Below are 141,104 nucleotides of genomic sequence, written 5' to 3'. Positions count from 1 at the left end.
GCGAGTTGTTTCGCTTCCTACAACCAATGGGCGACAAGAAGCGAAACGTCTCGCATCCACACTCACAATAAATAAACAGTTTTGCCAGGTGAAAGAAGCGAGTTGTTTCGCTTCCTACAACCAATGGGCGACAAGAAGCGAAACGTCTCGCATCCACACTCGCAATAAATAAACAGTTTTGTCAGGTGAAAGAAGCGAGTTGTTTCGCTTCCAACAACCAATGGGCGACAAGATAAATAAACTCGCAATAAATAAACAGTTTTGTCAGGTGATAAAAATTCGCGCATTAGTTTTGCAGTGGTTGGGTGAAGCCTGGGCACTAGATGCTAAGGTACTCTTCCAGTCGAGATTGCACGTGGTTTCATCCTGTTCCGTTCGTGGAGATATATGCCGACTTAATGCGCCCTATTTGTACCACGACTGTAATGAGCAAAGCCTTTCTTATATATTCAGGTAAGGTAGCTTATTTTGTCCCTCTTTAATATCTTCAAGCCGGACAAGATAGACTTGAAAAAGCCCCTTTGAATCGTAAAGTTGATGGGGGCATATGCTGTCTACTTTGTCGATTTGGATACCGAAATTGTTAAACAAGCTATATCTTCAAACGACGATCGGCAGACCACATACAACTAAATGCTTGTAAAGTCAGAGGACTCAGAGGCATACTGAATTCTACGAACATAACCGTAGCTTTGCACCGGGGGGTTGTGTCTCTGTGTAGAAGTGTGTGTGTGTGTGGGAGGGTACTCTTCGGAATTCTTGATTGGGGTTTGCTGCTCTGTTCTCCAAATCCTGATCCTATTTCAGATCAAAACAGGTCATTTTCCACACCCGTTTTCAGACCTGAGTGCAAAGCTTGGCATCGAAATCAACGGAGGTGAACACCACGCAACCAAAGAATGGGCAAAATTCAGCCCGAATGATATACTTTCAGTTACTTTGCCTTCTCCCTTATTCACTTTGACTTGAGAATACGCTCTCGTAGTTCCCTTGAAAACCATACACGATTTCAGACCATAATGGTAAAAGTCTATACCCGTTTTCAGACCTAAACGGCTCAAAAACCATACACTTTGGGGCGGCACATACCTTTATGGCTTCTGATAGTAGTGTCTCCCCCCCTCCTTGAAGCTTTGCAATGCGGATAAATATCCAGTAACATCAACTCAAAATGATCTACGTTTGGAGTCTTTGAATATGATACCAGATTTTTTGATAATACAAGATTACTTCTAATCGTATGCATTTGTACTGTTTCGTGGAAAACAATATCGCTGCGAGTATTTTAAATGTACTGTATTATCTATAGTACTTTACACTTGAAAAGTAAAACCTTTTGTAGAAACCAAATTCATCTGCATGTTTGTTTGTTTTTTTGCTTTGCAGTAGACTTCGTGGCGCCACTGATTCATTAGCAAGGTTAGTGTTTCTCAGTTATCCCTGTTAATTTTAGCAACAATGTTGTTCGACAATTTATCGAATTGTTACGAAGTACCCACTACAAGTGTTCCAAATAAAACAAACAGAATAGCATAAAATAACAAACGAACGCATTCCAAAACCAATTATTTAGTACACCGAAAAGCACGACGCAGTTCAAATGGATTTGTATGATGACACCTTTCGGTTATCTTCCCATTTAGGGATGCAATTTGTGCTTTTAACAAGAAGGAAGTATTTGTATTTAAATGTATATTTTGGAAACTCAGGGATGGAGATTCAAACTTTGATCAGATAAAGAAAAGACGTTCAAATTTAAAGACAGTCCTGGCTGTAAATAATGTAAAAAAAATGTTTGAACATACCAGTTGAAATTCTCGTGAATGCATTTTGGAAACCGCTGAATAGCAATAAATGAGGGACGGTGTAGATTATAAATGAAGAATGCAATCAAGTACAAAACAACTTTATCAAAGACGAATCAGTGAATTCATACAGCCAAAGGAGATATCGGTTGTGTCGTAATCTTATGTCAGAGAGGTCGAAAGGTGCAAGTATGTCTACTAAAACTAATTAGACATTGGTTTTAAATGGCATTTGACAAGATATATATCTAACAAAACATTTGTTCTCGCTGTGTTTGTAAAATCGAGATTGGCTTAATTATCTGGGTGGGTTTAGGGCCGGTCGCACTAAGAAGATTTTTCAGTTACTTTGCAAACATTTTTGTCTTCGCTGATGTTTGACGATTGCGACCGGAGTGTTTTACTTTGACAAATTTTTGGCAAAATGTACCAAACTACAAAGACGCCGCAATAAAAATTCGAGCTCAATAAGATATTTCAGTACGCGAGCTAGCTCAGAGACGCTCATCATTGAAATTAATACAGTATCAATGAGCAATTTGATTGGCGTTTCCTGTTAATAAAAGATATTCTTTCATGTTGATCCGCAAACGAAAACTGAATGTTGTAAAGAAAAATGTTGTGTTAACTTTGGTTGAGTTTACAAAATTTTCGCTGCCTAGTGCGACAGGGCCCTTTATTTTTTGTTTACATGTGGATGGGCCTTGCCTCGTTCCTGTCAATCGGTTTCGGATCGATCGCGGGGAAAAGAGGAGGCCTAAAATAGGCAAGATGGGCCAAAAACTGGGTGGACTTATATTCGGGTGGCCGTATAACCAGCTCAGTTATTTTAGTTATTTATTGTTTGCTTGTGGATGGGCCTATAACTGGGATTTTACGGTATGTGCATTGCTGTGAATGTCATGAAAAAAAATACCCTAACTGATGTATTTTTGTTTATTTTGGTCATCTTTTATGGCAGTTTATTAGTGCTATTTCATTTCTTCAATTCACACCTTAACCATGGTTCCCACAACTACCTTTCCAAGCCTCCGTCCCTCCATCCCTACCCTTCCCACCTATGTTCCTGGATGCTGTAGCAAGTATAATCTCCATTTCTATTCTTGGGAAACGCCCTGCAGTGATAAAGGTGTATTCTTTGCAAAACCCCCTTAGTTAGCCCTGACAGTCCCCCTATACCTATACACTGCATTTCCCCACAAAGAATTCAGTGAAACACGGCCGAAATAGGCGAATGAACACACTTGTTAAATTAATGGTCGTTTCATCCTATTTCCACCCATTTTTTTCCCACAGGGTATGCTGTTCTTGAAATTACTACTGTTATCTATCAGTATACTGTTAGCGTTCTACCAGGAGATAATGGAGGCCCCGAAGGAAACGAATAGACGGCGTTCTATCACATTCTCTAGAGCTAAATGTTCGAAAACACCTGTCATCGAGGATCACTACAACATAAAATGGTCGGAGATCATGCTGAAAGGTGTAATTGGCGAGGGAAGTTACGCCCGAGTGCACAGTGGTAAATGGAAAAATACAAGTGTGGCTGTGAAACAGTACAAAATCAGCAAAGGTGTAGCAGCTTACAGAAATATGGTTGCTGAAGAGGCGAACGTTCTCCTTCGTCTTTCGCACCCTAACATTGTAAAATGTCTCGGCTTATGTCATGAAGAAGTATCTTTGGTGCTGGAGCTGATGAGCAAAGAAGTTCAAGTTGACGAAGATACGGCTTCTTATCATAATTTGCGAGAAATGGTAGATGATTTACAAGAGTCAATACCCATGGATCTTAAGGTGGACGCCTTACAACAAATGTCGCAGGGGCTTCAGTACTTGCACAGCAATGGTATAATTCACTGCGATATTAAGAGTGCAAACGTTCTTGTATGGGGCAAAGATGACGACTGGCAATTCAAGCTCACAGACTTTGGTGAGGCACACAGATCCATTACAACTACCGCAAGCACGGTGATGCAGACAAAATCCTTAACTGTAGTGGGAACAGCTGCATTCATTCCACCTGAGTATTTAGTCGGTGATGTGGTGCCAATGAAGACATCCAGAGATGTATACTCTTTCGGGATGGTGATGCACGAGCTCCTGTACCCAAACATGAAACACCCTTGGCAGCACCAAGTGCCACATGGAGAACTTTCAGTGGTAGCTAAACTCGCACTCGAAGGAAAGCGACCTCACATCGAACATGCCCTTCCTTTGAAGCCATACACAAGCCTCATGCAGGAATGTTGGAAGCAAAACCCTCTTGATCGGCCAACCATAAGTGAAGTTAGTGTGAGGCTACAAGAAATGTGGACTTTCCTATTGGATGGTTACACTGATGAGGATGAAAACAGCACACAAAGCTCTGTTCTGCTAACAAGTACCACCCTCTCACCTGCGTCGTCGCCTTTAAAGAAACGCCCTGATAGAGAGAGTTGCAGAAGCCATTTGAAACCGTCCGCAGAAATAGTGTGGGAAACACAAGAGTTGAAAATGGAACCAGGACAGAACGCAAGCCACTGTCATCAGCATCCAAGTAGTGGGCAGTACGTCCCCTTGACGATAGAAGAAGGCCTGCCTAGCTACTCTATTGTCAATCAGAAGGTTTATTCAGAATATTTGTCAAGATCTCCCTGTGAAACAGCTGGTGCAACCCAAGGGACTAGAAAACAGATAGCCAGGGACAAATACTCAGTGACGCAAGAGAGGATACCTCCGGAAGTTTACTAGACAGCGGGGTGGAAGAAATCGAGGTCTGTAATGATAGCCAAGGTCACCACTCGAGTATTAACCAAGAAGAGAATTCAGAAGTAACAATCGAGGGAAACTCTGCCTATGAGGGACTTGAGCATTTGCCTCGTATTACGCATGATACCAAGATAAGGTGGAGCGGCCATTTAAACACTTACTTTTCCATTTCAAGTCTCCGCACATTCCAGGAGCATGCCATAAATGCGCTTACAAGTGGGAAGGATGTGGTAGTTATTCAGTCGACTTCAAGCGGGAAGAGCTTGGTGTACCAGCTTCCTGCTGTCATGGCTACTAATCAAATATCCCTGTGCTTGTGTCCCACCATCTCCCTTATGCAGGATCAAGTTTCCAATTTAGTTAGCAAAGGCGTTAACGTTGTACGGCTGGGATCGGAGCATACGTTGGCCGATTATAATGCTGTCTTCAATAGCGCACCTGAAGACCTGGCTAAGATCGTGTACATGACACCAGAATATTTGTTTGGTGGAACCGAAAGTAGTGGTTGTTTAGAAAAGGTGAAGACGATGGAAGAGGAAGGAAAGTTGGCGTATGTAGCGATAGATGAAGCCCACTACATATGGCAATGGGGTGGTTCGTTTCGAAAGAACTACTCACAGTTAAAAACACTAAAAGATTTGTTCCCCAGGACCCCCATTGCCGCCCTAACAGCCACGGCAACGCCCGAGATGCTAGCAGAAATGAAGAAGGACTTGCTGAGATCTCCTTTTGTGGTTAGAGGAAGTGTGAACAGGCCCAACGTTTATGTTGATATCGAACGAGGACAGGGTTTCGGAGAAACCCTAAACAAAGGGAGAAAGAAAGATAAAAACATTGTAACGGAAAGGGATCGCTTCGGTCCAACCGCAACACGAATAAAGGAGAAGATAAGAACTGATTGCGCGATTGTTTATTGTTCATTTGCTGAAGATTGCAGGAAGTTGAGCAACATTTTGAAAGAAATGGGTGTGAAAGCGGAATATTACGTCGGGAGCAGTGGTTCTATGACCCCTACAGAGAAGGGCGCAGTTCACAGAGCGTTTAAAGAAAAGGCTCTCCAAGTTATTTGTGCAACTGAGGCATTTGGTGTAGGAGTAGATATACCGCACGTGAGGTACGTCATCCGAGTGGGTTGTCCGCCGAGTTTGGAGCTTTGGGTTCAGGAGCTAGGTCGTGCTGGCAGAGATGGCAAACCCGCAGAAGCACTCTTATTATTCAATGAGTATCCCGACTGGCAGAGGTTGCCTTTCTGGACAAGGAATAACCCTCCTGAGGAGAAAAAGAAGAAGGGAGACCAATTCAAGCAGTGTTGGCGTTACATCTATTGCCCATTTGTCCGCAGGTGTTTGCGAAGAGCAATAGGAGAGCATTTTGGAGATGTTACCCAAAACGTGGAAGTAGAAGAGAGATGCTGCCTCTCCTGTGAGAAGGATAGTGCTCCTGCTGTTGATATTTCAAAGTATTTGCTGATGCTGTTAACTGCCATCCGTGAGTTGCAATCTCAAAATGGTGTTGGTGAAAGAAAAGTTATCGAGTGGCTTCGGGGTAACGACGTGAAGTGGAAAAAAACCCCGGAGATGAAGAAAAGAGTAGAGTCATCAAAAGTGGAAGGAAAGGGAAAGGAAGACGTTGAACAAGGTCGGGGGACATTGACTCCTGAGTGGTGGAAAGTCGTTCTTCGTCAGTCAATTGCCTTGGGGTACGTGGAAATGCATTTCTTTACCCACCGATTTCAGAGATATGAGCAGACGAGTCGTACCGTGACAGTTAGTACGAAAGGAATGGAATTCGTGAACGAAGCCCGACCTGTTAAGGTTCCAGAACCATGTTCACTAGAGAGTCTTCTAAAGCCACACAAAGAAAGAATGGAAGAGAAAGAGCGAGCCCCGAAAACCTACCGATCATCTAAGCATTTCCTACCTGGTCTCAAAGAAATGATTGAAGATACATCTTCATGGGTGAAATGCGTCGCTAAAGAGTATCAGTACCCTGGTTTTGACACCGAGCCGGGTAAATTGTTGTATGTGGAGAACGTGAACCAGTTAGCTCAGTCGGCAAAATCTGATCCACATTTCATCTACAATGACATGCAGTTGTCCAGAGGACCGGCCAACAAGCCTGCTACAAAAGTGTGGAACATCGATGGTGCGCCCACAAAAGTGGTAATTAACAAGAGTCGTTGTGAAGGGGTTAAGAGATGTAGTGCGCCCACCTGCTCCTACGTGGTGTCTCGTCGGCAGCAGCTAAACCGTTGTAGAGCCCATCCAAAAGCACCTCTGGAGAAATCTAAAACCTGCAACGTCATGTTTGTCTATATTCATCCTGAGGAATGCGAAAGGGATGTAAGACGTTGGATTGGGGTCGTCAGCTCTTCCCCTGGTGAAGTGACTCACTCCCATGGAAAACCAGCCCCATGCAAGATACCAACGATGTTGCACGAACAAATTGTGGAATGCGTGCAAAGCGACTTCACAGAGACCGCCAAGGACGTGCAATTGGGTTATGGAATGTCACGTATGCCTGCAGATGAATCTCCTGTTGCAGCAAATATCGACGTTATAAATCGTGTAGTGAAGAAGGCAAGAGTAGATCCCAACTTGGTCAAAGCGTACAGCATCATTCAGAACTACGAAGCGCTAGTTCAATGCCGTGTCAATAAAGATGCTAACAAGAACCTCACTACTACTGACAACGAGAAGCAAGACCAACCCAACTTTACCGACGAAGTAGATGCCTATCTATGTCCTTACAAAGTGGATCACTACTTGACAGACAATCTGAATGCAGTTTTCTTCTTAAGTAGATTAATGGCGAAGATTCTTTCAAGTGCTGATTTCATTGTTGTCGATGTCACGTTCCCACCCCTTGCTGATTTCCCATACCTGCTCAATATTGTCGCCTTCAATCACCTCACGATGGAATACATGATCTGTGGCAGAGCGAACTTGGACCGAGTAACAGCAGAGGCATATCAAGTGGCTTTCAGTGGCATAGTCAATTGTGTCAAGAACTACTACCCAGAATTTGACCCAAAAGACTCCCTACAGGCAGTCATTGTGGACTACTCAGATGCGCAAATACAAGGTACGTTCTACATTTGCCCCCCAAAAATATATAAGCGGTAAGTGATCATAGAGCGGAGCAAATATTTGTTATTTTTGTGTATCTTCAGGTTTAGTCCAAACTGTTAGAAAGGCCAAAGCATTCAGTGTGCTGAAAGGTTGCCAGGTGCATTGGATGCGTTCAGTGCTTCGTGTGGCAAGTCGAGTGTGCCAGACAGACGAAGAGCAGATTGCTTACAAAGTCATCGGCAGAGCTATTCCTTTTGAAGAAAGCGAAGATGATGTACTTAAAATGTTTGACGTACTATGTGGAAGGGTCACAGTGTCCGCACTGGATGGAATTGTACAGTTTGAAGATATATCAACTACCTCCATCATGAACACTCACTGGAGTAAAGCAGAAACCTAGTGTCAGTGGTGGACACAAGAGAGGCACTTGAAGCTGTTATGTGAGGCCACCGCCGACATGAGTGCAACTGTATGGGAGACGACTCCATTTACAACGAACGCCGTCGAGTCTAAAAACAGGTTGAGTGTTCCGTCTTCAAAAGGGCCGGGTACCCTGATCACGCAGTTAGAGCATCAATATCAAATGGACAGGCTGGCTACGCAAAAGCATGTAGCGGCCGAAAACGATGTCACAATCCATCATCGATCGGATACTCAAGAGGCCATGGCGCGACGAGCAATGGCAAAAGCAACCTGGAGAAGGAAAAAATCATCCTCCAAGACAGCTGACAGAAGTGGCCCTCCCGATACTAATATGCACGAACCCACTACAAGTAGGCAGGGCAAACGACCACTACCAAACCAGCAGGAAAACCCTCGCAAGAGGAACAAGAGCGAGCTACTCGGGCGACTAGTATCAGTGGAATGTATGGGAGAAGACAGGGTCACGCTGGGATGGTTTGATGCACGCGTGGAGTCGTATGACAAAGAAGCAGGATATCTTTTGCGGTTTTTAGTCAACGAAGACGAATTTATATACGCAAAGAAAATACCAGCTAATTACATTACGCTTTTGTGATGTGCATAACGGTATAGTCATTAGCTGGTATTTTCTTTCATTGAAATGTAGTCGTCCTCTCTATGATATCGGTAAACTCGCGCATTGACGAGGTAGCCCTGGAACTAACAGTAATTTTTAAACAACTTCAGTGTAAACCTACAACCTAAATAGGAATGGTTTAAGAATCGTACATGTCTGCTAAACTTTAAACTATGTTGAAAATTCGATAGGCTATATATATGAACTGAAACAGTTCAGTTTTTAATTTGCTTTGCACAATCGTGAAATGAAGTGCTCCAGTTAACTCGAGTTAATAGCCTATATCGACTGGTTCAAGCGGATGTTCGCTTAGTATATCATTCCGATTTAGATTACAATTGCATTGAAGTCGTTAGGTCACCGTTGTTCAGATTGGACCGTTCAGGGCATGTTTACAAGGTGGTTGGGCGACCCATCGGCAACTCTATTTCGCGGGATAATTTGTTTCTAGGTCACAACGTCAAAGTGTAAGCGGCCGTTCAAATTGGGAAGGCTCTAGTTAGGCGAAATACTAGTTGCGGAACCGTGAAGTATAAGCCTTCCTTATATGACTTTGCAAACACAGTTTTAGTGGACAAGCATTAGCCTTTTCTTGTTATGATTGCTATCTAATTACATAGATATGTTTAAAGTTAGATGATTTTTTTGTAAATTGGGAACTATTTAGGTTAACAGACATATTTACCATGCTTAATTGAGTTAATGGCATGTTTGGTGTTATATTCGAAATACATTTGAGTAGCAATACACTGAGGTTAACTCAAGAGAACACAAAATTTAGAGAGATTATCTCCTCACTCGCACGTCTCTTTTTACCTTTTGGTTGAGACACATTTAGTATATTGATTTATATTTACGAGTTTTATAATAACATCCTTATATTTTGCATGCTTTAGAGTACTTTAACATTTTACATTCAGTGATTATGAGTCATTAAGAGTGATTACGTTTTAAAAAAAGAAAACATTTTATGGAGTTTAATAACGCAACGTGATATGTACCACACGTGAAAGAACTATCAGCCTGATTCACGTAATCAAATATTTAGAACTTAAGTCTGTCTAACTTTCATCTGTTCCTATTTTGATCGGACAGCCAGCAAGAACTTTGGATCCCTTGGGTTCCAACAAGAACACTAAGCTGTTTACGAGTATTCAGTAAGTTAATATCTTTCTTTATGTCAGCTCCCACAAAAGCTCTGTCAATACAGATCACGTTCCATGAAGGACATGAACGTACAACAAGCGCGGTGATTGGTATTCAAATGATTTATACGCATTTCTCCGTGAAGTTTTAACATGATTTAATTTTGGGTAACCGCCATCGCTATGTACTTGAAGATGACGCGCATTATGAACCAATCACAGCGCTCTGTGTGGATGTGCGCGCCGCGTTGTTAAACAAGCAAAGCGTTTGAGAGTTCAGTTGTCAACATCCATTAAAGCTCCTAAAGACGAAAACGAGTTCCTGTCTTTCACGAAACAAAGCCGAAAACTATTCCTCGTCTTGTTTTACCTTGGAAAAATATTGCTCTTGCCCCTAAGAGTCATTGAATGCGGGACGTTTCGCTTCTTGTCGCCCATTGGTTGTAGGAAGCGAAACAACTCGCTTCTTTCACCTGGCAAAACTGTTTATTTATTCCGAGTGTGGATGCGAGACGTTTCGCTTCTTGTCGCCCATTGGTTGTAGGAAGCGAAACAACTCGCTTCTTTCACCTGACAAAACTGTTTATTTATTGCGAGTGTGGATGCGAGACGTTTCGCTTCTTGTCGCACATTGGTTGTAGGAAGCGAAACAACTCGCTTCTTTCACCTGGCAAAAATGTTTATTTATTGCGAGTGTGGATGCGAGACGTTTCGCTTTTTGTCGCCTATTGGTTGTTGGAAGCGAAACAACTCGCTTCTTTCACCCGACAAAACTGTTTATTTATTGTGAGTGTGGATGCGAGACGTTTCGCTTCTATCGCCATAAGCAGTGGAAGCGGGACATTTCGCTTCCACGACCACAATAATGGAACGCACGAGTAGCTTCAAAAATTACATTATGTTAGAAGGAATTTTTTCGCATATTATGCCAACCGTTAATTGCCCAATATTCACAAGCAAATGAAGACATCTAGCAAATAAAAATATTTAGAAATACTTAACTATTTGTTTTATGGCAAAGTCAACTGCGCCTCGAAACCGTCTGTGCGTAAGATCGTGGTAAAATTTTCCCGTGGAAAGTGATCTCAATTCTCAAGCGGTGGATCTATAAAAGCAGTCAAACACAAATTGATCTCTTCCCGTTCGTGACCTTGATGAATGATTACAGAAGCAAATAAAGACAGCAAATAGAAAAAATACCGTGGAGGCTAATAATTCAAAATCTGCGAACCACTCAACTGTGAAATCAAAGGACTCTTTGTACTTTCACACGAGTTCTTCGCCCGTGGAGCCCAATCATTCAAAGTTTGTGGAGTTTGTGCAGGATAATTCGGCCGTTGAGTCATGCTCTTTCGGTCCGTAAGTGTGTCCGTTGAGGTAAAAGAATTGAAAACATGTCGATCGCTCGTCGAAGCGAACTGTGCAACTGTGAAATCAGATGATTGCTTCACTCTGAAATCAAACGACTCGCTGCACTTTCACTCGAGTTCTTTGCTCGTGGAGGCAAATAATTCAAAATCTGTGCCCTTTGAGGCGGCTGATCCGTCCACTTCACCAACACCCCCATCCCACAAAAAAGAAGCGTTTTCAACATTTCTTCCCCAGTGTGGGTTATACAAATCACTAAACCTGCCATGACCCATTTTCAAAACCAATGCTTGCTGTAGTCATGATTTTTAAAACTCATCCAACTGAAACCTACTCTCCCTAACCTTAAAGTCGACCCCCTTTTCCAAACCCATTTACTGTTTAATTAAATCCCCACAACTTTATCCCCCTTCGCCAGCACCCACTTTCATATTGAAATCACTAGTATAAAATTATAGCACGGCTAAACAAATTGTGAATGACATTGAAACAGCGGGACTGTTGTTGTTGAATAAATAAATTCTTCTTTACTTACTGACCTGTATATTCCTGCAGTATTAGATACCTTCTGTGGAAGAGAATGAGAGGGCAGATATACTCTCTTTTGTCATACAAAATTGCAAAGATTCGAAATGAGCTTGTCGAGAAATTTGCTGGGTGAATTTCACACTTGAATGAGTTTACAGCTGTCACAACAGTGCTCCAGAAAAGAAGCGATACCGCCTTGCAACAATGTTTCACGTGCTGAAATCTAGAAACTCAAGCTTCGAACACAGTGGTTTTGTCCCAAAATTTTTCAGAAAAAATTCTATCACTCGTGACTGATAATAAATTTACGTGTGAAATCAGGTGTGAAATGTGACAAAAAACGGGGAAGGAGAACTGATTTGTCAATCAAACGTCACAAACAGTTCGTATTCGACTCGATTCACACGTGAGAAAACTGGAAAAATGGCGGGTCAAAACTGCTTTGGTGTTTCGGAGGTCTATACGTGGCGTCGTCAATCTCGCATGGATTTTGAAAACCACGAAAGGCTAGCCCCATAGTTCAGTTGAGAGGAGAGGCTTTCAGAGTATGCATTCGCTAAAATATATCGGGCAGAATAATCTGGAAGTCATAACAAATTCCCCAGACAAGTTGTTACAGGCAGAGAGAAAAATTCTCGAGAAGGAGCTAGAGGAGATAAAGAAGCCGTCTCTACAGCCCAAGGAACTTTTTTCATCTCAATACACTGGGTCTCTGCATGTCGTTAGCCCCATTAACTCTCCTGTGCTCGTCAGCACGACCAGGTCAGGTCCAGGTTCGAGCTCATCCAACGTGCCTGTAAGTGAAACCATGCATCAACAAAGCACGGTTAACGAAAGCAACGAGCAGTCAACAACCTATCTTGAGAAGAAAAGCGGCGAACTAACGGCAAATCTCTCCATAATACAAACACAGATCAAGAGTGCTACTGACCAGCTTGAAATTGTTCGTAATCAGTATGAACAAGCATCGAGCCAAGCTAACAGACGGAGAGGAAAACTTTGTACCCGATGTCATCAGCCGCGCCACTACAGAGCTCGCAGTTCAAACCCGACTTGTATGGACATGAAAAATTGTGGCACGAGCAAGAAACACCCAGAAAGCAAAAATGAGGTCACGGAACTACAAAAGCTTATAAAGGATTTGCAGTAGAAAGAAGCTAAAGCATCAGAAGAGCTTCAGTCTTTCAATCTTCCCAAGGAACGCTCAGCCAATAGCTTTTTTGCTGTTATGCGTCCCCGACTGAGGGCCTCTTCATATGAGCCCGGTAACCGGGACGAATTTTGTCATCTGTTCATATGCGAAATTTAATCCCGGTTACCGAGATGAAAAATGTCCTAAACGCCCCCAAAATACCCGCGGAACTGCGTTCCGACTTGTCAGCGACCTTATAAGCCATGCACAGTTGAAATGTTTATTTATTTATTTATTTATTTATTTATTTATTTATTTATTTATTTATTTATTTATTTATTTATTTATTTATTTATTTATTTATTCACCACGACATACAAACATAGAAAGTTACAATGAATAATAGACTAGGATTACAAGTACATAAGTTTAGAGTAAATAATAATAGTAAAAGAAGTAAGAAGTGGCGAGGAGACCTCAAGAAACCCCCGGGCTTATACTGAGAGGTCTCCTCGTAGATATGTTGGGACTTTAAGACCAGTAAAGACATTGTATTGAGATTTTTTAACATACGGTGGTGGTAAGACTATAAAGACATAACAGAGTCGGACGTTTCATGCAATTAACTGAGGAAATCAAGAAGCTTTCTTTTGAGGGTGGATAGACTAGGGGAAGACGTAATTGATAATGGCAAAGCATTCCCGGACAGTCCCGGTATCCGGGCTGGAATGTTCATATGGGAAAAATTTCCAGCTCGGTTACCAAGATCTCGGTCGCAAAAACCGAGATCTCGGTTACCGGGCCAGCCCGCTTTCTCATATGAACGCATCGAGATTTTTGTAAAGAAAAGATTGGCGAGGCGAGATCTCGAAAACCGAGCCAGCCCGGTCGACTGGGCTCACATGAAATGGCCGAAGGCCGTTATGTCGACAGGTTTTCTTCAGATAAGGACTTGATACTCTTGAAAAAAATTTTCAACAATAAAATTCCAGTTGATACCTCGCGAGATTGGGAAATGCCGTTCCTTATTGAGCGTAACAGGAGAGGTCTTCCGAGCGCAAAAAGCACGTGAATCGTTACGCATAACTGTTTACCGTTACATGTAACTAACTGGCGAATTCATATTGATTTGATCGAAGTTCTTGGAAAAATGTACTGTCGCGTTTTACGACATGAAAGGAATAAATGTTCTTGTTTTGAATTTTCTTATGCTGCTTACCCGTACTTTGTGAGAAATCTATTGTTTCATCCGGCACTCGAACGCTATTGGTCAATTTGCGAAAAATTTTCCGGGGTGGCCTTGGTTGGAGTAGTCGCACTGTAATGTATCTGTGTAAAGCTTGAAATACAAAGAATAAGGAAAAATTGTTGCCCGAAACAAAGCGTTTAATTTAATTTAATTTAATTTATAAACGGCTTGTGAGTTGGCTACCGCGTGATAATGTTCCTCATGCTTGCAATAAGCCACATTGGAGTTTGGGATAAATCTCACACTTGCAGAGTTATCGGACATGGCGCAAGACGCTTTGGACAATATTCAAACTTTCATCGAATGATTATCTTTTGCCTACCTGCACTCCGCTTAAAGAATATGTCCAACCCTGCTACAGAGAAGAAGTCACTTGATGAGTTTAAAATGTGGAAAGTCCCACAGCTGAGGGAATATTTGCGAAATCGTAGGCTAAAAACAACTGGGACCAAAGCCAAAGAAGAACTAACCGCTTTGGCTTTCGGTGCCAAGCAGTTATCAGTACCTCTTAAACTAACATATAAAGTGGAAATTAAACAGAAAAAGGAACAGTACAGAAGTCTTCTTATCGTAAACGGAAAGCAGTTACCCGATCAATTCACAGATCTTGAGGATGTTAGATCAGTGAAGAGAAGGGAATAGAGAAATGGCCACCTAAGTTACAGCTACAAATAGCTGAATCCATACTCACAGCCGAAAAAGGGAGTGATCTCGGCAAACACCTTCTCAGTGATTATAAAGAGGGAAAAGCGTTTAGCTACTCAGTCGATTCACAGTGGCTGAAGGAAAGTTATTATTATCCCCTTTCCGACACTCATGAACTGTGCTTCTTGAAGTCCCAGTCAACACCTTCACAGAGAATAAGCAATGTACCGCATAAGATGCGGGTTTGTGTCAACAAGACGAATGGCACATTGGAGAGCGCCTATTGCAAGATTGAACTCCTTGAATAGTTTCGTATTTTTTAAGAAAGTCTTAATTTTAAAACTTGTCTGGAGCCTTTGAATTGGTTGGCTTTTAAATGCGAAAAAGGAAAAAAATTCCCCGTTATCTCGAGAATCGAACCCGGGACCCTTTGCTTCTAAGTCAGTTCACCACGCCACCACACAACAAGTCCACGACTCCTAAAGGGGAGATTAATATTTGTATTTGTAAGTTGTTGAGGGTTTCGAACTATCTGGCACCCGTGGCGCTACGATTTCAACGGTCAAATTACTTCGGACCGCCAAAAAAGAATACGCGAATGAGTAGGAAACACTGTCAGACGTTTCTCCATCGTATTTTCTCCTTCCATTTTGGGCGAAATCCCTGTTGACTTGGACGACAATCTCGGCCTTGAGCGACTTTCAACGCGGCGTTTAGAGTGTACTATGTTTCGGCTGGCCAAACCAGCCTTCTTCAGGTACAATGAGAATTTGCATTCTACCTGAAGAGGGCTAGTTTGGCCAGCCAAAATATAGTACACTCTATAACGTAATTCTACGTTGTATCGGTCTCTGCTTCTCTTATCAATGAAGTAGCGTTTCAGTAAAAAATTGGAAATCATACCTGTAAATTTTTGTGGTGAGGTGGATTCCCAAAAGAGCTCAAACATTTTCCACAAAGTCGGGCGCCAGTTAAGATTTGCGATCGATTTACAATGGCAGATTCTCTTCCCTTTGGAAATACCAATCTGTCCTCGAAGCGTAATTTCTTTGCCGTGAACTCTCGAATGTCCACTGTTTAAATTGCCGAGTACTCCTTGGAAATTAGATCCATCGAAATGTAATTCATTTGATCACTATGGTAAACCGACTGTGACTGCATTGGGTCCCGTAGTTTATTTTGTTACGTTACAGGGGCGATGGCATTGTGGACGCCGGCATCCTTTGCCAGCATCCACAGAAAGGCCGAGAAAAGAAACCTTGACAACAAATGAATTAATTAATAAAGTGAGTCTTAATTATCTCCTCCCCATGACTGAAGACGTAGGTATAAGAAAGAAAAAGCATATTAAACTGGGAGGCAGGCAATAAATGGAAAAAGACAATTAAATTAAAATTACTTAACGTTTTTACGTTTGAAAAAATTGGGTCAGTCGGGCGATGAAAAATTTTAAGGGACGGTCATATTTAACATCCCATTCAGTAATTTGAGGGCGGAGATTTTTCAGAGTGCTTAAGTTTTCACTCGTATGCTGGAGATTTTGAGCCTGCAACACACTGGTGGGAGTCAGCAGCAACGAAGGGAAGTCTTGACTCCACGTGACGTTCGATTTCTGTTACAATAGGCCATTTCCGAGTTGCTTTGAACCTCATTATGAAAGCGAGGCTATGTGCAAAGTTTTTTATTGTGAAAATTAGTTTTCATTCATATGAACACAAAACTTATTTTCATATGAAAATCTTTGCACTTAGCCTCACTTTCATAATTAAGTTTTTTTTGTCACTCTTTTTTACAATTACAAACACTACAGTTACAAACACTACAAATACTACAGATACTCTGCCTACACAACTGAAAGTACAAATCTCACGCTACATTGTACTGTAATTACACAATTACTTTCTGTATTTACAAGATACTTTATATAAAGTTACAATATAGGGATTTAAATTTTCAAAAATATATAAATAAATTTACATAATTTACATAATTCTGTTTAATAGAAAAAAAAAAAAAGAACAAAAGAACAGGCGGCACATACTCTTTTACAAAATAATTAGGATTGATATTTAAAACAGGGTTCCATTTTGCCTGGAAATGTTTTAAACTTAAATTGCTTTGCGAGGCTATAAGCTTTTCAATTTCATACTTTCTCTTGACTACATGTTCGAAAGGCAAAAAGAGAGGGATTTGGTTATTTTTGCGGCAATTCCACAAATACATTTTACCTAAAATTATAAGGTAGTTGAGCAGGTCAGATCTCTGATCTAATACTCCTAAAATAATATTAATATATTCCAGTTTTATCTGCTCCTCGGTTACTGTTAACCAAAAGTTTTCAAATTTAGTCCAAAAATCTGTTGAGAAAGAGCATAGGTAAAAAAATTGTTCTAGCGTCTCTCGAGAGGTTTGACAGATCACTTTGAATCCTTCCAATTTTTACTAACCGGGTATTCAAAAACAAAATGTCATAATTAAGTTAGCAAGAACTCGGAAATGGCCTAATGAAAACAATGACAATTTAAATAGCGCTAAAATCGAAAAGTTCTAAGGCGGTAAGGGCTTTACAAAAGTAAAAAGAAATTCATTATAAAAACAACGGTGTTAAAAATATGTACAAAAATTGTTCAAACGTGAAAATTAACTAGATATTAACCAAATGTTAGTAACAGCGTTCATCATTCCATCTTCCCCTGCCGTAGGAGGTTATATAGCACATAGAGAATGAAAACAAATGGCAGAAACTAAGTTGTAAATAAGTTATATTTCGGTACCCACTATATCATCATCAGACTTAAAAATATGCGTACAACAAGGTAGGTCTTAAATGGTGTGTTAACAACAACAAGAAAGCGAAACAAAAAGTATACTCACGAGAAAAGGCAAAGTTCTCTGCTGGATTTTAATCCATTGTTGAGAGAAAGTGTTTTTAGGCGTTTGATACGATACGTCTCGTTATATAAAGGAGAAGATTCCAGTTGTGGTTGCAGTCTAAAACTGTGGTGTTGTTGCAGACTAGTTGTGTGAAATGTTCCTTGTTACAAGAAAGATCAGATTGTCAGCTTTTAAAGTATGCGGTAAATTACACAAATTATAAATGAAAATTAAATCTTCACAGCTGCGTAAATGTTGGAATCTTCTCAACAGACATCTTCTCCTATACAAAGGGGCGTACTATATCAAACGCCTATCACCTTCTCTCAACAATGGTTTGAAATCCATTTCACATCCCAATCAGAGCAAACAGCACATCAAGATGAGGTTGTAGTAGTATCGGTCGCAATACAACAGGTGAATTTGCTTCAGATATTCGTTTGTATCAGCTGTCAGGAATTTAACACTATATTCAATGGATTTTAGTGCAGTATGACAAATGTTCACTCAGGCGACTGTGACTAATAAACGCCCCATAGGTTTTTTCTCTTTCTACTTAAAGGGACAGTACCACGCTGTTTTTAGTAACACATTGAAAATCAAAAAGACGCTATTTGGTTGATAGCAGCCAAGATACAATGACAAAATTCCATTAAAAGTCTATCAGAATGGAAAGAAACTATCCACGGATATTTTCGCCGGCAGTTGGCCAAGATAAATAGTGGTTCAAATTTGAAAACTTCTGCCAGACGCACTAAAAATTGCTGGTTGTACTATATTTTTGTTCCACCTTTCGTCTCAGAACCACTATTAATATTTCTTTAAATTATTGATTTAGAAATTAATTTACACAGTGTTCAAAGTTTAAATTTTGTGAATTTTGGCCAAAAATCATGATATCTCCCATGATACTGCCCCTTTAAGGACGGTGGCACGGTACCTCCCTGAATACAGAGGTATTTTTGCGCGGTTTATGGATATGCGGGAAGAGCAGTTCTGAGCAAGGGCTATTGAAATCCAGAAAGAAAATTATGGGTAACCGCGCATTTTTCAGATGTAACCAAGCACCAACAATTCTAGAATGCTTTAAAATACTTACATATCTAAAAAACGAGAGGTTGCCTCCAATATTCTTTCTAGATTTCAACAGTCTTTGGTAGGATCTAAGTTCCCTGCATACCCAAAAAATGCGCAAAATTACCTTTGATTAACAGGCACCGTCTTTTAAAAAATCGGAGTTCCTCTACGAAGTGGAGAATTTTGTCAAGTGACATACCCTTGAGTTTCATTTTCGCTGACGTTTTCACCTGACAAAATACTCAACAATTCGAGGAGTATCAGGGTCTTCGCCGTCGTCCGCCATTTTGAATATCGCGAAGAACCTGGGGACGAGGTTGCAACTGTATTGAATCAGCCATTTCCAGCAGAACTCATCCCAATCTCGTACCCAGAGTCCTCAGGCTCTTTGGCAAGCGGTTGGTCGCAAGGAGAGACTCTGTGGAACTTGAATATTATTAAAATTTTTTGGTTTTCAGCCTCGTAACGGCTTGCGTTGTTTACCACAGAAATACTGCGGTAATAAAATTCCAGTTCCCCAGAGCGTTCCTCGCGACCAACCGCCAACCAAAGAGCCTAAGGATTCTGTGTACGAGATTGTACCCATCCCTGCAACGCTTTTGGAAAAACAAACTGGCAAATGCCCCGTTGTGGAAACGCACCGTTCAAATACACCGCGGACCGGTGTAGAAAAAAGTTTATTTCTTCGTTTCTGGGTTTACCTTCATTGCCATAATATTTATTCAGGCCATGCCAAAGCTAAAAACACCGGGGTAGGGACGAACACTGTCGGAATTGACTGATGTATAAACTGGACTATTCTCACTGCTAAAATACTCACGAAATCAGCCGTGCGGATTTTCATTACCGTACGGCCCTCTATGGGTCCCTGGTGCCTATTTTTAAATAAAATTATTAAAATACATTCTTGAATTATCAATGTGTTCATAATAAATTCACAAACGAATGAGTGCATGCAGAGTCGCTGTTGATAATTGAAATGCAGCGATGTACTTTAAGTGGAAATCCTTGAGAAACTTTCTTGAATCCAGTTAGCAATGCATTCATAATACATTCATGAGCGAATTAGTCCATTCATACAGAGTTGCTATTGATAATTGTAATGTGCGTGTGCTTTCTTTTACTATGATGAAAATAAAAACATCTGTCGTCTGGATCTTACAATAAATGATCGCAGGATAGTGTGCCTGCTTTAAACAATCTTTGGGCAGATCATGAGGAAGGAATGCATTGAAACTGAAGATCGAGAGATCACCCATTGGCGGCTCTCTTGCAAAGCGGCAGTCTATCCTCCGTTGAATGAATTATTAAGTTCATCACGTATGCTGACATGTTTGCTTGTGTTGATCAAAATGTGTTGGCGGTTTTTTGAGGAGAACTTTCAATAATTTGCTCTTGTGAGAATTAGAACTGCAAAGGACTGCCTTCTAACAAGCCGAATTCGGCGTGTCAAGTGTGCCGCATGAATGTGCCCTTAAATTTGCTTCTTATTTAAGGGAAGTAGGGAAACGCAGTGATAAAAGAAACTCCTGAGTTAAGAGAACTGCAGAAAGTGATCCGAATTATTTTGATAACGTTGATAACAAAATACCGTTCGTAATATTACTGTAACAAAAGTATACGACAAATTTTAACACAATTTCTGACATTTTTGCAACTCATGACAACTCTTTTAGGGTGCGTTTCTTTGGGAAAATCCGAATCCGGATTTTTGATCCAAGATCACTCGGATCAAGGTGCATCAAAGGAACCGACGAATCTTTATCCAGAGTGGATTTGTCGGTTCCTTCGATATACCATGATCCGAGTGATCTTGGATCAAAAATCCGGATTCGGATTTTCCCAAAGAAACGCACCCTAGTGTCTCTTGCGAAGTTGGTGGTGTTTAGTTGGATGGTGACAAAGTTATGAGACCTTAAACATGTCTCATTTGCAAACAGTCATCCCTTATCCACCATACCCGGCGAACAAGATCGCGATTGGTACATTTACTCATAATTCTTACGCACAAAATCTCTAAAACCGCTCAAAAAACTTCAAACCTAGCATGCACAATGTTGTTAGTACAGCGACGAATTTCGTAAAAAAAAAAACCAAACAAACAAATATGGCTTTCTATGTGCCTTTTGGCTTGTTAGTTTATTGTGGTAAAATGTACAGCCGCCATCTTTTTTCCGTAAGGTGAATTTCAGGGAGTTTTCCCGACATAGTCGTACACGCACTGTTAAAATGTTTTGCTTTGTTTTTTGGTACAGTCATTGTTTTTTGTCCTTTAGCTTGAAATGATTAACCGAGGACAAGACTAAAACCAAGCCCGTAACGGCCACTGTAGCCGCAACCGAGGCAAATTTATAAGTTCAACATATTAGCTAAAACCAAAAAAAATTCCCAAGAAATAGTTTGGGACCTGCGATTTTAAACACGTTAAAAAAAGGATTTCGTGATCGTCAGCTCTGGTGGTTTTACCGGAGTCAGATCCAGTGGAAGAAACGCGAAAAGCAGGGACAAAAATCAATTCGCTCAAGGAAGGGTGCATTATTTTGTTTTTTACTTTTAATTGTTATTGTTCAGATAAAAGTTCATTTTGTCTTAGGGCCTGAAAATACATTAAAAACGACAAAAACTGCAAAAGTAAGAACAATTATTGATTCCTCACACCCCTAGGCTGTTCCCGATTGGTGGCCTCCGTGGAACATAGATTAACTGTGTTAAAAACATATCAGACCAACACTACTGATACCTTTGACTTTCATGAAAAAGCCTACCCATTAACAATTTTAAAAATATAGTTTGAATAAAAAGTTTATAAATATAAAATTAAATTATTGGCTAAACAAAAGCATGATATAGAAATCAATATAATGTGTGTTTTTATTTTTCATTTATTTTTTGTTTAATTTCTCTTAATCTGATAAATGTTAATTGGTTGTTTTAAATTTTTATATTTTTCTTTGTTTGGTATTCTTGTATTCCAGCTAAAAGTGTGGGGATTTATTAGAGGAAAAGCGACGCCTTCTAATCGGTGTAAAACGCGCGTGTTCATCTTCAAATGCCATTTCAAATCTGGAACAAAAGCTAACTAGGAGGCCCAGTTACAGCTAGGACAAAGCGAAAGACAATATCTTTTCCATTGTACTGTCAGCTTGCATTTACTGAATTTTCCCACATAAAATTGTCTCATGTCTCATGTTGAGAAATATATCAGACAATTGACTGCTATTTTATGGCAACTTTCGTGTCCGCCATTTTCCATGCCGTATCATGTCATTTTGGCTTTTGTGTTGTCTTTTTTGTGACAACATTGGGTAATTGAAAAGTCTAGGACAGAAACAATATTTTTGACAGCACAGAAGCTGTAGCAAGGTTTTTCAAATCGCCCATATTGTTAATCGAGAGGTTTTAAAAATACTGTCCTTCCGTCTTAAAAGTGTATGCACCTTTCTTCGCCATAGAGGCTAATGAAACGTTAATAGTTTACGCAAATTTAAGTCCATTTAAAAAGATATTCGCAACAATATATTAAAAATTGATGGCCTCAGGGTACGAATTTAAGGCTAAAAATAGTAGAAAAGGCCACAGATTTTTCTCATTAATATTTAATCACTTCTTGTTGTGATAATACTGATTTCAGTAGAACACTAAGACCAGGGATTTACGTTGTCAAGCTATTATTACATTGAAACTCCTTATAATTTAGTCAGTGGAATTAAGCACGGAAAGACCCGAAGACTTCCAATATTACAATCGCTCTTTCCTATCTCTATATCTGTGGACCACGCTTTATTTAAGAAATTAAAATTTCTGAAGGCTATGATATAAGTTGCTCTATACAGAACTTGCTTCAAACAGGTGCAAGTATAAATAAGAATGACAAACTTCTCAGCGAATCGACGGTAATTACTCTGCAAATGTCCCTGAGGTTTCGCGTAATTATACCAAGAATTCGACCAGATTGTGATTACAATTCATAACCCTTTCAACGCCGAAGAACAAAAATGGCTGGCGGTTTATACGCAGAAACTGGGTCGACTTTATTTGCGATTTGAGCCGAAAAAATATGGAAAACCTCGATGCTTTGATGGTTGTTGCTCTGTACATTTTCTTGCTTTACGAGATTTTCCTATGCCTAAGGCAGAAGGTAGCCAAAGATGACAGCAAGAAGCTCCGTATCAGAACTACAATGAGCCCACGACTTCGAAAAGGCAAGGTTCAGGAGTTTAGCGCCAAAAGAACTGGTAACCAACTGACTTCTGCATGCGACTTAGGACGACCAACCAGGACGAGTAGCTCGCGGCATTTTATACAAATGCGGATTCTGGGAAGACGTTAACCCAGAATTACTTAGCATACTAGGAATTTATTCATACTATATTTCCGGCTCCGTCTGAACTGGATCAAAAGTATTCCTTCTTTTACTCGATTTATGCCATCAGCAGTCGGAACAGCTCGCATGGAGTGATTACGTCTGTCTTCAATCGATCGACGCAAACCTTACGCCGATCAAGCGACATTTGACACGCAAAAATCACTGGAAAACTGACTCGAGATCGCTGTATTCGTCGAAAATAATCACCAACATTATATATGAAGTGCACATGCCCGAGCCTTGTGCCACATTGGTCGTGCAGTGGGTGATATCATCATTTATCAAGTACGCCGCTTCTTTTTCTATTAAAAAAAAATTAAAATAGCGGATTCCAGTCAAGGCCCATCACGATAAAAAACAGTGAGATTAAACTTATCCGAAATAGTGACACAAACTAAAGATGACTGAGAAGATTACTACATTAAACGGGCCCTTATCAAGTAGATAAACTGGCTTAAAGTTGCAAAGTGTTTCTTGGAAATGTGCTTCTGACAGGTAACTAATTAATGAGTTTGATTATCCTTCCTGAGTTTTGTTTTCATCAGATGACGATTTGTTTCTTTTCAGAGCTAACTTTAACCTTTGGGGAAGTAGTCGCATATTTTCGAATTTAATTTTGACCTCATCAATTTTTTTCTTTTGCATGGTTTAATCTATCCTTTATAGCTTTCAGAACCTTCTTTGTCTGATTTTAATGGCAAGTACAAAGTAAAATACATTTTTTTACTGACTTACTGGGCTATTTGTTGCAAGCGAATCAATATAGATAATTACTGAAGGATTCTATGGCAGGCTCTTTCGCATAGAAATGTCAAATATGATGTTTTAACGAGGATAACTTTGCCCTTCCTAGCTTGGTAAGGCATTGCTCGGCAGTCGCCCTTGTTTCATATCAGGGAGTCAGTTTAAGAAGCTACTACAGCGACGGCAACGAGAACGTCACAAAACAATATGATTTAAATGATGAAAACAAATGCCCTGCACGTGTCCTATAAATTTTGGTATTTCTTTGCTGTACGGACTCGGCCAAACAAGAACGTGAGCACTCGACGGTGAATTTTTCATTGTCTGTCTCAACGTGAACGCCGTTGCCACCTATTCTGTTACAGGATAGTTCGGCTACATTGTACAAGTTGAACGAATTGGAATAATCTCTTAGTAGTACAAGTAACGAGAACTTATATTTTTTCAAGCGAAGTTTTCGTCGGTGTTGCTGTCGTGATTTCTTAGATTTCCTTATTGTGTGAAAACAGAACATCGAGTCCAGCTCGAGGCCTGTATTTCCTCCTGGGCTGCATCATTTTTAAAGAACTGGCCTTGGCTTTCAAGGCGCCGTCATGGACACTTTTGTGATCACAGGTTTTTTTTATTTTCTGTGGATGTTTTTTTCAAGAAGATTTAGCGTTATTGGGGACCACAATACTCATCTTTGTCTATATAAATTTGTGAAATCCTACATTATGATAAAAGGTGAGTAAGCGAATTACTCATCCATAGCTAATGTACATGTAGCCTATAATCTGTGTGACTTGGTCACAAATCTCCCTCAGCAAAATGCTGTGCGACAGGCGACTTCAGGTACTTAAGGCAGGCCTTGCTATCAACCCTTTTAAAGGCTTAAAAGCCCCAACATTGATCAACAACTAACCTCTCTTAACAGTGTCACCGTTTGATCAACCATTCAGTTTATGAGAATAAAGAAATGATCAGCAAAATTTTAATGTAATTTTTAAACTTACTCTCCCTACTAGTAGTATGAGAAATACATGAATGACTGTGAGGAGAACATGATTGTTGATACTGGGGTCTAACGGATTAAAATTTTGGGGAACGTTCAACGGGATTTCTTGGAAGAAAATCATATGGCTAGTAAAACGGTTTTCTTTTTTTTTTTTTTTTTACAATTGTGAAGGATACTTTTAATACAATGTGAGCCACATCGAAACATTTATTGTATCAGAAAGTGTCGTTTTATTCAATATAATTTTTTTGAGGAATAGAAATAAATGTTATAGAATGACGCAGATACTGATACAAGAATCAGTAGGCCAAGTAGAAGACACGCTTCACGATTCCAGCCGCCACGGGCGACATGCTTGTCCAAAATGGCCAAAGTACGCGGGTTATCCTTCTCTGACTAATATAATTTTGGTATCAAAATAATTGCTAGACCCTAGGCTTTCGAAATCCGCGCGTACTTTTGGCCAATACGCGTATGCGTTGACTTGCAACCGCTTTTAAGACTGTCGCGTGCGTGGCAGGCATACAATTCCCTTAGAGAATTTAGCTGGAGTCTAACTACTTCATAAACAAAAGTACGCTGCTTGCTTTTCGCAAATTTGAAACATTTTAACATTTCTGCATAGAATAATAACCAAACAATCGAAATCCGAGCTTCATTTTTAGAAAGGTAACCTACAACGACGCGAAAAGTAACATTTAGCTGAACATTTTACTGTTTTGGGCCTAAGGTCAAGCAGTGGGCGCGTGGCCAAAAAATATTATAAGGCAGATGTCACCAAATAGTTTGACACGGTAAAAAAGCTGCCAATAAAATGATTCTAAAACTCGTTAACATTTTCTATCAACCTTAATAAAAGTTGTTATTGACCGGGATCCCGTTCAAATCTGAATCTTTTCCAGGCTTTCTTTTCGCAACTGCTTAAATAAGTTGCGTACTAACTGCGAGGATCTTTCTGTCTATTTAATCTGTCACCCGAAGTTCAAATAATATTTTTCATATATTCATATTCATTTATTCATTTTTCACGGGTATATTCTGAACTCACAATATGACCAGCTCTTAGTTGATAGAGCCTGTCGAAGCCTGAATTTTTTTCAGGCTTTCTTTGATTTCGCAACTGCTAAAGTTTCGTAAATTACTAAAAGGGCCTTTCTTCTATTTAATCTGTCAACCACAGTTCAAATATATGTTTCATATATTCATATCCATGTGTAACACGTGTGACGATAAATACCGCTTGTCAGTTTCGGCCCTAACGGGCTCAACTTAGGCTACCAACAGTCTTCTCTGGTTGTAGGAACGCCAGGCAAATAATAAGTATTTATTTATTTATTTATTTATTTATTTTAATGTTCATTACGTCACCTAAGATGATTCCCAAGGACTTAGAGGCAATTGTCTTTTCCCTTAAGCCAAAAAGTGAAATGAAAATATAGAAAGGAAGTCCATGCAGCCGGCTAAGGACGCAGAGAAAAATCGAACAATAGCTTTCTTTTTCCAATGCGGTGTGTCAGCGGTATCTAACGCATAGAGCTTACCTTGACGAGGACGATCTAATTGGAATTTGGAAATGATAGGTTTGTTCGACATGGATAAACTGGAGTACCCGGCCGGAGAAACATAACCGGTACAGTGCTCTACTAATTATAAACTGAACTATCGCGCCCATTGGGAGTTTTGTTAGAGCTCAGTGATATATACTTCAGTTATGCAGGTTTGGAGTTTTTGAAGGCAACAGTGGAACCTCTCCTAACGGTCACCTTCCTACCACAGATTGAACAGTTCATTTGGTTCAAAGAGAGAGCAAAATTCAGACATGAATTGCACATCTGCATTACGTTTAACAGTTACTATATAGTTAATTTTAATTTAAATCTGAGTCTTTGGAGACTAAAGTGGAACCTCTCCTAACGGCTACATTCCTATCACGGATTGGACTGTTCATTTGGTCCAAAGATGGAAGAAAAAATTCATAAATAAACTCTGCATCTATATTACGTCAACCAGTTACTAGTTAATTTTAATTTAAAGACTGTATTTAACTTCATTTGAAGTCTGGTACCACAACGTACTCATTCTTCACTTCGTATCTCGGAAGAATGGAATCGATATCAGGGCGGCGACTCCTCGCAGAAGCTCGGCGTTTCTTCATTCGCCAGCAAAACCATGTGGGGACGAAAACTAGGGCAATGATTGCGGCCACCGACACTCCAATCGTGGCTCCAAGGTACTTGAACCTTCTGATCAATCTTCTCTCGTTTTCATGCTCCTCACTTCTTCGACCACTCACTTCCGGTCTTAGCGTAGCTATTCGAGGAAATAAGAAAGGTTAAGGCTTGGACGGAAACTGGCCCACTGAAATAAGGTTTGGTTTATGCTTACTGTACTTGGGGGCTCACCACATCACACCAATTGAGGAAGCATAAACACTATTTATTGTTTGTATATCCAATCCAACGCTTGAGAATAAAGGCTCGGTACAACATCGCACGCAACCGGCAAATTAGCACCTTGCGCGAAAGCCAACGTGCAACATTACATGCAAAATCATTTGAAGTCAATGGCCTTTTTGACATACGCCTGCGACAGTGAGTGCACAATCGCATCGCGTGTCCACTATCTACATCGTGTGCAAGAGTGTGACGCAATTTTCAGCCTTCATCCAATCAATATTTATTTGCATGTTTCCAAACTGCTGACCAAATGCACCGTTCTTCTGGTACGAAGAGACAGAACTGAATAGCGTCTAGGTCTCGCGCTTGAATTTTGTAAACATCGTTTCCGGAAAATCTTACTTCCCCTACTAGATCTTTGGAAACTAGATTTTGTTTTCGAAAACGCAAAAACCAGGCTTGCGTTTTCAATTAACGCCGTTAGTTTTTTTTTTTTTTTTTTTAATTAAACTCCTAACTTTTTTAGTCAAGTCATTTTTGGGATTCGTGCGCTTCAGTGCATTTACAAAGGACTTGGAAATTTTTTTCGACGACAACGATTTAGCTCCGCTGAAAACAACGCATGGCTTGCAGCTAGTCCGAAGAGGAAGAGAGGACTAAATCTTACAAAGTAGGGAAGCTCTGTCAAATAAGCACATATCACAAGCACGTTTTCATGAAACGTGAATTTTACGCTCCAGTTTTACGCTTTAGTTTGATATTTTCTCATATTTATAAACTTTTCCTTTTTTTCTCCTTAATGTAATAGTTTACTAGTGTGATATTGCTTCCTTTTTCTTTTTTTTTCTTTATAATATATTATATTACTTAAGTGTATGTGCGTTCGACCACAACCATAAATACATTTGCATAAATCATTTGTTTATTGGCAACCTGGCATTTTTAACCCAATAGTAATTTCAGGTTGGCAGTACCATTCCTTTTTTTTTCTAAGCTGCTTTTGTTTTAATGTAAATACTTGTTTAAAAAAAGGTAAATAAAGTGTTGTTGTTGCTTCAGCTTGAAATTGCAATGAAAGAGATTAATGGCAAGGTTCCTCAAAAGTGCTTGAATACTTCATCCTGGTGTCCTCTTGTTAGAAACCTTGAATGACAAAAAATATCCTGACTAAACTCACGAAACCCTCCTTAGTTAAAATGTATGCTAAGTATCATTTCTTGAGAATGATGTATTATTCAGTGAGTGACACAGGCAAACTAGGAAAAAGGAAATCCGAGTGCTCCTATCATGAGTCGAACCTAAGACCTTCAGATTACTAGTTCGGATGGAGACTCGTGGGAGCTAAGGCCATTGAACTGTTAAGAAACAAAGATATATCTTAGCAGTAGGTGGCCTTCATGAATCTGTCCTAGTTCAGTAGTTTTTCTTTTGTCAGTAGATACAGTCTCTAATAATATGTTCCAATTTGAAGGTTTTTGAATGGTTGTCTCAGAATTCGCTTCTAGCTCTCAGCTCTATTCTGTTCAAATTTTGTTCTAGTTTAAGTAAATTTAAAAATGCAATTTAACTGTCGGAATACTATAGCTGATTTGCTGAGCGCATTTCAAATGGTGAGGATACTATAGAAGACTTAGCCCGATGAAATAATACACGCGAGCTTGGTTAAATTATCTTTCATCTGGTCATTTCTTTAAAGCAGTCGTTTTTAAAAGGCTTTGCTTATATTTGAGAAGTAAATTTCTTTTTGCTATTTATTTACTCACTCACCTACTGGCGCTACTGATGTAGCGAAGGTATTTTTGTCGTTTTGCGACACATTTCTGTCTTGTGCATGTCGGTCTGTTTGACATAAAATATGAGCATTAATTTAAATATGGTTTTATTAATTTACAAACAGTGCCTTCTTTTGCTACTGCGCACAAGTTCTGCGCATCTAGGGATGGTCCGAGAAACTAAGTTCTTGGGAGATTGTAAAGTTTCAATTTGTTAATAATAATAATAATAATAATAATAATAATAATAGTAAAAATGATCTTTATTAACATATTCCAAGCTATTTACAAGTTAAAAGTTCTAATTCACATTAACATATTCCAAGCTATTTACAAGTAAAGGAAAAAACAAAAGTCATAAACTTACAAAAAGCTATTCTCATTTGTAATAAAAACTCATGCGATCACATTCTGAATAATAATAATAATAATAATAATAATCATTACATTCAATCATTTAAATTTAAAAAGTATTCGATAAACTATCAAACTATATTATATAAAAAACAAAATAAAAAGATAATAATAATAATAATAATAATAACCGTTTATTCACAAATTCATAGTTAAAAAATAAATGCCATTCATTGCTATACATTTTAAAGCTGTTCAGAATTATTGTTACTTAAGGACGGTGCCTACTAATACAGAAGTATTTTTGCGCAGTTTATTACTATGCCGACAAAGCAGATCTTAGCAAGGACTATTGAAATCGAAAAAGAAACCTGGGGGTAACCATGCATTCTTTTTAGACATAATTAAGAAACAATAATTCTACAAAGTGCTAAAATACAAAGCAATGTATGGCCTTTTTTATCAAATTGAAGCTTTATTATCTTCGAAAAATACAAGGTTACCCCTCAATTTTTTTTGGATACCAAGAGCACTAGCTAAGTTCTACTTTCTCCGCATAGTTTTAAGCCACCCAAAAATATTCCTGTATTAGTAGACACCACCCATGGAAGACCCAAGTATCTCGAGATGCGCAGAACGTATGCGCAGCAACAAAAGTAGGCAACGTCCTAAGTTAACACTGAAAAAGCGTCAGTGACCAACCATTTTCTTTTTGGATTTCAATAGCCTTTGGTAAGATCTGCTTTCCTTGCATAGTCAGAAACAATCTCGTGCCCAGAGTCCTCAAGTCTACAAGTGATCCGGCAACACTCTCCAAAGTCCTCAGGCTCTTTGGTCAGCAGTTGGTTACCAGGACAGACTCTGGGGAACTGGAATCTGGGTACCAGATTGAGTCGTAAACCGTGGAAAATTTCCTTTCTGTAAGGGACAATGACAGTAGAGGACAGCGGACGGACACTATAGCCCATAATAGACTTGAAAAACCGAAAACTTCCTATGACAGAAAACCTCGCACGTCGGGTGAAAGTAAATGAGAAATATTTGAAACATTATGTTTGGAGCTGAGAATATAGAATCAGCTGTGATGACCAAAGGTTTAAAAGATTAAGACTATTTCAGAGGGGAGTTCTATATATACACAACTGAGTTAAGGTTACCGTATACCTTTAGAGGTGTCTCGCGTCCAAGCGATGTACAGCGTCCGGTTTAAAGTATAGATACCTGAACCCCTATATCAAATTAAAGCTTATAGAGCTAGCTATCACACTATACCAAGAATTTTGAAATAAAATGAGTTGTCGAATTTTAAGCGCTGTTTTCTCGAATCAATTTTTCACTTGAAGGGGACACTTTAAAGAGCTGAAACTCAAAGGGAATTTGTTCGTTTGCCTTCAAATTTGGACAGTAGCTAGTTTAACATAGAAACAAAAAACATGTATCTACGAATTTTTTCTTTCTAAATATTTTTTTCTCCGAGAGCGATTTTTGTACGATCACTCCACATTTTTTTAACCCTATTTAGAAAATGTTCTGTAACAATTCATGGCAATTGAAAATGGCAAAACGCAGACACGCTTTTTAGCGCTTTGGGTCCGGAAACTGAGGAGCAAAGTAAATTAGCGAAAAACAAAATTCGCTTTGCCTTGTAATTCAAAAGGTGATTCGGACGCTCGCATTTAGAGGTCGTGAAAAATCCGGCAATTCACTTTATTTTAAAATTCTTGATATAGTTTGATAGCCAGCTCTATAAGCTTTAATTTGATATAGGGGTTAATATATCTACAGCCGGACGTGCTACATCGCTTGGACGCGAGACACCTCTAAAGGTATACGGTGACCTTAAGCAGCCTGAGAAAGCATCTGCAAAAAGAAAATGAGCTTGTGCTCGGTACCATCATCGCCCTTCGTCAATTCAAGTTAGGGTACACTAAACACCAAGACCTGTTCTAAGCAACAACCTCTAAGCAGCCATGATGGATGGATGCTTCCTACGATTTAGTTTAGTGGTTGTTAAAACAAGAGCTTGACTATATTATTACCACTTACCACGAATGATGATGAAAGCTTGCTCGACTGCGTACCCCACAGCATTTCCCACAATGCAACTGTATTTTCCTTCATCTTTCTTGGTAACATTGACCAGAGTCAACGCGCGCTCGTGGAATAAATTTTTAAATATTATATTGCAGGTAAATTGTAATTAACATCTGTTTACTCATTTATTTATTGATTTTCTCACCTGACCAATCGCGAACAACGATGAAGGCCTCCTCTACATCATAACCGACGCCATTTCCCACAATACAAGTGTACTTTCCTTCATCTTTCTTGGTAACATTGACCAGAGCCAACCTAGCTCCATGGAAATTAAACTTGTTGCCATGTCTTGTAGGCACAACCAGATGCTGGTTGTCCTTTTGTTCGACTTGTTTTATAACTTCATAGGTATAGTGAGGGTGCTGTATATACGAGTTGTTACTGTTGTTGTTGGAAGGAGACGAAAACCATCGCAGCCACTGGAAATGGGGCATGGAATCACTTAATGCTCTACACAATAAAGTTGCGTTTTCACCCACGAACAATGTAACATTTTTCATCGGCAAGACCACTGGCTTTGCACGAACTCGTTCTGAAAGAGGAAGGAAGACAGGAGGAGTTTTCTGAATCCATCGTTCTTCCTTCCCCCTCCTCGCTCACATTCACTGTTATCCTGAGAACATGCGCTCTTAGTTGTCTCGCGAAGCCGCGAGTTACGAGCCGGAGAGCGAAGCGAGACAGGGAGGTGAGGTAAGGTGAGGGTAGGGGAGGGGTCGGAAGGGGAGGGGAGGGAAGGGGAGGGGAGGGGAAGGAGGCAGCTAAGAGCGCATATTTGTTGGGCTAATTTACCCCCCAGGGAACGGGGAGACTCTCATGTGAAAGGAGCAGGGATGCTCGTCGTCTCGCTTAGAGGTGTAAATTTTAGATTTTGGTCTCACTTAGTGTGTTCTGGGGAGAACGCCATTATATTAAGCCGTGATGGTCTCGTTTAGGGTTGCACGCGAAAAGTCTCTATATTTTTTATTTGCCTGTTTTTTGAAATGGTGTCTTTTAAGGGTCAAAGAAAGCTTGGGCCACCCCCAGATTGGTCAAAATTTCCAACGAGCATACCCGACCTTTTGATATGAGAGTCCCCCCTCCGGAATTTACCCTCTATCATTTTCCAAATTTCTGTGTTCCAAGATGGCGGCTAAACACAAACATATTGCAAATGTAAAGGCTCGCCGGCTTAAAAGTCTCCGTCAGTCTAGCGACACTATCTAAGAAAAATGAATCGCGTTATTTTATACTGCTAAGAATCTTTCAAATTCCAGCCAATATACTACCGTAATGATTCGATTTTGTGCCCTCCTTCTAACAAGCGTTCCCTTTCGGAAGTGTTTTTGGTAATAAGTGCCCCCTGTTACGTAAAAGGACCTTTCTTCCAATAAGCGTACCTATTCTGTATTTTCTGCTCACCAGAAAGCTTTATTATTTATTCAAGTGATCCTGAGGCTATCGACGTCGAATAGAGTAGTGATTTTCAAAATTCCTTCATATTAACTAAACATTCACCCTATGTTTGTTTTTATTCCTTTTCCAATAAATATATTAAAATTTTGTTTCGCACAGTCGGTTGCTCAGTTTCTCAAAAAAGAAATTAGCGCCCTTCCTTGACGTAACAAAAGTAAATAAGCGCCCCGGGCGCTAAATCAAATCATTAGGTAATGTAGATAAAAACGACAAGAGCTTATGAGTCATGGCCTCTTGCAGACATAGAAGATATTACACGGCGGCGTGAAGATATGAATTTTATTTTTGAGTACTGGTAAAATATTACTTTTAACACGGGAAAGTAAAATTCATATCTTCAAGTCACCGTGTAATTTTCTTTTTATTATATAGACAAATCTATCGCTCGTAATTTTTCACCGACTGTTAAGTTTGCATAAACAATCGTGAAAAAGCGGGAAATGACGTCATCAATATCCTCACTAGTGAGGATATAGAAATACACCGCTTGGGTCCCGGGTGTAGTTTGGTATGAATTTTACAAGTTGTGTGTTTTCCAGTAAAACACTTATCTCTATACTGAATAAAACGTGATATCCTGACGCACTGAAACGACAGAAAAATAACTCCTACCGTGCACATCAACACTATATGAATGGTTGATCCAGCCGTAGGCGTTACTAACATTACAAGTGTACTTCCCAGCATCAGACGGTACCACGTCCTTCATAACCAACACGATCGTAAATTTACTCAGGTAGAGCCTGGAGCCTCTTTTTCCATCATGAAACAAGGCTCTGTCCTTATACCATCTCACGGTAGGGCGGGGATTTCCTGTAGCGGAACAGTCCAGCTTTACTGTATTCCCGACAGGTACAGCGATTACATTTCGCGCCTTCTTTTTTGTTGGTACAGTGAATTTCGGAGGAGCTATAAAAAAAACAAATAAAAAACAAAGAGCAGCAGTTTTAGTAAAAAGGTGTTTTTATTGCATAAACCACTTCAGGCGGCTGTTATATCGGAGGATACTGCCGAAGACTGCGGAAAGATTGTCTGAAAAATGAACTGTGAAATTTTTAGAACAATGTTTTTAAAAGCCGATAACATCATCTAATTTACAGCAAGCTTACATATTTTATAACCCTCTGATTCACGGGATGCTTGCAGGCAAATAAATGCAAACTAATTAGTTTGCTAGATTGTATTTAGTTGTGCATGATTGGTTTACAACGACTAAGGACGTTCTCTCTTACAACGACTAAGGACGTAACGACGACTAAGTTTACAACGACTGGTTTACAACGACTAAGGACGTAAAAAGTCGGTGGACTGTTATTAAATCGGACGACTCTAATTGTCTGATACTGCAGCGCCTAATCTCGTACCCAGATCTCAGTCGGTTCGGGCATTTTTTTTCTTTTTTTCTCCAATTAGAGCACTTGGGAAATTAATCGGTGGGTTATTATTGGTTTTATGAACTAAAGCCATGTTCACACTAAACTTTAATTATATTCAACTGTATTCAATATTTCAGCTTCAGGTTGTTAATTTTAACAAGACACTGTTGCGCACTTCTTTTACCATCCTTCTACCATTCCTTGGGTTACTTGATCCCACGCTAGTTTGTTATTGTGAATGATATTTAAATCGTTTTGCACTGCCTCTTCGCTATACGAGGCAATAAATAGATTCGTCTCTGCGTACCACCACGTTATTTTTTTTCCAGCAACGCAATGTAGTTTATTGTAACGACACAAAAACTGCTTACACAAAGAAACAATACAATGATGGCTTCACTCAGTCGCAGGAGTGCTCGATGTAAAACTATGCAGAGCGAAATTTAAATATAAATTTAAGATTCTGATAGAAAGTGTACCACAGGGGGTGCACTTTCTATCTTAAATTTATATTTATATATACATATATATACATTTATACTTAGTTGAATAACAAAGAAGGTGGAAAGGTCCATTTCTTTTAAAAATATTATAATTCTTGTTTTTAAAACTTATGAAACGTTCAATTTCATACCTCAATTTCAGTCTGACCTTAAATCTCTGTCAGTCAGGGTGCATGTGATCTCTCCTGCAGTCCCAACAATACAATTTTCCAATGATAATAAAGAAATTTACAAAGTTTAGAAGTGAAGACTATTGAGAGGAAATTATTCCAACTACTACATCTTGAAGTGATACTTGGATCGTGTCATTCATTAAAGAGAGCCAATAACATTCGAAGTTGGACCAAAACAGCCTTGACTGACTACATAGAAAAAGTAAATAGTGTAATGTCTCGGGTACTGTCTCATAAAAACTACAGAGGTCACTCTCTTCGAAACCAATTTTGCGCAATTCAACATTAGTGAACAAAATTTAGTTTAATATTTTGTATTGAAAAGCTTTTACGTATGGTTCAAAGGCAACGCTATGAGGAAGTCTTAAGACTTGTTTCAGCAGGTCAGTAGACAAATGGAATTCACTTCTTAAATTATTAGTAGCATTCGGAAATTGAGCCTTATTACTGGTTAACAAATTATAATAATCTCTTGATTTCTTTTTTGTTACATCAAAAGTGTTATTTTTTATTTTTAGAATTGGAGTGGGTGCTAGAGAATTCTGAGGGGTATCTAATTTAAGGTTAATTGGTATATAGAATGACGAAGTCCTGTCCACATTCAAAGATTCGTTTTGCTAAATTTGCGTTTAATGCAGTTAAATGACTCTTCAATATTCAAATCAAATAACAGATCCTTAACAAAAATTGTACTTGATTCGAAATCTTTTTTATAGTAAAAAGGTTCATTCTCAATGCGTATCTCTTTATTATTCCAAATTATATGACACCAATCACGTTCTGAATCAAAGGTGTTTCGAAAATGTGTCCACCTACTCAGAAGCTCATAATAGAATTGAGAAAATCTTGAATAATCTTTTAAATCATAGTTGCAGTTAATGAAGAACAAACCACCGAAGCGTTCCAGAAGCTAACATAGGTAGCTTTTCCATCTTCCACCATTTTCATGGAATATTCTTTTTAGCCATGCTAATCTTAGAGATACGATCATGCTATCTGTGTCAATCATTCTTAAGCCTCCATGTTCAAAATCATTTATTGTCGACGCTCGGGTGACTTTATCCGTACCTTTCCATAGAAATTTAAATAACAATCAGTTTAAATCTTTTACCAATTCCTTGGGGGTCGGAAGTAAAAAACGATACATAAACAAATTTTGGAATTAGCAAAGATTTTATAACTGTCACTTTACTATAAATGGAAAGACCTCTGAACGACCAGATATTGAGATTTTTAATAGAATCTAATTTTTCTGTGACATTCTTTTCGTGAAGTAGCTTAATATCATACGTAAAATACACTCCAAGTGCCTTTATCGGCTCATCTGGCCATTTGATTTCAAAAGGTTTCGATTTGTTTAGTCTGAAATGTCAGCCGTCTCCTCTCCCTAACCCACAGGAGGCGCGGGAGAGAGAGACGTCTGAATTCCGAGCGTTATAATGTCGTCCGTTGACGTCACGTACTTTTGCGAATATGGTAGGTAGTTTTTGATTGGTTCTAACCTAATTGAAATAGATAACCATTTCTTATTGGTCGAACTTGCGAAAACAGATATTTCATTTCGGCGGCGAATATAAAGTGTTGACAGGCCAGACACAACTCGTAAGTTCCTGGTGTGAAAAGTGACTTCTCGTTTAACGTAGTTTTGCTCTCACGAGTATATCTCTTAAAGATTTTCCTTTTTGGTAAGAGATAAGTGGGAGGCTCTTTCAATATTTCTCGAGCCGGGTGGTAAGTTGTGAAGAAGGGAAGAATTTTATTTCGCACTTTCTCGTTTTGTTGTAAAGCCGACTTCCGTTCAGTGAATTTAATCTCAGAGGTTATTTTTTCAATGAGATTGTGTTGATAGCCTCTTGCCTGAAGGCGCGTTTTGAAGTTGGTGGTATTGCAATAGAATGATTTCACTGAGAAGTTGGTTCTCAGAAGTCTCAGCGATTCTACAATCATGCGGGAATCCTTGACATTCGCACGCACTTTAAACCCGCAGAGACCTTCCAGTACACATTTTTCTTCCTGCCACCCACCGGGGTCAGAAAAGTCGGGACTAATAAAGAATGAAGCCCTGAGACTTCTTCGAAACACCTCCTCTGCAAAATCATTCTATTACAACATCATCCACTTCAAAACGCACTTTTGGGCTAGAGGCTACCCTCACAATCTCATGGAAGAAATAACCTCTGATTTTCACTGAACGGAAGTCGGCTTTACAACAAAACGATAAAGTGCGAAAGAAAATTCTTTCTTTTGTCACAACTTACCACCCGGCGTTGCATGCCTAACCTCAAAAACATCTTGAGGAGCAAATGACTTTTAATTCAAAACCAACCATTGCTTCGAGGAATATTCTGAAGGACCTACTCTTATTTCATACAAAAAAAAAACCGTCAAAAAAAGCAAAACCATAACGAGAAGTCACATTTCACACCACCATACCACGTTAATATGAGTCGTGTCTGGCCTATCACCCGGCCTGTCAATACTTTATTTACTAATAACATTTATCGGAACATTTTTCGATTCATCTTCGGTGGAAAATGAAGTGCGATCCCGTACATACATTCTTGATGCTTTTTGTCTTCAAATTTTACGGCTTACAAAGCGCACACAACCTCCTACATTATGCATGCTGCAATGCACGCCGCGCGCTTCCATGACTCGTGGCCGCCATTTTGTTTCAAAGGTTTTATTTATGCAAAATTGCATAAATTACTGTGTGACGTCAACGGACGACATTATAACGCTCGAAATTCAGACGTCTCTCTCTCCCGCGCCCCCTGTGGGTTAGGGGGAGGAGACGGCTGACATTTCAGACTACGATTTGTTGTACCTAGCGGATCCAATCCACATTCCTTCTGTCTTTGTGCAATTGATCATTAAACCAGAAACACTTTGTGTTGTAGCTGAATTTTTATCCGATAAAGTCGCTGTGGTATCATCAGCATATTGCAGAACCTTTGTTTCTTCTTTTCCGATAACGATGTTTCAATAGCCAGAACAAAGAGATAAGGGGAGAGAGGATCACCTTGCCTCACACCTCGCTCAAGCTAAAAATATTCCGAGAACAAGCCATTATTCAGGGTGCAGCTTTCTATGTTTTTGTAAAATGTTTTAACCCATCTGATAAAGTCCTCTCCAAAATTGATGACTTCCAAACATTTATAAAGGTAATTCTACTCTAATGATCTTTTCGATCTTTTCCTTTTTTTTCTGTAAGAGTAATAACAGCTTGCTTTTGTGCCACAGACATTTCACCTTTTTCGAAACACTCGTTTACGGAATTAATGAAAGAGTCACTGATTAAAGACCAGGATTTTTTATAAAACTCAATGGGGATCCCATCATTTCATGGCGTCTTATTATTTTAAAACCTATCTAGTAATTTGTAACACTCACCAGCAGAAATCTTACCTTCGCAAGAGTTTTTATCTGTTTCTGATAATTTAGGTATATTGCGATTATCTAGGAAGAGTGAGATTTTCTCACTGTTATTCGACGTGTTATTAATGCTCTGATATAATTCCTGGTAAAAACGCTTCTGCTCACTTAAAATCCTGAGGGAATCTGTGGTCAGGAGACCATTTATACACAATTTACGAATATGCTTTTTTACATGACTTCATTCACCAGGCTGGAGTCGAACCTAAGACCTTCCGATTACTAGTTCGGATGCTTTACCACTGAGCTACAGGAAACTCGTAAGAGCTAATGCCATTAAACTAGGTTCATGGGACAAACATGCGATTACTAGTTCGGATGCTCTACCACTGAGCTACAGGAGACTCGTCGGAGCTAAGGCCATTAAACTAGGTTCATGGGACAAACATGCGATTACTAGTTCGGATGCTCTACCACTGAGCTACAGGAGACTCGTCGGAGCTAAAGCCATTAAACTAGGTTCATGGGACAAACATGTGAAGGTCTTAGGTTCGACTCCTGATAGGAGCACTCGGATTTCTTTTATCCGAGTATGCCTGCGTCACTTTCTAGAATAATACATCATTCTCATTCATTCACCAGGCTGGAAATATACCATCACATTTCTTTCATATACCACACGTTCGACATTCAAATCCTAGCAGTATGCAGGATGTTTGTCCCAGGAACCTAGTTTAATGGCCTTAGCTCCCACGAGTCTGCTGTAGCTCAGTGGTAGAGTATCCGAACTAGTAATCGGAAGGTCTTAGGTTGGACTCCTGATAGAAGCACTCGGATTTTTTTTTTTCTGAGTATGCCTGCGTCACTTTCTAGAATAATACATCATTCTCATACATTGATCCTGTTTCGAGAAATTTCAGGAGTTCTATTACATAGTATTCTATTATATAGTACTAATACAAGTGTAATCTTACTCGGCGTTGAATTCCTGTTGGCATCCGGCGTAGGACCTAGAAACGTAAACCAAAAATAACACAATTTTAATGTAACTTTCGTTTTGAAACTGTCTTTTGCCCAAGCAGGTAAACTGGTATCAAACGAACAAAACGAAATTCTACTACTAGCTCTGTCCCTTCTAGGGCATCACGCATAGAGATCAACCTGAATAACAAGAGATTTGCAGTGGCAGAACAACTAAGTGATTTTTGGCATTTCCGGGTTCTTAACTTTGTCGTCATATATGACTCAGAATGTACATCACCTTTGGATGCATTAGAGTGGTTTTTGTTTGGAACGGGGGCAGGGATGGCGTAGTGGTGAGAGCACTCACCTCCGACCCATGTGCCCCTGGTTCAACTCTCGATATTGACACCATGTTTGGGCAACTTCCTATGTATTCTCTTTTAAAAATGAAATCGAAACGATGCTATCACAACTTGCAAAGAAATCAGTTCGATATGAACTCAAAAGCTGCTGTATAAATATCTTCGAATGCCGATAATAAATTGTTCACCCCGGGATTGTAATGCAGCTCGGAGCTCCCCCACACCCGGGGCATAGAGCAGAAAGTCTTCGTAGATATCGCTGTCATCGTATGTTCCCCTGTTTGAAAGTGAAAAGAAAGTTCATAAAAAGAAATAAGTAAGTAAGTAACTTTATTTAACCAGGGTAGCTCATTCAGCTACGAGGCTGGTATCCATAGGGGCCCTGGGAAATAAAGATATGACCACAATGTACAAAATTTCTTAAAGTAAAAGTTTACAGGGTGTTTCAAAAGTTCGTGGACATTTTAAAAAGTCTATACTTTATCCAGATTTCTTATATTTCTCTCCATTTTCTTGCAGATATTAACAAATCTTATCGTTTATCGATTTTCAGAACTTTTGTATGAGTCAGATAAAAATCCCCGTTGAAATAAATATTTTCCCGCCAAAAGGTGCAAATCTGTAACGTGTGTGTTTCTGTACTTTCCCGCCATTTTTGTCTGTTTTCAGTAGCAACTACATACTGTAGATTTTCCACGTCTTGGTATAATTTTTAATTATGAACCCTAAAAATGCAGTCTATTTAAGAGCACAGGCAGCAATTCTAGGATCATCTGGAGTATCTGTTCGAGAAACGGCTAAAATACTGCAAAAAAGCAAGAGCTGGGTAGCGAAGTGATATTAAAGGTTCACAAGAGTTTTACGACAAGCCAAGAAGTGGTCGACCATCAGTCCTTGACAGAACGGCAAAGAAAGTTATAGAAAAAGCAAAGTATAAAAAGAGGAAATTCTACAAGAAAAATCAGCAAACAACTGGAGAACAAAGGTCTTCCTGGATCTGCACCAACAGTGTGGAGGTATATGTCAAGAAAAGGATGAAAACCTTTGAGACGAAAAAAGCCTCCACTTCTGAGCAACAACCAGAGGAAAGCTCGCTCAGTATTTGCTTATAAATATCATAAATTTACAGCAGATGAACGGGAAAATTCTCTTTAGCGATGAATACCTTAAAAACCTTTTTCAGTTTCCGAACCCTAAAAACGATAGCGTATGGGGCTCACAGGAGAGTCAAGTTCCGCCGTCGTACCACTTTAAAGGAAGCGCCAAATGGATGGTTTGGGGTGGCATGACAGGCCGCGGCCTTACTTCCCTACATTTCATCCCGCAAGGACAGACTGTAACGGCAGAGTATTACGTCACAAAAATCCTTGAGAGAGAAGTGAAGCCTCTTTTCAGCCGAAGATCTACAACAGAAGAGCCTGTAAAACGAAAGCTTTTCACAAACAATAGCAGTGCGACCCTCGTTCAAGATGGCGCACCAGCTCATACGGCGAAAGCAACACAGCAGTGGTGCAAGAGAAACCTCCCGAATTTTATCCAAAAAGATGAGTGGCCAGCAAATTCACCTGACCTTAACCACATTGAAAACCTATAGAGCATCATCGACGAAGCTGCATACAGAGATCCGATCCCTAAGACGATGGGAGAACTAGAATCAAGGTTACGGCACGCCTGGCAGAACATACCGCTAGCAAGCCTAAGGGAGCTAGCTCGTTCCATGCCGCAACGGCTCAAAAACGTTATACAGAACAATGGGGGGCACTCTGGATATTGATGTTTCAACAGTGGTCAAAGGAAACAATGTACATAAAACTGGAAAACCTTCATTCATATCGGATTTCTAAAACTATCATTTATCTGATATTAAAATAAAGTGTCCACGAACTTTTGAAACACCCTGTAGAGCCGGCGGAATACAAAGCAATCAAACGACAGAGAAACGAATTCAATATTTTCTTAGGTTTATTCATAACTCCGCTGGCCACATTGTGAGCGAACCGCTTTACAACTTGTGAGAAGGTCGCTCCTTAGGTCCCAGACCTTTGGTCCCCAGAAAAATCAAGGCAAACGTAAACTTACTTTCTATGTAGTCTGTTTACTTACTTTCAACAAAAAGATGAATAGAAAAAACGTTCTTTCCGCCGCAATTATTCTCAGCAACGCACGTGTAGAGACCCCCGTCGCCTTTTGTCGTCCTCTTTATCTTTAGGAATCTGTTAGCCTTGACCCTCATTCGCGTGGAGCTGCTTGTTCGGAGTGTTATATTGTTCTTTTGCCAATAAATTGAAAGTTTGTGCTTTAATCCTTTGTCTGTAACCTGGCAAAAAAGTGTTGCGTCCGCTCCCTCAACGACATTAACAATCACTGTTTCGTTCCTCTGATTGCGAATTTCAGGAACTGAAAAATAACAAAACAAATTATCCGTAGGCGAGGTGATAGATTTTTTCTGCAAGCAATTAAACCTTAGCTGTCTTGTTTTTCTTCTAAAATTAGTGCCTTAGGAAGGGTGCTTTTCAGTATCGTTATATTTTTTTTTAGTTATTTCACGAGTGAGATAGACTCTGGTGTTATATCAATGGACCAATCAATACAATAAAATTGTAGCTTGGCTACGAGGCCCACGGGAATACAAAAAAATATATTAATATTCATGTCTGACAAGAGAGGCTAGGCCAAACTAGAATTTTAATATACCGAAATTGGTCTATTGTTTGTAGGCTGTAAAAAAAAAATCTTGTCCCAATTTTTTGTTAGAAAATACTGGGGAGAAGTTATTAAAATATCAATAAAATCCCAATATTACAAGGAGAAATTTGATACTGATCACCAATAAGTATTAGCTTCCCATACAGTTGTTTTGCGCTCTTTGTGGCAAACAATTTTTAAGAAGATATGGTCAAAAGCAGCTCTCGTTGAGCTCATACCTTTATGAAAGACACTAATTGCTTGTAGCTTGCATGTGCCTTTCTCAATTTTGGGTTTAGTATACTTCTACATTCTTGAGAATGATGTATTATTACGCGTCAAGTTTTCGGTCGGGTGTCATTTTTTTTTCTTCATCGTAGTCACAAATTGTAATGAATAATTGATGAAACCTGCATTAAACTCTGTTCTCTCCTAGAAGGGATATTTTGGAACTCTATTGTTGTCATTGTCTCCAACAAAAACGCCCCAATCAGAATCCATTACTTGCGCGTATATTTATAGGTCTAACTAGGACCGAGAAAGAAGGCTTTTGTCGTGCTTAAAATTGATCTTTTACATTAAATTTGCGGTCATATTAATTACACGTTTCAAGAATGTAATATGTAATATAATATAAACTTTTTGGAGTGATAAATCAAAAAAATAAGTTCTAAGAAGTAATCGATACTTAAACGATGGAAATAACAGGCGCATAACAAGCGTTTATTTCGCCAAGTGGTGGGAAGCCCAAGGCATAAGCGCGGAGCATGAGTTGAGAGGGAAACAAAATTACAAATGACTGGCCTTGTGCTCCGCGCTTGGCTAAATAAACGTCTGTTTTTCAGGGTAGTAATTGTGCTCGTTTTTTTTTCTGCGCGGTCAAACAGCGAAAAAACACCACCCGACCAAACGGAAACGTGCCTTGCTACGCAGGCTACATTCCCCCTAACGATATCAACAGAGCTAATGCTGTGTTCCAGACTTTATAAAAAAAACAACAAAAGAAAAGTGCAAACAAACTAAGACAAAAGAGAAATTCTTTGGCTAGGAAAAATAGCCTTTTGTTCCCAGCAGAGGCAAATTTCCAACGGTTTAGGTTTTAAAGAGTCAGCGGACAAAATCATAAAGCGTGACCGCTGAAATAAATAAATAAACTGCCAAAACACTGAAAACAGGGACAAAATAGGGTAGCTGAGCTAGCATTTTCGTAAAGCCATCAACAGCTCGTAAATACGCCGGGAAATACTATTCCGTTTCATAAAACTCTCTGCAGCTAAAGCATCCGATAGGTCAATCAGCATTAGCTTACAGAAATATATCCTTGAAAGGACACAAAACTACCGGGGACTCACAGGAGACATTTTTTAAAAGCGTTTTGTTTTAAAGGGGCACAGTGAGTCACGGAGATTTGACAGTATTTTGGTCAAGACTACACAAGTATTTGACAAAGACCCTTTTTTGTAATACGAAAGTGCTCTTAGAGCAGCGTGAGAAACTTATAAAATAATAAGTGATTTCACTGAGGAAGAATAATCTACAATACGCTTTTTTAGCGATTTCTCCAAAATATGCAGGAGGAAATTGAAAAAAATTGGCCAGTTTTTTACAAGTTGCAATCCATTTCCATCCTAGCCATCCGTTGGCAAAGATAATTCATACAAATTTCTGTGCACTAGTAGGGTTATTTGTCAACTATTATTTTAACATCTCAACCGATACAAAACTATAAGGGACTCTAAAAATAGGTGACTCTGCCCCTTTCAGTGCTGCATTACATTTCAAACTAATAGAGGCGTATTTTGTTTGTTTAGACAACGGGCCTCTGGGCTCTGGAGCCACTGCAGGCCAGTGTTGCTCAATATTTATAAATTAATGACAAAGTTTGAGAGTATTGCCAACTTTGAAACTTGGATTGCATGCAAACGAGAATGGGTCGGCAATATTACCGGACACGAGTTGTGCCAAATATAATAGCCGATAAAGGGGGTAAGCTTGAAGAATTTCCGGCTGTTTTTACCACATATTATATAATTTGCAAAATGAAAATTAAAAATTCGAAGTGAAGTGACTCTTCTACCGCTCCTTTCGTTATTTATTCACCATCCCAGCATTAATTTCAGCCAGCTGTAACAGGGAACTCAGCCCAGTAATTGAAATTCAGATACTAGGTTGTTGCTTAGTTTGATACTGGAGAAATCAACTCCGATCCACGAACCAAATCACATATTAAACCCCTTCAGTCAATATTTGTCCAGACCAGATTTTCGTCATATATTGTACTTGGGCAAAATAGAGATTTAGAGATCAAAGAGAAGGCTGAAGAAGAACTGAAATTCACTGGGAAAAATTAATTTACAATCATTCCACTCGCGCGCGTTGGAGGCCAATGGCTGTGATCATACCATATCCAACAAGCGTGAGTGGAACAATTGTTTCATTAAAAGCAATCAAGTACTATTACTAGATCTCGCTGATTTGGCTTTGCAAGCCAGAGAACAACCAGAGGACAACTTAATGGAAGCTATTTTTCGGGCATGGTATAATGGCTCGCATTTCATGGCAGTTAAGCCAGTCAAATCCGCGGAATTGCATTACAACCATTTTTTAATAAACCTATATTCTTGTCTTCATGAACTATTCAGGGCGGCTTTCTCTGTATTAACAGTGGTCAGTTGAGATTCGGTTACTGTGTAATTTACCTTTGATGCGCCGGGTCAACAAGGCAAATTAAACATATCTAAACGGCCTTTCAGAAACATATACGCATCCCACAGCCTCTTAAAATCATAACCTGATCAGAACCCGATTACTTAACGGTTCCGCGTATGGCGACTGATTACTAATCGCGGGCAGACAAAACTTGATAAAAATGATTTCGGTTCATAGACATTTACCTGGGCACATGGAAGAGACTGCTTTGCTATAGAGTAGCACCAGACCAAGGAAAGCTGTCGACAATGTTTTCCACAACAGGAACATGGCGATGTTAAAGGGCGCTATATAAGTATTAAAAATTTAAATTTTAATTTAAAATTTAAACAATTGTATTTCTTGCGTGCTGTACACAGTCTTCAGTTCTACAAAGAATGAACGGTTCGCTAGTGTGTTTGAAAAGTTCGGAACAATGTGTTTCTCAGAAAGTATACTGAAGAGTGTAGTGATGTTCAGTCGAAGTCCGTAATCAGGTTAGGCAATCTTCTAGCAGGGTTTGGAACGTTCCCTACAATTCCAGGCCCCCCGAGGAACAATACCAGCCCCAATGAAACGAAATCAAGTTTTTTGTTACGCAGGCAACAATAACAAGCCCTGATGTAATATTATTCGACACAACAATATCAAGCCCCGAGGTACAATACCAGGCCCGGCCCAATGAAACGAAATCAAGTTGTTTGTTACGCGTTATAATTGTATCTTATAGGTGAAAGAAAAAAAGGTATGAATCTTATTGAGAGAAATGTTGGATCACAGAACGTTTGAATTATGAATTTTAATTGTAAAATATTGAAGTTGTATAAACGAAAGTTTGTTCCCGTGTGTAAAGAGATTTGTCTGTCAAATGATATGTTGACATGATGGGTTAAAATGAATTTGAGTACAGAGAGCACTACGGACAGGTACCGGTGTTTCAGTACAAACCGCTGCGATTCCTTCGTAATTTTCTCGATATGAGAGTTTAGGGTTAGGTTTGATTTAACGTAAAAAGGGCTGTGCAACTTATCATTTAAAGGCATGTAATCAGTAAAAGCTATTTTGTGTTTGAATGCGTGTTTGGGAATATATTTGTATCTCTTATTACTTCCAAGGGGAGCGTACGTAGAAGTTTTGAATGAACATCATTTCTTTCGTAGAAGTGAGCGAGACATTTCTTCAAGCGGATTTGTAAGCACCCGAGTTATTCACCTCTCCACTGAATATGTTGAAAAATGTTTCGCGACGAAGTCGATATTATAAACGAGCATTCGAGCGGAACAATGCTTGTACAGCGAGTTTGTACTCAACCGATTGACTTTTCTCTCCACAAGCTTTGTCTTAAAAAAGAAGTATTTTGCGACGTTGTTTCATTCGAAATGAATTACGCAAGCCTCGACTGAACTACGTACAGTCTGCGCCAGTTTTTGACAAGCTTGCGTGACTTGCAGACATGAAAGATGGCGAAGGATTTGAAGGTCAGCAAGGGGACCTTGATTGATTCTGTGCGCCTTAATTGCAGCTTGATCAGTTCCGAAGGAGGACGCTTTATTTGTGTACATTAGTTCATAATTTCATACATTGGAGAAAACCGTCCGATTAACAAGCATTCCAACTTCAGTTTTCATCATAACACGACTAAACAATAGAAGAAAATTCCAGGGCCTGTTATGGTAGGTCGGGGCCTGATATGGTATGTCGGGGCCTGAGATCGTATGTTGGGGCCTGGTATTGGGGGTCTCATATTGTAAGTCACGTTCCAACTCTAGTAGGACTGGCTTTCGCTCACCTAGACGTTCGCAATTTGGCCAAGACGTAAATTTGGTTGTACATGAAATCCCCCTTTTAAAATCGCGCCCATTGGCTAGTTCTATTCTGATAAGACGTGAAGGGCCTTGGGCACTGTCAGGGAGATTTTACTGTATGTTGATCAAAACCACTCAAATATAGACTAAGGACCTCTTTTCCAACATGAAATTACGCTTAGATGTCCGGGAGGAAAATATGAAATGACTTCCCCGGGGAAGAATAAAATACAATCGGTTTTTAGCCATCTTTCCAATTCACTCGAAGAAACTTAAAAAAAGGCCATTTTTTTAAAAGTTGCATTATTGCATGATCAATGCTAGTTTCTGTGCACTAGTAGGGTTATAATTGTTAACAAAACTGAACAATTATATTTTTTAGGTTTACATCAAAGCAAATGTTTATTGTCTCTTAAAGGTCACACTAAAAATAGATGACACGTACTGCCCCTTTAAAACAAGATAACTTGACTTTTTCCAGCAAAATAAATGTTTTAGAGAGAGCAGCTTAATCCTGGAGGTGTCCAGCGAATCATCAAAACTGATCGTCGGGTGCTTCTTTCGCTTAAAACGAAGGACGTTTTTTATTCAATATTATGTCGCACGTACTTGGCGTGATTAATGATGTCATGAGTTGCAATTACTACCGTGAATTCTAAGGGTGCGTTTCTTTGGGAAAATCCGAATCCGGATTTTTGATCCAAGATCACTCGGATCATGGTATATCAAAGGAACCGACAAATCCACTCTGGGTAAGGATTCGTCGGTTCCTTTGATGCACCTTGATCCGAGGGATCTTGGATCAAAAATCCGGATTTTCCCAAAGAAACGCACCCTTAAGCCGGCGACACACCTGGCGATTTTATACGCCGATCGTGGCGAATTTGATGGCTAGCGAAAATCGCTTGCGATTTTCGCCCCCCGATTAAGTCGTCTTTTACCATTATGTTGAAATAAAGTTTCAAGAAAATGTTGATTGAGTCACGCGTGATAATTTTTGGCCATTCCAAGTCGTAGAAACCTTTCTCTGGCGAGTTTACTGTTCAACAGTACCGGCCTTCGGCCGGCAACACTGACTGTTGAACAGTAAACTCGCCAGAGAAAGGTTTCTACGGCTCGGAATGGCAAAAAAAAAAAAAAAATCACGCGTGACTAAATCAACATTTCCTTGAAACTTTATTTCAACATAAAGATGAAAGGCGACTTTAAATAACTCCACTCAGTAACAATTTCAACAGATCGTGTCGCGTGAATTTAAGTTCTCAAACTCATTAATAATTCATCAAGACAAAACAAGAAAAATCACTACCGTGACCGTGGTTTGGATATGTGATCCTAATTACCATAAAATTTTGCCAACTTTAGCCTTGAATTTCTCCAAGAATTATTAATCATTTGAGAAGCCATATCAAACACTCGAAAGTGTGTTTCATCAGAAATCCAAACACCTCGAAGTCGTTTAAAAAAACTCGGCTGCGCCTCGTTTACTCATTTCGTAGAGCCAAAACTAAAGTGAATGCGATATTGCCTTTTCATTGTAGACTTTACACTATGTATACTAATTACAGCAAATAGACAGTTCAAGAATAAAAACCAGCAGCTTAGTTTTTCAATGCATTTTATTTCCCCTTCTTTAACAAGTTTACAGAGTTCCTTATTCGCACATGTCTAAACATGTTTTACGACTTTTATCGTCTTAATGCTCCAGGGCACGATTAACAGGTTTACCGCCCTCTTTCCTTAATAGTTACTTATTACAGCATCGATCCATTGCCTGAAGTAGCGGACGTCTCCGTAGACACCATATTTCCCTCGGCGTGCACATCCGTATCCCCACGATACCACACCCTCTAGGAAGTACTTGCCGTTGGCTTGGCACACCATCGGACCCCCTGAATCCCCCGAGCAGGAGTCTTTACCGCCATTAGCATAGCCTGCGCAGATCATGGAGTCATCGATTGTCGCCCATGGATAGGCCTGTTGACAAGTGGATTGCGACACGATTGGGAGAGAGACTTGCATCAGAACATCTGAGACACCTCTAGGAAGGGTATATCCAAATCCTCCAAGAAAAAAAAAACAATAAATAAATAAATAAATACTAAAATAAATAAATTAATTAATTAATAAATAATAATAGAGAGGGGAAAAAACACTCCAAAAACAAGTATTTAATGTTGAAGATTTTCAAATGTACATCTTTTCATCTTTTTATTTTTCATACTTTCCATTTGGTATTGAATTATATTAACAATTACAATGGTAATATCAATGACAGGCGCGGATCCAGGATTTTGAAATGGGGGGTGAATTTTTGTAATAATGTAATTTTTTATAGAGCCAAAGCCTGGTTGAGGTGTTTGAGGTCTGTGCAGCGAAGAGCTCTCAAGGAGCTTATTAACGTTAACAACAAAGAAGTTATTCTCAAAAAAGCAGATAAAGGCAGGACAACCGTCGTTATGAACGGAGAAAACAAAATCAATGACGGACAGAAACAATTGGATGATAGAAATAACTGTCAGCCACTAGACCAACCAATGGTTAGAGACACATCCCAGAGAGTTAAACACCTCATTAATGCCCTTCATCAAGCAGGGTGCATAGACGAAGTGACGGTTAAATGGTTTAACCTAACACCAAATCCGCCTCGAAGCCCAGTGTTTTATACCCTCACAAAAATTCACAAACCGACATTAGTCGGAAGTCAAGACCTATCATATCTGGGTGTGATGGCCCAACAGAACGCCTATCATCATTCGAAGACAAACTACTTCAGCCAATAGCACAAATACAGGACTCGTTTCTAAAAGATACGACACATTTCATAAGGTTTATTGAAAGCACTAGGGTGCCTAGAAACGCTTTTCTAGTCTCAATGGATGTCACTAGCCTTTACACGAATATCCCACAGAGGGACTGAAAGAATCACTATAGTATGCAACGCATACGAGAACTTTCATGCCAATAACCCTCCTATAGCTACAAATTTCCTCAGAGAAATGCTCAGCCTTATACTGAAGGAGAACTCCTTCCAAACACACGGAACTGCCATGGGCACTAAAATGGCAGTAGCTTTTGCCAACATCTTTATGGCATCTATAGAAAAGGAGATCTTAAGGCAGAGCGTTCACAAACCACTAATGTGGAGAAGATTCATTGACGATGTATTTTACTTGTGGGATACAAACAAAGAAGAAATAGAAAATTCATTGAGCAAGCAAATTCGTACCACCCTACCATAAAGTTTACCGCTGAAGTCTCACAATAAGAAACAACATTCTTGGATACAACAGTCTATAAGGGACAGAGATTCGAGAAAGAAACGATTCTCGACGTGCACACACATTACAAACCTACTAAAACATTTCAGTACACAAACTACAACAGCTGCCACCCAGCAGGCACTTCTGAGGACAAACGCTTCTAAAGTAGTGTTTGACGAAAACATTAAAAACTTTAAAACACGCCTGGAATCGAAACCTTATCCTAGTAACCTGGTGGACAAAATCCTCTCCGAAGTTAACTTCGCAGAAAGGAAGAACGCTCTTACACAAAAACAGAAAGTGCACAAGAAAATTCTACCCTTCGTGACACAATTTCAACCATCACTGCCATGTTTGAAATATATTCTAATGGACACTGAATGGCATTTAATACAAAACCAGCCGCTACTAAGAGAGATATACAAGGAACCTCCCTTTATCTATTATAGAAAAGGGAAATCGCTTAAAGACATGCTTATTAAAGCAAAATTATAAAGGCTTTTATCAACACAATGGGCACACAGCGGGAGTCGTGTGGGTCTGTCAACCCCATTTCAACAGGCTCAAAATGAATAAATTGATTGGTAGAACCAGTCATCGCTAATGCACATTCTCCACCTCAATTAGAGAAATCAAATATTATTTCAATATTTGAGGGATAAGGAAAAAAAAAAGGAAGGGGTCTCAAAAAAACGGGGGTGAAAATTCACCCATTTCACCTCCCCTGGATCCGCCCCTGAATGACAATATAATAACAGCCACAGGAATCAAATAAGTTTAATTCCTCTAAGTGTTTGTATGCACTCTTGTGTTTGGGCTTCTATTTCTAAGTATTTGTATGGACTCTTGTGTTTGTGCTTGTATTTCTAAGTATTTGTATGGACTGTTGTGTTTGTGCTTGTATTTCTAAGTGTTTGTATGGACTCTTGTGTTTGTGCTTGTATTTCTAAGTGCTTGTATGGACTCTTGTGTTTGTGCATGTATTTCTAAGTATTTGTATGGACTCTTGTGTTTGTGCTTGTATTTCTAAGTATTAGTATGGACTATTGTGTTTGTGCTTGTATTTCTAAGTGTTTGTATGGACTCTTGTGTTTGTGCTTGTATTTCTAAGTGTTTGCATATAATTGTATGCACTCTTGTGTTTGTGCTTGTATTTCTAAGTGTTTGTATGGACTCTTGTGTTTGTACTTGTATTTCTAAGTGTTTGCATATAATTGTATGCACTCTTGTGTTTGTGCTTGTATTTCTAAGTATTTCTATAGACTCTTGTGTTTGTCCTTGTATTTCTAAGTGTTTGTATGGACTCTTGTATTTTTCCTTGTATTTCTAAGTGTTTGTATGGACTCTTGTGTTTGTCCTTGTATTTCTAAGTATTTGTATGCACTCTTGCGTTTGTCCTTGTATTTCTAAGTGTTTGTATGGACTCTTGTGTTTGTGCTTGTATTTCTAAGTGTTTGTATGGATTCTTGTGTCTGTGCTTGTATTTCTAAGTATTTGTATGGACTATTGTGTTTGTGCTTGTATTTCTAAGTGTTTGTATGGACTCTTGTGTTTGTGCTTGTATTTCTAAGTATTTGTATGGACTATTGTCTTTGTCCTTGTATTTCTAAGTGTTTGTATGCACTCTTGTGTTTGTGCTTGTATTTCTTAGTATTTGTATGGGCTCTCGTGCTGGTGCATTTGTATGGACTCTTGTGTTTGTGTTTGTATTTCTTAGTGTTTGTATCGACTCTTGTATTTGTCCTTGTATTTCTAAGTCTCTGTATGGACTTTTGTGTTTGTCTTTGTATTCTCAGTATTTGTATGGACTCTTGCATTTTTCCATGTATTTCTTAGTGTTTGTCTGGACTCTTGTGTTTGTGCTTGCATTTCTTAGTGTTTGTATGGACTCTTGTGTTTGTGCTTGTATTTCTTAGTGTTTGTATGGACTCTTGTGTTTGTGCTTGTATTTCTAAATGTTTGTATGGACTCTTGTATTTTTCCATGTATTTCTTAGTGTTTGTATGGACTCTTGTGTTTGTCCCATTTTTTCTAAGTGTTTGTATGGACTCTAGCTTGTATTTTTCCTTGTATTTCTTAGTGTTTGTATGGACTCTTGTGTTTGTCTTTGTATTTCTTAGTGTTTGTATGGACTCTTGTGTTTGTGCTTGTATTTCTTAGTGTTTGTATGGACTCTTGTGTTTGTGCTTGTATTTCTAAGTGTTTGTATTGACTCTTGTATTTGTCCTTGTATTTCTAAGTGTTTGTATGGACTCTTGTGTTTGTCCTTGTATTTCTAAGTGTTTGTATGGACTCTTGTATTTTTCCTTGTATTTCTTAGTGTTTGTATGGACTCTTGTGTTTGTCCCATTTTTTCTAAGTGTTTGTATGGATCACTCTTGTATTTTTCCTTGTATTTCTTAGTGTTTGTATGGACTCTTGTGTTTGTGCTTGTATTTCTTAGTGTTTATATGGACTCTTGTGTTTGTGCTTGTATTTCTTAGTGTTTATATGGACTCTTGTGTTTGTGCTTGCATTTCTTAGTGTTTGTATGGACTCTTGTGTTTGTCTTTGTATTTCTTAGTGTTTGTATGGACTCTTGTGTTTGTGCTTGTATTTCTTAGTGTTTGTATGGACTCTTGTGTTTGTGCTTGTATTTCTTAGTGTTTGTATGGACTCTTGTATTTGTCCTTGTATTTCTAAGTGTTTGTATGGACTCTTGTGTTTGTGCTTCTATTTCTTAGTGTTTGTGTGGACTCTTGTGTTTGTCCTTGTATTTCTTAGTGTTTGTATGGACTCTTGTGTTTGTGCTTCTATTTCTTAGTGTTTGTGTGGACTCTTGTGTTTGTCCTTGTATTTCTTAGTGTTTGTATGGACTCTTGTATTTGTCCTTGTATTTCTTAGTGTTTGTATGGACTCTTGTGTTTGTGCTTGCATTTCTTAGTGTTTGTATGGACTCTTGTGTTTGTCCTTGTATTTCTAAGTGTGTGTATGGACTCTTGTATTTTTCCTTGTATTTCTTAGTGTTTGTATGGACTCTTGTGTTTGTCCCATTTTTTCTAAGTGTTTGTATGGACTCTTGTATTTTTCCTGGTATTTCTTAGTGTTTGTATGGACTCTTGTGTTTGTGCTTGTATTTCTTAGTGTTTGTATGGACTCTTGTGTTTGTGCTTGTATTTCTTAGTGTTTATATGGACTCTTGTGTTTGTCCTTGTATTTCTTAGTGTTTGTATGGACTCTTGTGTTTGTGCTTGTATTTCTAAGTGTTTTTATGGACTCTTGTGTTTGTGCTTCTATTTCTTAGTGTTTGTGTGGACTCTTGTGTTTGTCCTTGTATTTCTTAGTGTTTGTATGGACTCTTGTATTTGTCCTTGTATTTCTTAGTGTTTGTATGGACTCTTGTGTTTCAGTGCTTAATGTATTTCTAAGTGTTTGTATGGACTCGTGTATTTTTCCTTGTATTTCTTAGTGTTTGTTGGGACTCTTGTGTTTGTCCTTGTATTTCTAAGTGTGTGTATGGACTCTTGTATTTTTCCTTGTATTTCTTAGTGTTTGTATGGACTCTTGTGTTTGTGCTTGTATTTCTAAGTATTTCTATGGACTCTTGTGTTTGTCCTTGTATTTCTAAGTGTTTGTATGGACTCTTGTATTTTTCCTTGTATTTCTAAGTGTTTGTATGGACTCTTGTATTTTTCCTTGTATTTCTAAGTGTTTGTATGGACTCTTGTATTTTTCCTTGTATTTCTTAGTGTTTGTATGGACTCTTGTATTTTTCCTTGTATTTCTTAGTGTTTGTAGGGACTCTTGTGTTTGTCCTTGTATTTCTTAGTGTTTGTCTGGACTCTTGTGTTTGTGCTTGTATTTCTAAGTGTTTGTATGCACTCTTGTATTTGTGCTTGTGTTTCTCAGTGTTTGTATGGACTCTTGTGTTTGTGCTTGTACTTCTTAGTGTTTGTATGGACTCTTGTGCTTGTGCTTGTATTTTTTAGACACCTTGTAGGTAACGTCTCAAAGCTGTTGCTTTACTTATCTTCAAAAAATTGAATGTTCAAAGAAGTCGGGAAGAACACTTTGTGTCCGTGTTTTAGGTGAAATAGGATAAATACGGTCTTAAGAGCAAGCACCACCCAACTTTTTGACCTTTCTGTGAAAAAAAGATAGTTTGTCCTAGCAACTTTTATATTTATATACTATTCCTTGCACCTCAAAGGAAAGAGGTTTCAGCGTATCGTATAACCCCTATGTTTCACTATTATCACTGTAGTACTTTGAAGTTATAAGTGGGGGAAGGGTCATAATTCCCTCCCCCACCCCCCTCAGGCTATGAAAAGAGATCCCAGGCTAAATAGCGCTACACAAATCGGATTTCGCTATACAGTCTTCCATTTTTACTGCGCCTTTCAATAACATACGGACTTTGAACTTCAACCTCACCTAACAATTTGCGTGTTTTACTGCCGTCAATCCTAATTAGACCTAATTACGGCGACAATCGACTGACCACAAAAATACAGAAACCGACAAAGTGGATCGAAATCTGCCAATCTCAGTGCACGAACATGACCTTTTGACCCCGTTGAGCCAAACGGTTTTGTTTCTTAGAGGTCCGCTGCAGTGATTGACGGCAGTGAAAAGCATAACGGTTGGTTGAATTTTGAACTTCAGAGTCCGCATGTTATTGAAAGGTGCAGTAATCGTGCCAGTTTATTAATCTCTCAGGTGATAACATACCGAGTTATTCATCCCTTAGTAATATTTCCATCATAACTGAATCACCTTTTCATCACTCATACCTGTCACCCAGCAGTACGTGCCAACTGCCACACTCCCACTCGATCCAGGCAAACAAGCCAGGTTAACAGCGTCGTTGAGTTTAACAGACCTCTGCAATTTCAACATGGCGATGTCGTGTGTAGAACTTGCAGATGGATTGTAGTTGGAATGTGTAATTCCGCGTATGGCATAAACGCTCTGCTCTTTTGAAGATTGTTGTGTTCTATCATGGACGCCAAGTCTGAAACAAGGAAAGTGTCACATAGTTAAGATTCCTCTGAACATACTCTTTTTTCTTGGGAAAACGGCATTTTGTTTTCTTTTCACAATACACACATACAGAGAAGGCGCTGAATCCACTTAAGCCAATCTTTTCGCAAGAAGACGTTAACCTCATTTCGTCTCTTTCTGGCATATTCAGTTGGACGTGTTGTTGGAGGAATAGCTATCGAGCCAGAGAGTAGTGAGATCAGTGAGCTTAATATTTTGTGCAAGGAGGTCGCTCTGTCAAAGAGCCAACAATATTACCGCAGTGACGTTAGAAAGGATTGGAGAAATCAAACTTTTCGAGATGCGTGGTTGTTTATTTGTAATCGGTGATTTGAAATGCAGTCTTTACAGAGTTGCAGTTTAGTTTGCCAACAAAGGTAGCTCGGGTGAGTGTTCAAGTGTGCCGTGCTGTTGTCTAACTGTTTCAAGAAGCATAAAAATTGGATAGAGCTCTAGATTCCCAGCGAAAGGCAAAGCGTTAACCCAAATAGCAAGCAAGTACTTTCAGCCGCAACTTACGGATTTGCTTCCAAGGTTGCAATTAACGTTCCGTAATATTTGTACGGAATGATGCACTAACTAAAGTCGATATCAATACCGCCGTCTCAAATCGCTCTCCTCCGCTTGGGGCATCCCTACCGAGAAGGAGGGATGAGATGCGGTTGTATTTGCAGGCTACGAGATACCGATAACGGGGTTTTGATCTGCCAGAGAAACGGCGATGCTATTACTCGCGATAAAACACAAACGACCATTTGAAGTCACGAGAAGTTAGACGTACGAAGTAAGGCGTTGCATAGTACCATGGTACAGTATTAGATTTTTTTTTCTTACCTTACGAGAATGCGTTGGGCCCCTGTGAGACAGTGTGCTGCAGTGACCACCCAATTAGAAGTAACCAAAGATCCTCCACACATGTACTGACCATCCGACTTGGTGATCTCGAGGAGTGCTTGCCACGGCCAGGCTCCTTCGGGTGCCTCTTCTCCACCGACAATTTTTGTCGCGGGACTATATGTACACTGGGATCGCGGTCGAGATCCATCAATGATAGCATTGCCATGGTTACCATCATTTTCTAACAACAACCCAAAAAAAAAAAAAAGAAAAGAAAATAAGGAAACAGGGGCACTCGCTGCGATATGTGAATTTCCATAACGATATATTTGGATTTCGTTTGAAACCGAATTGATTGGCGCATAATGGTAGCCTTGAACAATTGCAACAATTTTTTCAGTTACGCGAGATGACATTCAAACGCCTTCGAAGCAAAGAAAACGAACCCAAACTCATCATTGGAAATGGATGTACTACGAATAGACCGAAGGGCTGAAATGAAATATATACGATTCATTAAAACACAGACGGAAAATTAAATCAGTGAAAACGTACGTAGAGAAAAGAAGCGTTTGTTTTCTCAGGGAGTGGGAGGGGGGGGGGGGGGGTAAACAGGATGGTCAGAAAATCAGTGAAGTAGTACAAGAGGCTTAACTCACCTTCTGGTTGGGACAACTTCATAACTACAAAAAATGGAAAAAAGTAATACATTAATCAATGTCAAGTATTTCATTGGGCATTTCATCGTGTTTAATATTGACTGAAAACCAGAAACACTGTGCTGGTGTCTGCGTTTGGATTACTGTTTCTGAAATTTATCTTCTCTTATTATTTTACCTCAAAGGTCACCATTTGGCGCGATCAAATTTGCACTTCGATGAAAAATTACTAAGTAAAGTTTGCCGTTTGGTTGACCAATTTTTTACATCAAATTTGACAAAAATAGTTCATTAAAGATAGTTGCAGAATTATTTCTATTTTTATCTCATTTTTCGAGGATTTCATAGAATAAGCGATCTCATTGCTTTTGAATTAATGGGAAAATCGATATAATCGTCACAATCATTTAAATCAGGATACATGATGTTATGCTCAGAACTTACGGGAAACTGGCAAAGGGAAAATTAAAAAGAAATTAACTCACTTTTGTTCGGTTTCCAAGTAGGTGGTGGTTGTGGCAATTTCTCGATTTTTACTGCACGTGGTTCTTGTGACAATTTTCCGCCTATTGCCAAAGCAGATAGTGCAAGAACCATCACCAACTTGAGGGCCATCTTTTTCTCCGTAAGCCTGGTGGGAAGAAAAACGCGAGGTTATCGATCATAATTGTGAAAATTTAACTTTTTTTTTTAAGAAGTCGGTATTAAAACTAATCCCACCTTGGGCAACAAATTGATTTCTTGAAAGAAAATGAGGAAAGAAAAACGTGGTGGTTGTGGCAACGTTTCAATTGTTTTCTTACTGGTTATGCTATAACTCTAGGTGGTGGTTGTCGGTGACAATTTTCCGCCTATTGCAAATGCAGATAGTGCAAGAACCATCACCATTTTGAGAGCCATCTTTTACTCCATAGAGCTGGGATAGAAGAATTGTTAATAAGATCACTATAATTACAACTATCACCACACTTTTTTTAGGTGCTCGATATTAAAATTAACCCCACCTTAGGCTACATTTTGATGGCGTAAAACAAAATGAGGAAACAAAAATGTGCGCTGGATGGCACAGAAGTCAATCAATGATGACCCAGTATTTGCCGCTCATATAAAGTGTCATTCATGCCCCTTTAATATTCTCGCCCGAAATTTCCCTACTTTCATTTAATCACAAATCCGTTTCTTTTACGAATTGACTTACATAGGAGCCTCTGATATTTTCTTCACATGGTCAAATAAAGTAGAATTACTTCTACCTATCCTTCGTAGAAAAGTTACAGATACTTTAAATTGCCTCACCATAAGGGTGAAACAAATTGGAACGACTTCTCAGTTTTTGTCATCGGGAAAAGTAGTAAGAAATGACAGGGAAAAACATTTTTCCTTTACTCGCAACTGTAACAATGAGTAATGTATGATATTGGCTTTTTGGTTGGTTTCTTCATTGCTGTGTTGCTTCCCTAAGCAGGAGATGGCCCAGCATCGCATCTAGGGAGGAGTAGCAATACTCCTTGCTTCATGCTTCAGAAAATGGTTTGCGCTCTGGCCCCGTGGCCGCTTAGGTGACTTTAACTTTACCTACCGAATTGGCGTGTACATGAACGCAAATTTCCAACAGAACAAACAAGCAATAATATCCTATTTAATATCCTGTTCTATCATTTCAACGCGATACTGGATTAAACAAAAAGAAAAATGGCAACGAACAACGCATCCTCAGTAGTTCTAAACTGTAGTAAATTGAATTGCAGCTTGAGTTCTGTTTTCAATATGTTCATCAATTTTCGACCTTTTTCGGGCTGGTGTAAGGTCTAGGTTATCACAACAGTAATATTTTCGACCTTTTTCGGGCTGATGTAAGGTCGAGGTTATCACAACAGTAATTTACATGGTCAGTAGGAATGAAAACTATATCTTATAGTAACACGTAGAGGATTTTCTACATGAAAACGTCAAATCGAGCAAAGATAAGTCATCGTCATTTTCATCGGAGGAAAGTTACACTCACCTCTGGTAAGGGTTACAAATGGTTTCAGTCCAAGGGAACAGCAAACGAACGATCTTGGCTTTGGCGATTCCAACACGTTTCCTCTGCAGTCTCTGCAAGAAGATGGTTCAAACCAAACATCATCTCTATTTTATATTCTTTGGTTTCCATGGGACTTCTTCTTAGCAGGGAAAAATTTTAATTACACTAATAAAAAAAGAGGAAAGTTCTGCTCTAAAAGTAGAAGAACACTGCTATTGCAAAAGAAAGTTTCCATAGTTACGCCATGATGCTTCTTGACTAATTGATCAGTGGGGGAAAGTTCAATTCTGCTAACAAAGGCGAATAAATTTGTCTCTGCGGGTCCATGCATGCCCAACGCGCACTTTCCTGCCAAACATAGTCAAAAGCAAGCATAAGTCTACCATGTTCATCTAAGATCAAGATAACGATTCTCCTTGATAACAGATCATTTTGTTTTCATTACAGTAAAAAAAAGTTCTGCTCGGAAAACTCACGAATATTCTTGTTACCGTAAGCAAGAAAATCTTTTACTGTTAAAAGTTGTTGTGGTTTGACAAATCTAGGGCAAATTTTTATACAGTAGCAGCACCAAATTCTGCAGGGCTTGATCAAACTAAAACATGTTCCGTGCTTTTAAATTGATCTCTCCATTTCCAGCGCGCACTTTCCTGCAAAACAAAGTCAAAAGTAGGCATAAGTCTACCATGTTCTTCTAAGATCAAGATAACCATTCTCCTTGATAACAGATCATTTTTTTCATTACAGTGAAAGAAAGTTCTGCTCGGAAAACTCACGAATATTCTTGTTATCGTAAGCAAGAAAATCTTTTATTGTTGAAAGTTGTTGTGGTTTGACAAATCTAGGGCAAATTTTTATACAGTAGCAGCACCAAACTCTGCAAGGCTTGATCAAACTTAAACATGTTCCGTGCTTTTAAATTGATCTCTCCATTTCCAGCGCGCACTTTCCTGTCAAACATAGTCAAAAGCAGGCATAAGTCTACCATGTTCTTCTAAGATCAAGATGACCATTCTCCTTGATAACAGATCATTTTGTTTTCATTACAGTAAAAGAAAGTTCTGCTCGGAAAACTCACGAATATTCTTGTTACCGTAAGCAAGCAAATCTTTTATTATGGAAAGTTGTTGTAGTTTGACAATTTTTTTATACAGTAGCAGCACCAAATTCTGCAAGGCTTCATCAAAACAAAACTTCTTCACGTGCTTGTTCTCTTAGTAACCAATAAAGTATTGTACACTTTAACAACATGAAAGTGAATATATGAAAATTCATACATTTGAACTGAGTAAAAGAAAGTTCTGCTCGGAAAACTCACGAATATTCGTGTTACCTTAAGAAAGCATATTTTATTTTATTTATACATTTGAACTGCGGAAGAGAGAATGAATAAGTGAATGCATATAACTGCGATTATTCATTTATCCTTTTTTTCTTCTGCAGTTCGCATGAATGCAGTTTTATATATTCACTTTCATCTCATCACCTCTACGGATATATTCGAATAAAAAAAAAATGGCCTTCTCCCAGCTAGCAGTTGGCTTGATAGCTCAATTGTAGAGCACTGCACCAGTATCGCAGAGGGCATGGGTTCGAATCCCGTTCAAGCCTGAATTTTTTTCTTCTTTCTTTTCGCAACTGCTTAAGTTGCGTATATAATTGCCATGATCATTCAGTTGTTCATAGCAAAAAACAAATGCACGTGGAGGGATTTGATTGATCTAAAACCCATTTAGCTCTAGACAAATGGCCATTCCGTTAAACTGAACTTTCCTCAAGAAGAATTAACTACTGAAAACGTTCGATCGCGAATACATTCGTAAATTATCAATGTTTACTAGTACATTCACGAATGAATTAGTTCTTTCATGCAGTTGATAATTGTAATGCAGCGATCCTTGTGGAACTTTCTTCAATTGAGTAGCAATGCATTCATAATACATTCATGAGCGAATTTATAAGTCCATTTATGCAGAGTTGCTATTGATAATTGTGATGTGCGTGTGTTCTTTGAGCAGAACTTTCTTTTACTCGGATGAAAACAAAAACATTTGTCATCACAGAAAATCACTCTCTGGATCTTACAATAAATGATCACAGGATAGTGTGTATGCTTCAAACAATCTTTGGGCAGATCACGAGGAAGGAATGCATTAAAATTGAATCTCGAGAGATCACCCATTGGCGGTTCCCTTGCAAAGCCGCACAGTCTGTCCTCCGTGGAATGAATTATTAAGTTCATCACGTGTGCCGACACCTTTGGTTGTGTTGATCAAAATATGATGGCGGTTTTTGAGGAGAACTTTCTATAATTTGCTCTTGTCAAAATAAAGCGTCACTTATATACATTGATGCAGACTTGCTTTTGGTCATTCCAATATGTGCGTATTTTTCAAATAGAAATTTCCCTTATTTTAATGAAAATAGAGTAGAAAACTGAACTCATCAAAGAGCAAGATTGCCTTAAACTAGTTTTGGGCAAGGACTTTAAAAAGAAAAAATAGAATTGAGCCTATAGAGATCATCGATTCCCTTTTATCCTGAAAACCCACACGTCGAAAACATCTGATGAATTATCAAAGGAACATCAATATAATTTGTATGCTTTGAATCTTGCTAGTACTTATGGTAGCAGCACTCAGTGTGTGGCTGTTTCTCCTATGTTACATTTCTGGCAAGAAAAGAAAAACCGTTATAAATGAAGTGTGTTTTAAGAAAATATGAATTATATAATTTTGAAATATGGGGCACAAGTGACTTTTTTCTTACCTCATAAGATAAGCCACCAAGTCAATAAGTTTGCTATTTACACAGCCTCATGGCAGTCATAACCATACAACTCGCTACACAAAATACTAGTTAAATTTACTCTGAAAATAATCTGACAAGCATTTGTGCTTTCCGACGCACAAATAGCGGACAATTGAACCTAGACTATCTCTCATCTGAAAGGCTTATGCTACCCAAAGATTTATTGAAAAAATCTGAGCAATCGAAAACGTAAAGCAAACACAATCGGCGCCACTAGAAGCCGAAATTTATGCTGCTTTTAATATGAAATTAAATAAAAAATACTCAACTGACTGATGACCAATATTCCCTTAATTTCCAAAAACCTTATTGTTACAGGTACCCCAGTTGTCAGCACTGAAGGTTCCGATTTAGATGAAAAAATTCGTCAACTCGAGTACTTCTAACCATTTGATTTTCAACTGCAAGGAAAACCAATGTGAGAAATAATAATATCCTCAAGATATTAAGCTTGCTGTCACGATCTTGGCGGGTAGTTTGCCTCTCAGGGAAAACAATTGTCACGATGAATAACGTCTATTTTTCTTATAAACAATAATGCTTACACATTTCAGCATTGTGCAATGCCCCTTTCGAGAAGCTTAATTAACGTAACCGTAAATGGTGCGGGCATAAGTAGAAAAATTAAGAATGGTGTGTCAAGCAAAAAGAAAAGAGTATCAACACTCGTTATCCCAAAGAAGAGTCAAACTTTCCATGAAGAATGTGACAAACAAAGCTAGTGAACTTCAGTATATTATCAAATAGAAGGGTTTTCACTCCATTGAGCGGCTTTATTCCTGTTCAAAAGGGAACCTACAATGATGAAAACTGGTAAGGATTTTCTGTAGACGGATATCATATCCTATAATACTAAAAGCAATTTTGGACAATGAAGGGAAAAATACAAGATGAATCAGACGATTATGTTTGCCGTACATTTTGGTTGCTCGGGTCTTTCGAGAAGCTTAGGGTGGCAGTAGCTTGTCAGATGAGGGATAAACCGGGTTTTCTCTTTCGCTATTTGAACGTCGGCTTACGCAAAATGCATTTGCATGTCATATTAGAAGAAAATTTAAGTAGCATTTTGTAGTGAGTTGTTTGATGGTCATGATTGTCCTGAAACGTGCAGATGTACTATCGCTATTTGTACGTCGCTTAACCTGCATCTTTTTATGTATTTACTTTTTTTTCGGGATGAGATGTAGGGAGGGAGGGTATGACCGCAGGTTAAGGTCGGCTAAGAAATGCATAAAGGCATAGCATTTTTAGAGTAAACGTAACTAGTGTTTGTGTAGCGAATTGAAACTGGTGAATATAAATTTTGCTAGCTCTGAAGCTTGTTTGATGAAGTAAGGAAAAATAAGAAATTATGGGCATTTTTTTTCTTCCAAAAATGAAGTTGAAAAAAAAAGCAACTCGTATCAGAGGTAAGACGTATTTCGATGCGATCAACATGATGACGACTTATGCTTCATCAAGGCAAATTTTAGAAGTCGCTTCTACGAACTGATTGAGACGATAAGCGCGGTCCTATCTCTCTCACAGAAAAAAAAACACATTCCTCGTCTGCCGTGCATTGCTTGTATCGCTGAGTGTAATATGCCTCATTCATGTAAGAAACGTTTGCTTTTATACAAAGAAGTTTTATCCATAGATGCACCATGCTCGAAGTGGGAACGTTCTCTTCGGGTTTGTTTCTAATGCGCACTCTCCTGTCAAAAATAGTCAAATACAAGCACCCAGAAGTCTAATCTTAGATCGATATCACCGTTTTTCTTGACGACATGTATTTCACTTTCATAATAATAAAGGAAAGTTCTGCTCGAAATGCTCACGCTCTTTCTTGCTTCCTTGAGCAAGGACATTTTGCTATGGAAAGTTGCTGGAGAAAGATATTTTAAGACAACTGCAGCACCCAATTCTCGAAGCCTTAATCAAAATTAAAGCGTGTTTTCGCCTCTTCTTCTTACAGTAACTAATAAACAAGTGCAGTAATTATGTTTTGGAACTATAACGAGAAGCGTACGGGGCTGGATTTCACCTCACCTAAAACACTGAAAAAAGTGGTTATCAGACGTTTAATTTTTAACAGAATCTTCATGCTTACGAAACACGAGCAATAATGTATGATTAATACCATTTATAACCGCTTGGTCGATCGTAAACAGCTGACGATAAATGTGACGACAATTTGCAAAAACACCTACAGAATTTCTTCCCATAAGACTCAAAGCTACTTTCTCGGATAACATTGAACTATTGCAAAGCTTATTTTACAAAGCCGCACATTGCAGCAATTTCCTCGGAAAGTTCACAAGCGGTTATAAAATGTTCCGAGGGGCTCACCACCAGAGTTTCTATTGATAATTGTAATGTGCGGCTGATCTTCGAATGTAACCTTCTGATACTTTAGCTGATGAAAGTAAATCTGTTAGCGCTGAAAAGAATTCTGTGGATGATATGATGAGACATGCAGTGGAAAGAGTATCCAGAAGTAATCCATTGACGAAGATTAACCCATTTGCGTTTTTCTTGGAAAGCCGAACTGTCCATCCCCCGATGATTTCATTATAAAGGTCATGTTGTCTGAGCTAGGAGACGTTTGCTTGTGTTAAATAAAAAAATCTTGCCGCTTCTTGAGGAGAACTTTCTTTTGCTCTGGTGAGAATACTGGAACATCTTAATACATATTCACTATTTTTATTGGTAATTGTAATATATGGAAATTTTCGAATAGAACTTTCCCTCATTTTAATGAAAATAAAATACGTCTTTCTTTTTGAAAACCAAACTGACTGAAACAACAAAATTCTATTGATCAGAAGATTATATTTAATTTGGAAGACAACTGCCTTAAGGTGGCCGAACACAGTTTGCGCGCGCTTGATGGCTTCATTCTTTAATGATGATAGTAAGCGCGCGCTAGGATTGTGGTAAGCAAAATATGGCGTCGATAAACTGATCCCTTAATTTTATATCAAATTGATTACAAAGTTAAGTTTTGCGCTTAAAATAATCCAGTGTATCGTTTGTGACCCTTTTTCTTTCATCACCGAACAAAGAAAGCGATTTCACGAAGAGCTAAGCCTTTTTGCACGCTTTTAATTTTTGCTGAAAAAAGGAATTAAAAGCCACGCATGCGCATTTGACCAAAAAATTGTGACTGGTTGTGTTAATGGAAATGAACTGTTTTCTCAGGAACCGCTCGTTAGAATTTCGTGAAATTTAGCAATATAGTAGTTCTCTAAGAGCCTAACTCGCCTGCAAACAAAAATCCAAATCTGACAGAGGGTATCTTCACAAAACATTAAAGTGCAAAACGGATATTTACAGAAGATCCCTCTGTTAAAGTTACATGAAAGCAGTGTCATTCTGTCAGTATTTTGTGAGTTTTTCTGGAGACAAAAAATGGAAAAAATCTAACGAGTGCATTTTCTAAAAATTAAGGAAAACTATTGTTTGTAGACGGTCAATAGCTCGCTGCGTTGCCATGGCAACGGGACCTAGCTCAACAACAAGTATCAAAATTCATTTCTTTTTAGTTGATCTTGCACCTCACCAATTTCGGGCACCCAAAAGAACGTAGTTTCCAAATAACGCTTACTAACACCTGTATACTTTAAAACTGTGTTCGGCCACCTTAAACTATCTCTGGGTAGGGACTGTAGAAAGGGGGCTTCATGATGCAGAGATCATTCATTTGAAAAAGCCACTCTTCCTATGCATCTCATAACTTAATTAAGGAAGATCAGTATAATATGTATACTTCAAAGTTTGCTTATGGTAATAGCAATGTGTGCGTGTTTTTCAAGCAGAATTTTCCTTTAATTTTTAAGGCGGCCCAACCTATTAATTGGCACTTTAGTTACATTTTATAGTCGCGCTTTTTGGCAAGAAAATAACCTATTTCTTTGATTTTGACTTCATAAATGAAGCGCCTTTAAATTTAAAAGCAAATATTGTCTTTTGATGGATTAGAAACGTTTGAAATAGGGGCATATTTTAGAACTTTTGTTCTTACGAAGAAATGTCCATAACTTTGAGATCCCTTGACTAATTATTTTCTTACTTCAACAAATAAGCCTCAGCGCTAACAAGTCTTATATCTGCAGGTTTTGTGACAGTCATGAGCATACAATTCGCTATACAAAATGCTAATTAAATTTAGTCAGAAAATTATGTGCCAATGCATTTTTTTAACCGACTTACAAATGGCGGACGTGTGCAGCAAGACTGTGTCTCATCTGAAAGGATCATGGGCTCGTAGCGACTTTTTGGGAAATTACTATCACAGAAGATAAAACTTTGGATGTTAGAGGCAGAAAGAAAAGTTATTGCTTTGAACTATCTAGGTTAAAGAAGGAACGGATAGGAAACAAAAAATCCAAGATTCTATATCTATAATTTTCTGAGAAAAGCTCCTCTCAGAGGTAAGACTTATTTTGATGCGATCAACATGAGGCGCCTCACGTGTTATCAAGTCAAATTTTAGGAAATTCTCTTTAATGATTGAGACGATCGATAAGAGCGGCTCTATCTTCCGTTTTTCGGATTTTCATCGCTTACCGTGCCGTGTTTTAGTGTGTTGCTGAACGTAATAAGCCAGTTGATAACTACCTTCTTTAATTAGGAAAATTCTGCAGCTATACAAAAGTTGGATCGTCCACAGATACACCATGCTCGAAGGGGAAGGTCAGTCTCTGCGGGTTTATTTCTAATGCACACTCTCCTGTCAAATATTGTCAAAATCAGGCACCCGTAAGTCTAATATGCTCCTCATAGGTCGATATCATCATTTTTCTGAATGATAGACATTTTGCTTTAATTAGAGAGCGAGAAAGTTCTGCTCGAAAAACACAAGCACATTTTTGTTTATACCTGAATTTTTCTCAAAGTAAAATTAAAAAAAAACCCATAATGTTGAAATCCCACCACTAGTATGCTCTTATAAGGTCGATATCATCATTTTTCAGATATTTTGTTTTCATTAGAGTAAATGAAAGTTCTGCTCGAAAAACACAAGCGCATTCTTGTGAATTTTTTCTCGAATTAAATATGTTTGAGATATTAGCATACTTCAACAACTTCATTTTTAAAAACAAACCCATAACGTTGAAATCCAACTACTGATTTTTACCCTACTTTATCAAATAAGCCTCACAGATATCAAGTTTACACATGCAAGTTTCACAACAATCACAACCATACAACTCACTACCCAAAGTGCTACTTAAAATTAATAAAAAAAAAAATGCTATGCCAATGCATTTGTGCAAATTGATGTGCAAACAGCGGAAGAGCACAGCCTGACCATGTTTCATCTGAAAGGCTTATTCTCCCCAAAACCTTTTTTGAAAAACATTGAGGAATCGGAAGCATAAGCCAGACATAATAATCAGCGCTCCTAGAAGCAGAATTTTATGCCCCCATAAAATGAAATATATTAAAAAAATACCCATCTGACTTATCGTGTGGTTGTCCCTTTCTTTTCCAAAAATTCCGGCATTACCGAATACAATATCTAACAAGCTAATGCAACGGAAAGCTTCTTGAAAGATCTGAGCAATCGGAAACGGATGGTAAACATAATCAGCATCTTATGTCGCTTGCAAAGTGAAATTAAATAACAGATACCCGTATGATTCATTGTGTTTTTGCCCCTTCTCTTCCCAAAATTGTTTTTAGCGATATCTACAGAAAATCTTTACCAGTTTTCAGCATTGTAGGCTCCCTTTTGCCACAGAAATAAAGCTGCTCAGTCAAGTACTAACCATCCATTTTTTGGATGAAAACCCTTGTGCTTGATAATATATTGAAGTTCACCACTTTGTTGTCACATTCCTCGCGGAAGGTTTGCCTCTTAGGGTAACGTGTTAATATCTGTTTTCGCTCGACACACCGTAAATATTGCTCATTTACGGTTATTTTATATAGCCAAGTCTATATAAAAGCGGAGCTCGAAGCTCAACAATTCTTTTTTTCCTTTTCAATAGCATTTATTTAAGTCTGCTTATCATATGAACGTAATGACCTTACAGAATTTTCTTATCCTTTCTGGAGGAGAGCAAGGTATTCTCTTACCTCTCCCCTCCCCCCCCCCCCCCCACATGACCTTACAGAATCTTCTTATCCTTTCTGGAGGAGAGCAAGGTATTCTCTTACCTCTCTCCCCACCCCACCCCCCCCCCCCCCCACATGACCTTACAGAATTTTCTTATCCTTTCTGGAGGAGAGCAAGGTATTCTCTTACCTCTCCCCTCCCCCCCCCCCCCACAAAAAATCCCCAGATCACGCGCGCAAAGTGATGGTAAAATTATGCAAATGTAAAAAAGAGAACTAGGAAAGATTGGGGAGAGGGAGAAGGAGGTTCCTTTGTTCTTCGAATTTCCCGTTCCTGGGAAACGGAGAATACTGATTGGTCGATTACCTGTCAATTTGTCAAGTCGAGACAGCAGACAACTTCCGGTCAACTGCTTTCGCAAAAAGTATGGACGTTCTTCGACGGGTTTGTGAGGAAAATCTTGGAGAGATAAGTTTGAAGACGATGTATTGAAAAATGTCCGTGATGGAAATGTGGAAGTGTTTTACGCGTCAGCGAAAAATGTTTGGAAGGAGCAGTTCTTGTCGATCATGCTAGATTCCGATGACGTTTGAGACTATCAAATAGTCGTAGATAGAAAGATTACGTTCGATTCTCTACGAATATTTTTCCCATGGGAACGATTACAGTGCGACTACTCCAACCGAGGCCACCCCGGAAAATTTTTCGCAAATTGACCAATAGAGTTCGAGGGATGAAAAAATATAGATTTCTCACAAAGTACAATTTGAAAACCTACCGTTTCAACGGTTGGAAAGTTTCAGTCTAATTCAAAATGTAGCTTTGCAGGAATCAAGATGGAAAACTCTATGATAACGGTCGAAATTATCCCAAACATCTTGCGAGAAGAAGTTCTTGACTTAAACCACGATGGGATGTCACAGTGAGCAATTGCTAGAGAGCCCAAAACAAGCTGTTGCTTCATCCAGAATGTGTTAGCCGACTACGATCACACCGGTTCCTCGCTCCAGCATCTCCGAGATCCAGCAGAGAGAAGAATAATGAATCCTGAAGTAATCAGCTCTATTTAAACGGAGAAACTTATGAAACCAAGCGTATACGTAAGGGAACTGCAAGATCGTTTGTTACTCGACGGAGTAGTTCATCCCCTGGACCTGCCGTCGAAGTCTGCCATATCAAAGTGTATCAGGGAGGATCTCTACATGACAAAAAAGAAAATACAGCAAATACCATCAGAATCACAAAGGAGTGACCATATCCATCGTCGAAATGAATTCCTTGAAGCAATATCCAACTTGGAACCAGGCACCGTTCACTGTTTTGACGAGAGTAGTGTTGCGAAAACAACTTAAAACCGACAATACGGAAATGCCCCCAGAGGTGAGCCTGCATTCGAAATTCAACGGTACGCTTCAAGTGCCACGTACACTATTAATCTGCTGCATTCTCCATTCGGCGTAGACTTTATGAACGTACTTGAAGGTCCGTCCGAGCTCCTGTTATTTTTCGAGGAAGCAGTTAATCTCACAAGAGCAGATGGATCGGCCGTGCTAGAGAGAGGCGATACAGTAATAATGGACAACTGTGGCTTCCACCATGGCCACTTAGTGGAGCCTATTCTTACTGCTTTGCTAGCAAATTGTGGTGTACGCTTGTTATTCCAACCGCCATATTCACCCGAGTTCAACACTTGCGAACTGTGTTTTCATGATATCAAAAGAGCTCTTGCGACGAAATCAGCGCTTAGCAGAGGAAGAAACAGCTTACGCGATCTACGAGGCATGCGAAAACGTAACACAGCAGAAATCCGTAAACTATTTTACGCATTGTGGATACTTTTTCTAGACCCCTAAATTCCAAAGCAAACACTTTGGTATTTCTAGCACTCAATCGTCTGAGCGCGCTGTTATGATATAAAATTATAGCACGGCTGAACAAACTGTGAATGACATTGAAACAGCGTGACTGTTGTTGTTGAATAAATAAATTCTTCTTTACTTACTGACCTGTATATTCCTGCAATATTAGATATCTTCGGTGGAAGAGAATGAGAGGGCAGATATACTCTCTTTTGTCATACAAAATTGCAAAGTTGCGAAATGAGCTAGTCGAGAAATTTGCTGGGTGAATTTCACACTTGAATGATTTTACAGCTGTCACAACAGTGCTCCAGAAAAGAAGCGATACCGAAACATAATCCCATAAATTGTCGCCTTGAAACAATGTTTCACGTGCTGAAATCTAGAAACTCAAGCTTCGAACACAGTGGTTTTGTCCCAAAATTTTTCAGAAAAAATTCAATCACTCGTGACTGATAATAAATTTACGTGTGAAATCAGCTGTGAAATGTGACAAAAAACGGGGAAGGAGAACTGATTTGTCAATCAAACGTCACAAACAGTTCGTGTTCGACTCGATTCACACGTGAGAAAACTGGGAAAATGGCGGGTCAAAACTGGTTGGGTATTTCGGAGGTCTATACGTGGCGTCGTCAATCTCGCATGGATTTTAAAAACCACGAAAGGCTAGCCCCATAGTTTGAGAGGAGAGGCTTTCAGAGTATGCATTCGCTAAAATATATCGGGCAGAATAATCTGGAAGTCATAACAAATTCCCCAGACAAGTTGTTACAGGCAGAGAGAAAAATTCTCGAGAAGGAGCTAGAGGAGATAAAGAAGCCGTCTCTACAGCCCAAGGAACTTTTTTCATCTCGATACACTGGGTCTCTGCATGTCGTTAGCCCCGTTAACTCTCCTGTGCTCGTCCACACGACCAGGTCAGGTCCAGCTTCGAGCTCATCCAACGTGCCTGTAAGTGGAACCATGCATCAACAAAGCGCGGTTAACGAAAGCAACGAGCAGTCAACAACCTATCTTGAGAAGAAAAGCGGCGAACAACGGTAAATCTCTCCATAGTACAAACACAAGTATCACAAGCATCGAGTTTTGTACCCGATGTCATCAGCCGCGCCACTACAGAGCTCGCTGTTCAAACCCGACTTGTATGGACAAGAGCAATTGTGGCGCGAGCGAAAAACACCCAGAAAGCAAAAATGTTATCACGGAACTACAAAAGAAGAAGAACTAACCGCTTTGGCTTTCGGTGCCGAGCAGTTATCAGTACCTCTTAAACTAACATATAAAGGAACAGAAAAAGCAACAGTACAGAATTCTTCTTATCGTAAACGGAAAGCAGTTACCAGATCAATTCACGGATCTTGAGGATGGTTGGATCAGTGAAAAGAAGGGAATAGAGAAATGGCCACCTATTTTACCGCTACAAATAGCGGAATTCATACTCACAGCCGAACAAGGGAGCGATCTCGGCAAACGCCTTCTCAGTGATTATAAAGAGGGAAAAGCGTTTAGCTACTTTGATTCACAGTGGCTGAAGGAAGTTTATTATCATCCCATTTCCGACACTCATGAACTGTGCTTCCTGAAGTCCCAGTCAACACCTTCACAGAGAATAAGCAATGTACCGCATAAGATGTGGGTTTGTGTCAACAAGACAAATGGCACAGTGGAGAGCGCCTATTGCACATATTTTGCCATGTAAGAGACTGATGTATCACGTTATGTGTTTATGTTATAATCTGTGGTAGTGCATTTTTGACCTTATTATTTTACTTTTTTTTAGTTTGGGATCCACATGTAATCACGTGGCAGCAGTGCTTTTTAAAGTAGAGCATGCCTGGAAAAACAGATTGACACTTGGTAATTCACCAACATCTAAAGAATCTGCTTGGAATAGGTATCGGGCAAATAAGAAAGGCGTGGAGCCAAAGAGGATCGGTGAAATAAAATGGAAGAAGCCTCAATATAGCAAGAAGGGTTAGTTTGGGTCTGATTAATGTGTTATGGCCAAACTGTTGTGAACTGGGACAGAGTAGGAGGGGGCTGATTAAAAAAATAACTGAAAACAAAACGGATGTTATTTGAAAAATTGGGGCTTGAGAGCTTGGCCTTCTCTTTGGATTTGCCATTTGAGGAAGGTTCTCAAGATATGTTTTCTATCATAAGATAAATCTTAAAAAAAGTCTTCAACCACATGCTTTTTATATCACGCCTCACAAGTAACTCTTAAATGTTACTGACCTTTTGTTCAAATGTTTGTTCATGTTATTATGGAAATTTTTTCTTCTCAGGAAAATCCAAACCAATAAACCCTGTTTCGAGGCAGTTATTCAAGGTAACAAAGAAGTCAGTCAATAGCCTTGAAAAAGAGTCATGCCTGGACAATCTGGTGGATGCATTCTATGGCAGTGCCACTGATGCATGTGTCTTCTGGTATGCAGATATTCCTTACCCTCCTCAATACCCACCTGAAGCTGACTTCAACCTTGAGAAAAGCATTGATGTTGAGACAGCGACACCAATACCATCAAGCTTACCTGAACTTGCATCCAAGGTAAACAACTGTGGAAGAACTCATTCAAACATTACCAGAGCTCTCTGCCAAGGAAGTTGATGTCTTAGAGTACAATACACGGGGGCAAAGTCAAAGTACTGAGTGGAAGTCTCAGAGAGTGGGAAGAACAACAGCCTCTACCAGCCACCAGAGTAATGACTATGGTTAAACCACTTAGAGATATGAATGATTCTTCCTCTGCCACTACATTAACAAAGCAACTTACAGGAGAGTTTTTCCCTCCAGAAAACATTCCTGTATTACAAGATGGCCGTGAAATGGAGGAGGAGGCAAGGCAAACATTACATAGAGGAAATGAAGCGCCTCGGCCCAAGGATGTAAAAGTAGAACCTTGTGGATTATTTGTTATGCAGAACAAATGCTATATTGGTGCAAGCCCTGATGCAGTAATTAGTTGTAGTTGTTGTGGTAAGGGGTTATTAGAAATTTAGTGCCCCTATAGCATTGCAAACCAATTTCCTTCTGAGCATAACTTTAGTTACCTTAGAAAAAGTACAGTGAATGGCAAAGTTACACTTGTAAGCAGCCATCCATATTATACCCAAGTACAAACCCAAATGGGTGTAACAAGAAAGGGATGGTGTGACTTTTTTTGTTTATACCCGTCATGGGGTTCACTTGGAGAAAATCACATTTGATCAGCAGAGGTGGCAACAAATTGTGGATGCAGCTGAATATTTTCTTACTACCCACATTGCTCCAGTATTAGTTTATAGTAACATTCATGGTAGCTAAGGTGAATGGAATGTGAACTTCAAAAAGTCAAAAACAGTTTTATTGACACACATGTAACTAGTTTAATGTTGAACTACACGATGACTAATCCGATCTTTGTTAGCAAGGAAATAACTAAAACATTTTTTGTTAACTGCTGGTAGGACGTTTTGGTATGAACATGTTGTGTTCCTTATTTACATTGTTGAGCTAGCCTCTTTCACAACGAAAAAAGAAAAAACGAATAATAATAAAACTAAAATGAACTAGCTTTGTTGTCTTACTAATTTGATACATTTATGCAACCAATATCACTAAGCGTTGTTTGGAAATAAATGTGTTACCATTTTTGTTTTGGAGTTACGATTTAAAATCAAGTTTAAGCTTGTTACATTTTTTCTTCACATTAAATTTTTGGAGCTCAGAGAAATGCGGCTAAGGATGACAGGTAAGGCCCAGAAGGTAACGTTTATCAGTTCCTTCATACCCTGCAAGGTTTCTGTTTAAGTATGGAGTAAAGAATTACACTAACACAACTTGTACTACACACTGAATATGATTAAACCAAAGTTTTTATTTTGTTGGGCTAATGAAAGATAAGTAGTAAGCAGGCAAGGGTTCTCACTTTGTGTACTAGACATACACAAGTTTAATTATACAACAAAGCAAAAGAGCAAAAAATCCTAACACATAGAACACTACTTCATCTAAGGCCCTAAAACAGGCAGAAAACAAACTTTCTTATTTACACCATCTGTGTTTGATACAGAAAGTAAAAGTTCAGGAAAGCCATATAGCTGGCATGAATCTGTTAACAGTGTAGCCTGCGTAGCTGGCGGGTTTTTGTTGGTGGGCTCGCTGCAACAAAAACCGCCAGCTACGCAGGCTATTAACAGTGAGGTTCATGCAAAGTCTGTAGAAAATAATTAAGTATCCAAAACATGACTGAACTTTTATCTGCATCTGCTTATATAACTAAGGTTGGTAACAGGTTGCAAAGGGCAGCACAAACAACTATGATGTCATCTATGAGAGGAACGAGATTAATGGGAAAGGTATTCTGCAAAATTGCAAACCATTTCATTCTACCAATTGCTCTTTCAACATGAATTTTGGATTTAGCTATCATTTTGCCTGGTCATTTGTTCTAGGCCTGAACTACGGGGAAAAATCTCCAGTTTGGCCCTTCGCAACATCAAATCCTCCTTTATGGTAAAGCCCCTGTCTGCTCGCATGAGGTCATTGGGTTCAACTAATTTAAGAAAGCCAGACTCCCTGGTGATGTGCCTATCTGAAGCACGCCCTTCCCATGCCTTGGATAAGAAGCTAATCATGCCGTTGAGTGCAATCCCTACCAGAAACTTTACGGTGTTGAGTCTTTTATACTCATACCATGTTAAGGCTTGGATCTCTAGATCTCTTGGTCTTCCAATGTAAATCTCACTGCAATCTAAGGTGCAGCGAAGGTGTGGATAGTACTTCAGTGAAGCTGGTAAGTGTTTCTGGATACTTTCTTTTGAAGGCCAAAAAATTAATCGTTGACATTCCTGTGCAAGGAATTTAATGCATGTATTGATTATCTGAGATGTAGTTGTCAGACTTATACCAAACAGGTCGGCTAACATTTCATTCTTTATAGCAAGGCGTAATTTCAGCATAACCAGGACAAGTTCTTCTTTAAAAGACAGTTTTCGTGCTTGACCAAACTTTTTGGGCGTTCTCTTGAAGTTACGAGGTACTTTGGTAGAGATGACTTTTCTGCAACCACTCCAATATTTCATTCTTGTACCTTTTTTGCCCAAGTATTTCAAAAGAGCCTGTCAAACGTTTTCTTATTTGGTAACCCAGTATAAAATCTTACTTTTGAATTTGTTTTCAAACAACATAGTCATCACATTAAAATTGTCCTTCTTTGAAACTTTGTTGCTTAGTTCAACATTCTGGCTCTTTAAACTTTTAACTTTAAGCCGTTGTTGTTTTATAAGACTGTTCTTTTCAATGCAGCCTTTGCAGTGACAGTCTTCACTGCAGTCACATTTATAATTATAAGGATCATCATGTTCTACAAAGTTAGTAACTGATACATCTGTAACATGGCTGTGCTCTTGCATGTTTGAGGCACATGCCTCATTGGAAGGTACAGGTACACTTTCACCAGCTGCATCAACATGGTCAACTGCAGGAGACTCCTGACAGAAGTTTTTCACTTTTACCTTTCTGGAAGGCTGGCTGTCTTTGACGCCATGTGATCTGTCCTTCGGTGCTGGTCTTTTGGGCTTACAAAATTGCTTATCTTCATGATTATGCCGTAAGTTTAAGGTTGGGTAAGGGTTTGATAGGGATGGAAAACTAGCTGCAAAGTGCTCAGAGAATAATCTGTCGTCATTTTTTGGGATCCAGATTTTACCACGATTCCCATTCTTTCTGTTGACAGCTCTAATCCACATATTTCTTCCCTCTGGATCTCTCTTTTCTGTTGGGAGTGGATAGAGGACAAATGGAGCTGGATATTCACAGCCACTGTGCTTGCAGCCATGTTGGTTAAGCCCTGTCTACACGAGCAATTTTTATGTGGAAATTTTTATTTGCCCGTGTAGATGATGAGAAATGACTAATTTTTATGTGACAACTGTATTGCTGAAAGGCTGGCGTGTGGCAAATAAAAATTGCCACATAAAAAAAATTGTCCGTGTAGACGAGATGCCACATAAAATGTGACAATTTTTTCAACGTCAACTGTAGAAGCCAGTCCCTACAGTCCCTAACATTTGCGCATCCAGCTTGGCGGCTTCCTCGAGTACATCTTCTAGATGGACAGAAGTGTTTCCTTATTACTAGAGGCATTGCGAGATAGGGAAAGTTTGTGGAATAGTCGCAGCGAGAAATATACGAACCGTAATACGAAAAAGAAGGAATACGAAGAGATTCTTGCCATACTAAGAGAAGATTGGCCAGACGTAGACCTTCCCGCCATTAAAAGTAAGGTCAATGGTTTTGTTGTTTCTTAAACTAAATACACTCTTAATGAAGTATTCCTTAAGATTACATGATATTTCGATATTTATGAGAAAAAATTACTTAACCTTACATATGTAAGTCGATTCTTGTCATTCTGAAGAGCAATATTTGATAACTGTCAAGTCTCAACGTAAGTCTACTCCTATTTATTTTTATAGCTAAACTACAAAGCTTACGAACATTTTACCACGAGGAGGTGCGTAAAATCAAAAAGAGTGAGGGTACTGGCTCTCGTGTAAAAGCGCCTAAAGCTGCAACACGTCTGGCCCGTCTTCTGACTTTCGCCATCTTGCTTTTTGCCTTTCCATGGCTGTGCGAAATCAGTTATTACTGACGCAAATTAACAACAAATATTTGTCGAGCCATCTACACGGGAAAATAAAAATTGCCACATAAAAATTGCTCGTGTAGACGGGGCTTTACAGAGCTCATTTCTCCATTTCTGTAGCCTGCATTAGCCATTGCTACAACCAACGACAGCACAAATTCTCATCCTTGTTTATTTTCGGGGATTTACGAGGGAAGGAAAGGGTCTGCAATCAGTAACAAGAGTATAGTTTAAGACCTGTTCACCGGCCTTCAATTCAGAAAAAAGACCGAGGGTAAAGCCATTTTTGGAATCACTTATGTCATGCTGACGATACTTTTTAATCATAACTGCAGTTTCACCTACCTTTGTGACGTTTATGTTTAGAAAGCAACTCATCCAAAGCACAGAATCCTTGTATTTGTTTTACAGTTTTATCCCGATTAGTGCTCAGTCCCGCGCATTTTTTTAAAGTTGCGCATGCGTCCCCGGGACAACCATGAAACTCCAAACTGGCTTATTTGGCCGCTCGGGCCGAAGCTCCGCCATTTAGTTACTCGTAATGGTTTCTTTGCAGTTGGAAAGCAAATGGTTAGAAGTAATCGAATTGACGAATTTATTCCGTCTCCTCAAATTGGAACCTCCAGTGGTGACAACAGGTAAGGAGTTCCTGTAATGATAAGAGTTTTTCGAGAGTAAGGGACAAATTCGTGACAAGTCACTTGAGTATAATTTGTTTAATTTTCTGCTTCTGATGACGCTTATTGTGTTTCCCTTACGTTTTGGCTTGCTCCTATTTTCTCAATACATCTTTGGTTAGCATATGACTTTCAGATGAGAGATTTCCTGCAATATTCCGCTATTGTGCGCCGCAAACACGAATGTATTCAGGCCCGTAGCAGGAGCTTGAGCCCCCCCAGAATTTTTGGAGTAAAAAACAATGTGCCAAAAATATATAATTGAAAATTAATGTGCACTGATCAAAAGTGTTTTTAAAGGTTATTTTATTTTACAATCTAGTGTTCATGTAAGCTTATGGGAAAAGTTTTCTGCAGTTTTTCTGGTGCAGTCAACATGGTTAAGTTTGCTTATCCTTTTTTAACCTCCGTGAAAGCCGTTTTTAAATACATTTTTTAGTTCATTCATAGGGCAAGCAAACATTAAAAATCAAATAAATATGGCAGTTGACATTCTTCTGTTTATTTATTTTTAGAGTAATGCAGTGGAAACCGGAGCATGATGACATATTTTTAAGAGAGGTCCTCTGCTCGGATCTCTATTCCACTCGCAAAGGTAGCTCTGAAAGGGGTAAAATATGGTCACAGCTTTCTGAAAAGTTGAATGAAGTATCCAGCTGTAAATTCATTGTTGCACAAAAATCCGTAATAGATCGTTTAAAGCTTTTGATCCAGAAGCACAAGCAAAAAAAGAGGTCAGAGGAGAGAGCTAGTGGCACCAATCCAGAAATGACTAAAATAGATATAATGCTTGAGGAAATTTGTGAGAAAGAAGAAGTGGGTGAAGAGGAAGATGAGACCAAAAAGAAAAAAGCCAAGGCAGAAAAAGAGAGAGCAGAGAAAATGAGGTTAAAAGCCATGGAGAAATTGAGTGAAAGCCAGATAGCAACAAGGAAGCTCGGCCCAAAAAGGGCAGAAAGAGTGTTGGTGATACTGTGAGCTACCTACAAGACAAGTCAGAGCAAGCAATTGCTTTAAGGAAAGAGGAAATAGAACTGAAAAAGCAAGAGGAGGGAAGAATTACCCATTTCTCTGAACAGCAACTTAAAATACAGCAAGACATGCTGCAGATGACCCAGCAGCAACACCAGGATCAGCAAAGACAACAGCAAGAACAGCAGAGACAGCAGGAGAGACTTCAGCAGCAACAACTTCAAACCATGCGGTCGATTGTAACCCAACAGCAACAACAGTCACAAGCAATGCTTGCTTTGTTTGAAAAATTTGCTACCAAGAAAGATCCCTGAACAAACAGGATATTGGATTGTAAGAAAGTATTCTGCTGAACATGGTTCACCTTTTGGAAAAATACTTCAATAATGCTGTATGGCTGCAAAGTTGTGTATTTTTAGAAGTTGATGTTATTGAAAATTAAATCACGCTGTTGTTTTCTCTACCTGACTTTAAGGTATCTATTTAACTATGATCTTTATAGTGCTAGACATTTTTGTTATTTCACTTACATCAAAATGTTTTTTTCATTGAAACACAGTGAGATTTTTTTTCCTTTGTAATACAAGGAAACAATGTTTGACTTTGAAGTTTCATAATCGCTGTTAGAGTTGAGTTCCCTGTACAGCTTTGAAATTTTCAAAAAATAATAATAATATTAATAAATAGTTTTCATTAATGTCACACCAAGGTGACATGTATTTAAAGTAATACATACAGTGTTAGTCTCCAGCCATGGGTGTCTCGATGTGCACGCACTACTCCACACCCGCCGAGTGGGGAGTACTGTGGGTACATTGAGACACCCATGGCTGGAGACCAACACTGTATTTACAGCGATTCTCACTGCATAATTAATTAGCTCATGGCAGAGTTTTTCATAATGTGTTTGAATTCCCCCGTTTCCGCGCATGCCTGCTGCGATGGTGATGATTTGCGGCCTTAGAGTATATATTTCGCCACCCCGCTTGAGACGTGGTCTTTTTAACCGTACTCCGGGACGATGGCCGAATTTCGCTTCTAGTTTACAGTCAACCGCCACCAGCAGACTTGTTCTTATGGCAGATGTTGAACTTCCTCTGCCACCGGCGGCGCCCGCTCCCGCGCCGGCTGCTGCAAATGCAGTTGAACCTCCACAAGTTCAAGTTGTTCAAGACCCGCCGGTGGCCGACCAAGCTGTTCCACCGCCAGTTCCAATTCCCGACGCAAACCCGGCCCCGGCCGGAGGAGCAGGAGAGGAGGTAATATTTTTCTTTTGGTAGCACATTCTTGTCCTAGCCATGTGTAGTGCTATTCATTGCCCGTAGATCTTGTACCTACGTTCGCCGCTAGTTTATTTATTTTTCATTTTTGGGTGTGCCTCGTCAGCTTTGTTTCAGGGCTATTGTTTCATGCTTATTGTTTTTAGGCCTTTTTGCGCCTCCGCGGCACTCCAGTTCAGTTTTATTTTTGCCCAGTATGTTTTGCAGTTCGTTATACGCAATTTGACTTTCTTGTATTTTATTCCTGGCATTGTCCGGGTGTTTTCTTTTCGCCGCCTTGTGTGGGTTTATTTATGCTTTGGTATTTGTCGGTTTTTATGTTGCATCTGCTATTGTTTTTGTTTTGTTTTCGCGGCGTTTGTCGGGCGTTTCTTTTTCGCAACCTTTTTCGTATTTGCCGGTTTTCTTTCCAATTTAGTTTTGTTTGCGCATTTTCTCCCTATTAGGCTCTCTTGTTGGGTTTTCGCGTGCTTATATGTTTTGGCATTTCGTTTTCACCACCGCACGCGGGTTTGTTTGCACTATCACTGTGTTGCTTTTTGTGTAAAAAGGTAAGTTGCGTTACGGTTTTTGCGATTGCCACTGTTTAAGGCAACATAGTTGTTGCGTTACAGTTTTGTGTTTACCATTAGTTAAAGCGACGTGTTGTTGCGTTACAGTTTTGCGGATACCACTAGTAAAGGCAACGTGTTGTTACGTTACAGTTTCGGGTATACCACTGGTGAAGGCAACTTGTCGTTGCATTACAGTTTGGCGGATACCACTAGTGAAGGCAACGTGTCGTTGCGTTACAGTTTGGCAGATACCACTAGTGAAGGCAACGTGTTGTTGCGTTACAGTTTGGCGGATACCACTAGTGAAGGCAACGTGTTGTTGCGTTACAGTTTAGGGTATTCCACTGGTGAAGGCAACGTGTCGTTGCGTTACAGTTTGGCGGATACCACTAGTGAAGGCAGGGTGTCGTTGCGTTACGGTTTGGCGGATACCACTAGTGAGGGCAACGTTATTGTAATTATTGTAATTGTTATTGTTATTGTAATTAAGTACCATGCGTTGTCTAGTTTATAATAACACGTCAGGATTTAACGCGGGCTTACTGGGTTTTTCATCTTTTGTCGTAGGGCACTGCGCGTATTAAGATATTTGAAGATAAAATCAAGTCGTTGGAGCAGCTGAGAACGTCGGAGAGTTCCGAATCCGCTCTCGCAGCGTTGAGAAGGCATGTCAGCCGCCCGTCGGCCATGTTCGACAGATTTGAGGCGCTAGATCTACTGCAGTCCTTGGTCAGACTCGCCAGGTATGAGAGCCATCAGAAGGCGGACGAGTATGCGGCGGCCCTAGACGAGATAAGATCCCGATCAGACGTCCTGGAGCATTCTCAGCTGCAGCGGCTGTATCTTGGTTTAATAGGAGATCCGGTGCGCGCCAAGATTGCTAAAGAAGCAAACACCATTTTAAAGGGCGTGGGCAAGGCCCCTCCTCCATCGCCTGGTTATTGTTCCGTTGTCCGCAGGCCATCTCCTTACCCTCCCCAGCAAAGCGTCCAGTGCTTTCGCTGCCTGAAATGGGGACATTATGCCCGTTCTTGCCGCAACATCCCACCAGGACGCCAGAATGGTCGCGGACGAGCCGGGCGTTCTTAGTTCTTTCTTGGCTCCCTAAACAGTTTCACCCTGTATTTTTGGTGTAATAAATTATTGTTATCTCTGGGCTCATTTGTTTTATTTATTTATTTTTGTTTTTATTTTCCATATCGTTATCCGCTCTCTTCGTTGACCTTGGGGGGACCTGCTCTGTGTCTCAATTTCGGACCTAGTTCGGAGCTCGGGGTCAACGAAGGGTGGGTTCCCTGCATGCTTCCTTTTGGTTTCTCACTCGGGTTTTCCTTTGTTCACCTTTAGGACCCTTCGTCTTTCTTTGCCAGAGTTGCTGTTGCCGCAGATTCTTCAAAAGACGTAATTCCGCTGTGTGATATAAGGCAGGCACCCCACCCCTTCGTTGGCCCCCTCCCTTCACCAAGTATGGTCGCAGCCTGCCCAAGTTTGGCGACGCTAGAACAGCTTAGGTTCTTTCACCCTCAGCACTTTAGAGCGGGCACAATCCACAACCACGTGCCGGTATGGGAACACCTGCTCAGCGGGCGTAGTTCTACTCAGGTGGATTTTATGGAAATAATCAAGGAGGGCGTTAAAATCCATCGTTTCTTCAAGCCCTTCAAGGGGAACTTTAAAGGTTCTTCGTACAATTCGCAGCTTCCCCCTCCCATGCATATTAAGAACGCAAAGATATGTGAGCGATTCAGGGATTTTATCACCGACACCATCATCGATTGGGTAAGCGCTGGGGTTCTCGCGATATGGGGCAGGGTTGGCGCAATCTCTCCTCCACATCTGGTCCTCCCCCTTACAGTGGAGCCTTCCAAGCCTCGTTTATGCCATGACGCACGATTTTTGAATTTGTGGATACTAGACCTCCCCTTTAAGCTGGACCACCTTCCAGACTTACCCAGGTACGTCCTCCCAGGCCATTTTCAGACGTCATTTGATGATAAAAGCGGCTATCAGCATGTTCTTCTCCACCCTTTATTGCGTACCTTCTTTGGCTTGGAATGGAATGGCGTTTATTTTGTGTTTTGTACTCTCCCCTTTGGGTGGAAAGCGAGTGCCTATATATACCACAATCTTGGCCTTGCGGTTACAAGCGCAGCACGTTCGTTCGGAGTCCCTGTGTCTCAGTATATGGATGATCGTCACGTTGGTCAACTCTACCGGGCGCCAGCTGCGTCCTTTTTACCTCCTAGCAGAGTTTTGGCTGAGGCCGCCGCCTATATTTTGTGTTATCTTCTCATAGAAGCGGGTTACTTTGTGGCCCTCGCCAAATCGCAGAGTGTCCCTTCCAGTGTGGTTCGTTTTCTCGGCTTTATTTGCGATTCCTCCCGCCAGGCATTCCTACTCCCGCCTGACAAGAAGCTAAAGTTCAAAGTCCTCAGGGAGGAAGTTTTATCGTCTTCTTACGTTGGTGTTAAGACACTTCAGAGATTCGCAGGGAAGGTGATCTCCTTCAGTTTGGCCATTCCCGGTTGCAAACTCTACGTCAGAGAAATTTTTAAGGCCATCTCGCAACTTTGTCACTCCTCCAAGCCTCACGTTCCTGTTGAAGGAAACCTCCGTGCAGAGGTTCTCTACTGGCATTTCCTCCATGAATGGTTGGATTGTTTCCCTTGGCGCTCAGAGCGTCATGTATCGGTTTCACTCTTTTCGGATGCCTCGACACGTGCTTGGGGTGCGGTCCTGTCCCGGGACGGAAGGGAGTTGGTTTCTAGGGATTACTGGCCTTCTGAGTCTGTCACGGATGTGAATCTGTTGGAGTCAAGGGCTCTGTTAAATGCCCTTATTTCCTTTAAAGGGCAGTTGTCAAACTCCCGTGTTGATGTCTATGTTGACAACAAGGTCCTCAAGTCTGCACTGGACAACGATGGTTGCAGGAATTCTGAAGTTAACGAGGTCATCAAGGGGATACGCCGCTGCAGTCGCGACCACAACTTCAGCATTCAAACGTTCTACGTGCCCTTGAAGAGTAATCCCGCTGATGAGCCCTCGCGAAAGCATTCAGATTTGGACTGCATGCTATCTCCTGAAGCTTGGCTTTGTGTGGAGCGTTTTTTCGGTCCCCATTCTTTCGATTTAATGTCCTTGGACAGCAACTGTCAGAGGAACAGAAATGGTACCCCCCTCCCCCACTACACGCCTTGGTCTACCCCTGGATCCGCTGGCGTCAACATTTTCTCCAATTCCCTTCCGTCGGGACACAATATTTACGTGTTTCCACCTTTCGTTCTTATTGGGCCTTTTCTTCGCCACGTCATCGACCAAGAATTCCATGGCGCCTTTTCACTTATTGCCCCAGATATTTGTCCTAGACCTTTCTGGTGGGCAACTGTCCAAGCTTTCGTAGTCGATCGTTTTCTTTTGGGCAAGAAGGGTTCAAGTTCGGTTCTTCTTTTTCCTTCCCGGCATTCCCAGGAATGGGTGTCCCGCCCCCTACAGTGGGATCTCTGGGCGTTTCGGTTTGTCTGCTAGTGTTAACATCTTCGTCATATCGTTACCTGGATCCTTAGGTTTCAAGGCATTGGAAAGCTGCCCGGCGTTGTCCTGCTTGTTTATACCCTAACGATGTGGACAGGAACTTTTGTCAAGCTTGTGGTTCACGGACGTGTGTTAAGAAGATTGCTGTGTCAACCAGTACGGTGGACCATGCGGAGATTGCCAAACGTTTCCAAGAATTTACAGATGTGTTTAAAGGCAAGCCCTACCAGCGACAGAAGTCCGCCCTTGAGCAGCAGCCTTTGGATTTCCTAGCTACTGTATCTCCCCCGAAAGACACTTCGTCATGTACTTCTGACGATATTATTAGATTCTTGATTACAGAGACAAGTAAGGAAGGACGGTGTTACATAGTCAATCTTGTTCTAAAGTTGATTGTAATTGTCCGACTCGCTTAGCTGCTGGGTCGGTAGATTCCTTGTTAGGGAAGTTGAGGGCCATCTTTAATAAGCTAGGCCGTTTGCACGATTCTAATCCCGTGGCACATCCCAGAATTAAAGAGTATCTTAAATTTGTTCGGGAGGAGCAGGCGGATAAAGCTATAGTGCCAACCCAGGCAGTCCCTTTGTTTTTTGTTAAGTTTTCTAAATTAATAAATTTTCTTAGGGGTTCTATTACAGCCAGCGGTCACCTTTCCTCTGTCGATAAATACATCTTGGTTAGGGACACCACCTTCTTCGTTGTTGATTTCTTTACCGGAGATCGGGCATCGGATCTCGGGCGCCTTTTGGCGAATCAAGTGTTTAGGCTCAGAGATCGTAAGGGGTTCTAACTAAGACTTTTCGGGGTGATTCAGCTCGTCCATTTATTTTAGAACCCTTTAGGGCTACCGAGGTCTGCCCCGTTTCTTGGATTCAATATTATCTGTCCGTTTGTCGGTTACTTGCCATCGAGCTAGCTGGCGGGTATTTGTTTAGGACTACCGACCGTCGTAAAGTTGTCAGCTCAAGACCTTTTATTAGCCCTGCAGTTAACAACCGTCTGCGCAAGCACCTCGCAGACGCGAAGATAGATAGCGGGGAAACACCTCATAGCTTTAGGCTCGGTCTTTCGAACACCCTTAACATGATGGGCTGTTCCCCGGACAAGATCTCTCGCTACGTAGGATGGAGGGGTAACAGTATGGTTAGCCATTACACTAAAATGTCCTCTGTCGCTAGCTCCTCTCCAGTCGCTAAGCGCCTTCTTTCGGGTACTGAACCCCTTGATAAGACCCCCACCTCTCACCCAAGCAACCTCCAATGTATCTTTTAGTTACGAACTAATCGTACTATAGTCCAGGGCGGAGTATTCATTATTTTCATTATTGTTTAGGGGTTTCTGAGTAATGGGAGGAAATAAAGAATTGTACCCCCTATTGGTCTTTTGTCGTGGTGATTTGGTCGTCTTGATCGTTAAGGTCTTGTGGTGAGGGCAGGAGCGAACTCTTCCCATAACTTAACCTTAAGCGATGAGGTAATGAGTATGCAGTAAGGATATTATACTATTCTCACTGCATAATTAATTAGCTCATAGCAGAGTTTTTCATAATGTGTTTGAATTCCCCCGTTTCCGCGCATGCCTGCTGCGATGGTGATGCTTTGCGGCCTTAGAGTATATATTTCGCCACCCTGCTTGAAACGTGGTCTTTTTAACCGTACTCCGGGATGATGGCCGAATTTCGCGACCCATCCACCTCCCCTGGTGGCGGTTGACAGCATTCCACGTATTATCCTCGTTGCATGCCTATTGCCTCAACAGTCGCGAACTCTTCCCATAACTTAACCTTAAGCGATGAGGTAATGAGTATGCAGTGAGGATATTATACTGTTTTTGTTGTGCATGGTCTTAGGTTTTACAGACTCATGTTTGGAGTAAAAGATCTTTCGTTTTTCTAAGGTTCATACAAGTATTCTCTTATCAAAAAATTCTTAGAGTCAAACAAAATAATCTTGCAGGCTTAGAGGATCTAGCTCAAAATACTGTGAGGTTTCATTTCATTTAAACATGTAAGGGCATTTCGTTTAAAGGCAGATAGTACATACGTTTTACCAACGCTACTGAGCTCCACTTTCAGATTTTATTTGAAGTCTATAAATTTAAAGTAGTTTTTGGACATCTGCAAATAGCCATTCAACAGATGTTCGCACAGAGCTCATTGACTGGTTGTAAAGCTGCTTCTGAGGGGTGAGGTAAGCAATTCTAAAGGGGCGCTGCAGATGAACCCTTAGGGGGTAGGCAGGGTCTCCATATATGCACATTGGCTGCCCTGTTGTTGAAAATGCATATTGTTCAAGATCTTGTAGTAGTCCAGAATCTTTGAGCATACTGGCATCATGCCTCTTTCCCTCTAGAATAAAAAGGGAATATCTCATTACTAGTAATGATCAGAGATTAGCGAGATGCGTTCGACCATTTGGGAAAAGAAAATTACAATTTATCTGCCATATGTTTTTCACATGTTTATTTAAATCGCCAAAAAATGTTATCAATGTATAACCCAGTGTTTATAACGTAATGGATATTTGGTGTGCTTGCTTGTCGAGTTTGACCTTCTCTTCGCGTTTTGCGTGCTTGCTTGTTGAATTCTGGACTGTGCTTCCTTGCTGTGTGGACTGTTATCAGGTAAGTTGCGTTGTTTACATTTGAAGTTAGAGTTACAGGCATTTGGAATCTTGCGAAAACATATCGATATGTTCATTTCCTTCGTTTCTAGCGGGAGTTGAGTTTCACGTTAATAGAGGAAAAGAAGCCAAAAGATAGATAATTATATAATAAATAAATAAATAAATAAATAAACAAATAGCTAAATATACTAAATGAAAGAAAAAAATATAAAAATATTTGCTGTGCAAGCATTACGCTACTCGAGATTATACTTGATTGTCCTTGAATCTTTTGAATGAAAACTTCTAAAAAAGCATTTCCTTATTTAAAAATGCACAACATTTACGGTAGAATTCGGCAAGGAACCGGGGAAACTTCAACATTGCCGTTCACTTGCCATTGCCTTTGAGCAGACATTGAAAGCCGCCGCGATACATCTTCGGCATAGTGTTACACATTTGCATAAATATTATTGAGATCATCTCAAAAGGCAATGTCACGTTTTCTTCATTTTTAACTGATTCAGATTGTAACAGTGTCTTCCACTGACAGATGACTGGATTACTTGTTCACTAAACCCAGCTTTAACAGTGAAGAAAGCGAAACTAAAATATTGCGACTTTTTTGGCTGCTGTTTCACAAGTTGCGAACGGAAACACGCGCGATCGCTTTTAACCTCGCTAAACCAGTACGCTGCTATAATTATGCTTTTTAAAATCTTTTGAATCAAATCTTCGAAAACAGCTTTTCCTTCATTAAAAAGCGCATAATACTTTCGGTTGTAATCGGCAAGCAACCGAGAAAATGCTTGAAGAGCGAACTCTTTCCAGCTCGAGCATACACGTGCGCACATCGCTCCAACAAAATTAAAAACGCAAACAAAGTTGGCTTTCTCCCAGAGTTGGTCCCCGTAAAACGGAACCGAACTGCAGCCGTTTCACTACAAGAAACCAACGCAAGATTTCAAATGCCAGTAACTCTAACTTCAAACGTAAACTACGCAACTTATCTGATAACAGTCCACACAGCAAGGAAGGACAGTCCCGAATTCGACAAGCAAGCACACCAAACGCGACTCCATGTTGAAACGGGACTAAAAAGATGGCTCTCACGCGAAAACGAGGGGGCGACTCTTACACGAAAACGAGACTAAAAAGATGGCTCTAGCGCAAAAACGAGGTCAGATGTTGTCATAAGTTCGCACCAGTTTCCCAGCCGACAGATGCCCCTGCAAAACTCAAGCCGGGGGGGGGGGGGGGGGGGGCATTTGGGTGTCCTTACAGCAATCTCGAAAAATTCTGCATGGCCGCACACAGGCATACCAACTCGAAAGACACAGGACACAAAAACGAAATAAGCCTTGCGTTCTCCTTCGTCGAACGCAACAAACCTCCAGAAAGATATTTGTTGTTTTGATGGAGTTTAAGTAAATCTATTTCAAGTGACCTATTTTCTAATAATATACAGGCTTTGGTTATGAATAATGTTTTTGGTTTTGGTATTATAAGGGGTCAATATACCATGTGAAAGCATGACCTTTATAACACTGATATAGGGTACAGGTAGATGAGAGAACATTCCATTTCCCTTGCATGATTTTTTTTAATATTGCTTTAACTATTTCACCGTTCTTGTTGCATCGAAATTATTTAGATCTGCTTGTTTTTATTCAGTCTACAAAATGAGAGGCTGGTCTAAGAGTCTATTTTAGAGCAAAATGGAGCAGGACCTGTTCACAAGATTGCACTGTAGGCTGGCTTCTTAAGAACTGGAGGGAAGTCAATGAGGTGAATGTTCGATTATAATTTAAATTTATAGAGGGAGGAAGGTACGCCAGCAGGCTGGATTCCAACAAAAGAAACATAATTTTCACTTACCTACTGGTCCATATAGGGTACCAATCAGTCCATTCGGTAGGGCGAGTGACTGGAATTTTTAAGCGTGTACTCACTTATGTCCATCATACATGATACGCTGGTGTGCATCTGGTCGAGCTATAGGTCGGACAGTTCCGTCCACAAATCCAAAACAGTTCTCCGATGCAGCCCCCTTTCCGTGGATAGTTTCTGCGTATACTTCTAAAGCACGAGGGCTCAGCAGTGTGTGATTCCATCGTGTTACGAGATGATTGTGAGTATTGTAAATGTAATCGAGGACATGATTTGTAGCGGCCATACTAAAAACGGGAACTGGACGTCCAAAACAGTAAATGAGGTCTCCATATCTACAGGGATATGCAAGTCGCTTCAAGAGCATACAAAGGCCTTCCATACCATCTACAACGCTCCTCTGAGAAAGTTGAAATGAGTGTGGAATCCTAAGAGCTTGATCCCAGGGGCGGATCCAAGGAGAGGTGTATTGGATGGCTAGCCACCCCCCTTCGAAGCCCACCATAAAAATCTAATGTGTGAAACAAAAAAAAAAAAAAAAAAAAAAAGGAAATGCATGCATGGGTTCCAAAAAATATAGAAATACGTGTGAAGCCTTGTGAAGCCAGCAAGGGCGAAAACGGAAATGATAGTAGGCCGGAAGCAACGCGAAAAATTGAACCTCGTTTTTGAGTTCTTTCCCGCCATATTACTTTTTGGGATCCATCTTGCTTTACTGTTTTCCGCCATTTTTGATTACTGCTTTGCACAGTTCTATTTTACCGGAATGCAGCGTTCCATTAAAACGTTTTTCTCCAAGAAGCGTAAGTCTTTATGATTTTTTGCGCGTTTCTTTGTCCAAGTGAAAGTTAAAATTATTTTCCTTGTCGGAATGAAATGGCACATTTTTGATTTTTGTTTAAAGTGACAAACCTTCCAATTTAACTGGCGATAGTGAAACCCTTACCGGAGAGCCTCCTGCTAAGACATCACTGGTTTCCAATTGTGGTAAGAAGCAAGTACGAAGAGTAAATTGGCGATATTTACAAGTCTGGAATGTTTTTTATTTAATATATCATTCTGTAAGGAATTATTGAAGTTATTGTTTCTCTGACCATCACGGGCTTACATTTATTGCAAACCAAACTCAAGAACGAACATTTGAAGTCTTCACCCTGGTCTGTCATACTGCTGGTTAGACAAGTAGTACAAAATCAGAATGTGGCTAGTATTTCACATCGACGTCATTTATAAAACCCTAAAACGCTGCAAACGAAAGTTTTTCTGTCAGGTTGTCATTTCAGCAAAGAAAGTGTCGAAAAATAGTTTAGGTCATTAGGCCGGCGATAAGCTAATGCCGATTTTCATTTTATCTCATTCTCTCTACCAGGCGTCAATTTGCATGAACTTCCATCTGAAATCTTAGTACAAGTACTGTCCAGGAGTGTGTGAGGGGAATAGGACATGTTTGCAAACGATTTCATTCTGTAATACAGTGCTCTGGTGAAATCTGGAAGACATTGCAACAATGTCGAATTTAGCACGGAGAGTTTTCAGTCAACTAAAGTGAAGCAAGCCAAGCATTTTTGACATCTCGGATTAAGATGTTCGCAAAAACGTGTACATAACAATAATCTGGATTTGTACATTGAGAACACTCTTGGATTATGTCTGAATTTAAAGACTCTTGATTTATCTTTCAATACATCTATCACCAATATAGATTTTATAAAATGCATGCATTCCTTGAAAGTTCTCAAAATGTATGGGAGTACCAGCATTGATGCTGTAAATATGTTGAGGTGCCTTAAGCAGTGTAAAACGCTTGTAGCCCTTAATATTTCTGATTGCATTCAGCTCAGTGAAGATGAACACATTTCAGGTTTAGTTGAGGTGTGTAAAATCCTCAAATGTCTCAAAGTGTTTAAGGCTGAATGGATCTGTAAGTTTACGCCTCAAACGGCCAGGGTTATGTTACAAACAAACAAGCTAAATAAGTTTGCTGTGACTCCGACATGGGGTCCCCCAACTGTTTGGATAGAGTTGATGAGACAGTATGAAGACGTACAATTTGAAAAATGCCTCATGTCTAAATGGGAAAGAGTGAACCTGCCAAACTATCTATATGCAGAGGAGCAGGAAGAATTAGATTTGTAGTAACTTGTAAGAAATCCGAATACTATTAAAGTGTTGTGTTTTAATTCGGACCTTGTATAATGTATTTTCTTCAACAGATTCTGTTTACTCGAATAAATCCTTTTCTAGTTTTAACGCTTCAGGTACGCCTTTCTCAAAAACACACTTCCACCTATGTCCTTCAATAATGGGCAGACACGAAATTTGTCTCTTGGATTCATTGGAGCCTACATACGACAATTTTATAATTTAGTGCCGAGAATTCAATTCTCTGAAATTTAATTGTCATAGATAGGCTTTACAATATGCATGCTGAAGGTTATGAACGTTAATTTATGAAGGATTTTTTCTTCTCCCTTTTGCTGGACGTTGAAGATAACACATGCTTTCTTGCAAGGTGAGTTGAGTCACATGTCTCACCATTAGTTGCACCCTATGACGTTAGCGGAATCGCTCAAACATCAGTTAAATTAAGTGACGCCGAGAAAATACAGTTTCTTGACAACTGATGTCAGCCAGCAGCTTGACACTAGGAAACAAATGACGTTCCAAACAAGATGGCTTGATCAATGCAGATGGCTAGCCTATAGCGCTCATGATGAATTAAAAGGCGGCTGGTAAATGTCATGCCCCTTGTTCTTAACAAGCGGAGAGAAAGAAGCATTAGGGGCCTTTGTGAAAACTCCTTTCAGAAACTATAACAAATCTAAAGAGAAACTCGATAGCCACGAAACCAAAGAATACCACAAGACATCTTTAGACCGTGCTGCTTGTGCGAGAGCCCAACTGGCAAACATTGAAAGACGGATTGACATGCAGATTAATACAATTGCCATGAGAAATGCCCCAGCAAATAGAGCAATATTGCCTTATATCGTAGATGCCGTGCTGTTGTGTACAAAGCAGCAAATTGCTTTGCGCGGGTACCTAGGTGATCAAGTGCAGTTTGCAGAACCTCCAGCATTGAATGAAGGTTATTGTATCACTATCCTTCATCTCCTGGCAGAGAGCAACCCTGTACTTAAGGAACATCTCATTTCCGGACCACAAAATGCATGGTATACGAGCAAAACTGTCCAAAATGAAGTGATTGGGGTTATTGCTGACGCGATTCATGAATATTTTAGAAAATGCCTTGAGAAGAATCCCCACTTCTCGTTAATTGCCCACGAAATGACTTCTCAGGGTCGTGAAGTGTTGTCAGTGTGTTTCCCTCTGCTTGACCTTATTGCTGACCCATCCAACCCAATAAAGCGCAAGGTTCTGATAGACATGTGTAATCTAACAAGAACGACTGGTTCAGCTATTGCTACTGTGATCAGGAACAGCTTAAAGAAGCATGCAATTGACATTAGAAATTGTCGTGGTCAAGCATATGACACAACTGCGTCAATGAGTTCAGATAAAAAGAGAGTTCAAGCTGAGCTAGCTAAGGACGCACCTGATGCAGAGTACCAAGGTTGCTGTCTTCATTCCATCAACCTTGTTATATACCATGCTTGCAAAATAAATTCAATCCAGAACATGATGGATTCTTGCCATGGATTGTTCCGTTTTTTTTGACAAATCACCAAAGCGACAGACATTCTTAACGACCGATATTCTTGTTACTATTGACAATGATCAAGTTCTCATCAAAAAATAGACTGTCCGAAAGGATAACAGAGCACAGATTAGTGTTCTAACCAGTGTTTGTGTGGCTCCAGTCCATCCAGATGGAACTTTGCAATGGGACCAATGCGCCTGCGTATGTCACCTTTCTTATGCTTATGTCACAAGTGTGAACATTCGTATGCTTATGCTTATGTCACAAGTGTGAACCAAGCTTTAGACCTCTTAGTATTGCCCTTCGCCGCCATTGCTTCTTAAAGAGTAGTAGCATCTGCTATTCTAAAGGTTCTGTTTTGCTCTTGTTTTAAGTTGGTGGATAGTTGTATTATATTGGTTTTAGACCTTGGTTTTTTATCTCTGAGATGCTTTTGTGACCAGGTTTAAAGACATAACATTGCAATAAGGCCTAAGACTTATTTATGGTGCAGTCATTATTTGGAATTACATACATAAGTTTTCTTACATGCATTGTCCTTTATGTCACACTACCACTCCTCGCATCAAAATCACAAGAATTTTATTCCCAGTATTTTTTTAAGAAGAGATACATGTAAATGCAGTGGTGTTTGCATGAACATCAAAACGGAATTCAAGTGCACCTTGTTTGTTTTTAGTGTGACATCCAGATACGTTGCTCTTCGGGTACATTATCTCTTCAAGTGTCATCTGTTGCTTATCTACTGACTTTCAGTTCAAAAGCTCCTATTTTGGTCTCCTTTGCAGCTCATGGATGATCATTTATCGTTTTTAAGGACAGCTTGTCGACTGTGTGGAAATGCCCTTTCAAAAAAATCTGCTTGTGCTGACAAAAGTTTATTCAAAAATGAGTTACTGAGCCAATTTCAAATAAACATCGAGGAAAACTTGGAAGATATTCATCCCAATAGTATCTGCGCTGGATGCAAACAATCACTTTATCGAATTCGTGGTAATACAGATGTGCAGGCCAAAGTGTCAACCTCAAAACGCTTTTATTTGTGGACTGAAGGAAACTGTCCATGTAACAAGTAAGCCAGGGGGCGTCCTCCAAAAAGTGTTGAAGGAAAAAAGGTTGTGACGAAAGATAACGAAAGTGACACTGAGAGCGGTGAGGAAATTGAAACAGAAGAAGAGAAGAATTCTTGCCAAGAATTTAGGTCACTAATTGAAAACATTCCATTGTTGGACAGGGAGTTGGCCCTTGCATGTGCTAAGAACTTGCTGACTACGGTTTAATCTCATTTTTCTGGACAGAGAGAACCTTGAAACATTCATTTATTGTTTGAACAGTCACAATAAAATTAATCTGACTTCAACAATTTTCCAGCACGAAAAAGAAAATATCCAAAAAGATATTTCATCCTGTGATCAAACCTACAAAAGTCTACTTGTGCTCTTGAAAGTTACACCTCATTAATGGTTTCACGCCAGAAATTCCATTCTTGCTTCTGCAGTCAATGCACTTGCAATTGAAAAAACTCAACCTTTTCAGAAAGCTATGAGTGTTGATCAACTTTATTCCCTAGTGCAGCCATCTTTCATTAGCCCCTTGATGTTTGCATCAAATTTATTTGCATATTCAGTCACTCGTAGCAATCTAGTCCTAAATATGTATGGGAAGTTCCATCCTGCTTGTGGTATCACAAGTGCCCGAATGTGGCTGAACAATTTGACCATGGATGTCCCTCAAGTTCCTGGTGGTGATATTCTTGTTGCTATTGACAATGATCAAGTTCTCATCAAAAAATAGACTGTCCGAAAGGATAACCGATCACAGATTAGTGTTCTAACTAGTGTTTGTGTGGCTCCAGTCCATCCAGATGGAACTTTGCAATGGGACCAAAGTCTTTCTCCAGGGTAAGTAAAAGTGTACATGGTCACTTCAAGTCTGCTATATGTAGTTATTATTTCTGTAATATTTTGTTTTTACTGAATGTGCTTTAATATTTTGCACACATAAAAGCTGAAAGCTGCAGTGATAACTAAGGCAAGGAACTAAAAGAATGACCTTGGGTTGCCACTGGTAAGGAAATGGTTAGAGAAAAAAAATTCACAAAATTTACATGTAACATGGACCTTACTCTTTAAGGCATGCAGTTTACTGGTAACAACAGTTTTGTGTTGGAGCTAAGTGAGAGAGGGAGTGTACTTTCCACTGATATGTACAACTACCTACATTACTTAGTCAGAAGATGTAGAAATAAATATACCGTAGTCGCGTTTTTCCTAAAAATCAGTAGTGATTGTTCAGAGTGTAAGCTCAAATGATATTTTTGTACCAGGAAATCTCAGGAAAGGTTACATGTAGCAACTTACTAATCCTTCTCATCATAGCAACATGTTCAATGTATGCAATTTATATTTTTTTCAGTTCATGGTCTAAGAAAAGTGAACTTAGGAAGGAAAGTGAAGAGGATAAGGTAAAGCTTTTGGACATGTGCTCTGCTTCAGAGGCCAACAAGGACTTGATTCGCCATGAGGTAAGGGTTTCATATGAGCAAACGTATGCAAGAGACTTTAGACTTAGAGACGGTCGATAATTTTTGCTTTCTGTATTGGCTAGCAAGGTACCTCAAACACAAAGACGTTTTTGTTTTAGCTATCTGTAGAGCACGCAGTCATTTTACTGAAACACAGATTTTGTGGTCTGAAATTGCAAGAAGTGTACATGCAATGTATCAGGAGAAGTGTGACTGGTTTTCTAACATGCACTGATTTTGAAGGAATTTATTTCCAAGCTTTCTATCATAAACAGGTGCCTTAACACACATGATAATCAGTAGCAATTTATTGGTGTTGGATTTAACTTTGCTTATTAACAGTAATTTGAAGTTATTGTGCTTTTGCATTACTGTGCTTAGTGTTTGGTTTAAATACCTTGCTCATGCCATTATCTCAACCAACTGCAAGACATTGTAACAATGTTTGATATTGCTTGAATATTTCCTTATGACTTCAGAACAAAAAGATGATCCATGAACTTCTTCTTGATTTGCTAAAGGAGCAAAATAAAGTCAACGGTGAATGGAAAGATGACATTGACCTGCGTGTAGATTAAATAAAAGCGAATGAAGAAAGATGTGTTTGCCCTGTTTGCCAAACAACCATGGAACGGACGAAGAGGAAGTGTGTCAATCATGATTGCAGGGTCAGCCTTAAAGCTGCTGAAAAGCAAGTTCAGGGGAGCGACATTTTGGGTACTGCACTAATAGCCCCCATTCGTTGTTATCAGCAACGGGTGAAGGAGACCCAGTTTGGATTCACCATTGATGAAAAAGAGGAGGGACATATTTTTTTGAAAGAGAAGTTGGCAGATTGCCATGATGAATTTCAGCATGTCCCCTCCAACCATCCTGACCACCCCGTGAAAGTTGTAGCAGGTGACCCAATCTTTGTAAGTCCAAATTCATCTGATGCCTTAAAGGAAGTATTGCACAGAGTTGGCAAGGCAACCAATGTGAAGCGCTACAACCCACATGATCTTCAAGATCGTGAGTGGCTTAAAAATCATAATGGATGGTTTGCCCTATCTGGTGTGTAGGGGAGTTATTGATGATGTTCTGCTTTGTTCCGAATGTGGGGAGGAGGTTGAAAAGGCGAGTGTTAGTGAGCATTGTATCAAAAGCCATCAGGGGCAGCAGTGTGCAAGAATTTAGCTGGGTTGTGCTCTGCATTGGCAAGCTTCATTTAGAAATGAACATGGCACGTCATTTTATTGACTTGAACTGTGACATATTTCTGTCCAAGCTTGCTAGTGAGTTAGGATTTGTCTCGGAGAATGCCCAGAAGTTTATCGGAAAGGGTTCTGATCATCACAAGACAATGTCGGTGTTGAAAGTAGCACACATTGGATTGTGGAAAGAAATAAGGGATAGGCTCGCATCAGGCAGCCTGGAAATTTCTGTCAATGATTACCTGTACAAGTGGATGCCTGAAGTTAGCTGGAACAATGCCACCTACAAGTACATCTTTGGAATGACTTATACCTATCTCATGGCTCTCATGGTGCTACGTATGGGTGTGGGAAGGAACAACACTTCCTATACCAGAGCAGGGCAGTTGTCATTTGCACCTTTGTTTCACAGAAGCAGCTCATCAAAATATGCATTGATGGATCTACACGACAGGTGAGTGGAATTAAATTGTTTGAATTTAAGGGCCATGGTAACCTAGTTGGCTTTGCAGCCAATTTTTATGGGTTGCACTGCAAAAATGTAACATGGATCACATGGGTGAAAAGGGGTATTGAGATAAACAGTCAAAAGGTGCCTAAACATTTTGTATGTATGACAAGCAAAACGTGTACGTGTACGTGTACGTATGACAAGCAAAACCAAATAATTCAAGCATTGCCTTTATATTGAAAAAAAGGCATAAACCAGCCATGATTAATATTAGCCCATTTTACTTTTACATTGTAGCAGTAAACACATTTCGTACCTAACAGTAATAAACTTTTTCATGTAAAATTTTGTACATTTACATGTACGTGTATTGTAAATGTGTGGGGTCTTCTCTGGAATGCATTTGACCACATTGACCACATTTTAGTGCACTCCAACGTTGAACAAAGGTCCTGTTTGGTGGTTAAAGTAACCTGTTTATTCTCTCTTTCTTGTTTATTCATGTATTTATAGCATTGACCGTGCTAGCTACCCAGGGAAACTCAATCAATTTGTGGAAACCACAGAATCTGTCAGTACCTCTGGTAACATTATTTATTCATGAACATTACTTAAACAGAAATTCCAAGAGCAAAGGAGACGATATGGATGCTTGCCTAGAGGAAGTTAATAAGGACTCAAAAGTGTGGCAGCATGACAAGATGGTTGCTCTTGACTGGCTCCGAATTTTCAGAAATCTTGGAAATTTGAGCAAGGTTTGTTTACCTTTTTACTTGCATGTACAAATGTATATGTTATCAGGCACCACATAAAAAATGTCATCTTTGTAATCTGGTAGCTGCTAACAGAGGAAGTAGACATCTGCATGATAATATTATTATTTAAACTCTTGTAGGCTGGGACATGACATTTATCTTGTTACCTATAAATACTTATTTTATAATCTTAGTCCCTGTTTGCTGAACTTGTAATGCACATGTTGCAGATTAAATTGTAGCAAATGGTGCGACCATCTACATGTATTAGGGGCACCTTTTAGTTATGGAATCACTGTGGCATTTACTTTCACATATTTTACATAAACATTAAATGTTGATAATAATATCACTAAAGGTGAGAAATTGGCTCTTCAACATGATTGGTTTACGAAACTCAAAAGAGGAAGCCATAGAGTCTAGAAGAAAGTATGACTTTGGAGATGAAGTGCTTGCATGGAGGATAAAGCTTCAAAAAGAAAGGCAAGTTTCTGTTCTATTTCAAGTACACCTCTTTGGCCTTTATCGCACCTTATGATATACTCTCCAAATTTAGACCTAACAATTTTTGCTAACATGATACACCATAACTGCTATTGCTTTGTATGAGAATAAATTTGAAGTTCTTACCTCAGCTCAAAGACTTTTGTCATCTAATTCCCAACCATATGCATCAAAACAAAAAAAGTTTGTTTATATTTGAAACAATATGGTATGGCAGATATCCCTGTAATGTATGTTGACCAAATCCTTCCCTGACTAAACTTATTGTATATTTAATTCTTCACTACAGGTATCTGGAGGGGAACTGTTCAGAGAAGCTAATTTCCTTGGATGGCCTTGAATTGGATAAGGATCTCTCAAACTATGAAGAAATTTTGCAGAATAACCGGAGAAGACTGCTCAGTGAACATTTCATTGATGGCAAGAAGCGAACAGAAGTGGAGGTACAAAGACTTTATGTAACTGTTCAAGAAAGGGCTGTAGCTGAAGATATAAAGAATGCCACCAAGGATGAAATTCTGAAACGCATTGGAGATAACTACAGCAGATTTTTGATGCCGAGGTAAGAGGACCTCTGTCTAGCAAACTGGAATATTTTAAGGCCCACCCGAGTAAAGCCAAAAAGGAGGCACTGCTTGTGTTGTACAATGACATAATTGAAGATCTTCAGCACCTTGAAGCAGTTGACGAACACTGTATTGTGGAAGATGACGAAGATGGAGAGGCTGACTGATGTTAATATTGTATATGATAAAGGTGCAAAAAATTAATTATGCTGAACCATGTCCTTGCCTCCTCCATGCCAGGGATTCTTTTTAAAGTTAGAACCTATGGAAATTCCAATTTAACTTCATACATTGTGTGGTATCCAAAAATATCCATACCCACCAGAAGGATGGTTGCTGGAAATTTCGAGGGTGAGTGGGTCCCAAAAGCCAAATTTTTTAAACAAGCAAGACTGGAAAATTCAAGAGGGGTGGGGGGGGGGGGGGGGGTGAAGGTCGAAACGATATACCATCCTTGGGGTATGGATATTTTTCTGGAACCACACATTTCTATAAATATTTTGGCCTTTGAGGTCCCCCTGGAATTTCCAATCCCTTCTGTGGGGGGAAAATGGATAATTTATTTTCATTATCTTTTCATTGAGAAGTAAAACAAAATTGTGCTGCTTTTGTCAGATTTTGTTAGATATTGACAAATGAAACTTTACAAACTGCTGCATGACTGTTGGCAGGATTACAGTGTTTTTTTCTGTCTATGTATGTTCTAGATTTTTATCTCAATATAATTTGTCCATTTCTTTTAAAATATTTCACTATGTTAAATTTCATGTATGCATGCACATACTGTACGGTGTGCGACAAATGCAGACTTCAGACTTGCAGACTTGCAGACGCAACATACTGGCCTTTCGCAATTCATTTTAAAAATAATATTGTGTAACCTCCGCCATTCCATATCATGTGCTGTCGGCTTGGTACGCATTGATACTTGGCTACTTTCACGATTGTCCTTTAGGAATAAAATTCGTACGTACGCCAGTTTTGAGAAAACGCTGTCAAACTATATAATAGTGGACAGCATAATAAGGGCTAGGTTCTGACAAAAATACAATTTTAGTGATTTTTTTTATTTTCTAAAATATCAGGATCGGGTAAACTCTCCGACGAACGAGGCCTGTTGGATTGAAATTATCGGGTATCGGACACCTGGCAAGAACGAATTAGCTGCACAGCGTTATTCAAGACATTAACAAGGCTTTTCCGATATTTTGATTGGTTATCGAGATATCTGAGTTCAAAGTCAGAATAGCAAAAAAAATTATGTAGACGTGTTGCTCAAGTGGTTGCCATGCCAAAGTTAGTTTGAATTTAAAAATTCCTGCGCTAGATTTTAGCTCTTAAAATTTCGTAAACAACACATGCCTCCACAGTGGATTATATCACTCGATCGTACTAAATGCCACGAGCTAGAGAATCAGCAACACTCTGTGGAATCAACAACACTAGCATATAATTCTCATTAAATTCCAAAGTCGCGAAAATCCGTAAGTATGCAGGTCGGCAAGTCTTCACGGTTGTCTTTCAGGACAACCGTGAAAGTAGCCAAGTAACGTACTAAGCGGACAGCGCATGATGTGGAATGGCGGGGGTTACACAATATTATTTTTAAAATGAATTGGGAAAGGCCAGTATGTTGAGTCCATTAACTCTGCAAGTCTGCAGGTCTGCAAGTATGCATTTGTCGCACATCGCATACTGTACCAAGGAATGTTTCCCTGCCATTAAGTTGCAATAGAAGGCTGCATGAACAGTGATGAATATAATGTGGCCTAGATTTTAATCCAAAAAAAGTTATATCAGTGGTAATTTAAATGGATTTTTTTCCTCGAGTTCAGTGTAAGGTTTCTCCTGATTACAAGTACAAAAAAATTATAGGAATGCACCAGTAAAAGAACAAACAATTGAATTTTGTAGCAGTGAGGCATCAGTGACCGTCGTAGAAATAAATAATTTCAAACAAGGAGGGTTGATGCGTTGGAGATCTTTTTCATCTTAGCCATAATAGTTACATGAATTAGATGCATACTGACTGAGTTGCCTTGGAGGGGTGAGGGTAAACTGGGGGTGCTTGTCAACCCGAAAACCACAAAACTTATTTTACAACCATTATTCTAAGAAAGAGACCACAGTAGTTATGGCATGCTTTCAATTTTCAGCAGTTTGTTTCAAAACATTCAATAAGCACGTACATGTACATCAACTTTTTTATGCGAGATTCTACCCCTCCTCCTTTTTTTCAATTGGTATACGCTACTGCAGTAGTTTTTCAAAAAACAAAAAACAAACAAAAAAACAATTTAATGTAACAGAAACAATAGCACATATTCAGATGCTATGTAGCGCTATGTATTTTGACGGTCCATTTAGCTTCAAGAAACATTAATTAACAAAACATATTGTTCTGATTGTTTTGGGAAATGCCCATAAGTTAACAGGAACAATAACAGTTTATTTAGCTGACGAGGGTCATTGACTGATCATACATACCGTATCTGCTGTCACTTTTCCTCTCCAGCAACAAAGATCTCTATGCTCTTGTCAGAAATAAATGATATTTTACTCTGTTTCTGGACCGTGGGTACATCATTTTTCTCTTTGTCGTTGAGTTGTCGGCATCAGTTTATTCAACAATAATTCCTTAACAGGAGTTGGTATCACAGAGTCAGGACTATCACCATAGTGCAACCTCTTTCTTGAAGGAGGGACGTGAGTCTCATCTCTTGTTGATGAATATGGATGGCGACATGGTGCAAAATTCAGCAATTCAATATCCATTCACATTCACGATTAATATTTTGATTAACAAATAAAACCATACACATTCAGCATTTATATCTATATTCTGGATCAATATTGGTTTACATTCAAGATTTGTATTCGTTCAGTAGTTTTAGCTTCATTCACATTCAGCTATCGTATCGCTTCACATTCACAGTACGCCGAATGGTGCAAAATTCACGAAATATTTCCATTCAGCAATTTCTGCGCATCGTATCTTGCGCGCACCACGTGATATAAAATGACCTCGTACCCAGAGCCCGCGCTTACGTTATCAAAATGGCGGATGCGGGTGAACGGACCGAACTATAAGATGTCTCTGATCGGGAACTTATTTTTGAAGCAATACTTCACATCCTTGACGAAAGTGAAACATTATGGGAAACACCTGATACTGACTGTCGGGAAGCAGTCCAGATTAGTTCGAGGTGTACCGATCTCGCTCTGTTTTCACAAGTCAGTCCAACAGTGGAAAGAAATGGGGATAGAGGTAGACCAAGGCTTGAAATACCAGAAGACGTGCTGATCAGTCTTCGCTCATTGGGCCTTCCCTGGACTGAAATAGCCAGAATGCTTCTAGTAGCATGTTGGACTTTGAGGCGTCGCGTGGTGGAGTATGGACTACAGGATGTTACAGGGTATTCACCCTTAACTGACGAACAGCTAGATAACATTGTTACGCAGTTTATGTATTTCAATATATAAATTTTACTTTCTCTTGTGCTAATCATTATTTAAATTTTTAATAGTCTAACCTGAACACAACAATTAAAACATTTTAGTCTACAAAATGGCAGATAGCAAATATGAAGAAAGGTCGATCACTTACATAATTAGGACCAGCTATCGCAATATAATGCCACCTCACAGTTCCATGTTATAGGGCGGTTTTCAAATGCGTGTCGTAAAAACCTAAATCAAGTAATTAATCAGACCAATCACAACGGACTGAAAACTCGATTAACCAATTAGAACTAGTAGCAAATATATGTAAATGCCACCAAGCGCAGGAAACTGTGAGTAAGTAATTATTATTATTTTTTTTTTTTGGGGGGGGGGGGGGGGGCTTACTCTTGATTGGTGAAGAAAGTGGCGCAATTTCTTTTTGACCTTGCAATGTAATAACAACAATAGCTGAATCATCACATAATTTGAACAGTTTATAAGAACTATTCCTATTTGGAAATTTGAGAGCTAAAAAAAAAACAAAATCATCTCAAAGTCTAGACCACAGTTGACACTGCTGCTGGTTTGTAATGATAATAAATTGAATTCACAGTCAACTAAAATGTGGCACAACTGATATTAATCATGTTATCATTATAGTGTGCGTGACATGTACAGTGAATCTGTTTTGCAATCAGCACCAACAAGGATGGTTAAAGTTTCAAATAGGAGGAAATGAACACCCTTGGAATTTTATCAAAACGAACCTGACAATACTGAGATTGAAAGACTTGCAAAGGAATGTTACGTTCAAGTGGTTAACTTCACTTTCTTGAACCACCTAGCCACACATTTTAACCACAACTCAACAGGACTATAACATCCATATATATCTGAAACAAATTCCCAAAGATAAATATTGAAACATTGGGTGAAGCACAATATTATGTTTAAACAACCCATGCTGTGTTGAAGGTGCTTCCCCTAAATTATCACTGCCTGCAAGGCTCCATCGAAATGTGCAACATTTGAAAAATTGGTGGGAATTTTTAGTTCCAGGAGGCATGTGGATGCAAAAAACGATTCTGTATCAACACAGCTGACCTGAATGCAACCAGGAGCCATCTTACTAGTGACAGGGCAGCTACCGGTAGCAAACTGAAGAAAATCTTTCAAATCGCTCACTTCAGCGTTGTCAAGAAATGAAAGAAGCATCTGAATGGACCTCTTTGAGGCACTGCTGCTATCTTCACCAGGCAATTGCAGTAAATTTTTCACAAAATCAGAGGTTACATTTCCTCAGACTTTATCTACAAACAAATGCTCAAACATATCTGGTTGCTTTTCAATCTGAGGCAAGACATTGAGAGTTCAGCAAACACTTGTTCTTGGTTAGCATAGTGTAGGTCACAAGTGACTGCACAACCGGTCAGTATAAAATGCAGACTGGGTATAAAATGCAGATTAGTTATAAAATGCAGACTGCAGACTGGGTATAAAATGCAGACTGAGACCAAAACCGTCTCTTTGTCAAATATAGGATGCATTTTGAATTTTCAACTTAACTTACACTAGTGGCAATCGCCTTTCAAGATCCTTTTCCATGAAATTGACATTGACAAGTGTCAACCTTGAATTGAACTAAATAACCCCAAATCATGATGTAAGCAATAACACAGACACATGACCTTTACTTCGCACGTGGTCGACCTCTTCGCCGCTTTGCGTCAACATGGCATCGGTGACATCGGCAAGTGGATGTAAAATAATGTTTTTTGAATAAAATATGTTTTCATGTATTGCTAGAATACTGAAGGTATGCAATGTCTTTGATATTATTTATTCAAAGAAACAAGTTTAAATCTGTCGATTTAAAATTGCTCGCCCCCTCGGAAATCAAGTCTGTTTCCCTCATTATAATATGAAAATCGTCATGGGCGTATTAAATTTTTTACGAACTAATGCAAAGCGATTTATAATATCGAGTCTTCTTTGTGAAGAAAGGGCCTCAGGAAATGAAAGCTACCAAATCGAGATAAAGAAAACAAACTGTTGAGAAATGGGTCAAAAATATGGTCAATTTCGCGGGAGATGATCTCGGAAATGTAATTGCGTGACACTAGGGTATTTGACAAGAGACGGTTTTGGTCTCAGTCTGCATTTTATACCCAGTCTGCAGTCTGCATTTTATACCTAGTCTGTAGTCTGCAATCTGCATTTTATACTGACCGAGTGCACAACATCCAGCTTGTTGGCTTCCTAGATAGGTGCGAAACATTGAGAGAATGTTTAAAATGTGAAGGGAAGTGGCCATCAGCCTGAATGAATGAGTAAAATCCAAGCAGCATTAGCATTAGCATGTGTGGTGTTTCCCATAATGTTTCACTTTCGTCAAGGACGTCAAGTATTGCTCCAAAAAAAGTTCCCAATCAGAGACATCATATAGTTCGGTCCGTTCACCCACATTCGCCATTTTGATAACGAAAGCGCGGGCTCTGGGTACGAGGTCATTTTATATCACGTGGCGCGCGCAAGATACGATGCGCAGAAATTGCTGAATGGAAATATTTCGTGAATTTTGCACCATTCGGCGTACTGTGAATGTGAAGCGATACAATAGCTGAATGTGAATGAAGCTAAAACTACCGAACGAATACAAATCTTGAATGTGAACAAATATTGATCCAGAATATAGATATAAATGCTGAATGTGAACGGTTTTATTTGTTAATCAAAATATTAGTTGTGAATGTGAATGGATATTATAGCTGAATGTGATTGAATATTTATCCTGAATTTTGCACCATTTCGCCAACCATAGATGAATGCCCTTGAACGCCAGCTAAACGTTGATCAATATTGATATGTTCAGGAGTGTCTTCGAGCGGTTTCGATTTCAGGGCGATTAGGGTCTGCTGAAGTCTCCTAAGCGTCGTATCTGTGCTCGCATTGGGTGGGCTTAAGTATTCCTTTATTATATGTTTCTAAAAGGCCCAGAAAACCACCGACAAAACGCTGTCCCTTACGATCGATTACAATAAGTATTTCAGCCTTGGTCATGGTGTGAAGAGCGCGACCCTTCTGAAATAAAGTCGCCTTGCGCTGGTATAGCGCGGAAGACATCGCCTGGGAATTGCTTATGTAGGCTATTTTCTCTTTCCCCCTTCGCGGCGTCTTTTTTTTAATTCGGCCTTTTGTGAAGTTTCACTGCGAAAATAAATTCAGTGGTTTAAGTACAATTGCCATTGTAAATTCGATATACACGTGCACGAATCGGAAAGGTTTCAACTGGCTAACACATGAGCACGAGGAAAGAATAGTACTTACCAAGCTTCGCCACCAGTGCCGTTAACATCAGGGCTTATTGAATTCATGGTTCTATAAAAATTTTTGAGAACACTTCAATTTTTAAAAGTTAAATTGACAAAATAAGTCCTCGCGAAACGCTTGTATAAGAGCAGTGTAATAAGAGTTGTTCACAGCACCACAAATTAACCAACATTGAACGAAGTAGTTATTTCATTGGTCACTAGCATTCTAGAAGTGTCATTTGGACATCTCACCGGAAACGGGAGAGTTGATCGAGCTGGTCAAGATCTCAAATCCTCGGAACAAAAGTGAGCGCAATCCTTCAGCATGGCAATGGGCTTTTTCAGAATTTCTATCAAAGGTGTCCAAATCAAAGGGTAAGTTTTGCAGCAGTGATATTTTTTTTTAACTTCTTGCCTTACTGCACTTCATGTGAATTCCTTTAGAAAACAAAGCCTTACTGTAGCGCTTATCACCATCGCTTACGCTGTTTAATTTGCATAACTTTTACATATCATCATTTCAAAGTAAAACCACCATCTGGGACACCATTTATCGTTAGAAAGGAAGCTTACAACGAGTATGATCCCTTCGCACTGGCATGTCTTATCCCTGCCGAAGTGGAACTAATTCTGGAGCCTTTGCCAAAAATGGCCATTTACAGCAAATCACAGCGAAAGAGTTACACTTTGGAAGATGTGCGAGGGTCTCAGATCAGCAGAATTCAGTATTTTTTAAACAGGGAACTATCCTACCTTCTGGAGTGTTGCAAGATATCGCAGATTGAAGGGTAAGTGAATTATCTGTTATCTCCTAAGTCTGAATAATTTTTCTGTGTAATAAATTGAAACGAAGCTATCCAGTTTACTTGCACTGGTGAACAGCTTTTGTCGGTCTGAATTTTGCAATCTCTTTTCTCTAAGGATTGTCAATGGAGAACCGACAGTTACTGTTCGTCCCAACGCAGCTCAAAAGTTTCAAAGAAATAAACAGGCTGGTGGAGGGGCTTACATCCCGGCAACTATTCAAGTTGAAGGACCACATAAGCACAAAGAAGCTGTACTCGATAGAGTCCGCACGTCTTTAGCGGAGTGCGAGAATGGAGAGCTGATGTCAATCGATATCGAAAATTAGAACATACAATAAATTCATGACGTACAAATCCAGAATTAAAACCAAACATCATGTCAACGCATGATGTTATTTATGTCGATACATTGACCGATTGTAGTCTAGGCACATATTTGTTAATCCGAAGGTGGTCTGTCATGTGACATAACAGCCAATCGTGTGGGAGAGCCTAATTTGTCCGCTAGTATAAAAGACTGGTCGCATTGGCAAGAATTCCCTCTTGCTTTCACCATCACAGCGAGTATATCTCCTGGCGAAAACAATTTTTTCAGGCAAGTTGTAGCAGTCATTTTTGGTTAGTATTAGCATGGCTCATCCTAAGATTTTAATACTTGGGCATTCATTCATTAGGCGTTTAGAATACTTTGTTGCCGCAAACCCCAACCTTAACCATCAATTCTTGTTAACTGCCCTTGCTACATTCAAATGGCATGGTGTTGGGGGTAGAACTGTGGCCAAAACGATGCAATACGACCTCCCCGTGGTCGCTTCATTCGCGCCAGACATAGTTATCTTACAGCTGGGAACCAACGATCTTTCCCGGCTTGATCCTTTAGTGGTGGGTTCTGCTATTGAGGAGTTAGTAACCATTTTGCACGACACGTACAATGTTAAGCTTGTTTGTGTATGCCAAACCCTTCTAGGATCCAATCCTGTATTTAACACGCGTGTCCGCGCGCTTAACAGCTATGTTAAAACGTTCCTGGAGGCACTCCCTTATTCCTTTTTCTGGGGTCATCGGAGTTTTTGGAATTCTTCCCAGAGATTTCTCGCTCGTGATGGTGTGCACCTAAATAGACAGGGGCAATATAAGTTTTTTCAGAGTCTCAGAGGGGCCGTTTTGAGGTCATTGCGTTATTGTTCACGTGCCGACCACTAGGCCGGACTATTTGTTTGTAGCTAATCCAAGCCCTTGATTTCCTTTAAATATTTGTACAGTGTACATTTTAAACCAAGCCGTGTTTTTGTTGCCTCGTGATTCAGCTAATTTTTGCTGGCAGGAATTTGCCGCATACATATGAATAACTTGCTGCTCACGTTGGCTTTATCTGATTGTGGTTGGCTAATCATTTTAGCCACCTGAGTGCACAGTACATTAGTGTGCCTTTGTTTTATACCGGCTTTGGTTATTATCGTTGCTTGCAGTATACCGCATGAGTGTACAATCCTTTTTGATCGCCTATTTCGGTAGGTGTGTCCAATGCACTGGTATTTCTGTCAAGCTTATCGATTTATTGGTGAAAATGGGCTTTGTTAATCTCCCAGGACAAAACGTTGTCGTATCAGTCGGTAAACAGCTTTTTCCTGTTTGCACATACCGCAAAAACTTGGCGGTTACTTTAATTAATTCGGCCCCTATGAGGTTGTAATTTTCCCGCTTTCGCTTCCGTTGCATGTGGGTTAGGGCTGTCCGCTAACATCCGTTATTGTTTAGTTTATTTCTTCTCGCTGCATCATGCCACCTAAGAAGCGTTCTGCTGGTCCTGCAAGACGTGCTAAGCGTCTTCCCCCGTTGCCTGCATCTGATCTGCAAGTGGCCGAGCCAGCTACCATGCTACAAGTTCAACCTCCTCCAGCCCAGCCTCCTCAAGGCTCGGGGATGGTCCAGTTGAATCTTCAAGCGCTCACCTCCACGATTACCGCTGCTGTTTCTGCAGCCGTTAAAGATGCCTTGGCCGTGCAGCCCCTAGCGAATGTCTCTGACAGCCACCCCACAGCAGACCGTCAAGTTGCTCATGTGGTGGACGAGGAGGTTACCAACCTTACAGAACGCACAGGTACGCAGTCCACAGATCCACAACTTTCTACCTTGGGTGCTGGAGATCAACCCCGTCAGCTATTTACCAGTATCGGTATGAATTTAGGTGCTAGAGTTAGTGCTAAAATCAAAGCCAAAATCTGGGCTCATGAATACATTGATTTTGGGGCGTTATTGTCAGTAGCTCCCCCCCGTGAAAAGTATTCCCTTTCAATGACCTCCACTGCGGGTGCCTCGGGTCAACCCCAGCTAACACTTGAGCCTTCTCACACGCCAAAAAAAGTGACCAATATACAGCAGTGGATTACTGCCTTTAACACTTTTGTAACCATTTATTCAGAGAAGGCTTCTGACGACGCCCCAAAACTAATGAAATATTGTGAAGTGGTGCGTGATCTGTCTCAGAAATCAGCGGACTGGCTTTTTTATGACGAGCAGTTTCGCTACCTAAGGCAATCCTCCCCCAAAAGCTACCCTTGGGATCAGATCCACTGGGAGTTATGGCTGCGGGCAATGACCAATTTTCGGGGCAAACCTCAATCATCCGCCAGTGCGGATAAGGTAAACCCACGAGTACGTTTTCGTCCCTCCAACAACAATTTCCCAAAAGGGACATGCTGGACGTTTCACGCTGGAAGACAATGTAGGGGATGTCAATATGAGCATGTTTGCTTTAAATGCCATGCCAAACATCCCGCCAGCCAATGTCAGGTCTCACCAACCCACCAGCGCTCCAACGTTGGCAAATCAGGATCGCCAGTTATTACTCCAAGTGTTGGACAGCCCACCAGTCACGCCCGTAAAAGCGGACCGGTTTGAGGCTTTATTAGCCGGTTATACTCCAGCCCTTAAAACCCTTTTAGTTAATGGCTTTCGGTACGGTTTTCGAATTTCTTACATCGGCGAATTATCTCCTTTTGAGTCTCCTAATTTACAAAGTGCGCTACAGAGCCCGGACGTTGTTTCAGGAAAATTAATGAAGGAAATCGAAGCTGGTAGGGTTGTGGGACCTTTCAAGGCTCCCCCTTATCCTACTTTTCGCACTTCGCCCATTGGCTTAGTTCCCAAAAAAACTCCTAACGAATTTAGATTAATTCACCATTTATCATACCCTAAAGGTTCTTCTGTAAACGATTCCATCCCCGATGAATGCTCATCAGTTCATTATGCTACGATTAGCGATGCCATTTCTATTCTAAAAAACTTCGGGGCCGGTTGTTTTTTGGCTAAAACGGATATTAAGTCCGCATTCCGTATTATTCCTGTTCACCCGTTGGAATACCCTTTACTGGGTATCAAATGGGCGAATGAATATTATTTTGATCGGTGTCTAGCAATGGGTTTGAAGTCAAGCTGTGCTATTTTCGAAAAATTCAGTTCTTCTTTGGAGTGGCTTGCCACGCAACACTTACATGTCTCTGCCGTTTTACATATTTTAGACGATTTTTTGTTTATTGCACCTAATAAAGATAAATGCAGCAAAGATCTACACCATTTTCTCGCTATGTGCAAATTCCTCGGAGTCCCAATTGCTGAAGAGAAAACAGTGGGACCAGATACCACTTTACAATTCGCTGGCATAGAGCTTGATTCTGTGCATCAGGAGGCCAGGTTGCCGCTAGACAAGCTTACCAAATGTTGCACCTTACTTCATCTATTTTATAAGAAGCGCTCCGTTACTCTGCGCGAGCTGCAATCTTTAATCGGCCTGTTGAATTTTTGTTGTTCAGTTGTCATCCCAGGCCGTGCATTTTTACGCCGCTTAATTGACCTTACCACCGGTCTGACACGCCCTCATCACCACATCCGTTTAAACCGAGAAGCTAAACTTGATATACGCATGTGGTTAGACTTTCTAGATAATTTTAATGGCAGGGCATTTTTTCTGTCAGATCGCTGGGACAATTCTTCTACACTTGAATTATATACAGATGCCGCGGCATCAAAAGGTTTTGGTGCGATATTTGGAAAGCACTGGTTTGGCGGCGCTTTTCCTGACAAATGGCACAGTTTCAACATTACTTTCCTCGAGTTTTTTCCCATTGTTATTGCTGTCCACATTTGGGGGACTAGCATGGCTAACCGCTGCGTGCTATTTTTCACCGATAATGCTGCCCTCGTGGACATTATCAACAAGCAAACATCTAAGCATAAGTCAGTAATGGTTCTTCTACGTGACCTGGTTCTTAGTTGCCTACGTTATAATATTTTATTTCGTGCTCGGCATGTTCCTGGCTTGCAGAACAGCCAAGCCGATTACATCTCCCGATTTCAGGTAGACAACTTCAAGGAACTAGCGCCAGAGGCAGACGAATTCCCAACAACAGTACCAGCGAACCTTCTACCGGAGAGTTGGTCACTCACTTGAGGGATTTATTAGGCTCAGCTCTAACGGCCGGCACCAAAAAATCGTACCAGAGAGCATGGGGGTCGTTTCAAATTCTTTATGAACGTTTTTGTGGGTCATCAACCCCCCAGCTACCATTATCTTCTCACCAATTAGCTCTTTTCACATCTTACCTATCGGCAAGGAAACTCACACCTTCTACGATTTCTTCTTATCTTTCGGCTATCAGTTATGTTCACAAGATCAAAGGTTATTCCGACCCAACTAAATCGTTTTTGATTCATAAGCTGTCAACAGCTTTAAGCCGCCAGCGTTTGGCTGACCTCCGTTTACCCATTACTCGACCGGTATTGCACGAGCTTATTAAATCTCTCCGTCACACCAATTCATCGGCCTTTCAACATTGTCTTTACTCCGCGATGTTCTTATTAGCCTTTTACGGCTTCTTTCGTGTTGGTGAACTGGCGGCTAAGAGTGTGGATCGTGTCGATTCCATATTACAATTTAAGGATTTAAAATTTTTGGTACACAATGGCCAACCACAAATGATTAAGATCATTATTACCGCATTTAAGCACAATACCGACCGGAAACCCTTTGAAATCTTAATTGAACGCGAGGAAACTCTGCCGTTCTGCCCCGTGCAAGCAATGGTAGAATATTGCCAAACGCGAGGGGCCCTACCGGGCCCGTTATTCTGTCAACAAAACCTCGCACCTATTACGGTCTACCAATTTAACACCGAACTCTCTCGTTGTTTACACTTTTGCAGCCTTGACCCTAGTAGATATAAGGGCCACAGCTTCCGAATTGGCGCTGCTTCGCTTGCGGCCGATAAGGGTTTCTTGGACGCTCAAATCCGCACTCTTGGCCGCTGGAAATCTGACGCTTTCAAACTATATATACGCTCTGAACGCCTTCACGCCAATTAAGTCTAATACTGTAGGTAGAACAGGTCACGCACCAACTCAATTCTATCATTTTTCTCTCTGTGTATGACTCCAACAAATGTAGGTCAGACATGGGCTGCTATCATTTCTGGAGAGTTATAAGTACTATGCTAATGACAGTGACTAGAGTGATCATGTAGGACAGACATGGGCTGCTACATGTTTCTGTTGTCAGTTAGTTATCGCTGTACACCCCACTGACAACCATGTAGGACAGACATGGGCTGCTACATTTTCTGTTGTCAGTTAGTTACGCTGTACACCCCACTGACGACCATGTAGGTCAGACATGGGCTGCTATCATTTCTGGAGAGTTATAAGTACTATGCTAATGACAGTGACTAGAGTGATCATGTAGGACAGACATGGGCTGCTACATGTTTCTGTTGTCAGTTAGTTATCGCTGTACACCCCACTGACAACCATGTAGGACAGACATGGGCTGCTACATTTTCTGTTGTCAGTTAGTTATCGCTCCACACCCCACTGACGACCATGTAGGACAGACATGGGCTGCTACATTTTCTGTCGTCAACTAGTTAGTTGCTTCTATCGAGTGTATTTTGGTACAATGGGTTTGGTTATGGGCTGCTACAGTTTCCATTGATAATTATTTAGCTGTAACAAAAACAACTATTCTTTTCCTTACATATTTTATAAATTTAACTCAATCTCTTTAACTATAGCGTGATAGACCCCTGGGTCAGACATGGGCTGCCATACCGTATATTCTGTCGTTTTGCGTGCGCCTGTTATCAGCAGAGTATTGTTACAGTTCAGCGGTGACGTAAGCCAGTCATGGGCTGTTACTGATCCGTCAAAATTATTCTCTATTCAATATTATACTCGCTATTCTTGTTTCCAATTCGCGAGCTCTGCAGTGGTGTCTTGGTGGGGCTGCCACAGTTGTGTGTGGCTTGTGGCGCCTTTTTCGCCCCACCTTTGCTGAAAATGATATTTTAATTACCATTGGCATTGTAAACAATTCACTTTTATTTGAGTTTCAATTAAAACCGCCACAGTATTTAAGTGGCCAAGAAATGCCAAATCTGGACTTGTTCATTTGTTGTACATCATATCATCTTCAGCAAACTAGTGCGTCCCCGCGCAGAGCTCCCGAATTCCGTTCAGTGCATTGTATCGCATAAAACCAAACATCATGTCAACGCATGATGTTATTTATGTCGATACATTGACCGATTGTAGTCTAGGCACATATTTGTTAATCCGATGGTGGTCTGTCATGTGACATAACAGCCAATCGTGTGGGAGAGCCTAATTTGTCCGCTAGTATAAAAGACTGGTCGCATTGGCAAGAATTCCCTCTTGCTTTCACCATCACAGCGAGTATATCTCCTGGGGAAAACAATTTTCCCGCCCTCCGCTCCCTTCTCGCCATCTTTCGGATTATCATTTATGTTTGTACTTTCGCTTACCAGCTGTGGGGCGCCTTTTTCGTCCCACCTTTGCTGAAAATGATATTTTAATTACCATTGGCATTGTAAACAATTCACTTTTATTTGAGTTTCAATTAAAACCGCCACAGTATTTAAGTGGCCAAGAAATGCCAAATCTGGACTTGTTCATTTGTTGTACATCATATCATCTTCAGCAAACTAGTGCGTCCCCGCGCAGAGCTCCCGAATTCTGTTCAGTGCATTGTATCGGCATAAATGTTGTTTCTCGTTAAATTATTGTCACTTTTGTGTGTGTTTTCTACAGTGAAGTTGTTGTGTTGCAATATGGCCGCCGTGTACATTTCCGTGCACAAGGTCTAGGTTGCCCCAGTTCCTATCGGCCAAATTTCCTTGTTTTGATTTTGCCTCGACCAATCATATTTCAAGAAACCATATAGACAAAAATGTCTATGGCCCGGACTAGTAACCCTGCCATGTCAGCAAAAGCTATCTCATGTCAGTGTTGTTGTGGCATGGAGGCGCCAGAAGCAGGTACATTTACCAAATATTAATTTAACTGGATATAAATTTAGGATAAAGATTTGTTGTGAAGTAGTTGCCTCACGTCATGCAAGCGGCTGGTGTCTGCAAAACGACCTGCTGTAATGTTTCATTTCTTAACAACCCCATGGTTTAAAATAACAAAAAAGACGCCTAAATTTGACTGAAAATGTAACTCTACTCTTTCTCACCCCAGGTCCCTTAAAAGTGCAACCTGAATAAAGTTAATTGGGTTAATTTCGAGGGTACTGATGGAAACTGACACTTTTTGTATAATTCTTCTCAGGAAAATTCACAATAATCTTTCTTGTTTTGACAGCTTTACAAGAGATGAAGTCGCTGGGACATCTGCATGAGTCACAGCAGATTGCATTTGGAGAACATTTTGATGACCTAGTCAAGGAGTGGAAAGGCAGCATTGAGCGTAGTTGCAAACGGCAGTCAGTTCTCTCCACCATTCTGGAAGTTGTCAAGGAAGCAGCAATGGAGATTGATCCTGATGGCCTGGAAACCATTAATGTAGCTGAGCTTGGCCTTTCATTTCCAGCCTCATGATTGCTGGTCGGTTGTGTTGATGACATGCACTATTCTTCAAACCCAAACAGTAATGACACTCAGGACACTGGTCAAGAAATTGGCACTTCCCTCTCCATTGGGGATATAAAAGACAGAGTTGAACTTCGACCAGGTAACAGATTTGATGATAAAGCATTTGACTTTGTGATAGGTGAGATAAACATATCGGACTGTGGGAATTTGAGTTCAAGAATTTTGAAACAATTTGGAAAGCATTTGGAAATGGCCCATCCTGCGCCTTATCAAATTACTGGTGATAACCTTGACTTAAGGATGAAAGTGAAACACATGTCTAGCACAAACAAAAACAAGAGCATTCATTGGTTTAACTTAAATGCTGTGCCGAACCGAATTGCTGCAAACCATCTGGCTAATGACAAACCCATCCAGTCTGTGAATAATTAAGAGAATGCGGACTTTCTTTCTTCTGCTGAGGACAATGAGCGACACTTACTCTATTTCTTACAGAGGATCCATTGTATGGAATCTTTTAGAACCCTCCGCCATCAGCGCCAGGGATTATGCCAAAAGGGCAAAAAAGTCAGGTGTATGACATTTCCAGACTGCAGACCGCAGACCACAGACTGCAGACCAAAGACTGTTAATTGTAAAATAATACATATTGAAACATAAGAATAAAGGTGACGTCATCATCAATAAAGCAACGTCAAAAAAAAAATTGGAAATCAACGAGGTTGATTTTTCCCGCGTAAAGTTACAACAGCCTCGTTCCCAAGTTGTCTTTGGCAGTAAAGGTTCATAAGAAATGGCTTCGACCAATTCAAGGTACGATTATTTCTTTTTCTTCTTAATAAGTTATCGTTGTATGATAATAACAAGTAGCCAACTAATACTAGTCTATTAAGTAATTCTTGGAACTGCAAGGATGTGAGAAGTGATGGGGATACCAGTTTTGAACGACTCGACGGTGTCATCTCCAGGGTGGAAGATTGGCATGCCATTCGCATCTTGTATCAGGTTGGTCTAACAATCTATATTATCCACGCTTCTCCTAGAGAATGGGTTGGCAAATGTCACTTGAATGTAATTAACAATCACCTTTCGCCATTCATTATATTGAGTAAGTATTCTAAGCAGAAATAATTAGTTTAATCTCTGTTGTTTTTTGGATTAACTTTTAATTTTCTTGATAAACAGATCTTTTATGACATCTTCTTCAAAAGCTCATCGGGCATTGACATTGGAACAATGTGTGCAAGCATGAATATAATCAACAATAATATTATTACAATGCTAAGACGCCTAATGTTTTTGACAATTTTAATTAATGTAAAGATTTTATCAACCTCGAGACAGATGCACTTATTACTGTGGCAGCCAGCCAGGACCTACTTTGATGACAAAGCAAAGAGTATCATCCCTCCTGACATCATGGAGAGCTCAAAAGACAAAAGAAGAATATGGCTTCACAGTCACATCAGAAGCATGTTAAGCAGATTCGTCATGAAAGATCAAACCTAGGAACATCAGAAACCAACCGTCCTAAACAACTTGTGGTGTCTGCCTGTAGGATTTGTGGAAAGCAATACAAATATGCAAAGTCAAGACTAAACCACAAAAACAGAATGCACCCTGGGTCAAGTGTGAATTTAAGAAAGAACAAGAAACCTGGCCAAGATACTTCAAAACTTCTCAAAATTTGTCTGGTTGCAAAATTTCACAGAATTGGCTTACGCGGGCCCAAGTTGTAGCTCGCTCACTGATTGGATAGCGTCATCGGATTAGCCAATCACATCGCCCAGGTCACGGCGTACCTGCCATACTCTTTGTTATAAATTTATTGCAGAATATACACAAAGAGCCTGAAGTATGTGTAATCTCTTCTGATGATGATGATGATGATGATGATGATGACAAGGAAGATAAAGATGGAGTTATAGAAGTAGTCACCTCCTATCTTGTGTCTTGTCGCCCCGCTGCAAAAACCACTGAACCAAGATGAAACTACAGAAATAGCCACCTCTACACAAGCTTCTAAAGAGGAGTCACAGCTAACAAGGAAACTGATCCTGTTCTAGGACGGCCACTTAGAGGATACACAGCAGAACGTCTACTTGACATATTTGTTGGAAACCAGGTCTCCAAGGCAAATATCTGCCAGCGAGTTCCTCACGCAGTGCGTAAGCATGCAGCTTATGTTGTTGATATTGTGGAACTAGGACGTAGGGTTATAAGGGTCAAGTCAGCTTACGGCCTTAATTCTATAGGAAAATTCATTACTTGACGAGGAAATTCGACATTAAGTTTCACGCGAAAAACCGGTATAGCGATGAGCGCAATATCGTCAGGTAATTAATTTTCCTTGAATCGCATAGCCATTTTTAATGACATAGCAACAGATTCTCCACGTTTCCCCACTCTGCAGACCTTTCGCCACAGTTATTATTGACTTGCCCCAAACAATAAGAGGCAATGAATTCCAACCTGCAGAAAATATACTGACTGAAAAATGGAAAAAAATAGAGTGGATAGTCTGATAGGCACATTAATACTGCCCAAATGTGGTCATGGTACACTATATCTGTTGTCCTCATGTACCATGGCAAAAATTCTTGGCAGAAATTCCATGTCAGAAATTCAGAAATTCTGCCCGCCAAAATGACGTCCAAACCTGCAAGGTGGTCTATTTGCGGGAGACTCTAAGTTTTGTATTTTGACTTGCGGTAATAAAAACACAGTTATTCTACTAGATGGAAGAAGCAGGTGGTGTACACAGTTTTCAGAAATTGTTCTCTTTGAGTTTCACGACAAGAAGTCAAGAAAAGTAAAAAGTCATTCAAAAATTTTTAAACTGCGTACATGCTCTGTATCTCTTAGAAATTATGTTTTCTCTTTGCTTTCGGTATCCAAGAAGAAAATTGGAAGTAAACAAGCATTTTTCAGAGATAATTAATAATTATATTAAGCTTGATCAATTTGGAAAAAAACGCAATACATTACTTTGTATTTTACTGCTTGTTAGTAAAATTATTGTTGCTTATTTATCTCTAAAAAATGCGTGGTTACCTCCAATTTTCATTTTGGAATTCAATATTCCTTGCAAAGGTCTGCTTTTCCTGCAGTCATGCATAAACCGTGCAAAAATAACTCAAGTAATTTTTTGATCGCGAGCACCTGAGCCCACGCTCCTGGTCGCACGCTAGTGACCTAATTAACTTGCGCTGGAAATGGTGATGAAGCTCATGTTCAAACAGGGATGCATGGAAAAAAAATCTTGCAGCGAGATGAATACCAGATAGTTTAGTTAATTTAAGATTAACATTTTAGCTGGAGTTTCTCTTTTAAAGACAAGCTAAATGTTGTGCATTGAACTGGGCGAAACAATAGCTCTGGAAGTATTCCATGCACCGAAGATATAAAAATTGGTACACCAATCTCGAGTTACGTCCATCTCAGTCCATGCCAAACAACCGCGAACCTCGTGAAGTTGGCACAAATCGTTCTAAACCTATATACTTTCCTGTACGGTTTAAGCTTATTGTTCGGTGAGTCCGCAAAACAAAGTATGAACGAAATGAAATCACTGCTGTTTAAAATAAAGTACTTAGTTATTCCCTGAGTAGAATAAAAAAAGGAAACATTTACCTCGAAAGGTCTTTTCCCACTAATGGTGGAAATGCCACCTTCAATAGTTCCCCAATGCATGCTGCTTGCAATTTTTGGTAACAAAGATCTCTTTCACCCTCCCAGCATCCTCTATTCTCTTAAACGCCGTTGCATGTGGGATGGCCTGAAATTTTTTCCAGGAGAATCACCATTCGCGAGAACGCATGTTGGTTGTGTGTGATTCCGCGCATCCTTCAGACTTGAAAAACTCAAGAAGAAGACGCTTTGGGATGTCCATTCACGCTTTCAAGTCAAATTAACCGTGACATCTGTTGTGATGGACAAATCACAATGACGATTTCATACTGCGATCACGTGTAGCATGTGCTGATCCGCGTGTGCAGGAAAACTTGAACTCTGTCACTGTCGTTACATTAGATACGTGAAATAGCTAAAGCACGATTGATTTGAAAGTAGCTCCCTACATTGTGTTACTCTTCTGTGGAAAAGGGCGGCAGACAATCAATCAAAACCGTAGGCACGTTGACCTCTCTTGCGCCAATTAATTAAAGTGAGGCTATAGTCTTCCTTCCGCATTCACATTTCTAACAATACAGACAACAAATCAATTGATGGCGATGGAAAACAAATATTTCTGTTATATGTCAAGCGCTTGTCACCAGGAACAATGCGGCACCGTCATGCATGAGTTCTGTTGTGATTTCCACTCCGAATGTTCACAGATCGCAACATCTGACAGTGGTATACTTTGTTGAATCTATCAAGTCTCCGTGTGCTAAACATTGTGTTTTGCCATGTTTTATTTTAAGTTCAGTTCATCACCAGATGCGCAATTGGACTGTTGTATTTGGTAAGTGAGTTTTTTTTACCCCTTGTAAAATTGGAAAAAAAGTAGTGGCTACGAGCACATGTGCATGCTCCACAGGCATGTTTAATTTGCAATGTTTTTTTTTTCTGTTGGAGCATAAACGCAAACAAAAGGCATAACGTCTTTTTTTTAAAATTTTATTTGTTTGATCTTATAGCCTAACAACCATGCATGCTCAGGGAGTGTTTTAGTGCTTGTCATTAAAAGTATTAATTACTATGTAACTGGTAACTTTAGTCGTAGGAATTCTCTTGTCTGGCTGATAAGAACGGTGGCATTTGTAGTCAGTCATCAGTTCATCCTTTATCGTCCTTGTAAGCGAGTACAAGAGGGTCTGGATGGGGTTTAGTATTAAGTGTTATTTGGCGTTTTTTTTGTTTAGTGTTAAAATTTGTAAAATTATTATTAAGTGTTAAAAGGTGTTAGAACAGTGATTTCACGCATTAAAGATCAATAAATGTTTCATAGAGAAGGCAATAATGTTAGAAAAAAGGACTAAGGTTCTTCAACCTTAGCTCTTTTGATAGGGCCTGCGCGGAACTGCCCGAACTGGTCAACATGCATGCTTTGTACTCATGCGTATAAGTTCTTCGGACATTTTATGGTCAGTGATTTTTTAGCAGACTTCTGTATGTAAAACGGCCGCCACGGGAGTTGTGGAAAAATGCCATTAGAGACAGCGTGTCACCCAGGCCGAAAATGCACTGGACACGAAAACTCAGAGAGAGTTGGTACCTAGTATTATAGGACGCCTGCTCGTTTTTAACTTTGAGTGGGAAACTTGTGCCTGAATAAAAATCTCGGTTCAATACACTCGAATGAACCTCAGTTATTTCATTGTTCGTATTCGATTCAAGTGAAAATGAATGCTTCCATAGAAATCCACCGGAGACAAAAACCCCTGGCCTTCAAAGGGGAGATCGAGTGGTTCACTTAAGGCTTTTATCAGCCTAAAACGAAGCGAGCGATCACTGCATCAACAATTGATGCCTTTCAAACTATTATTTGGGATAAACCCAAAGACGATCTACTCCCAACATACGGTGAGTCCTATAAATTTTCACTATCTGTTACCCTAGTTATTGCATATTTAGTTATGCTGAGGAGGACTTTCTTCATGCCATCCCTCCACCTCGAATATTCTGCTCACAAATGAGACCATTTATTGATATCTGTGAAGTCGTATATTAAAAATGAACATGAAAAATGAGATATGTCGTGACCCAGGGATTCCTACAAGGTCAGTCAGCGCACATTTTTTCTAGAATGCATGTTGTCTGCTTATATTTTGATCTTTGTTGTCACTGCTGTTGTTGCTGCTGATGATGTGTTGTCCTTTTCCTTTCCTTTTGTTTGTTGTTGTTGTTGGTTGTTTATATGTTGTTTTTTTTGTGTGTTTTTATTTATTTATTTATTTTTTGCTTTGTTCTTCTTTTATTAAGCTTGTCCTGTTTAGATCTCTTGCTCGGTTCAGTATATCTTTAACATACCTTAATTTACACAAATGTAATTTTCTCTTGTACATTAATTCTAGGCTCTACAAACATCTCCTACATCTTCTAATATCTCAATAAAGCTCAGTGTCATTTCCTTGTTTACTTTAAAGTAGGTGGTGGTCAACTAGAAAGCCTTTGCTACTTTGACCACCACACACATTTCATAATTTGTACTGTATTTATCTTTATCTTGTAATTATGTTGTAATACTTTTCTTTCTATGTTAATGTCGTGTAAATAGTGTGAAATAAATGAACCTTGAACCTTAGCACCTGCCCAATGTTTTTCCTCGAACCACCCCTGTAAACGGCTATCTTTAAAACAGGGAACAGGGAAAGGGAACGGGGAATCCATGGGGAATCTTTAAAAGCGGGAATCTTTAAAATGGGGAATCTTTAAAACGGGGAATCTTTAAAAGCGGGAATCTTTAAAAGCGGGAAGTCTTTTAGCTTGACAAAGTTTTCATCACCAGGGTAGTCGGGGCTTGGCCCACAAGCAGTACTTTTCACTGTTTACATTTTCTAAAAGCGCCCTCTACGCGCAGGATTCCATACCGAAATGCCTGGCCATCACGTGCGCGTTACCCACATCAGCAAAGTGAATGTTCTTTGTCACATTGGCGTATTGATTTGAGCCGTCGCTGCTAAAAACGAACACTCAAAACAACACGGCAGGAACAAAGTCACACGCTTTTCTCCATTTTACTGATCGACTGCTTCATTTAAGAAGATAAAGGAGCTGTAAAGTTTGATTTGCACTACTTTTTCCTGCGACATCGAAATGGTATGCAAATTTGTTGCACATGTTTCGTAGGCTAATTTACCGGAATAAATATATTATTTTAGAGCAGAATAGGAAAGAAATCTGGGATCGGAAAACATTGAATAGCTGTCTCCAGTCAGTCTGATTACTTTTAGGGACCAATGTGTGATGTTTGGAAACATTCACGGGCTCCAGATGTCAAGTGTTTATGAATCGGTTCTGATCTCATAATTCGTGACGTGAATTGCGAGCCGCAAGTATCGCACGCATATTCGATCTTCCTTGAGAAGGAAATAGTTTGAATCAAAGCTTGAAACTTGGAACAAATAAAGTTCTTTTCTTCGTCTTTTGAGATATGAGATTTCATTTGGAGAAAATCACATACCAGAAACACGTTTATTTTAATGAAAAGAGGCATTAGTTTCAAGGCCATTTTGAGTAGCGTACACAAATCTGCATGCTTTAGAAAGCAGCCAGCGAGTTTGGAATGTTTATTGTATTAATTTTCTTGTGAAATAGTTGGTCTAGGTTTGTGTAAGGTTTCAAGTTCATTGAGTTATTTTACACTGTGAACGGGGCTTCGTCCTTTGAACTAAAATTTTCGCGGTTTTCATCGGCCCGTGACCGCACCTAGGCCGCATTTCAAACTATTGCAATTTTCTCAAAAAATCAAATGCCTTGGAACTTTAAAATATGATTTTCGAAAATGGTTAATCCAAGGATATCTTCAGACGAAAATCAGAAATTTGACCAAGTGGTCGCTGAAATGCAGTTCTCGATTCTTACAGGCAGCCGCTCTCAAATTTTTGGTGACGTGTTTTTGCGCCAAATGCTTGATTTCATGCTTGATTCAATCGACCATGGCGATCAAAGGTCTCTCCTTAATGATTCAGAATTTCACTTACTCCGATGCGAAGCTGGCTTTTAAATGGCGATCACATTTTCTCTCAAGAATCAAGAGAATGTTTACGAAAGGTCGTAATCGACATGACTAGTAAAGAACAGTTTTGTACCGCACTCTTTTGCTGCAAATGGTACGTTTCCCTTGTAGGAGTTATCGGGGGAAAGCTATTTTTGATCGATACCCACCCGGTAAACCAGGATCCTGGTGGCAATGGACATGGTGGTCTGGTGAAGGTGTATCGTGACTGCTCGCCGAAAGCATGTGAAGCCCTCCGTGGCTGGATTTGGAAACGGTTAAGAACAGGCCGTGGCTTGATGAAGAAGGCGGGGCATTCCTTTCTATTAATGTCTCCAGAAACAAAGTAAGCATAAACTTCTTTAATTATATACTCATTGGCTTTAGTAACACAGTCAACAGAACATCAGTGCAATCTTTCACCTTTGCTAAACTACAAACTGCCTTTTTCAACTCCCTCTCCCCCTTCCTTATCTCCTTCATCCCCTCCCTCTTTATATATGTCATTTTTGCTGTCGTTATACTTTTTATACCTCCTAATCACCTATCTCTTTGGCTGGCAGGGTATCAAACTCTCCAGCTATTGAATCTGCAAATGCTGAAACGCGTGGCTTCCAATTGAATAACCAGTTACATGGTTAGAAAATTTTTGTTGTCCATTTTGTTGCATTACTTATGCATACCTAATATTTTTTGCTAACTGTTACTTATAGCAGACTGTACTCGTATTTCTCTATTAAGGGTGTGCCTGTGCCAACAGCGATCCGAGTGCTATGAAGGAAAATCGGAGTTGCGAAGAAAATCCTCGGCAGGGTAAAGACAGCAAGGAGGTAACCGTTGTTTCCAGTGTTCTCTTTGTGTGTACTAGTAGAACATTACCGGTAATTGCCCTGTTTGAGTTCTATAAACGCTTTTCTAACAGCAACTTTGCGTTACAGGTTCAACGTGAAAACGCACCAAGAGAATATCATTTCGGATTCCGACGAGAACAGGTTTGTTAAATGCCTCATCCGGCTAATCCTGAGATAAATGTATACCCAGCAGCGCATTAGCTTGTATTGATTGTTGCAATTTTTAATGGCACAGTTCTTTATTTAAACCCGGTAAAAATACATCAGGAGTAGAAAAATTAGAAATAACTTAACTATCCCAAAAAAAATACAAAAACTAACTACAACTAATCTAACTGAAACCTGTTTTTCATGAATGCAATGTATACTCTAACATTAAAAATGAAGATTAACTACTACTTTCTAAAGCTTGTGTTGGTTGGAGTGGCGGCGTTCTGGGTCGAACAGTAGTAATGTGCAAGAAAGAAGAACAACACAATTTATTTAACGTTTCAGTTGAAATTCAAATTGTACGTAAGAGAATTTACAATGCTCACCAATCTGTAGAGACACAGCATTACACTGTGCATTGAAACTCTTTTAACTCTTGTGTTCATAGTAATTCCGAGTCAGAGGATACTGAGACGTTGCAGCCGACTGGAATTCCCTACAAAGGGGATGCCTCCGTTCCCATTTTCTCTTGGAGTAAAACGGCTTACAGCGGCCAGAAGCTGGTTAAGTTACTGTTAAAGAGCTATGACCCTGAATATATGTGCGTTTTGCAGCCCGTAAATATCGAAAATAATGTCTCTTTCTTGGTTGACTGCTCCAAGCTGCGCAATCAAGACGACATAAAGTGCGACGATATGGGGGCCTGGAAACATAAAGGTTCACCGAAAAGATTTTTCGACGTCGAAAGGAGCAGTGACAATGATATCTTGAGTATAATTCGGCTGAAAGAAAATTTCCATCCAAAAGATGAAGGAGTCTACATGCTAAGAAAATCATACTCCGAGATGCTTCAGATAGCAGTGTATGAAAGTTAGTCGCGACATTAACAGGTTAGACACCGTTCATTTTTTTTTTCTGGGGTATGAGGACCAGGTAGAATTTAATACTAATATATCTAAAAGCCCCTGTGTCCTCTCTGTATCACAGATTTTGTGACCTGCCCTGCATTGATTTAATTAAGTTATCTGTTACCATACGTTGTGAAATTAATCGAACACTGAGGTTTAGTAACTTACAGTGTTGATTAGATTTTTTTGGTTTCAAACAAAGGAAGAGGGGCTCAAATACATGCTTCCTCCAACACTAAGTTAAAACCTCAAAAACCCTGCTGCGTTGGGCTTGTCAGAGTGTTTACCGTATTTACTCGTGTATAAGTCGACCTGTTGTGACCAAAAAATCAGCCCAAAAAATCGCCCTCGACTTATACATGAGTCATACAAAAAAACCCTACCAAGAAACAGTAAGAAACAAAATTCGAGCATAAATTAAGCTAAAGAAAATTAGGCCCCCCAAAAAGGAAACAAAACACGGACTACAAAATAATTGACACTAAACTAAGGCTAATAACAAAAGGACACTAACGCTTAAATTACTCTTCTGGGATTTATCCGCGTTCGTCCGAAAGTGAAAAAAACAAGCTATGCAAAATCCTAAACCTCCATCCGTCATTGAAGCAAATGAAGCAAAATTTGTAATAATATCAGTTTTGTAACGTGATCGACGATCGAGAGGAAGAGAAAGATAAAGGGTGCGGGCATAATGAATAAACTAAGCTTAAGCTACATATGAAGTATAAACTATCAACGTAATCTGCTAAGGTCCGCCTCACACTTAATTGGAGTAGCAGAGCTACCTTCGGGATCTGTTTTCACATATATTGTGCCATCTAAAGTCCAGATTCTCCAGTTTTGACTTCCTTTTTTTTCTCTGACCTTTTTGAACAATTGTGATCTTAAGGCAGTCAAATTCTCGTTGATATAGATTTTGTGAGCTCCTTCAATAAAACCTTCGAAATTTGCCCTGCGTAGCTTTTTCCTGTTCTTGTATAGTCTATTTCTACTGTAATAATTAGTAAACCGGACAATAATCGGCCTAGGCCGAGTATTACCTTTCTTCATCCGGTGTGCTATATCGATGTCTTCGGGCTCTAGGTTGACATTCAAACGTTTAGCGAGGTTGAGCACGATTTCCTCTGTATCTTCTCTTTCCTGTTCGGGAATCCCGTATATTTCTAAGTTGAATTTTCTTGAATACTGTTCCAAGTTGTCGTGCATTTTTGTCGCTTCTTCCAATTTCTTCTCTAAAATATTTCCCTGCTCGACGCTTAACTGGAGCTTGTTTTCCAACTGGTCAACTTTCTTCTCTAGTTCGTTGTTTTTCTCGTTAACTGTCTTCATTGTATCTTTAAGCTTCTGGTTTTCTTTCTTCATGTCTTCCACGTCTGCTTGGGTGAATTGTATGCTCTTTTGAAGCTCTTCACAATGTGTCTTTAACGCTTTATGCTCATTAATGAGAAGACTATAATTACAATTAATTTAATCCGTTTAGGCGTTTGTGCATGACTTGGAAGTCACCACGTTATCAACAACTTACACGTAAACTTTTCATATCTAAAGATTAAACTGCAACACATAAGTTTTTGAAGAAGACTGTAAATATGTAGAGAGGCAAGACTATATAAAACAGCAAAACTCTATTGAGAATAATATAATACCCAATAATGAGTTTGAATAGAAATTAAAGAAAATAACAATAGTGGCCTTTGATGGAGTTTTTACTTTCACGTCATTTCAAAATTTACCATGATCATTGCAGCTCCCAAGTTTTGATTTTAAAAAAGGTCAAGGCTCTTTGTTCCCTTGTTATCAATGATGGATTTTTATACTGAAATTTCTTTACATTTTTAACTCTGACGTGGCTAAGCATTCGCAACGAGATAGGCTTTCGCGTTTTCCAGCAAGCCAATGAGCTTAGAATTTTGTCAATAAAAAGCTCCGCTCTCTTGTGGGTTTTATTTTTGTCTTAATCTATTGTCTGAGATCTATACACGTAATGGAAAATGTGATCTTAAACTTTATATATATTTTTTCACTCTTCAGATAACAAGGGCAGGAGGTTGCCATACACATTTGTCCAGTACTTGTCCAAGGGTGAAGAACATAAGGTACGTCAAATTCGACCTCACGGAAATGCAAAGAAGAAAACATCCTATAGGTGTTTACTATCGAGCACATGGGATAAACTAAAGGAATCAGCGTTTGTCAAGAGCAAGACTGTCAAAGAATCTCTTGATGAGGTGTATCGTTCCGTCGGTGACGTGACCCAAACCAGATCCTTGGGGCAACTTCCACAAGGACCAGGCGACTTATACAATGCACGTCATTCCGCCAAAAAGTCGACCACTGAAGCCTTTAAAGGCGAAGATTTTCCTAAGAAAAGTAGCGACAAGCAGGTCAACCTGAATGTTTGGACACTCCTAGAGAGGGCCAAGCAAGAAGAAAAAACATCCAGAGACACCGTATTTATTCGCGAATGTTCCATTCACCCGGATCTGTTTCTTGTTTTGGCTAACAACCGACAACTACAACAGGTTGGCCAGTTTTGCACAAATCCCACCGAATTCTGTGTATTTGGCATCGATCCAACTTTCAACATCTTTGACAAGAACATTACCGTATTTACTCGTGTATAAGTCGACCTGTTGTGACCAAAAAATCAGCCCAAAAAATCGCCCTCGACTTATACATGAGTCATACAAAAAAACCCTACCAAGAAACCCAAGAAATTAGCATAACAATTACTCGAAGTCCGTTAGGAAAACCGAGTTTACAAAACCAGTTCTAATTGTGTTCGAGTATTGACAGTTTTCGGTGCATTCTTCGTCAACAAAAATGAAATATAAATAAATATTACGTGGTTGAAACACAAACCCACTGGAGAGTTTCTGCTGTGTCTTTTTATACATAGGGCAGACATTTTTCTTAGAGCTTCGCTGCCGTTTACGGTGCTGAATGTTCGTTTTCATCAAACGATTACAGGAGCTTAGTGACCTGGCACGGAAAGCACGTGGAGCTACCTTAGTTACCAGTACTCCTCAAATTTGTAGTTTGGTTACCAAGTTTTCGAAAATGGCGGTGTTTTCATCGAGCGATCTTCGGCTTTCCTTCGGTCTTCTTAATCTCCTTTCAAACTCAACATTGAGATAAAGGTTAGTTAAATGCAAGAAGATTTCATTTTCAATGCTATTTACTTCAAAATATCGTAAATTACTTCTCAAGTAAGTCAACGTGCTCGTGTGTGCGTAAATCCGAAAATCATGATGATATAAACAAGTGCTAATAAACTTCACCGCACACGATTACATTTTGCTCTGCAGTTTTATTTATTCACCATGTTTACAGTACATTCTCAGAAATAAGAGATTAACTTTTTGGGAAACTTCTTTCGCTCTGAAATTTTCTTCTTTAACCAGAAATGATGAAAATCCGATTTTTGACCTTGAAAATGGGGGGTCGACTTATACACGAGTTCGACTTATACACGAGTAAATACGGTAGCATCACTGTAACCACCTATCGTAACCTGAGGTTGGTGAACAAAAGCACCAATAAGCCACCAGTGTTCATAGGTCCTCTTTTGATGCACCAGCACAAAGACTGGAAGACGTACTCGAAAAGTTTGCACATACATTAATCATTGAGAAGCAACAGCTCTTTGGCATATTAGCATGCGGCACCGATGGAGAATGGGCATTGATTGATTCAAAAGAAACCTTCGCTTTGCAATCTTTCTGAGGTGTTTTCTTCACTTCAAGGACAATATTAAAAGAGAACTTACAAGCAGAGGCTTAGAGGAGAGTGCCAAGAAGCAATTTGTACAGGAGATATTTGGCAAGCAAGAAGGAAATGTTAAATACTACGAACTTGTTGATCGCAATTCTGAAGAGGAATTCGAGACCAAACTAGAAGCTTTGAAAGAGAAATGGGAAGAAAGAAAACAGACCTCTGGTTCCATGAGCAGCTTTAAGTTGTCGTTTTACAATTGGTTTCTAAAAGAAAAGGTATGAAATTTAATTCCCTTCCACGATAGCGTTGGTGAATTCAGAGTGATGTTTGTATAATAAAGTACCCTGATTTGGAATGGCAATTAGGAAATCACAGCATGAAATTAATGTACATGAAATTCAAATTTCAAACTTCGTTCTCGTTAAGGGGGCTATGTCACGGATATGTTAAGTCTTGTAGTTCAAATTCTGATTGGATCAACTATATTTTAGTTTACCAAAATGATCTTAAAAGTTCAAAAGGAATAAATCAAGGGAATTATCGAGAGAAGAACAAAACATAGTCAACTTATAATGGTTTTCGATGATGGAAAACTTGAAAACAGTTTTCCCATCCATGTCCATCCTAACCATCCTTAGAAAACAACTTATTTACAGTTTTAGTGCCATAGTAGAGTAGACACAAACACAGCTGAGCCATCATTTGGGTTCTACGGATATACAAACACGTCTCTTGGCTTCTTACGTTGGTAACAAAAAGTTGGTGACATAGCCCCTTTAAATTGTAATCATTGCATGGGATGTTAATTCCTAATCCCGCCCTATCACTGTACAAACATCTAAAACCCAAACAAATTAAAGCCTCTTTTTGGTATATCTAAGTCCTGTATTTGATCGTGATGAAGATTCGAAGTCTCTCTAGTTTGCCAGACGTATCTTTGTTCCTGGCATATCGTAAAAACGTCTCTCTCTCTTTCTCTCTCTCTGTTTTTTTTTTTTTTTTCATAAATTTCCCATTTTTTTTTTTTTTTTTTTTATTGTTTGCAAAATCACATTACTTACATTACTTACAGTACGGGCTAAATATATCACTAGACAATACAGTATTCTACCTACAATACATGTTTACTGGTTACTTACGCTACTGAACAAAACAGGACTCTACTTACAATTTAATACAGATAGCCTGAAACATAACAGTAACTAGATTACTTACAAACTGCGGGTTACACGCTACTAAAAAAAAAAAAAAACAGGAAAGCAGTAAGAAAAGGATGAAATTTTGTCACTGGAAGAAAAAAAAAAAAAAAAAAAAAAAAAAAATTGTGCGTTTTCGTTAATTTAAATTAATTTTAAATTTCCCATTTTTCAACTTTCCATTGTAAGATTAGCGCTGACTTCAATTCTAGAATATTTGGAGGTTTTTCTAACATTTTCCATGAGTAGTAATATTTCTGAGTTTGTACAGTAAGGATCTGGAATTTCCAAATAGTTTCGTCTTCTGTCTTTGAGAATGTTTCTTGGAGGCAAAAAATTGAAGCTTTTTGTTTTTTCAGATAACAGAATATAGCTCTTCTTTTTTCTGCTTTACGAAGGCCACGCACATTCAGTGACAAAATCTTCAAGTTAGACATTGTTTATACAAAACAGTAAGAAACAAAATTCGAGCATAAATTAAGCTAAAGAAAATTAGGCCCCCCAAAAAGGAAACAAAACACGGACTACAAAATAATTGACACTAAACTAAGGCTAATAACAAAAGGACACTAACGCTTAAATTACTCTTCTGGGATTTATCCGCGTTCGTCCGAAAGTGAAAAAAACAAGCTATGCAAAATCCTAAACCTCCATCCGTCATTGAAGCAAATGAAGCAAAATTTGTAATAATATCAGTTTTGTAACGTGATCGACGATCGAGAGGAAGAGAAAGATAAAGGGTGCGGGCATAATGAATAAACTAAGCTTAAGCTACATATGAAGTATAAACTATCAACGTAATCTGCTAAGGTCCGCCTCACACTTAATTGGAGTAGCAGAGCTACCTTCGGGATCTGTTTTCACATATATTGTGCCATCTAAAGTCCAGATTCTCCAGTTTTGACTTCCTTTTTTTTCTCTGACCTTTTTGAACAATTGTGATCTTAAGGCAGTCAAATTCTCGTTGATATAGATTTTGTGAGCTCCTTCAATAAAACCTTCGAAATTTGCCCTGCGTAGCTTTTTCCTGTTCTTGTATAGTCTATTTCTACTGTAATAATTAGTAAACCGGACAATAATCGGCCTAGGCCGAGTATTACCTTTCTTCATCCGGTGTGCTATATCGATGTCTTCGGGCTCTAGGTTGACATTCAAACGTTTAGCGAGGTTGAGCACGATTTCCTCTGTATCTTCTCTTTCCTGTTCGGGAATCCCGTATATTTCTAAGTTGAATTTTCTTGAATACTGTTCCAAGTTGTCGTGCATTTTTGTCGCTTCTTCCAATTTCTTCTCTAAAATATTTCCCTGCTCGACGCTTAACTGGAGCTTGTTTTCCAACTGGTCAACTTTCTTCTCTAGTTCGTTGTTTTTCTCGTTAACTGTCTTCATTGTATCTTTAAGCTTCTGGTTTTCTTTCTTCATGTCTTCCACGTCTGCTTGGGTGAATTGTATGCTCTTTTGAAGCTCTTCACAATGTGTCTTTAACGCTTTATGCTCATTAATGAGAAGATTTGTATTTGCTTCGATGCGTACCACAACCTCCCATATCGCTGCTAACGCTGGAACCTGAGGGTCGCTTCTTGATAAGCCTACATTGCTCGCATCATCTACAACGTCCGCCATTTGTCGGGTGTTGCCAGCACGTTTTGCTTCTGGCGTTCCCTGCGAATTTTCGCTACTTAAACTGCTCATTTCTTCTCTTTTACGTCTACCGGTTTTCTTCTTCGTTCCCTGGTCTTTCCCTTCCATTTTTTTTATGGTTTTTACATGTCTGCTTCGAGACCCAGACGGAGCTTAGAAGTTTGCGTCCGTCGCCATTGCCGCTCGTCCCAGTTCTACCTGGCATATCGTAAAAACGTCTCTCTCTCTTTCTCTCTCTCTGTTTTTTTTTTTTTTTTCATAAATTTCCCATAGTACCCCTCACTAAAGGCGCTCGTTTTTCTTTTTTGTCAGGCCGATAACATGAAGGATTCTATGTTGAAGCCTGTTAGGATTGACGCCGGTTTGGGGAACCCTCCGTCAGATTACGTCAACAATGACCCTGAGGCAGAAAACTTTATGATCAAGCACGGGTTGCATTTCGATGCCAAGAAACCTCATGAGTTTATCCAAGAGATCAAGAAAATCGTGGAAACACAGCAACGTAATGAAGACCGCGCCGTATTTGGAAAAGGTCCATACCAAGTTCGAGATGGTTTCAGCCAACTAATTGTCGACGACATAATGTGGGGGCAGTTGACTCATGAACAACGCATGAGAAAATTGTCTGCATTTCTGAAGGCAGGAATAGAAGACAAGAATGACCCAATCCAAGACCCAGACAAACCAGCGGAGATAGATACTTCCCATTCTCTCACTCTCACTGCCGAAAACAGCGGTATAACAACCACACCCACGGCTATTCTCGAAGCCATGTTCGAGAAAGCAGCCAATTTGATAGCTATTCCAGGAAATGCCATCCCGAAACCTGGGGCAACAGATGGTTTGTTCATAGTTGCTGGTGCATGTAACAAAATACACGTTGTAACTCCAGGTAAAGGTGGTTCTTTACTCTGTGACCGTTCTTGTGTGAACCGCTCCACCAAAATGCGTGAACACACCCTCGCTGTGGCACAAGTCATCGTCAAGTTGGAAGAATTTATAGCCTGGTATAAGCGATCAAGAAGGGGTCCTAAGATGACAGGCATGGCAGTAACTGGAGGTCCGAAAAGTGCCGGGAAGAAACCTGGCAAACGGAAGAGATCTAACGCGAAATCCCAGCCTGTTCACGAGACCATCTACTTCAAGAACCCTCGCCGCATTCCCCTAAACATGCTAAAGAGGACATGTGCGCACTTCTCGACCAGCGCCCCTCGATGGTGTTCGCCAAACCAACGCATGTCAATGCCCAGTCTTCTGCTCCTCCAAGCAATGGTATGCCAAGCCTTAGCCAGAGCCAGATGGGTTTGAGCAACGTAATGACCCCAGCTACTGGTTTCCTAACAAGTCAGCATCAGTACCCCTCTTCTTTGTTTCATCAAAGCGGCGCTTTACCAAGCCAGATAGGGGCTCAAAGCTGCAGCATTGGTTACACAGGTCAACAGCCCTATGCAGGTCAGAGTCTTGGAACGCCCAGTCAAAGCAACCACTATTTCCATCTCAAGTGGCTAACAGGTACCAAAGTAACACGATGTTATGGATGCGGTGGCGACATACAGAACCCTCCCCTTGATGTTCCAGACGATCTCGTTATAGTGTATAGGGACATTCGCCAATATCGTGATCGGTATACAGGCCAGCTACATTGCACAGGTGCACCACAAAATGTGCATTTCCATCTTCACATTGCCTGCGTGAGAGCAAGATATCCTCATTTCACAGGAAACTGCATTTCGGTTCCAATGGAATTCGTAGTAAGTTTTCGTGTGGAACACGTTCATAAGCTTATGTGGGAGTTTGGGTGGACCCCGTAAGTATCCTCTTCGTTTTTGACCAAATTTAGTTTAAAGTCAAATCCGGACGAGGAAAGCTTTTCTGCCAATAATCTCATTTTAAACTCCTTTGCTAAATCTACTAGGCCTTCTGACAGTAAATAATATTTATCACCTACAAGTGCTGAAATTTTTACATTCATGGCATAAAGGCCTCCTGACTGAAGTGCTCAACAACATGTTTCAATATGCTAGTAATACACAGCTATTCAATTAACGTTGTCGGATCAAAGCTAAAAGCTTAAAGACAAGACCGAAAGTTTACGTGGGATTTTTATGACTAAATTTATCAAAATCAGTCATGTCTGGAGAAAACAATAGGTTGTAATTAGCAGTACAATGACCTGCACGTGCAGGGATGATTTTGATGAAATTATTCATAAAAAATAATCCCACAAAACATTGCGGTCTTGTCTTTTAGCTTTATTTTTATCCGACAACGTTAATTGAAATAGCTGTACATGGCTACAACACAAGATATGCAGCTAAGCATAATCTTTATAAGCCAACGTAAGAACTTATGTAGGTAAACAATTAATCTCCTTCATGGCAACTGATATTTGGAAAGACCTCCCAACTCCTTTAAAAAAAACTCATACAAGGTGTGTCTGCTTTTCTGAAACAAGTATTACGTTATTTACTGTCAGAACAACAAATGAACTAATTTTCTTTTATGCTGACCTTGTAACATACGTTAACTTTTTACAATTAATAAGTTCTTCCTTCCTTTTGCTTTTTCATTTTTTTTCTTTTTTGCTTGCTATCTAGAACCTAAATTAGCCAGGGAGCTAACAAGATAACCAAATGGTTCATTTAGCTTCCTTGCTTTGCACATTATTCTAACTAATAATTAATTTAATTCGATATATCACCGCTAAAAGATTGTAAGAATCAACATGTAAATTGAAAAAAAAAAGCACAAATAAAGATTATAAAGATTTCTAAAGCCAGTTGTAAATTTTTTTTCTCTTTTTGTTTCAGTTGTCAGCAATTTCTTGATCATTAATAGTAATTTGTACACTCTTTGTTTCCCCTTGAGTATAAGATGCGTCCGTTGGGGGCTATTAAATGTTAATGTGGCTTAAGGGAAAATATGTTATTAATGTGTTATTGGCAAAAATAAATAATAGAAAGTTTAGCATCCGATCGAATTTTGTCCCAAACGTAACTTACGATGATTAATTACCTGTTAATGTTAGCATACTTTTAAAGTCGTTAGTACCTTTGCAAGTACTTCTTGGGCACGATTTCAAGTGTACATTTTGTCGACAGTGAAAGTATTATTTGACGTTTACAGAAAAAATCGAAGCATGAATAAAGTTGTTTTCAGTTGATTGGTTGATAGTTTCGACCGTGTGTTGAACTCAAGATTGCTCATTTTAAAGATTCCCGCTTTTAAAGATTCACCATTTTAAAGATTCCCGCTTTTAAAGGTTTCCCGTTTTAAAGATTCCCTGTTCCCGTTCCCGTTCCCCATCCCTGTTGTAAAGATAGCCCCTGTAAACAGTGCCATTGGATTGAATCTGACTTGAACTGTTTTAGAGGGAATGTGCGTACAAGCTTAGTTCAAAACATCATCTTCTTGGCGGAGAGGGGTCAGAAAAGTTTTTACTTTCATGATGGGGGAGGCGTAAAAAGTTTTCCTTAATCCTTGAGGGGGGATCCAAAAGTTTTCAACGTTACGTTTTCCCATTTGCCAGCCCCCTTCCCCTCCCTCCCCGTAAATAATGAACACTCCCTAAGGATTTTATAATCTCGTAAGTGAGCCTTTCAACCCACTATATTAAGTGCGATTCTCTCCAGGTTTGAACAACAGCAGAACTCCGAAGATATTAATTTTTTAAAATAAATATAATTGGTACATCTAGATATTGTTTCAAGGTATCCAGATGGAGTTTATATTTTAAAATTATATAACTAGTCGTGACAAATTGCGTGACATTTCTTTAACATTTAGGTTTGATTCCTAATGAGCTTTCCCGCCTAGCTGCATCAGGAAGTCAGGGGTGACTGGCCACTGATCATGTGCAATGGGTCCTGAGCCAATTAAACACCATGCAGCCAGATACCATGCTTTTATGCCCTAACGCCATCGTCGATGTCGCAAATGAAATGGCCAGGAAATATGGTTCGCGACATGGTGCAAAATTCAGCAACTCAATATCCATTCACATTCACGTTTAATATTTTGATTCACAAATAAAAAACGTTCATATTCAGGATCAATTTTTGTTCACATTCACAAAGGATATTCATTCAGGATGGATATTCATATAGGACACACTGAGCAAGCAAAATCGCGCATTACGTCATCTCCTGTGTCACGTCACGTGTTTGCGAACAAAAAAACATGGCGGAAAATGTTGAGCGCGTTGAGGACACCATAAGACGCTGCATTCGAGAGGAAATGCGAAATGCAAGGGTGCAAGACGACAGCCTTCTTAACAGAACAAGGGGCCAGATTCAATCGGCGGCTTCTTCAGCGGCAAGAGAACTGCCAAGAGAGCGTCCCGGGCCAAAACGGGCGAACAGTGTCCCAGGTCACCCTTGGCGACCCCAGCTGAAAAAGGAAAAAGGAGAAAGTCGGGCTCCAGCAATTTCTTAAAGTGTCCATTTGCTCGAAAAAGAAACTGTCGACGATGATGAAGAAGAAGGCGACAATGAACAAGGTTCATATCGGGAAACATGGTGGTTTTGAAGGGTCAGTTTGACTTGATTCCAGGTCACAGCGAAGATGAAATTAACAGCGAGCTTGTGGAAGTTTTTAAGACCAAATTCAAGGCTATTACCAAGTTTGACTTTCACTTTGTTAAACAAGAGAGAAGTTCAGTTATTGTGCCTGCAGTTAAACCCGGCCACAAGTGGGACTTTGCGCACATCAAGAATCTTTGTGGTCAGGGTCGCCTATACGTGCAGTTAAACGTTCACAGCAGTCAGCTGTTGGAAAGAGAAGGTGAAGAGAATGATGACATTGATTTCAATCCATCATCCCCAATTGATCTGGAGCAGTCCATATTTGAAATACCGACAGTCAGGGAAACTGAAGTTCAATCTTTACAGCAAATATTTCCAAGTATGTCTGCAAATGATGCAAGTGACGCCATTTCTCGATTTGGCTCTGTTGATGCTGCAGCAGATGCAATAAGTGCATCTGGGTCAGGCAAACAGACAGAGAAACCCAACGGAAACAATGAAAAGCCCACCAGTTCCTCAGAGATCTTGCATCATCTGCAGACTCAGTTGCGAGGACCAGCTGAGAAGCTTACAGTTGATAAAGAAGACTTGCTTTCTGATGCTTTCTACTATTACAAGCATAAAGACTTTGATGCTAGAACACCACTTCGGGTCCGAATCAAAAATCAAGCAGCAGTTGATACTGGTGGAGTTTTGAGACAGTTCTACAGTGATGTTTTTGCATCACTGGCTCGGAATGATGAGATGTCACTATTTCAGGGAGATGCCAGGAGGAGGCTACCACTGTTTAAGAATGAGCATGCAGTAACTGGCATTTTTGAAATCCTTGGCAAGATGATTGCACATAGCCTAGTTCAAGAGGGCCCTGGTTTCCCATACCTATCTCCAGTGATTTATTCATACATTTCCACTGGTGACTTGCAGGCAGCCCTTGTAAAGGGTTCAGTCATTGATGTGTGTGATCCCACTGTAGCTGGTGTTATTCAGAAGGTAAGTACTGTACATACATGGATACGTGAACGAAGCCTGTGGTAAGACTATCAAGATTGTACAAGAGAATTTTACACAGGCACAATAATTGCACAAATTCAATTACATCCAGTTGTGAGACTTTAGACTACAATGATTATGAAGAGGGCATAGATAAGTGAAGCCAAATTTTTCTAGAAGAGCTCTATTTTGGTTTATACACTCATCATCCTAATAAGGAATAACAGGAAGGTAGTTCAATAGTAATTTATGTTGTGATCTGAAGGTTTGAATGTGGAGAATTAATTAAGCATATTAATATTATTATACTTTCTGCTAAACACTGAAGCAACTCAAGAAAAGCATGAGTAATTTCTTTTGTTTTTGTTGAAACACAACAAAAGAACATGAGACAGCTTTTTTAAAGATATGTTTCGGCACAGCTTATACCAACTTCAGTTGCCTATATAGTGTTAATTTTGTTCATTCTCAATAAACTGAGGATGGCATAAATTATGTCTTTGAAAAGGTTGTCTCATGTTTTCAAAGTTTACAACTTGCTTTGCTTGTATTGCTTCAGTTGTGATCTTCATATCTTCATAGTTTGGGTAAAACATATAAGAAACTTCAAAACTTGCAGATGAGATTCAATTTGCACAACTCTATGGGGGAGCATACACCCAGACCTCCCTACAAAAGTGGTCCAATACCAGTATAAACAGTACCAAAACACTTTCTTGGGATTAATGGCTCTGCAGCCTCAAAATGCGTGGCTACTCCCCTAGCCTGATCACAATCTATCCTCACTAGCCTTATGAATCAATTTTTCCGGCCATCCCCTCTTCCTGGTAATCATTGTACAGTCCTCACTGATGGTCTTGACTACTTATTCTGTAGATTAAGGATGAGGAGGACAGTGCCCGTATCAATGAGGATACAGACTTTCAGCAATGCATGGCAGAGAGTGGCGAAACAAGGCTTTTGACAGTAAGTGTACATATTGTTACATGCTGCTAATGCTGCTTGGATTATACTCATTCATTTAGGCTGATGGCCACTTCCCTTCACATTTTAAACATTTTCTCAATGTTTTGCACCTATCTAGGAAGCCAACAAGCTGGATGTTGTACAGTCACTTGTGACCTACAGTGTGCTTACCAAGAACAAGTGTTAGCTGGATCAGATGAGGAAAGGGCTAGCAACTCTCAATGTCTTGCCTCAGATTGAAAAGCACCCAGATCTGTTTGAGCATTTGTTTGTCGATAAAGTAGGAAATGTAACCTCTGATTTTGTGAAAAATCTATTGCCATTGCCTGGTGAAGATAGCACCAGTGCCTCAAAGAGGTCCATCCAGGCGCTTCTTTCATTTATTGACAACGCTGAAGTGAGCGATTTGAAAGATTTTCTTCAGTTTGTTACCGGTAGCTGCTCTGTCACTAGTAACATGGCTCCTGGTTGCATTCGGGTCAGCTGTGTTGATACAGAATCGTTTTTTGCATCCACAGGCCTCCTGGAACTGAAAATTCCCACCAATTTTTCAAATCTTGCACATTTCGATGGAGCCTTACGGGCAGTGATTAGGGGAAGCACCTTCAAGACAGCCTGACTTGCTTAAACATATTGTTGTACTTCACCCAATGTTTCAATATTTATCTTTGGGGGTTTACAGACATATATTGTTGTTATAGTCCTGTTGAGTTGTGGTTAGAATGTGTGGTTAGGTGGTTCAAGAAAGTGAAGTTAACTAGTTTAAAGTAACATTCCTCTGCAAGTCTTTTAATCTCAGTATTGTCAGGTTCGTTTTGTTAAAATTCCATGGGTGTTCATTTCCTCCTATTTGAAACTTTAACCATCCTTGTTGGTGCTGATTGCAAAACAGATTCACTGTAGATGTCACACACACTAGAATGATAACATGATTAACATCAGTTGTGCCACATTTTAGGTGACTATGAATTCAATTTATTATCATTACAAACCAGCAGCAGTGTGGTCTTGACTTTGTTTTTTTCAGCTCTCAAATTTCCAAATAGGAATAGTTCTTATAAACTGTTCAAATTATGTGCTGATTCAGCTATTGTAGCTATTAAAATACTTGTTGTTACGACATTGCAAGGTCATGTAAGCAGACTTTTGAAAGCTTGATAGAGCAGTTTTCAGTTGCGTGTCGAAAAGTAATCATTTTCTTATCACTATGCTTTGTGTTTGTTTTATAAAAAACTGGTGCCACTTTCTTCACTTATTGGAAGTAAACCCCCCCCCCCCAAAAAAAAAACAAAAACAAAAACTTGCTGGAGTTTCCTGCGCTTTGCGGCATTTACATAAATTTACTACTAGTTCTAATTGGTTAATTTGTTGTGATTGGTGTGATTACTTGATTTTCGTTTTACGACACTCATTTGAAAACCGCTCTATGACATGGAACTGTGAGGTGGCATTACGTTGCGATAGCTGGTCCTAATTATATAAGTGATCGACCTTTCTTCATATTTGCTATCTGGCATTTTGTAGACTCCAGCAAGTTGAAAATTTAAATAATTATTAGCAAGAGATAATAAAATGTATATATTGATGTATCATTGTGAGACTTTAATTGTAAGAGTTTTCTGTGTATTTATCAACTCAGCAAATGGTTGTGTTTTATACTTCTGTCAATCATAATTAAAATGGCAAGCAATGTCTCCCGGAAAAAATTGACCTTGTTTCTTGAGACATACACTCACAGTCAACAACAACACTGATGTGATGTAAAATTGAACTGTTACATATAATCAAGTACAAACTATAGGGCTTTCACACAATAAGTGGGACAAATTGATCCATTTCATGGCCCTCATGAGATCTTACCCTTGGAATACTGTTTCCTCTATTTCAAAGTAACGGTTCTGTCTTGCTTTAAAATCAACAGGACAATAACCCATGGCATCTCGCATGTTTGCGCTGAAACATAATCCATTGAATAAGAAAACGGCCCTGTACTTATTCCCTGCAATGGATTTCAACAATTAAACTCTTCTTGGACGAATTGGACACAGAGAAAAATTGATATCTGCGTCATGCTTTTCCCTGTATAAGTTATTTCATATTTACGTTGTTGTATTTAACATATAGAACAGTAACATTTAAATATTTCTGAGCCAGGTTAACTAACAACCATCAAAGATAGGCATAGGAGTTGAATTACCTGTTGACATGCACGTTAAGCTTACTGAGATCATTTTATCTTATAATGAGATATACTCGATGGTGTTACAGATAACACGAGATATTTTCAATTCACGAATTATTCTTCTCAATCCCAAAGGGATGGGAAAAATGTGAGTATCATCTGTGCAAAAAAGCGAACCAACATGCGCCAACTCAGTAACGTGGTGATCATTATTGCCTAGGGACATAAGCTGCTAATTATGAACGTGTTACTGCTTCTGTGTATGTTGCTTGCACTTATGTTTGCGTTGTGTCAAATTTTTTCGTCTTTAGTTGTTCTTTATAAAATGACGCAGTCGTGTCACAAACCATTATTATTACATATTCTCTGGACCAACCCCTCCCCTTGTCAATAGATTGAAGCTGGCCGGCCTCAGATAATAAACTATGAATGATGAGAATCTTTATAAGTTCAATGCGACCTTCAATTTACTAGTCATCTACTGTGACTCAGTACAAAGAAGGTCGAGTGCTTCTTGATACAAGTCAATCCCAAAAACGTTTGATTCTTGCAATGGGTCTACTTCGCGGTGAAGCTGGTCAAGGACTTCTTCAGGTATGTGAACAGCTACGTCCTCAACATTAACAGAGGAAAGACCATCATCACTTGGGAGTGGGGCCTGTGGATCATAACCATACCATTGTAGGTCGTCGTTGCTAATCGCTGACTCTGCTACATCTGCAACTGCATTAAGGTCACGATTACGCTGGTCAATCATCCCATTGCTCCAGATCCTCATAGGTGTCCAATTCCTTTCTGTTCGAATTGGGTGCTGATTCCAAGCTGCTGTAAAGCTGTCAATGGCTCTGTTTATTCTCGGGAGAAAAATAAAATGCAGAGCGAACATATGGAGATCACTGTTTCTATCAAGAATACCAGCTTCTTCCATAGATTGAAAGGTATAATAAAACATGTGGGTCACAGCACGGAAAACATCTCTCCAGAGGCGTTCAATACGTTGATTCTGAGTTGAACTTCCCGCGATGTAACTTCCTCTGTTAGGTCCTCTAACCTCTTCCATCAAGGCCCACACTAGCACATTTTCACCGCCATAATCAGTACGAACTCGTGATGGCCACTCGTAATTCTGTGTAGCTGTTAGGAATTCATCTCTGACCATTTCACTTCTGTTATTTGTAGAACACTTTAAAAAAACGATGAGGCGAGAGAAGCCATCTATGCCTCCGTGGATGACAAACTTCCAAGACACCAAGCTGTGATGGCCATCAATGTGCCATAAGCTATTTGGTCCAGGTACTGAATATGCACGCCTGGAAACTACCACTGCCCAGTGAATTCTGGAGTTCTCGGGGTCAGCACGAGCAATGCTTGCTCTAATCCGATCACGTTGCACCCGTAAGCAGAGTGATCGAAGGTGCCCTGACAGCAAAGAATACCCAACCAAGTTTCCATGAGTCAACATAAACTGCGTCACAATGTTATCTTACTGTTCGTCAGTTAAGGGTGAATACCCTGTAACATCCTGCAGTCTATACTCCACCACGCGACGCCTTAAAGTCCAATGCGATACTAGAAGCATTCTAGCTATTTCGGTCCAGGGAAGGCCCAATGAGCGAAGATTGATCAGCACGTCTTCTGGTATTTCAAGCCTTGGTCTACCTCTATCCCCATTTCTTTCCACTGTTGGACGGACTAGCAAATACAGAGCGAGATCGGTACACCTTGAACGCGGGCTTCCCATCCATTGCCTGTATATCTGGTGCAGGTTTCTCAGAATTTCTGTCATTACCATTCTAGTCTCTGAGAGAAATGGTAGTATGGATTGAATCCCTTCTATAGCATACTCCAGCCTAATCTGGACTGCTTCCCGACGGTCAGTATCAGGTGTTTCCCATAATGTTTCACTTTCGTCAAGAATGTCAAGTATTGCTCAAAAAAAAAGTTCCAATCAGAGACATCATATACCGGTAGTTCGGTCTGTTCACTCGCATCCACCATTTTGATTACGAAAGCGCGGGCTCTGGGTATGAGGTCATTTTATGTCACATGGGGCGCGCAAGATACGATGCGCAGAAATTGCTGAATGGAAATATTTCGTGAATTTTGCACCATTCGGCGTACTGTGAATGTGAACCGATAGAATAGCTGAAAGTGGACGAAATTATAACTATTGAACGAATACAAATCTTGAATGTGAGCTAATATCGATCCAGAATATAGATACAAATGCTGAATGTGAACGGTTTTATTTGTTAATCAAAATATTAATCGTGAATGTGAATGAATACTTATCCTGAATTTTGCACCATTTCGCCGACCATAAGGAAAAGTAAACGTTTCAATTTTGGGACCCTGAAGCGACTCGTATTTGCCATCAACATTGGCAAAAACACACATGGCAAGACCTTCATCGGTGGGGCAAACAACTCAGGTAATTACTGGATTTCGGTTGTTGTCGAGCTGAGGCCATACAAGCGAATCATCTACTGTGACACGTTGGCCTGGGAACCTCCATCAAACATGCTAGAAATGGTGAACACCCTCACAGCCCACATACCCAGTGTGGGACGCTATGAAGATGTTCACCTTTTCTCGGCTCATTCCCCTATGGCCACCGGCCATTTGTGCGAGTGGCGATGTCGCAACTACCCATTGCAGATGTGTTCTGATATCTGTGGAGTTATTGTGTTGATCAGCGCAGCCCTGGCGGCGTTAGATAAGTCCCTTTTTCAGTACCTGATTGGCCCACATGAAAAAGAGGCAATATATCTTCACCGCCCGACTCAACATGCTCACTATTTGAGACGTGTCTTGATGTGTTGGTTCGCTGAAGGCCGCATTGACATCGATTACGTGCTGCTGCAAAATGGTTGGCACGATAACCTTCTTCCTGCAAAGTCTGACCACTCGTTTTGCCTTCGCCAAGACACAGCTAGCAATTCCAAGAGAAGGCTGAAGTTGTTGGAAATAATCACGCCTCCTATTATATATCTCTAGACGCAGCGCAGGGTGATTCAACGTCTGTGGAATGTTCTCCTCCTTCTACTTCCTACGCCCAGACCTCCAATGGCACCTGGTCAAAATTAGCATCTTCTTCAGCTAAGGAAGTGCATTCTCCCGCAAATAGGGTTCCTATTCCGTGTAAGAAAAGGCATATTTTGGGGACTTCGCCATCTTCAAAGATATCAAAGATGTCAACTGAAGGAACACATGCTTCAAATAAAATGAACATCCACGTGCTGCAGAAGAACCTCGACCTTCTACGTCCATGGGTCCATTGCCTGGTACTTGGTGTGGCAGCAGTTCAACGGCAATACCATCCCCCAAAACAGCCACTTTCCCTAAAACAATTTCCAATTCAGGGAAAACGCCCACCATGAAAACTAATTCCAGTGAACAGCCATCGACAAGTCCAAGGAGTAACACTGGTTCAACACCTCCATCTCCAGAAGCAGACGGTCAGTCCTCTCAAACTTCAGCGCAGCAACCAAACAGTGCCCTGAAATTTTCCAATGTGAGTACTGTGGCTTGGAGCTGAGTAGCCGAAACTGCCTACACAAACATAAAAGAGGAAACACACAGCGACCCATGACATCTCTAAGCCTAAGGAAAGCAAACATGTAATTTGTCCCGAATGCAAAGGAAAAGAATCAAGGTGAGTTAAAAGCTCTATATTTTTTTGTCACAATGAGAAAAATCCCAAGGCGAGGAAAGAGGAAAAGTTGATAAGATAAGAGGACTTATAACAACGTGTGTCTGTTAAGAGCCAAA

The 141,104-nt window shown here is 39.7% G+C and overlaps 4 protein-coding genes and 2 pseudogenes across 7 annotated transcripts; 3 read left to right on the top strand and 3 right to left on the bottom strand.

Annotated features, from left to right (window-relative positions):
- Window positions 1–25,869: 25,869 nt before the first annotated feature.
- Window positions 25,870–45,274, bottom strand: LOC146488669 (fibroblast growth factor receptor 4-like). Of its 2 annotated transcripts, XM_085119205.1 has the most exons (7): window positions 45,191–45,274; window positions 41,715–42,008; window positions 39,261–39,296; window positions 33,472–33,768; window positions 31,550–31,939; window positions 28,952–29,023; window positions 25,870–27,098 (listed from the first exon to the last, which is right to left on the bottom strand). In XM_085119205.1, the coding sequence occupies exons 1-7, from the start codon at window positions 45,198–45,200 to the stop codon at window positions 26,836–26,838; spliced, it is 1,362 nt and encodes a 453-aa protein (XP_084975331.1). In that variant the 5' UTR covers window positions 45,201–45,274; the 3' UTR covers window positions 25,870–26,835. The 2 variants fall into 2 exon arrangements, with proteins under 2 accessions (XP_084975331.1, XP_084975337.1); XM_085119211.1 differs by lacking the exon at window positions 41,715–42,008.
- Window positions 45,275–48,390: 3,116 nt separating this feature from the next.
- Window positions 48,391–67,381, bottom strand: LOC146488668 (trypsin-3-like). 2 transcript variants are annotated; one of them, XM_085119244.1, is made up of 7 exons: window positions 67,098–67,378; window positions 58,576–58,667; window positions 57,056–57,201; window positions 56,571–56,594; window positions 55,909–56,152; window positions 54,825–55,045; window positions 48,391–48,852 (listed from the first exon to the last, which is right to left on the bottom strand). In XM_085119244.1, the coding sequence occupies exons 3-7, from the start codon at window positions 57,183–57,185 to the stop codon at window positions 48,530–48,532; spliced, it is 942 nt and encodes a 313-aa protein (XP_084975370.1). In that variant the 5' UTR covers window positions 57,186–57,201; window positions 58,576–58,667; window positions 67,098–67,378; the 3' UTR covers window positions 48,391–48,529. The 2 variants fall into 2 exon arrangements, with proteins under 2 accessions (XP_084975370.1, XP_084975377.1); XM_085119251.1 differs by lacking the exon at window positions 56,571–56,594 and having other exon boundaries at window positions 67,098–67,381.
- Window positions 67,382–78,666: 11,285 nt separating this feature from the next.
- Window positions 78,667–80,829, top strand: LOC146488667 (uncharacterized). The gene is made up of 2 exons (XM_085116856.1): window positions 78,667–78,849; window positions 79,992–80,829. The coding sequence occupies exons 1-2, from the start codon at window positions 78,667–78,669 to the stop codon at window positions 80,511–80,513; spliced, it is 705 nt and encodes a 234-aa protein (XP_084972982.1). The 3' UTR covers window positions 80,514–80,829.
- A 10,573-nt stretch (window positions 80,830–91,402) lies between these two features.
- Window positions 91,403–97,513, top strand: LOC146488666 (uncharacterized; annotated as a pseudogene). Its single transcript, XR_014866544.1, has 7 exons — window positions 91,403–93,010; window positions 93,525–93,633; window positions 94,113–95,280; window positions 95,791–95,865; window positions 95,903–96,032; window positions 96,391–96,515; window positions 96,826–97,513. The product of XR_014866544.1 is annotated as an uncharacterized LOC146488666 (transcript).
- Window positions 97,514–104,305: 6,792 nt separating this feature from the next.
- On the top strand, window positions 104,306–104,989 carry LOC146488665 (uncharacterized). The gene is made up of 2 exons (XM_085119296.1): window positions 104,306–104,645; window positions 104,779–104,989. The coding sequence occupies exons 1-2, from the start codon at window positions 104,506–104,508 to the stop codon at window positions 104,987–104,989; spliced, it is 351 nt and encodes a 116-aa protein (XP_084975422.1). The 5' UTR covers window positions 104,306–104,505.
- A 32,822-nt stretch (window positions 104,990–137,811) lies between these two features.
- Window positions 137,812–139,331, bottom strand: LOC146488664 (uncharacterized; annotated as a pseudogene).
- Between the last annotated feature and the right edge of the window lie 1,773 nt (window positions 139,332–141,104).

The sequence above is a fragment of the Pavona decussata genome, unplaced genomic scaffold, assembly GCF_977016875.1.
Source record: "Pavona decussata unplaced genomic scaffold, jaPavDecu1.1 SCAFFOLD_9, whole genome shotgun sequence".
Lineage (NCBI taxonomy): Eukaryota > Metazoa > Cnidaria > Anthozoa > Scleractinia > Agariciidae > Pavona > Pavona decussata.
The sequence above is the reverse complement of the archived record's forward strand: the minus strand, read 5'-3'. Positions and strand labels throughout refer to the sequence as shown.

Bases quoted from the DNA above. Each gene is read 5' to 3' on its own strand.
- LOC146488669 (XM_085119205.1), bottom strand. The intron at 39,297-41,714 runs GTAAGTAAACAG...TTACGTTTCTAG, and splicing joins TATTCATCTTTTTGTTGAAA to GTCCTACGCCGGATGCCAAC. The intron at 27,099-28,951 runs GTGAGTGAGTAA...TTCCTCGAATAG, and splicing joins TACATCAGTAGCGCCAGTAG to CTACGCTAAGACCGGAAGTG.
- LOC146488668 (XM_085119244.1), bottom strand. From the start codon at position 57,185: ATGGCCCTCAAGTTGGTGATGGTTCTTGCACTATCTGCTTTGGCAATA. The intron at 56,595-57,055 runs GTGAGTTAATTT...CATTTTTTGTAG, and splicing joins TACTTGGAAACCGAACAAAA to TTATGAAGTTGTCCCAACCA. The intron at 48,853-54,824 runs GTATGAGTGATG...TTTTTCTTGGAG, and splicing joins CACGTACTGCTGGGTGACAG to GATTTGGATATACCCTTCCT.
- LOC146488667 (XM_085116856.1), top strand. From the start codon at position 78,667: ATGGCAGATGTTGAACTTCCTCTGCCACCGGCGGCGCCCGCTCCCGCG. The intron at 78,850-79,991 runs GTAATATTTTTC...CTTTTGTCGTAG, and splicing joins CCGGAGGAGCAGGAGAGGAG to GGCACTGCGCGTATTAAGAT.
- LOC146488665 (XM_085119296.1), top strand. From the start codon at position 104,506: ATGGCCATTTACAGCAAATCACAGCGAAAGAGTTACACTTTGGAAGAT. The intron at 104,646-104,778 runs GTAAGTGAATTA...CTTTTCTCTAAG, and splicing joins AAGATATCGCAGATTGAAGG to GATTGTCAATGGAGAACCGA.